Here is a 121,823-nt window from a genome sequence, read left to right on the forward strand (position 1 = left end):
ATTATATTGCGTTTAAGAAATTGTACTGTATTGTTTACAACAGCCACAGGAGTAATGAAACAAACTTGTAGAATTTTATTGGCACTTATGTTAATAGAAAAACAAGCAAATTAGCATTTCAGAATGTTGAAATTGAAGTGTTATTTCAAAACTAAATACACATCTCTAATTTATTTCCCTATAAGTTATCAGGATTGATATATCTCTTTTGGAAACATGTAAGGGTCCTGAGTAGAACAGTGAGTTTACTGGAAACTTATGTTCTGTTAAACTGTAGAAGAGATGACAAGAAAAGAAAGGGTTTAATTACCATTTATTCTCCACAATGCACAGGCGCTCCCGCACTTCGGGATACAAAAAACACTCATTGGGTCTGAATATAAAAAATTAGAACTACAACTAACTAAATTTAAATAAGAGTTAAATTCGAATCTTTTATACAGACTAACAACACTAAAATTGGCTTTAGATTTTTTTACGTATGTAGTACGCAAACTGCGGGAAAACTACAATACGTCTTCAATATCAAGAGGACTAAACCTCTTTCCTTAAAGGCGGGCGGACAGCAACTGTTTGAAAGCCCGCGTGAAATAAAGTGGCGAGAAGATCACTAGAAGAAAAAGATTCACTAGTAATAAACATGTGTCTACCAATTAGTAGAATCTAGCTCTTTTCCATATATTTCCTTATGATTAAATATACTCAATGCATTTCATATGTCTTTTTTATCTTCTTACGATGCAGCTTTTGAAAAAGCAACTTACTAGAAGTAGTTATATGGTGATCATTTCATGACTAATGTATTAGAAAACGATTGAAGAGTATTTAGTGAAATGGTGACTGTAGGACATATAAATGTGTACTGTTCTGCAGTTTCATGTTATAGTTCTAAACAGAATTCTTGCATTTAATCCGTACTTCTTTGCATTCATTACATAATTTGCTTTTTGATCATGCCCAAGCATTTGTTAAAATTGCAAATTTCATGATGCTGATCGTATAAATAAGCTTGTTAATACACCATTCAATCACCTAACCCCGAATATTTCATAAAATTTTAAACTTATCTAATAAGAAAACGCAGTAGTTTATCTCGTACAGAGGGAACATTTATTACAAGAGCAAATATGCACGTGCAACCAGATAGCTCTTTAAATGTGTTTAAAAAGTGTTATCACTCTTGTTTATTATTTCCCAACTGCAGCTTGGTTAGCTTGGAATATGGCAATTCAGATATTTTGCTCCTAATACAATATTCGCATTCATTTCCTCTCTAGTTTCTCGGCTTATCTTTATTCCGGTGGCCAGGTCTTCATTTAGCTTCTTGATTGCTACGTAATTTCTATGTCCTAGTTTGCTTTCCAAAGATCTATGCTATTTTCCTAATTTCGGGAAAAGTTTTGGTCATATGACAGTTGTTATTGGTCATATGACAAGTGGCTCTCGAATCAACTGACCAGTTTGAGTTTTGAAATTTTCTTTCTCTGGTGACTTCGAACGTGTAATTCTCCACTCTTTTCAATTTTCTTATTTTTGTTTTTAATCTTCGTGTGTATCCTCGTTTACAGCAACTTTCGTTTTCCCTTATTTCCACAATTTAATTTATTCGCTTTCTTTTCATTTTTGAAAAAGGAGTTATTTTCGTTTTTGTCTTTTTCTTTGCTGTTATTTAAGAATCTGCGTTTTTTTAAGTGTTTAAATTTTTTGCAATAATTGCATCTTCGTTGATCGAAATGCTTGCACTTAGTTTTAAAATCGGTTTTGAAAGAAGTTGTTTCTTCTGTTTGCGTGCCTTTTCTTCTTAAGCAGTGCTCAATGAGTTTCGTTTTTACGTATTCCAACGTCAGTTCTTCTTCTGGTCGTACTCCGAAAGCTGTGATAAGTTTTTCGTAGCTTTTTGGTAAGCCGCTTAGTAAGAGTTCTGCAATATGGACTATCCTTTATTTCTTCACCAATCCCTTGCAGTTCGTCCACGATCTCGAGCTAACCGAACACTTAGTGGGTACGGTAGTGTAACGGAGCAATACCTGTAAAAGCCATCGACGAAGTTCTGGTCCGTTTTTGCCTGTTCCTGTCCCGATGTGTCCTTTGAGCTTCTCTTCGTTTTCTGCCTTTATATAGTTTTCTGAGATGGTAACGTTTACTGGACATATTTTTTCTTTCATGAGTTGTCTTTAATTCTTTCCATATCTTTTTAGCTGTTGTTTTATTTCTTATGTGTACGATTGGGTTGCCTTCTATGAGTAATCTTATGGTAGCTTGTGTTTGTTCATCTCTTTGTATCCACTCGGCGTTGTTTTCTTTTATGTGTTTCATTCGCGAGTAACTCCCATGAATTTTTTTTCTTCAGAATCATTTCAAGTTTGTATTTCCGCAGTTGATAGTGGTTATTGTTTAGTTTTATAATTGAATGTTTATTTTCCCAGCAAGTAGCCATTTCTTCTTCTGTTTTTAGAATGCGCAGTACACAATTATATTAGTTTTATTTCGCTTTTCAAGACAGGCTTGTCTTTTCGTTTGCGGATTATGCAGTGGTAATTTATGGCAGAGTATCCTTTCTGTTAGTATTTTTTATTCTTAATTACTAATTTCGATATGTTTTATCGTTTAGTTGAAGTAAAACTGCGATCAGTCTCATAATCAAATGTTGAAGGTTGGCGTGGTTCATTTGTTTACTATTGTAACGCAGTTTATTCGAGACGAGCGGATAAATAAAATAAAGTTCTTACCTATTAAATTGGTAATCCATCTAACTATAAGAAGCACAATCATTATTATTAGCACACAAAAACATATTTATTACGTATGAGAAGAAAAACAAATTTCTAGCAATGATACAGGCTGGATCTACAGTCTGCGGCGGAAAGCGTAATAATGAGTCATACAAGAAGAGAAGTTTCTCCTTCTTTTTGGATTCAGTTCGATTCCAGTTAACAGGGGTGGAAATAACGTCGCAGGGTGCAGCTTTCAATTACTCCAAAATATTATGTATTATAATTGAGGAAATTTCTTCATGAATACTTTAGTGAGGATGCATAGAATTTCAATTGTAGATTTTACGGCTACCGATTTTTCTGAATGCTCGCATCATTGATGTTCGATGGATAGTTTTACTTGACGAGATGTTTCTGAAAAATTAAAGCTCCAACCTCTTCGAAAAGAACTACTTTCAGTATATATTTGTTTGATTGGAATTTTCTGAAAGAAAAGTTTTCAATGTCATCAAAAATAAATTGGAAAATTATGATCAGCCTTATATGTTTCGAGAAGCCGTTATCGAATAAAATTAAAAATCTGAAAATTTTGAAATTATCCGACTCTTGCAAGAGGTATAAAAATGATGAAATTGCAATTCGGATACGGGCGCATTACTATTGGTCATTTGTCACGGAAAAGATTTGAATAAGAATTTCGTTGTAACTGAAACATTAGTTGGATGTTTTGAAAAATATTTGATTTTTGAAGTAATTATAAGATTCTAGTACACTGGAAAGTGCAGGGACTGAAATCAGGAACGTCTGATTCGCTAGATTGCAAATCATTACACGGTTTTGAAAGTGGTATCAATCATAAGAATAATCATTACAAAATTAAATTACCGTCGAAATGGGATGACAAATATTCATTAGAAAATAATTGTGAAATTGCTTATAAAGATTCTGAAGACTTTAGACGACTTAAACTCTATAATTGATATTAATAAGACGATTTAGACTCTATAATTGACCGAGCTATTGCGAAGAGCAATGTTGCCGGTTCCAGAATTAAAGCCCAAGGGCACTTCATATAAAGAAATCCTGACGTGGAGAAAATCTCAGATGAGAAAACGGAGAAAAGGGGAAGATGAGATGTACCAAAAGGAGCAAGACAATCCAATCGGACAAGTTGACAAAACCTGACGAGCGATCATAGCTTTCAAGGAGGACCCAAGACAACGCAAATCAATGACAACAATATGACAAGATACACTGCAGCAATAGTTCCAATGACAAATTCAAATACAACTAAACAACCTCACTCAATAGTGCTAATTACAACACAATACAATACAACTATACAACACAATTTAATACAACTATTCAACGCAATACACTACAGCAACTCAACAACAACCTAAGAAACCTATTTACAACACTAATCCGGACGTCCATAATCCGGAATGATCTATAATCCAAACCACAAAGCTACAAACTTTCTGCGCATGCGTGAACGCATAATGCATTGACGCATGCGCATAATACGTTTACATATGCGTGTTTAATGTATAACGGACGGTATAAGCTAAGCTAAAATTATCTAATTATCTATTTCAGTTAATGTTGCAGATTGCGTTGTTCCTTAATCTTCTAATTGGATCCGGCTTATTATTTTTTGCAGACTGTTAGAGCAATTTTATAAAAGTCAGCTTGAACTTTCGATTATGTCAAAAAGAATTTCCGATTCTGGAGCTGGCAAAGGATCTACAAAGCGAAAGCATGTTTCGATGTCCATCAAACAAAAAGTGGAATTGCTGCAAAAAATGCTTAAAGGCATATCCTTTGTTTCTCTAACCATTGCGAAATCTGTTTATCAATTTCACGCTGCTCTGCGCGGGGGGGGGGGGGTCTCGGCGCGCAATTAACTGGAACTTCATCTGTCAGCACTATCCTTATCTTCAGGGCAGATATTTTTATTTTATTAGGCTTATAATTCCTTAGTAAATGTAGTATTTCCTCTCGATGTACTCCGTCTTTGATATGATTTAAATGAAATTCCTCGTTATTATAAATATCACGAATACACATGAAATAGTTTTCTGGTTGCAATTTTCTAATTTCGACTATGCGTAATGTATGCTTTACGCATGCGCGCATTTAAAGAAATGTTTAATAAAGTAAACAAATAAATATTAAGCTTTTTTTTTTTGTAAATTTTGGTACCCTTTAGATCATAATTGCTCTTTATTTCATAAATTACGGTTTCATATTTTTAATTTTATAATTTGTGCATGCCATCTTACCAGATTTAAACTGATTACCTATAATCCGGAATTGCCGAAGTCCCGACGAGTCCGGATTAAAGACTTTTGACTGTATATCATCACAATGCGAAAAATCTCACAGCATTAGTTTTATCAATCACAAAGAACAATATTCAAGTTACAGAAGAACTTCAATCAAAATCAGATGCATTGGAAGTATAAACAGCTACCAACTGAGGAGCTAAGTGAAAAAGCTGTCGTCTCTTCCCATGAAGGTGTGAGCTGCAAGTGGTCTGAGGCTTCTATCTTCGAAGAGAATTTCATAATTAAAGACTTGGGAGTAATTAACAAAGACACATTGCACAGCTTTGTTGAACAATTTTTCATTAGATCTTCTGATGTAATCTGAAATCTCCTCAAGTTTTAAGTCTCTGTGTAAAAGTTCATTGCGGATAAGATAGTGTGAATCAGTAATAATGCGCAGAAATTTGTTTTGCACTGCTTGTAATTGATGCAGTTGAGTTTGAGTGACCGTGTTCCAAGCAAGAGCAGCTAACAAAGTATCGGTCGAATGCAAGTGGTATAAATATGTCTTTGGGTACGCAAGCTAAGATTTGAATATTTTCGAATGACCGGGAGAAATCTGTATACTATGCCCATGGCTTTGCTCTTGACACTATTAATATGGTTAGACCATGTGAGCCTTTGGTTCAAAATAATTCCTAAATATTTGGCCTTTGTGACCACAGGAACAGCTTCCTGAAAAAGGTAAAGATCTTTAAAAGCAATGTTTTCCTTAGTTTTGCTGAGAATTAAAAGTTGTGACTTGCTAGCATTGATTTTTACGCGCCAATTTGTGCACCAGTCTTCTACGGCATAGAGGTAATTTTGCATTTTGTCTATTGCATAATTAGCTTGGATGGATTTAATTGCAATCGCCGTATCGTCGGCATAACATGCTAACAGAGAGTAATTGTCCAAACCAGGGTGAGGTAAATCTGATATGTAGAAAAGATATAGCACTGGACCGAGAATACTAGTGGGACGCTGAGTCTTATAGGTCTTGAATTGGAATTTTCATTTCCTTGAGCGACGAAGAAAGTACGGTTCTGCAAAAAAGAAAAGATCAGAAGAATGAGGTCTCCGGGAAGTCCCAAGTTGATAAGGTTGAAGACGAACCCCTCATGCCAGACGCGGTCAAAGGCTTTTGCCACGTCCAGCATAAGGAGCACAACGCTTTGCTTGTTATGGAATGCAGATCCGACAATTTCTACAATTCTTACAAGTTGTCGAGTAGTACTGAGGTTTTTTCTGAATCCGTATTGATCATTAGGATGCAGGTGAAGAAAAAGTTCCAATCTTGTGAGAATAAGTCTTTCATAAATTTTGCCAAGGCTGGATAACAAACTGATTGGACGATAACCATCAGGCTTGGTCACATCTTTACCCGGTTTGGGAAGAAGAAAGATCTCGGCCTGCTTCCAAGGATTAGGGAAATAGTTGAGAGTAAGACAAGCGTTGAGAATATTAACGAATTTACTGATAAGATTTCTAGTTAAGTTACGAAGCATTTTATTAGTAATTTGATCACTTCCAGTAGCTTTTTTGATGTTGATATATCTAATAATATTTGTAATTTGCATAGGAGAAGTAAACCTTGGGATGTTATGAGCCGTAGAAGAATGAAGCCAATACACATAGCTTTCCAGAACATCTTTAAAGGTCTGATTGATGGACTCCATATTAGGAGTAAACTGCTTTTCCAGGTATTCAGCGAAAATATCAACTTTAAGTGAGTAGGCAATTTTAGTATCCGTATGAACAGGTCTATTGTTAATACTATTCCTTTTAAGATTTTGAAGAAACTTCCACAAAGAACCATCATTAATATTAAGTTTAAATATAAAATCTTCTCTTGTTTCCTTTTTAAAATCAGTGATAAGCTTCTTGATTCTTCTATTAAAAATATTGATTTCTCTTTTAAGGGCCCAATTACGATGCCAAAGCTTCAGCAATCGGTTTCTTTCTTTGATAACGTCTCTGATACTGCGAGGGAGTCTAATATTATTGCTACATAATTGAATGGTAACTGTAGCATCTCTGAAAGCTTTCAGTATACTGGCAGTGAAGATTTGAATACTCTCTCTACTTGGCGAAAAGCCACAACTTAAATACTTAAGAGTTTGCAAGCACAATTTGCATAACCGAACTAACGCGTTTTTTCTGGCCGGAAGTGCAAAATAAGAGAGGACAGTAAAGTTTTAAAATAAAATAAACGTTAGTAAAACTGATTCTTATAAAGTCTTTTTAGCATAGCAAAAATTTTTCGTGTGCACTAAGACGGGTGGGGGCCATCGCCAGAGCTGGTTTGATCTGTGCCACAGCATCGCTGGGAGTCAAAATCATTTGAATTTAGAGAAATACTGGGCAACAAAATTTTTATAATTTAGGAAAGCACCGGACAGCTGTTCATTTGTATGCATAGTAAATTTTGTCGACTACAGACTTTCGCGTGGAAAAAGATATGATTTAACGATAGCCGAGGTGCTTTAAACTGAAGTTCGGAACGAAAATTCTTATATCCTTTTCTGAAACCCTTAAATCAAAGTTAACATTTTGGGATTCTGCACATTTTGTACTTTAGCTTTTTTTTCTTTTTCAGACTGCAATTTTTTTTTTTTTTTTGAAAATTTTTTATACGTGTCTATTTCACGTATTTTTGTGACTTATCTCTATATTGATATAGATAATATGGAAAACACTAGATATTTAAATTTGTCCTTTGTGTTTTAACCCATATAGTATTAATATTTTCTCAATTGTTTCCAATGTTTCACCATGGCAAGCCCATTCCTTAATTTCCCGCTTTTTCAGCCTTAAATAAAATAATAAATAAAATAAATACCGTATCTTAAATTTTACTGTAGCTATTAAATCTGCTGAAGTCTCGCAGCATACATTATAATTAAAAAAATAACGTAGGTTTCCAATATCAGCAAATTTTATTTTCAATAAAATTCCCTAATTCGATTGATGCTAAAAAATTTCAGTTTATTGTTTTAGGCAATTATTGTGAAAATGGTCATTTACATTTGATTTTAGGCAAATCACGCATTCTATCAGAAAATGCGATATGTTGAGCATTATCGTGACAGGAAAGTACTGTATATTCAACCATTTCAAAATGTGTAAATATAGAGTAACTTCAATTTGAATGTTTGCGCTGAGAGTTTCCTTCAAGTGAACCTCAATCACGAAAATTTTAAAGTATTAAAATAGCCTCACCGGCGGTAAAGCCCCTGGTAGTTCGGTCTGAGTTTCGAATCCCACGAACTTGGGCGTTTTTCCCGTGTGTAACGAGTTAATATGAGCCAGTTCCCTCAGAAAGTCTTCCAAAAAGGCATCTCTGCCTTCCATGTAATGCCTTAGGGCGGAACAATAATGAAAAATAACAATAAAAAAATCTGAAAGTTTTTAGATTTTAAATTACGTCCAAAGGGGCCTTTTTTTAACATATTGTTTGTTGTTAAGTTCAATAATTAATAATTATTAAATAGCTTATGAAAAATAACAATAAAAAAATCTGAAAGTTTTTAGATTTTAAATTACGTCCAAAGGGGCCTTTTTTTTAACATATTGTTTGTTGTTAAGTTCAATAATTAATAATTATTAAATAGCTTACCTTGAATTTTTATCGACCTGGAAATACTTGACTTTGACACAGTAAAAAGACTCAAAGAATTGAATAAGATTTTCACTTTATCAGCTGTTTGAATTGTTTATATGACTTCATCCTTTCTTAGCATCGAATACTATTCGTTCGGTTTTATTTAATCTGTTGCCACAAACAAACGGCAAAATTAAAAAATACAGTACGAATTAAACATCTGGCGCGGGGGTAGCGCCATCTATAGAAAAAGATAAAATAAAGCATAAACATTTTTAAAACTGAACATTTCTCCCAGCCCCCGGACTGAACACTCAAGTTCAGGAATGACTATTTAGGAAGAGGATAGATAGCATTTGGAAATTGGACGTCGATAAAGTCCAGTTGACGTTTTTACTTCAACAACTCGAACGACTCCGTCTTTTCCAGGGAAAACTTCTGTGATTCTTTTAAGATTCCATTTGAAAGGAGGAAGAAAATCCTCTTTGAGATAAACCAAGTCATCCACTTGACTAATGTTTGCAGCAAAGTCCACTTTTCTCGTAGTTGTAGTTGATTAAGATATTCCTTCTGCCATCTTCACCAAAACTGATTACGAAGCTGTTGAATCAGATGCCATCTTGACTTTAAACAAAGAGACTGTGTTGGAGCTTTCTCAGGAAAGGAAGTTACAGGAGCACCTAGTAAAAAGTGTCCTGGAACAAGCGCTTCTAAATCCTGAGTATCTGAAAAAAGAGGAGTCAGTGGCCAATAAATGTTACTTCGCAGATTTAATTCCAGCCTCCCACAGTTCTCCAAAATGTGGAGCTGAAGGTGGGATAAAATGCCATACAATAGATTTTTGGGCTGCAAAGTTTTGAATTTTAGCAGAATTGAGAAGCATTGAATGGTCTTTTATGTAGGTTGCTGCTCCTTGAAGCGTCAGATTAGGTTTTGTAATGAATGGTCCACTAAAATCAAATCCAACGTTAAGAAATGCTCTTCCGACACCAAATCTACTACACTGTAAAAAAAATTCTGTAACGTTACTAAAAAAACTCATGGAAACTGGGATGCCATGAATTATTTAAGTAATAGAAACATGTTTTTTTCTTAGTAACAATACAAGAATTATACCTGTAGTGATTACAGATATTTTATTTGTAAAGTTACTAAGAAACGTTATGTGTGTAGAACAGATGAATTGCATGTAACAAAACAAAACATACACCTGTAACGATTACAGGTATTTTGCATGTAATAGTACTCGAATTATTTATGTATTAATAACAGATTATTCTTAAGTAAAACAACAAAGTATATGTCTGTAAAGGTCACAGGCATTTTAGTTGTAATGGTACTGCAGTTATTTATGCATGTAGAACTTAGTTATCGTATGTGCGTTACCGAAAGATAAATCTGTAATAGTTACAGATACTTTGTTTGTAATACTACTACAAATAATCATGTATTCAAAACGCATTTTTCTTATGTGAAATACCAAGGAATCATTTGTAAAAGTCACGCAAGTTGTGCTTGTAATGTTACTGCAAGTAGTTATGTATCTTAATCATATTTATCGTATGTGAATTACCAAAAGATAAATTTGTAGCAGTTACAGATATTTTGTTTGTAATACTACTACAAATAATCATGTATCTAAAACGCATTTTTTTATGTGAAATACAAATGAATTATTTGTAAAAGTTACAGATGTTGCGCTTGGAATGTTACTGTAAGTAATTATGCATTTTGAGCGTATTTATAATATGTTAAATAACAGAGAATCTGTGTGTAATGTTTATAGACATTTTCCTTGTGATGTTACTGCAAATAATGTCTGTATGTAAAATATATCTGTTTCATGTGATGGATAAAATGATACATCAGTAAAGATTACAGATCTTATGACTGTAGCATTACTGATTGTATTAAAGCTTAAGCTTTCACATTTATCAAAATTCAACTTCAGATTTTCAGTAATGTGAAAGAAATGCTGCATGTGTTTAGAAAGCAGTCTTTCTTATTTAAAGAACAGGAATACTTTGATGCTGCGCAATATTTCAGCTCAACCTATATTAAATGCCCTCAAAAGATATAAAGCACTTCTTTCGAATTAACGCCAGTCTGATGTTAATATTTTAAAATCCTTCTTTTACACTTATATTTCTTTTCATTACTTAATTTTAAAGTAAAGAATACCTGAAAACTGCTGAAGAAAAAATCGTAGCTAAGGAGCATTTATGTGTTATTCTTAAAATTTTAGTTACAAGAAATGGAAAATAATATAGACTTTTCTTTTTGATCAGTAAATTGAGAAAGGTGGACATTACTTTTAGGTGAACTATATTTCGTAACTATGATGCAGCTAAATATAATTACCTATCTTAAATAAGAAAATGACTGGAATTTTTCTGTGCATTAATTATTTCCAAAATTTGACTTTTAAATTTTGAAACTTTGATTTTTCAAAATTTAACTAATAAAATTTTGTTATTTTACTAAAAAGTTCTGTTATTTATTATGTATCAACTAAAATATTCAGAAGTCTTAAAAAGCAAAAAAAAAATGTTCATTTATATCTTATGGAAGAAGTGAAATTTTGCTTGAACATTGTAGGTAATTAACAAGTTCAGCAAGGTAATATCTGTGTGAATGAAAATTAGTTTATTTTGTTCAGTACGAAATAAACCTATGGGTTTTCATGCGTATATTTCGATTTAATCTTTGACAGTCAGTCATATCCCGGAAAACGTTTTCAGCTGGAAGATAAATGTTAAATGTAAGGCCAGTAAAAGTTCAATTTTCTAATAACTTAGTAAATTAGAAGTTGATGAATTAGTATTGTATATTTCACAGAATTATAAAGAATATAAAAGCAATCTGCAATTATTATTCCTTCATCATAATCTTCATAAGGAAATTTACTATGCATAACTAACTATTATTTAAATGCTGAATTCTAAATGTTTCTTATTAACAATTTCCCTACACATTTTGATATCCCTTGTCCAGTTCTTACATGTTTTAAACTGCATGAAACTTTTAACTGAGATATGTGAGTGTTTAACTAATATTATTGATAAAATAAATAATTATATTTGCCTTATATTAAGCCTCCCTTCCCAAAACATTTTTAAAACATTTTTCATGCAGGTTTCATCATAATCTTCATAAGAAAATTTACTATGCATAACTAACTATTATTTAAATGCTGAATTCTAAATGTTTCTTATTAACAATTTCCCTACACATTTTGATATCCCTTGTTCTTGGGAAATTGTTAATAAGAAACATTTAGAATTCAGCATTTAAATAATAGTTAGTTATGCATAGTAAATTTCCTTATGAAGATTATGATGAAACCTGCAAGAAAAATGTCATTTTTAATTAAAAAGCAAACTATTTTCAAACTTAAAATTTATTTGTTTTTACAAATTGACACGATTTCTTTAGAAGCATAACGTTCTACGTATAAAACTCAATTTTCTGTCCTCCCACAAAAAAACGCGCTAGTTATTTTAGAACTTGGTACTATTTTTCTATTTTCTACATAGAGAAATTTTCTACTTACCAAACTTAAACACACTTTCTTGAATCAAAAGCAATCGTTCCTCTATCCACAGATTTGACTAGTATCAATTATACTCCACTGTGCATCAATGTGCTAAATCTTGTTAATCGTGTTAAAAAATTAGTATTTTAAGTGCCAAAATTGTTAAAAGGTTTTGAATATTTTTTGCCACACCATCCAGTTGTTCTGGAAAATGTTCATGTTCATTAAAAATTTTTCCATTTTTTAAAAAATAATTAAAAATGAAATTTTTGTTATCCATGAGTAAAAAGTAAAACATCTGTTAGATTTCTAAGAGATGATTCTGGTAAAAACTCATTACGTAGTTGAAACCTAGTTGTGAAAGTACGATTTTCATTTTCAACGAGCATATTCTCAGGGGGTTATTTCGGATAATGTTTCATAATTACATTAAGTGTCTGAAACAACTTGTACTGGAAGATGAATACTCAAATAAAAAAAATTGTATAAATGCAGTTAATCTATAAAAATAAGTAATCTGTTTAGTACATATCTCTAGTGAACAAACTGTATTTAGTTTTCATTACAATTTTTACTGACATTATTCACAAACAAATTAGTAAAAACAGCATATATATTGTGTGTATGAAAACTTAATTTTCATCACAACTACATTATTTATTCAAATAATATGAAAAATAGTGTACATTGCGTATGCAATTTTTAATTTTCAGGTGGCAAAATCAACGAAGAAAAGGTGGACCTTTTTACCTGTTTCAGTTTAATCCTTTTTCATTTTTTAAAATAAAAATCTGCAATTTAGTGCACATTCATAAAATGACTGAAATTAAACGATGAGCAAACGTAAATAAAATGAAAAGTTAATGAACCATATATGGGGTAAGAAATATCTTCTAGTAACTGCAATAATATTAAAAATATTCATAAAAATAATAAGTTGAATGCACCATAATATATTTAAAATTATATCAAAAAAGAGATTATTTCTGTCAAAATGTTAATTTTTAATTAAAAAGCATAGATGACTTTAAATCATACATAAATTTATTAACAGCATCTATTAGATTTACAAATATTTATTTGTTTAATTTCATTTCAGTTATAATTTTCCTTACAACTGGTGGGATTTTAACAGAAGAAGAAATTCCTGCTAATCCTACTTGCAGGAATAGCATTGACTTAACACCACATTCGTGATATTCCATATCACATGCATAATATGTCGTTATTAAGTTGATAACTGCATCAATGAATTCCAAATTCTGCATCAGTAAGTCTCCTTCACATGAGATCGCCCAACGCCCAGCCATCTCTATGAGCACTGGGTGTGGAGGCAATGGTTCAGTTGCAGCTTCACTGACATTCATCTGAGGGTTAAGTTCATCCTAAAAAAAATAATTTTATATTGTAATGCGTATATCTTAAACGCTACTTAAAAGTCACTCAGGAGTTTTCGGTTTCTTGACTATTTTTAATAACTCCTAAACAACGTGATTTAAATCTTCTTCTAGAAGAAAGGTATAGATGGTAAATCAATTACAACAGACTTTCTTTTTTCTTTAAGTATTAAAGTAGACTCTCTCTTAACATACCTAATAAAGAATAAAAGTATAACAGTAGTTTTGAAAATTAGAAATAGCCCAAGTGTTATTTTTTAATTTATTAGTTATTATTATAATTAGAATTATGTTTGACAACATAACTCAAAAGCGTGAGGAAAAAATATTTTATTTAAATCATTAAGTTAAAAAGATTAAAGATCAGGAACAAGGTAAATTTTAATAAAAAAATTATTAAAAATTACTAAATATGAAATTTGGGATACCGATTTTTCTTTTTCTTTTGGCTAATTTAATGCACCAATCATTAAGCTACAGCGAATGCAAAAACGTAAAATCAGATAAAATTGCTACCAAAGGCTTTAATATCAAAGATTTAATCAGCAATAAGCATACTGAAGCGCATTTCAAAAATCATGTGTTTGCTATATTAAGTTTCATTAAATCTAACCAAAATAATACTTAAATTTTTAGAATTAGAATTTTCTCTAAACTGTGTTCTAAGGTAGAATAAATCTTTTTGTATTATTATTCTAAGAATTATGCTACGAAAAATCTACAGTTAGATTTTTAGATTTATGCAATTCTGTTTCTACATGAATGGTAGAATAATATTTTTTTTTTCTGCTATTAGAAACATAATTGCTATTCTATCTGTGAATAAAATATGATTACTTTCCACAGCTTTTCGAAATGCTTAATATTATTTTATTGTATCATCGAAACTTCTTACTAATTTTGCGAAAGAAATTTGAACGCTAATACAAAATAAATAAGTAAAGAAATAGTCTGGGGAATTTTTATAATATAAATTTTATGAACTGATGGAGTTACCCACTTAAGCTAATGTTTCAAATCGCTGAGCATGTGACAAATCTTCTTGATGACCGACTGAAATATAAAAATTTATTAACATTACCATGTAAAATCAACTATTACCTCTGTAACAAAGAAAGACCATTTTTCGTGGAAAAATTTTGGAATAAACTTCAGTGCAGTTTCTGCAGTTATATTTCGTGTTTTCATTCTTCTTTGTACAATTTCTAAGAAACCTCGGTTGCAAAGATTACTTTTAACTTTTGGTTCGATATCAAAGCCAATCAGACGAATCATCTCTCTAGTCAGCTAAAAGGAGAATAAAAACTGGTATTTAATATTAAAATTTTCTGTACAGGCATACTAAACATTTTCGAAACAAGTACTTGGTAATTCTAGGAAAGCAAGTTACATGGGAGAAAAGGTAAAAATCGTTTCATTTAGAGTATGTTGTAAGAACATATTTTTTATTTAAAAACTCAGCATATCTGTAATACATGAGATTTAGAAGATATATGCCGCCCAACCGGTATAGTGGTTAGCGTCGCTGACTGCCGTGCCGAAGGGCCCGCGTTCGAATCCCGGAGAAAGCATGGATGTTTGTAAATGTATAGCTTCGGTGCGACATGGCGGCACTCTAAATATGCGGCGAGCCGAAAGACCTCTCGTGTGGTTTGGTGGAAGGAGAGAGGGCTGGAAATCCCTGTCCTACCGGATGCTCTCCATCAAAATTGGGGGAGGAACTGAGCTAAACAACACTGTCACCTGAATGGTGCTCAAGGATTTTGACAACGGCAGGCGTAGTCTAGAGCTCCTTGCCACGATGAATTTCGTGGGTTTGGGCTGACTACGTCAGACAAGTGAGCATAAGTAACAGCAACTACACCAGAAGGGACACACATACATATATATACATATATACAATTGATACAATATAGGGACATATATTTTTTACGTAATTTAATGCTTCGGAAAAGTTTTATGTAAATCAGGCACTTGAGTGTTGTACAGTCAAAAGTCTTTAATCCGGACTCGTCGGGACTTCGGTGATTCCGAATTATCGATTTTTCCGGATTATAGATCATCAGTTTAAATCTGGTAAGATGGCATGCAGAAATTATAAAATTAAAAATATGAAACCGTAATTTATAAAATAATGAGCAATTATGACCTAAAGGGTATCAAAATTTACAAAAAAAAAAGCTTAATATTTATTTGTTTACTTTATTAAACATTTCTTTCAACGCGCGCATGCGTAAAGTATACATTATGCATAGCCGAAATTAGAAAATTGCAACCAGAAAACTATTTGATTTGTATTCGTGATATTTATAATGACGAGGAATTTGATTTAAATCATATCAAAGACGAAGTACATCGAGATGAAATACTACATTTAATAACGAATTATAAGCCGAATAAAATAAAAACATCTGCCCTGAAGATAACGATAGTGTTGACAGATCAAATTCCAGTTCATTGCGCGCCGTCAAGTTCCCCCCCCCCCGTGCAGAGCAGCGTGAAATTGATAAACAGATTTCCGAACGGTTAGATAAAAAAAGGATATGCCTTTATCCATTTTTTGGAGCAATTCCACTTTTTGTTTGATGGACATCGAAACGTACTTTCGTTTTCGTAGATCCTTTGGGAGCTCCAGCATCGGAAATTCTATTTGACATAATCGAAAGTTCAAGCTTACTTTTATAAAATTGCTATTACAGTCAGCAGAAAATAATAAGCCGGATCCAATTCGAAGATTAAGGAACAACGCAATCATCAACATTAACTGAAATAGACAATTAGATAATTTTAGCTTATACCGTCCGTTATACATTAAACGCGCAGCGAAAACGTATTCTGCGCTTGTGCACACGCAAATGCGCAGTCGTAAAGGTCTTACGCGCACGCTTAAACGCCTGTGCGCATGCATCAACGTGGCGCATGCGCAGAAAGTTTTTAGCTTTGAGGTCCGGATTATAGATCATTCCGGATTATGGGTGTCCGAATTAACGACTTTTGACTGTACAGTTTTTGTGCCTTGTCTTTCCTGGTTTATTTTTTCCAGTATCCCAAGTAACTGCTTATTATAAAAGCTTATAAAGCTTTTTTTATTAATAGTTTAATTATTTATAAAATATAAATAATCAAAACAGACTTAATAACTCCCTAACTATGTTATAACAATAAATTATTGTATTTTATAGCAAGCTATGAAACATATCATACATTTTTAACAATGTTCGGTGTAAAATTTAGTTATACATTAGCATTCAAAAAAAAGTTTCTCAGTACATATGAATCTAAGCGTATTTAAAATAATAGTTTAAGAACTTACTTGATCTGGTGTAAATAATGCTGGCCACTGTTCTTTTATCTCACTCATTTTAATTCTGGATATTATCTGTTGTCTTCTGAAAGAAAAAGTAACTTCCATTTTTTGATTTATAAATATCCTGTTGAAGTCCTTTTTCATCCATTCTCTGTTCATTTGCTCCTGATGTTGTTGCAGAGTGGATTCATTTTCGCCATCAGGAAAGTCTGGAGCATAATTAACTTCCCCGCGTCTCGCTTTCTTAATACCACCATTTTGCAACGGGGATTTATTGGCGTTGAGATCTAATTGCAAAGTGATGCTTCTTGATCGTTTGCCTAAAAGTTAAGTTGCCTAAACTTATTAAAAATACAATACTAAATCGTCAAGCTTATTGTTTGATGATTCAAAGTTAATTTTAAAAAAACATTTGGAAAACAATAAGATCAAAATATGGACTATTTATATATAAAAGAGGATTAAAGACACTTTTTGGGGGGCGCGAGAAATCAATAATTTAGATGTAATGCGGTACACATTTTTTTTTTCAAAAAAATATTTGAAATCTGTATGGAAAACCATCTAAGTTTCAATTAAGGTTTTAAATTTAATGTTATATTTATTCTTTTCTAATAAAATTAGGCTTTTCTTAATTCTTTGTTTCTAAAACTAGTTACATTTTCATAAAGGTAGTTTTATAATTTTTTGTAATAAAAGTGTTTTTAGAAAAAACTTTGAAATATAAAAATTAGCGGTTTTTAACAATAAAACATTTAGGCATAAATATCCACGCATTAGGACAGTAATAAATAGATTAAAACGGCTGTTTAAAGTTTTTCTTACAATTTATCGCAATTCAAACATTTTCCAAGCTTAAAATGTTAAAAAAATTGTTATTAAATTACTTACCAGAATTAATTGATGTTTCATTACATTTACATTTCCTTCTGATCTCCTGCATGCGGTACTTGAGTGCTATTTTCCAGCAGGAAATGCCATCACCTACTATGGGATCTTGTAAGGATGGGAAATTTTTAATGAGTTTTTTAGTAACATTTGCGTACATTTCGTCTGTTGGATATAAACTGTAATCAGATAGTTCTTTAGATAATATGTCCAATATTTCACGTTTGAGTTTATGAGATGCCTTGTGCAGTTTTAAAGAACTATTATATTCAGTCTCTGCTTTTTGCAATTCATTTCGTGAAATGACAGAAAAAGAGTCTTTTGAAATTTCAAAATCAAGTCCATTTCTCCAGGGCTTTTTTCTTAAATTATTTTTGTTGAGGATGCTCATCTCAATATGACTAATAATATTGGTAGATGGCTCTGGAGATGAATTACTTTTAGAAGCTACATCATCCAAATCTAATACTTTTATGCGACAAAAGTTTTCAATCTCTTCTATATGTTCCAAGTCACAAAATGCAAAAGTGCAAATGTGCATTATATACATGTTCATTATATTGGCACCAAAAATATGGCTCATCCACAATCCATATACTCTGTACTTCAACAAATGCTTTATGCTCTTTTGAAATCAGAACATGGTTTTTCTTGCAGTTCATACTTCTTGCAGTTCATACTTCTTGCAGTTCAGTTTCTTGCAGTTCATCTTGATATTTTTACACTGTGTATAGAAACTTTGTTTCGTATTTATATGATCTAAATTATTTAATAGTTGTGCTTTAATTAAAGATCTATGGATTGGAGTTGTATTACCAGTAACTACTTCTGGATTGAAAAACTTTTGTCCGGATAAGTGGTATGCTGACAAAAGACTAATTTTTTCAGCTGCTGTTTTCAGAGGATTTTTGAAATTTCCTCCTGATTTCAATATAGACTTAAGGTAACAGTGTTTTCCTTCAAATCTCATGCACCAATAATTAACTGGTGGGCCAAAATTCATGACTGCTTTAGGGTAATGCTCCAGGTTGCGATGTTTGATTTTCAGTCTTTCATTAGGAAAAATATCAATAAACATAGATAAATGTAAGTCTATTAAGTATTTTAAGTATGAAATCATCTCTAAACTCAGTTCCGGAGATAATACCAATTCTACTATGTTTTTTAATATAATTAACAAGCTCCAATAATTACATGAATTATCTTCTGGAATAAGGTCTCCAATCATAAGTGGTAATAGTTTTATTAAAGTTTTATTTGCTGAAGCATTACCACCTATTGTGTTCTTAGCACTAAAATTAGGGTCTATTTTGTAAATTTTGTTCGCTTTATCAGACCCCTTGAAATCAAAAGATTTAATACGTTCATTCAGTAAGTCAAAATTCAGATAATTATCTAATATAAGATGTTTTAATATCAGGGATATCTCATACGGAACAATACCTTCCAGCAAATCATGCATTGCATCAGGAGGTAATCCTTCAGTGACGTGAAAATATCTGAGCTCATTAAATGGGCAATTGCTTTTAATACCATATATCACTTCATTACTTTTATCAATAGCTATCTGAGATAAATGATAAGCATAATTATTTTTCGTCCTCTTAATTGAATCAATGTTTACTTTGCCAATATCTTGCTTTTGAATAAGACAGTGTCTGCAGACGCGAGAGGTGTTTGATGAAAAGGATGTGCTAAATTCACCTAGAAAATTTGATGATAAATTATCTCCAGAAATATAAGCAACACTTCCTTTTAAGCATCTTCCTAGTTTTTCAACGTAGATCCCCTGAGTTTCCAAAACCTTCAAATCTTCTAGAAGAGGTTTCACTGTATTCTGTAGAGTAAAATTTTTCATGTCTGTGTATCTTATAAAGAGACATGGTTGAATAGCTTGTAATTGTGAACGATGGTTGGGAATGATGTTAAGAAGTGTGTAATAAAGGCATGATATTTTATGTCTGCTTTTGTACATTCCAAGTGGATTACAAATATCTATTTCATCTAAGTAGAGATGCAATTGTAAAGTAATACCTGATGAAAATAATTCATTTTTCATACAAAAGTAGCTGCTATTGAAATCAGAAAACATTTTACTATTAGGTTGATTTATCTGTAAAACATCTGACAAAATGCTGTCATGTTTTAATAGGTTTGAAAGAGATTCTAAAATGGGTATATATACATAAAACCTTGGAATTCCATTTATGTCGCCTGCTCGATATTCAACTGGTTTCACTTTCAGGAAAATCCCATTTGATATGTATAATTTTCTTTTATAACTCGAAGATAAAATTCCATCTGAAAAAGATGATTCAAGTATACTTTTATTATCTATGCTTTCAGATAATATCTCATCTATTGCATTAGCTGGTACTCCTTTAAGAGAAGCCAAAGATTTTATCTGTTGAAGTTTCAATGCAGAATTCATTTGAAGTAGATTAGAAATGTCTGACAGAACTTCTGTTATAGCTGTCTGACTCATGTTTAATTTGGCTTCCATTTTTAAAGCAAAGCAGGCCAGAAAATTATCATAGTTAATATATGATAGAACATCTAAATTTTCTTCAGCATTCTTATTGTGAAGTAATTTTTGCAAATTTGAATTTACTGTGCCGAAAGCACTGTCATTTCCAAACTCATTTTGATTTTCAACATTATTCACACGGTGCTCGTCTTTAAAAATGCATTCTTTTCGTTCTGAATGATGCCTATGCATATGCGAACGAAATGATTTCTCATTTGTGTATCTTCGGGTGCAGAATTTTATAGGGCAAAAAGAAAACCCTAATGTCCGGATGTCTGATGAAATATGGTTTATGACAGAATTATAAGTGTAACTAATATTAATATTACATGATGGGCAGAAGAAAAATTCTTTAAGTGGTGTATTATTTTTTTCTCTATGAAGTCTATAAACATGGCTTTTAGTAGATGATTCCGATTTGAAATATCTGAAACAGCCATTGTACGGACAAGGCTAATTATTTCTCGAATTTGCATGTATTAAAGAAATGTGTTTTATATACTGAGTTGGAAATTTGAAATATTTTGTACAATATGGACATGTAAAGTGAAGCTGCGTTGATTCATGTGATAAATCCATGAATCTGAGTTAAAGTTCGGTACCAAATCTGAAATAAAGCAAACAATTTTTTGACTAAAATACCTACATTTAAATAAACATTAGATATATTTATATTACGTATTTTTGCAGTTAATTTTTAGACATTCTTCTCATCCAAACATCGTTCAGACATTTTTATTGACTCTCATAAATATGTAGTATATAGAATGGCTCACAAAAGTGTTCGTACACTTACGAGTTTCAGTGAAATATTGCTTTATTCATTAATGAAAATTAGTATTTTAGAATGAAAAAATTTTAATAATATTTATAAGTTTCTCTTAGCAAAACTATATTAATCAATTTATGAACATATTAAAACTTTGTTTTCGAAAAATCAATAATAAAGTTACTTGAAAGTGAATTTTTCATAGATTTTCTAACTATAAATCTCTGATCACGTTGAGTCACGTCAAGTCCTCTTTCACGGACAACCTCTTTTGACTTTATTTTGGATCCGATTTTCTTCTTTAAAGCATTTAATCAGATACTGCACCGTAAGATGGGATACATTTACTAATTTAGCGATATCTCGAATCAAATTTCCAACCTTATGATAAAAAAAAATTATCAGTTTTCGAATGCTGTTCGTTGTTCTTTACGACTACGAGCCATTTTTAAACATTAAGTAAAATATAACGAAGTAAGCAAGCAAAATATAAAGCTAATCATTTTTTTAAAGATCACTAAAATACAAAAAAAAAAAAAAAAAAAAAAAAGAGGTAGATTATAATTTTATTTACGAAATTTTAAGAAAATGTTTCGGTGTACGATAACTTCTGTGGCGCCTTTTATCTATGCCTCCATTTTTAACTTTAGAAAAAGAAAATAAGTCAGTGTAAAAAAATTAAAAAGTTTGGTTTTATTCAAAATCGCATTGAGATGATATAAAAATATTGAGACTTATAATTCGAATTTAATTCTGGATACAGCGCTTTTTCTGAAAATTCTTAAAGTGTTCGAACACTTTATAGACTATAAATAATGATAATAACTTTGGTTTGAACCTCTCTTAAATGCTTGAGAATGAAAATGTTATGAATTTGTATTATTCTGAATTTCTACTATTCTTATTTTACGAAAATGTTTCGGTGTACGATCACTTTTGTGTCGTGCTTTATCTATGCCTCCATTTTCAACTTTAGAAAAAGAAAATAAGTCAGAATTAAAAATTAAAAAGTTTGGTTTTATTCAAAAGCACATGGAGATGATATAAAAAATATTGGGACTTATAAATTCGAATTTAATTCTGGCATACAGCGCTTTTTCTGAAAATTCTTAGTGTTCGAACACTAAGAATTTTCACTCAGTGTTCGAACAGTAAGAACACTAAGAACACAAAGTGTTCGAACACTAAGAACACTCAGAATAGACTATAAATAATGACAATAACTTTAAATTGAACCTCTGTTAAATGCTTGGGAATGGAAATGTTATGAATTTGCATTATTCTGAATAACCGGAAAGGAACTGGAGAAAAACATTGTTCAACCATTTACTTATACCAAACCATTTTCTAAAACTTAATAATTTTCTTAATAACTGAAACTTTAATTTTTTTAAAACGTTAATTAATAAATAATTCGTACATCTGAAATAAAATGAGAATTGGAAGAGTTTCTGGTTATAATAATGAAAAGTATTTAATTTTACAAATGTAGTTATGATACATTATATTAATACATTTACACAAAATATTAATATATTTACACAAAAAAGGAATGATTTATTATTAAATAAGCACTTACATTTGTTTGTTCCTTCACGAGAATTTTTCTTCAGATTGATGAAATTTCAAAACGTTCCACAAGCTCTCCAAGCAGTCACGAAAAGAATAACTATTTTTTACAGAGAAAGCTGGATTCTTTTAGCTCGAAATCGTTTGCAACTCAAATAGATTGATGCCAAGGCTTTTTATAGAATATTCGGTAAACGTTGCCACGTATTTTCTTCACGAAATTAATAATTTCGAACGCTTTTATTATAGTTTGCAAGATACGGGGTCTCTACTTCGCTCTTTTCTCGAATTCAGTGCTGAAAGTTCTAATGAAGTGAGCACGGCTGTTCCGAAAAGCGCAAGAGATATAAGATAAAATAAGAAGGGTTTAAGACAAATACGAGTATGTCAAAAGCATTGTAGTTTAAAATTTTTCCCTTGTAAAAAAAGACCGAAGCATATTATTACGAAATGTACAGGCGCGGTAAGATGTCTTCCCCGCAAAGCAGTTTTAGGGTTGCCATAAAATAACAAGGAAGGCAGGGTTGCGACATTTGGCGAGAAATCGCCCGTTTGGCGACAAAACTGACGATATGCCATGGAGGGATGGAGAACCTTCTGGAATTCTTACCTGTTTAGCCCAGAATGTTCTTGAACACAAGCCGAAAGCTATATAAACCCTGCTGGTCCGCAGTCAGTGAGTGCGTCTCGAGTTAGTCCGTGCGGAGTCGATCCAGGTGACATCCGGGAAGCGAGTGCCGAGTGGGTCGTCGAGTGCATCGCGAGTTGTAGCGTTGTCTCGAAATTACGTGGAGTTCCGAGAACGACCGAGCAGAGTCGGAAGCTGTACTCTGGTGCTTTGTAGTAAAGCTGTCTCCACCGTTATTGCCTGATAGTGTGAAGGCTGTGTCAGCGTGTTTATAGCACATCTTCGACGACTGTAAAACGTGACTTTGGAGCTGTCTTGATTAATATTGGCTAAATAAAGTGTCTTACAATACTCATCAAGTACTTTCATCAAGTATTCTCGTTATTCATTCCAAATCCACGCGAACCCGAAGGAAGGAAATAACGTAACAACTGGTGTCAGAAAAAAAATAACGTAACAATATACTGAATGATGAAGGTTTTTGTTCGATCAGCTATTTTTTCTCTCTGCTCTACACTGTATTAAGAAATTCTGTAAGGTTATTAAAACAAGTCACGAAAACTCGCATGTCATTGGTTATTTGAGTAATAGTAACAGGTGCATTCTTTGTAACTTTACGCGAATTATGGCTGTAAAGGTTAGAGATCTTTTTCTTGTAATATCACAGCATATAGTCATGCAAGTAGAAAATATTTTTATTATGTAAAATTTCAAACGATATATCTGAAATGATTACCGATTATTTGTTTGTAATATTAAAGCAAGATTTGGCGAGAAATCTCCCATTTGGAGACAAAATTGGCGATATACCATACACGGATGGGGAACATTCTAGAAGGAATTCTGACCGGCTTTCCCGAGAATGTTTTCAAAGGCAGATCAAAAGCTATAAATATCCTTACCTGTACGCGGAGTAGCAGTTTATCGCGAAGAGTATCTTGAGTTCAGGGATCAGCTAGAGAGTGATCGACCGAGTCGGGAGCTGTACTTTAGTGGTTTACCGTGAAGCTGTCTTAACCGTTATAACCTGAAGGCTGTGTTGCTGGTTATTTCAGCGTGTTTACCGTAGTTTTTCAACGACTGTAACGCGTCTTTGGAACTGTCCTGTGAAATATTGGCGAATAAATTGTGTTTCGATTCTTCAACAAGTGTTGTCATAGTCATTCCAAATTCACGAACCCGTAGAAGGCAACAATATTTGTCTAATGTAAAATCACAAATGAAATATATGTAACTGTTACAGACTATTTGCTTGGATTATTACAGCAAGTAATTATGTAAGTAGAACCCACTTTTCTTAAGTAAAATCCCAAAGGATGTATCCATAAAGATTTCAAATTATTTCCTTCTAATAGTCCATTAAGGAATTACGTATGTAGAATATATTCGTCACAGGTGAAATACTAAAGTATATGTCTGTAAAGATAACAGATGTTTTGTCTAAATTAATGCTTATTATAATAAAATATATTGAAATCAATATGTTCAAGTAAAAAAATGATATATATACATAGGTACTGGTCTATGGGAAAGATCCTAAATTGCAGAAAATTAATTAAAGGTTGCTGTTTCGCGTAGAGCAAAGCCATCGTATTTTTTATACTTTACATATATATAGCTATAGTCATAAAAGTGCTAGGTATAGTAAAGTGACTATGCGCTACTAGATGAGATAGCTTACAGCGCTACCTAGTCGAAAACGGCGGAGTTAGCGTCCCTATCTCGAAAACGATACGAGATAGGAAGAAGAACAGTATCGTAGATTTAGTAACGAAAAGAAACCTTGTGGATGTAAACGCTGGTTTGTTTCTTCACGATTTCCAAAACTGTGACGTCACGAAACTTGAAGGAATGGTTATCCTTCGAACAGAAAACGAGCCCGCGTCGCGGCAGTGGTATCGCTTGTAGTTCACAATCGAAAGGACTGTGGTTCAAACCCCGCGGCGTGCATCCTTGTACTGATTGTCTTTACAAACAGAATAGATAATATGCAGGTCTTGCACAATCGTTTTGCAAAACGCATTAACTCAACGCAACTTGAGCTTGGTGTTCGAATCTGTGCATTATGAAAATAGTGTATGAAACGTCCCACCTGTTCACCTGATACAGATATAACAGAGTTTACCTCCTCGAGTTCGTATGTTGAAGCTCATGGTTATAGAGCGAGCGACCTCAGAATAGCATTTTCCAAAAAGCAGCATTATTCTGTTGCAGAGTGCTTTTGTTATATATGAAGAGAAACTTATGTGACATTATTGAAAGGCCTTTCAAATTATCACCAATCTGAAGTAGAATTTTGATTCATTTAAAAGTTCAAACTGATATGCTACTTCTTACTTTGTACAACAACATATATGTATAGGTTGTTATTAGATGTATATTTTTTTATAAAATAACACAAAGGCATCTGGAAATACATTTGTCCTGTAAAATAATTGGGGGGGGGGAAGAACACTTTATTTATATATATTAGTGTCATATGTTCTAAAACTTCCTTTTCTGTTCAGTAGTTTTAAATAAAATAGACAGACACTGCTTTAGATTTAACTTATTTGAGTAAACACATTGCATGTTGAATTGATTACATTAATACAGTAAAAGACATTTTGTAAAATATTTTTATGAAGAACTCAGAATAGCTATTCTTCATATTTCGAAATTATATTCTCTCCTAAAAAAATGATATTTTCAGTAAAATGAAGAATACAACACAGCAATGAACTTTATTTTGCTACCGCAAGGTGTCCAAAATTTTGTTTCTATGTTTGAATTACACCGTTCAACTAATCTTTTTATTCTTATCTGCACTCGGTGTTTGTCAATAGTCTGTACTGTTTGAAATAATAGATAGTAGTTGGATAATTTTTTTACTTTATCTCCAAATAATTTTCTTTGAATTAAGAGATAAATTCTTTCATTCATTAAAAAACTTATGTCATGTTTTTTAAATAAACATAAAACTTCATTAACTAACCTTAATTTTTAAAGCTTTGCTTCCATTAATTCTTAATATAATTATGCATTTAACAAATTTGTTATAAAAATTAATACTTCACTTTAGCTTACAATGTAATGCATCTTAATTTTACCTATATTTTTATTTCCCCTTCCCACATATTTAGAAGCACGATATATAATAAATCTAAGCTCAATATTTACAATGGAGCCAAAATTAATCAGTTAGTCAGCACTTTCATACTAAATCAAGTTGCGAAATTAAATCAAAGGTGAAAAATTCAATTAAACAAATTAATTACTCTTGAATTGTTTTATATGCATAAGAACCTCATTTTATTATGTATTCTTATTATCTATCCTCAGTTAAAATTCCAAAAATTTAGAAGTTATACATCAATGCTCATTTATATTATCATGAAACAAAATTAAATTTTTTAATGAAAATTATATAATTTCAAAGTTCAGAAAAGTTACAGTTTTTTATATTAAAAATTAATTTAATATTTTCAATATAAAATAACAACATTACTCAGTTGCCTTTTACATATTACATGAATAGACAATATGCAGATCTTTGGAGTCTTGTTAAATGCTAGACACCTATTTAGAAAAATAAACTCTTTTAATGAGTCAAAATATATACATAGCGTTAGGATAACATAAATGTCAGTGATGAATACTGTGTGTACACGGACTCGTTAAAAACAGAAGGCAGAAATTCTCTTTTGCAGTCACGCAGAGATGATTCTTTTCGCGCATGCGCGAGGAGAACTCGAGGCGCTGAAAAGAAATGTGGGGTGGAAGGTAGCCTCACACCATCTACCTTCCCGGAAAAAAAAAAAAAAAAAATGCGCTAACAGTTAGGATAACATAAATCTCAGCGATGAATACATTGTGTAAACGGACTCGTAAAAAACAGAAGGCAAAAGTTCTTATGCGCGCATGCGCAAGAACTCGAGGCGCTGAAAAAATGCGGGGGGGGGGGATGGAGTGGAAGTAGCCCCACAGATCCATTATTCCATAATTACAAACTTTAAAAAGTATTTTTATGCATTTATTTCGATATGTTGAATTACTTATTATATAGTTTATTAAGTCTTATATTATTATAAAGTTTATTTAGTCTTCTGCAGACTTTCTGCCTCTTTGATAATCAGTCTACTTGATATTAAACTACAAGCAATTCCACAGCTGGTTAATAATCTCAGATTATAAAGGACAACAAACTTGCAAAATATAATAATAAATTTTAATTTTTATAAATTTTTTTTTCGCAACTAATTTTCAGATATTTGTTTGCTACAGAGTCACTACATTAAGCTTTTTACGACACCTGAAACTGCAACTGCAGATTACAAATTCCGAGATTAAGTTTGCCAACTTGACAATCCACATTAAAAAGAGTACTATTTTTATATTCCATAGCACACACATCCCCCCCCCAAAAAAAAGATTTTTCATTTTTTCATAATTATATTCTTCTAAAAGTTGGCTTTTTTTTCTTTCTGTGCTGAAAAGGAAATATATAATCATCGTTCAAAGTTTAAAATCACATAATTTACTGCATTTCTTGTGTTGCAAAGTTGCATATTAACCAAATTTAAAGCACATATTAGGCATCACAAAATTACCCTTAATGAATTTTCTATACATACTGGATAATCAATGCTAGATAGTTTCAGAAAGTGTTAAAAACTTTACCTTTCCACTTTTTAGTTAAATGCTTCTGGTCTTGTTTTAAAAATAAATACTTTTAAATGTTTCAGAGAGGATAATGATTTATTTCTTAATTTATTGCTAATTTCTAAAAATATTTAAAATTTGTTTTCTTGATATAAAATCTTGGCATAATTACAAATAAGTGGGATTCAATGAAAAACATAAATGTGACATTTCCTTTTTTTATGCACAAAAAATAAATAAATAAATAAAAGATTCATTTCAGTCCATAAAGAATATTATTTTAGAAAGTAATATTAAAAAGTATGCCTAATTATTATAAATTTTGAAATTTGCATACAAAATTGTGAAATACACATGTGACAACAGAAAACATATTTTACGCCATGTATATTACACCATGTTAATTAAGAAAGTTTATTGAATTTATAATTTTATTGTGAAAGTATTTTACTATTACATTTAAGTAAACACTATGAAACAAATAATACACTAATAAAAAATACAGAAATACAAATTTATTATTTTAAATCATAAACTTTACATAAGATCTGAATTTGTGTATTGGTGTATTTAATTATGGCAAAGCACACTAGGGCTATCTGCCTAAGAGGAGGGATGCCTTTCGTGGAGGACTTTCTAAGGGAAACTGGCTCGTATACACGTTACACATGGGGAAAACCACGAAAACGCCCATGCAGCCAGCCCGTTCGCGGGATTCGAACCTCGGACCGAACTACCAGTGTTCAACGTCTTTACCGCTCGGCCGCTGGTGGGCTGACCATAAGATCTGAAAAAAATGAATTAATTTAAAAATAACATGATATCACATTTTATACAATTTCATCTTGGTACTTTAAAAAAGGAATGAATTGTTTTCCATCTTTGCACATATAAAGCATGTCTCCTAAAAAAAGTAAAAAAAAAAAAAAAAAAAAAAAAAAGATTTTTTTAAAAAGCATGCTCTTAAAGGATAGCTTAAATTCATTAAAAAACTGAATTACAGTGAACTGTCTCATTACGATTAGCTACCTCAATCAATTACTTCTTAAATCTAACCAGCATTTCTCATAAAATAACTTCTAAGATGCCCACTTTCATTAAAGATCAAAATCTTCAGGAATCACATATAGCTAGCTTAGAGAAGGTTCACTGCACGAAAACAGCAAATATGCAAATTCTTTCATAAATGAAGCCATTATAGATGTGAAATGAAATATACAGTAGACCTATATTCAGAATTCATAATCTGAAATTTCTCAAACTGTTCTAGTATTGGAAAAATATATTTATTACCTTAAATTTCTAAAACAATATTACAAATTGGTCCAAATGAATCACTGGAATTTGGACACTAAATACCGTATTTGCTCACACATTTCCTCCCTAGTTTTCTTTCAGCACAAGGTTCTGAAATGTTTTTGGCAATGCTTAAGGCGCTCAAAAAAAACGAGTTACCGCAAATTTTTTGCTCACATAATTGCTGTTTTCACCTTGCTAACTGATTTGCTGGTGAATTTGGGGTGCATGGGCTTTCACTAATGAAACAATACTAGTGAACAGCTTCAAGAAAATGGTGATATTTAATCCTCCTTGATGCTATATTCCCTTCGTTTTTTGGGGGGCTAATTTTATTGTCCGAAAACTTAGAGGGAAAAATTAAGCGAATAATTTAATTTCCAAAACACACAGTCACAGTAAGAATATAACAAATGAAAAGTAATCATGGATAATCTACCAGTAACTATCACAACATTATTTCTTTAAAAGAAAACTACATTTAATTCAAATACACACAAGTACCACATTTAATAAGTTATCTCATTTCTACTTCTCTGTAAATTGAATTTTTCTCATTCTCATTGTTGTCTTTACTACTCCTTAGGCCTCAGATCATCCATAAATAATTAAAGAAGATGACCTTACAGCTGACATGGCAAAATTGTGAATGACAGTTAGTATTTGCTTCACTACCACAGATCACTTTTTGTATTAGACTGGTATAAAATTCAACAGTCAGAAGGGAAATTTTTAAAGGGTCTTTGCAGGTAGTGGACGAGAGTTTGCCTTTGTTAGTATGATGAAAACAATTACTATGTCAACAAATCCATTTTAAAAGTTCGTGATACTCATTTTCTGAATGCACTGGAAAAGGGAAATATTATGGAAATATTTTTTTAATTTTCAGAATCTGATTCTAAAGCTGCTAGGAATACACGTGGGCAATATGGTAATTCCGAAGATCATTGCTCATGCAGGAGAAATTGAAGGGTGATAATTTTCATGCTGTAGAAGATGACACAAATTCCAGTTCCAAATGCATTAAACAGTTTGAGGTCTAGAGAGTAGCAGTGGACAATAATAAGAGAGGGAGAAATTTAAGGTCCAGGGAAGTAGAAATGAAAACTATTACTAAGTACTGTCATTAGAATGTAGGTCTCTTTTAAATCTTTTTTCTCAAACTATTATAAATCCATTTCAGATCTTTCATAACCTTGCTTTTCTTTTTATTAAAAAGAAATATTACATTCAATTATTGAATTTAAGATATCTAACAATGATACTACTGAAAGGATGAACTCTTACTGAAATTTGAAATTAATATAACAAATGAAAAGTAATCACTTAAAAAATTAAAATAATAATTAAAAATTAAAACATATATATATATATATAAATCAGACTTTCTTGATTTCCTTTTGTTTAAAAGATATCTGCATTATGTATTAGTTTTAATAAGTAAATCATTGGATACCTAAATGCCATGCTATAAGTAAACTAATGTAATTTACAAATACACTGAATTTTATTTCCTGCATTAACTTTTAAAGAAAGGAAAATTTTTTGTACATTCATATCATTTGGCTTCATAGATAGCATGCAAAAGCTATCAGCTTAAAGGGAAGCAGATATTCATGGATGGCATTGTTAGGAAAAGTGGCTTGCATTTGCATTGTATTTATATAATGTTTACACTGTTAATGGTAAAATCAATGTTTTATCAAAAATTTATTATTATTTTACTTTTAATATTAACATACAAACACAATTGTTTTAAATTCCAATAAACATATAATTTATTAAGAAAACTTACATTATGATTTATATATCATATTACATGTTCAAGAGAAACATTTGTCAAAAAATGTATTACACTTAGATTAGCAAGTTTATGCTATGTTAGTAACAAGGCTATCATATTTCAAAAGAGTATTAAAATTTGGCAAAATAAAATAAACATAAAGTCTACATTAAATGCTTAAAAATTATAAATATAGAATATAATACATTTCATCAATTATGAAATATTAATGAAATGATATTTTTGGAAATAATGTACAATATTTTAGTTTTTGTTGGTAAGATCCTAGTACAAACCTTTTTGTTTATAATTAGTTTAACGAATTTTTAGAAAAATATTTTAGATCATTTCCATTTTTCTTCTGTTCATATTAAAAATCAGCTGCATCTAGTCAGTAAAAGAAAACATTACGTAAAGTATCATGCGATATATTTTTAATCAGATATAATTACTTCAATTTTGGAATTATAACATTTTCACCACATTACTCTTTCAATTAAATACCATAGCAGTGATTAAATTTTGGAATAACTAGATATAAATAATACGGTCAGTTTACGGCGTAACTTACCGGATGCACAATGACAAAATACTATCATTCGATCTGCATTTGGAATAAAAATTTTGCTTTGTTTTCAATATAGTGCTTGTTATGTGCTGTGCATTCTTTCAACTCAAAATTCCTCTGCCGTTAGACATTACGAACATTCATATTTATTAATAGCAAAGGTTAAACGTTAAAATACTTAATGAACATATATAACAGTGTAACGTGCATAAGGATAATCTACATAAAAGGAACAAAAAAGATCTCAAACAGTAATCGTAAAAGTTTTGTTACTTGCCTCAGAAACGCAACGAGTCAGCCATGTTTTTTGTCCCCCCCCCTCCAATCAGTCACGTGATTTTTCCGCGTGACTGTTCAAACACGATAACTTCAGGGAATCGTACTCGCGAATCGTCTGTATTTCACACAGATTGCTTTCAAACTGTTGCCGTTACAGGAAATTCTTGAGTAACTTTTTCATTTCTGTAACTTTAAACTTTTGCCTGTAAAGAGCGGCCTTTTTTTTTTACAGTGTAGAAGGCAAGTCTCCCATTATGGTATGGCATGGTTGCGACTTCAGTTTTAAGAAGTCAAAAATGTGAATAATGCATTTTGTGATAGCAATTTATCAATAGAGTAGTGAAATGATGATTCTCTGGCATAAGAATTTGATGATTTTGATTGTGATCGAGTTTATTAATCATCCTCCTACTCTAATAATTCCCTCTCCATCAAAGAAAACATTCACTGGAATCAGTTTACTTGTTAACTCGTTCCTATTCATCTGTTTCTCCTTCTATTACTCCAGATTCGAGCCACTCTTCGAACACTGAATTGCATGTTTCAGATTTATCTTTCAACATGAGCTTCTTCGTTGTGGAAATCAATCGTTTTTCAGCAACTTCTCTGTTACTTGGTAAAGCTTCTTTATCGTTGATCCAAGGTAAACTGACTTCATATCGATCATCCACCCTCTTCAGTCTTGTGAAAGTGACACCACATTGCTTCTTCTAACTCTGAATCAGTTTTATTTTCTTTAGAATCTGTAATTCCCAGTGCTTCTAGCTTCCACAAGTTTTCTATATCACTGCTGTGAGTCAATGTCGACGTTATTGTTGATGACATGGGCAAGGAGTTTCGTTATGAAACGCTATCTTTTATCTTACTCATGATTGTCCATCCAAGTAGTGATTCCACAGCAGTCATCCCATTTTCTAATTTCTGAATTCTTCTGGTTAGCAGAGCACCTGCGACGTGAGCTCCAAAAAGAACTTCTATTTTCAAATCCTTTTTTCCTACATCAGATGCATGGATATTTTTCTGCCTTAGTTCTTCTATCTATGGTCCAGACTGTAAACTGACTACCAGTCCACAAATCTTCGACTGTCTCAACAAGATTAGTCGTCTAGAAAAATCACCTCTTAGGCTTCTAACGTTCACTTCATAAGCGTTTGTGTATTTCTCTCTTTGTTGTTACTCCTCCAAAAAGTGCTGTGAATTAAAGATTCAGATCCAATTGCGAGGCACCCTTCGTCTACAGAAGTCCTTTTTAATATGTATGAAGGTTGCGATGTGTCGATAAGCCCTTACTGTCTTTTGCTTTTTGTTTGAATTGGCATTAATTGATAGTGTTTGAAAAAACAATTCACCTAGGAAATTGGTGCTCGCAAGTCATAGGTTTTGTGTTTCTTCTTATTTATTCTTTTCAATATCATTGTTCTTTTGATTTATTGGTGGGCAAATCCGGACACATGACACCCCAATGTCTTTTCGAGCATATCAAACATCGTACATTTGTCTTGCATGTTTGGCTCTGTGTCCAATTTTGAGGCAGAAGAATCAACACTTCTTTTTCTTAATTTCATCATTCTTTTGACTCAGAGGCATCTTCTGAGCAACAAAACAATCTCGACCTTCATGATTTTTTTTCATTCAAGAATTCTTCTCACTATAACTGGTGCTTTATTATGGCCTCAGAATAAATCATTTGCTGTAGGCATGAAATGTTCACTCTGGTACTTTTTATCTTTTCTCATTTTTTTTTTGGCAGCCGAACCAATTAATTCAAATCCAGCTTTTGCCAAAGAAATTATCTGCTCTCCTTCCACCTCATTCTTTAAAAACAATAATTATTTCAATTTCTCAGAGTGAGAATTTTCTGCTGTAATTATTGATGCATGATTTACAAGCCAAACTAGTAAAATTTCCTCAGGAATGCAAGATTCCACAAGCGGAAACAGCATTGCAGTGTATTTATCGCTTGTCATTTCTATTGACTCCAACAAACGTAAATACGACTCTAACTTGTCATACAATTCTGATAAACTGCATTTTTCCTTCTGATGAATGACATTTTTAATAATCAAATCTAATAATTCCCGAATACAGAATTCTACCAACAATTCTTCCCTGCCGAACCTATTTTTAAGCTTTTTTTCATAATTTTCGGCAGTTGCAGGGAAGCTGTTTACAGTATTACGTGGTCTTGTACTGGGTATGGTTGCTTGAACGAGATAATGTATCTTATCCTCGTTTTTAATTTCTTTATCTTCAGGTATTCGCCGAAATCGTCCCCAAAACCCAATCTTTAATTTCGCCACCGAATTGTTTTAACTCTATTTTACGTAATTTCAGTTTCCGTTTGTTCGAATTGGGCGGTACACTGCTAGTAGATTGTATCATTTGGCGATTGAAGAATAATTCCGTTTCTACTCGTATTAAATCTTTCTTTGTATTCTTCAACTTTCGCCCATTCACTTTCAAACTAATCATTTGAAGAAAATTCTGAATTATTTGAGTATCAAATGCATTAAGTTCAACAGATAAACGTTCTAAAGTAACAAGTTTCGTTTTTACAGATTTTTCATCAGGAATTTCCTTTTCTAATTCCTGCAAAATTGCATTAATTTTGCAAAAGCCGCTCTGACAGGTTTTCGTTTCTCAATTAACGAATCTATTTCAATAAAAATAAATTCAATAAAGTCAAATAGAATTAAATTCTATAAAACCAATAAAATTACCTTGACTTATTTTACCGATCACTTCCGTCGTCACCAAAATTGTTCGAGATTTGCAAGAACTAACTGTTCTCCTTTCTCCTAATAAACTTAAAATAAAATAACTTTACATATAAAATTCCAAAGCGTCATATTTATTTTCAAAATCCGTAGAACTACAACAAAGCTCCCATGGTTGCCACTCTTACAGTGACAAACTATGAAAGAAAACTAATAGCTGAGGCTGGGTTCTAACAACTGTCCTGCTCTAACACCAGTGTATCGTAAAAAGAATTCTCCGGTTTTTCATATTCTATCAAAGGTATAACTGCCGATAGCACACTATACACAAGGAACTGCTAATTTTTAACAGCCTTGCAAATTAAACAAATGCTCAAGTCCAACCTATGCTTACTTCAAAGTCTTTCAGAATTGTCTACATAGACGGCCTTCTCTCTCAGATCTAACATGTCTAATAAAAAATTGGTGACCATCAGAAAATGTCACAAGCAGCTTATAATCTCTGTGATATAAATGAAATTATGCAAAAGCTTTTACGAACGAAACTGACATCTGTCTTATTGAAAAATTATATCTACTCTACTGCAATTATTGCAGAGCTCAGATTTGAAGTCCCTGGGCAAGCCAGATACATTTCTAACAAGAACTGTTTTTAAAGTTCAGAAATAAAATCGATAAAATGTATACTATATTCTCTGGATAAACTTTCAAATAAAAAATTTTGCTCCTAAGATTAATCATGAGCTGAGGAATGTCGATTTTTACAAAACTAATTTAATTAATTAAAAAGCAATAAGTCAACAGAGATAAGTGTGATTTCAAATCATTCTTGCAATATTTATATTAGTTAATCTATGCGGAGATGCATAGTATGCTCTATCATTTATATTTAATTTATGAGAAATGTGAAAAGGCATGATGTATTTTTCATGAGTTTATAATATTTAACTCCGTGTGCACACGTGAGTTTTAAACATTGCTGTCATTCACACATTTATGCTTAATTTGCAATGCATAGATACGTTTATACTAACATGTAAAAATTACAATAAGAAGCTACTCACAGTTTTGATTTATTATTGTTTTTATTTCTTCCCTTTTTCTTAATAATTTATAATTGTTCTCTTTTTCAATCTATGCTAATAACTGTTGCAAATAACTTTTATTTGTGATTATATTTCCCATTTGTATTTTACAACATGTGTGGCAACACACTTTTTATATTTTTCTCTTGGCAACGTTCTTTTTTTTTAGTTGTTGTCACTGTTTTACTTTACCATGTAGAATTTACTGTACTTGTGCCATTTTGTGTTTCAATATATGTTAATTTAGATGAATCTCTGCTTATTTATTTGTCTCCATTCCTAACGTTAGACTTCATCAATAACAATGCAGCAACCATGCAACAAACTTTTAAATTAAATGTTAACTGTTTGTCTTTTTCATATATAGCAGTGCTGCAAGTAGACTCTGAACATTTTTCTCAAGGAAAGTGATCTGACTCTAGTGAGTTAGTCTTCCTCGTGCCTGTGCTGTTATCGCTAGCACGCAGAAACGTGGTGTGATGTTTTGGTAGCATGTTCTTTTCTTTCGCTATGTAATTGTAAATAAATGTGATTAATTGAATAAGTTTAGCTTATTTGTGAATATGCAGAACTGACCTGCCGTAACTATTTACATAGTTTTAAATAATTATTATTTTTCTTGACTATTCATTAATAAACATTCACATGCTTTAAAACTAGGCATGCAATGTACGGAGTAGCTGTATCTTTTGTTTTGTAATGTTTTAAAACATCTGTATGTGCTATAATTCTTTTAATGTAATGTTCAATAATGTAAAGCATATCTAAGGAATCAATTGTTTAGAAATAATGAAATATAAATACTAATTTTCACAATGCAGGCTAAAATAGGTTAATAACATATTAAAAAAATTAAGTTGAATATTGATTATGAGAAATATTTCATGACAAAAACAACAATTAAATAATAATACATAATGAGGGAACTGGTAATTAAAATTGTATTAGCAGCTTGAATTATAACTCATGAGTATTTTTGCTTGTTTCTGTAACAAACCAAATGCTGTAATGGAGCAAGTATGAAACTTTTCTTTTCCTAATAAAATTTCTTGGCTAATAAATAACATGACATAGTTAATATAATTGCAGATTTACATTAAGTCAATCACATTCTTCAAAGAGACTTAACTCTATTCCGCCTTCACACTCTGCATACGACACTTTCGAATAAATGGCATTTGGTGACTCTTAAGATTTTGCCAAATTAGCTGACATTCTAGTAGATCTGTGCCAAAAGCAGGCTGCAAGAGAGCTCCCTCATTCCTTAATCCAGTATGGTGAAAGCTTCAGTATCGTGAAACAACTATTTGCTTGCTTTTTGACAATAAATTTTTCTCCCACAAAATATCAAAATTGCTTTGTGTGAAATGGTTCTCGTGAAATCTAGCTGTGCAAGACATAATAAATCCTAACTGAAGTTTCTAACAAGGTCATGCGGTAATTCCTCTAACCTTAAATTATATCCTGATAACTGCTTAGGTCATCAATGATTCAATCTAACCCTGCCTTTCACATAAAATTAAAAAAAAAAAAAAAAAAAAATCGCACATTAAAAATGCAAGTTATTATTTGTTTAAAAGGACATGCTGTAACCTTCTGTTAGTAAAAAAAAGGTGTACTTAATATAATTTCAAGTTATTTGTATTACATATAGATGAGAGAAATTTTACTATCAGTGAAAAGGCCTCTGTTGATTCATGTGAGCAATTCCTTCTAGCCATCCAGTCGAGAACTATGAGAATTTGAACAAAGGATTTACACATTATCCTATAACAATAAAATGTCTTTTCGAATGATATGTTTTGCTTTTTACAGCAACAGAAAATACTAATTAGTGTGCATGAAAAGAAAATGTTTTAAAATAAAAAACAAATCACAACATATAATTAATGTTCAACAATCATCAATGACCAGAGGTATTCTAACATATTAGCTGATTAAAAAACATTTGTATTTATCATTCTGTAGAGACATTACGATTTTTTGGAAGCCAAAGAGATAAAAAATTAGCAAACCATCTTTGCCGGTAATCGAACCTAGGACCTCTCAATTAAGCACTGAGCATGCAGATCACCACACCAAGAAGACGAGAGAAATACCTTATATACTCCCCCTTTTAAAGGGTGACTGCAGATTTTAGGGGACCCAATCACAAAATCCTGGGTGAGGAGAATCATCATCCAACACCCTTTTAGTTTGGGTGCCACTGTAAGATTCATTAGGTTAATTTGGGAAGCAGCTAAATTTTAAGTTAAACTTTCTTTCCTGTACTTTCTGAATTTTAACTTACTACTTTTGGCCAGATTGTATTTTTCGAATCGCGTTTGAATGCAAACTGAGGAAGAGTGGTATTTAACCTCGATATTCTACTGTCTTCCAAAGATTACCAGAGATTTTGGCTAGCACGCATCTGCATTTTTAGGCTACTCTCTTTCTTAGGCTATTATTACACTTGGCCATACTCTAGGCCCTTGATAACTTTGTAGTCAATTAACATTAAAGGGCCAACTCTGTTAGAATTTTGATAGCTTCGGCTATATCTTTTTAGTTATGATTAGTTTTAAGTTAGTTCTTAGTCTGCTGAGTTCAAGCCCGAGTACACTGCAATAACGTTTGAATACCAGTGGTATATATAGATGTCAGTTATACTGGAGTGCTACAGAGACATGCATACGAAATGAAATAAGAAATTATATGATTGTTACACACACATATATATATAGCGAGTTATTTGCACACACAAATATGTTAAAGACACGTGGTGCTTTCTTCACACATAAGAAACCACATTCATGGGCTCTTGACATTTATAGTCAAAATTCACATAAAACACACATCTTAACCACATTAACGACCAACCACATGAACAAGTTATATGTGATGAATCATTTGCCTGCAGGCATAATTTAATAAGCATGTTTACACACACTGGAGACAAACTATATAAATGCAGTCTTTGTAAATCATCTGCACACACAAGTGTAATTCTTACCCATAACAATGAGAAATAACACAAATGTGCTACCTGTAACTAATTATTCACAGTTAAACGAGTATTTAAAACATATTTTTATCCATACCAGTGAGAAATGATAAACATTTACTAAATATAGCAGGGCACTTAAATTTCAAGGATCATTTTACAATACATGTGCTCATGAGAAATCACACTGGAATGTTATATATAATGAGTGTTTAAAACATATTTTTATCCACACCTGTGAGAAATTATAAACATGTACTAAATAAAGCAGGGCATTTAAATTCAAAGGTCATTTTGCAATACATGTGCTTATTTCCTCTCATGAGAAATCACACTGAAATGTTTTATGCAATAAATTATTTGCATGCAAGAGTGACTTAGCTAAGAAATTCATTCAAAGATGCTGCCTTTGCAAAAGGACATCTCAAATTTAATCTTCAAATGTTTCATTAATGCATGAGTTCAATGTTTCATGTTACTTCTGTTCTTGTGAAACTTTAGCTGATTTCCAAAACGCTCCTTTACACTAATCGCCATGATGCCATTTCTTGCAAACTGTAAATAAAGAAAATACCCAAAATTATAAAATAACCTTACTTTACAGAAAAATGATTGAAAATATGATTTCTTAATAGATTAAAAATAAGCAATAGAATAAGAAATAGAAGATGAATGAGAACGTTTAAGAAAGACTGATGAATAACAGTTTAAATCATGCTTGAGTTCCATTTAATTAAATGAAACTTTTAAAGAAATTTGTTTCAATATTTTCATTTGAAATAAAATTATACTGAATTATCTCAACTCATATATATACTATCCTATCCTATTATTTATTTAAATAAGATTTATAATGTAAAATGACATTTTCCATATAATTAAATGATTATATATATATAACTAACTTGCATCCAATAAGTAATTTTCATTTGTAAAAAACAAACTGCCACAGAGTGGTTGTATTAATAATTAAGTACCTTATTTTTGAGCTAATAAAATTATATCTAAACATAAGACATCACTGATATTGAAAGATTAAATTTACATATCTCCTCAATGTTCCTGCGAATTTTTAATACCAAGAATAAGGAAAATTATTTTTTTAACTTGAGAATTAAAAAAATAATCTGCCACAGAGTGGTTGTATTAATAATTAAGTACCTTATTTTTGAGCTAATAAAATTATATCTAAACATAAGACATCACTGATATTGAAAGATTAAATTTACATATCTCCTCAATGTTCCTGCGAATTTTTAATACCAAGAATAAGGAAAATTATTTTTTTAACTTGAGAATCTCTACTTTTTATTGCACAAAACCAAACGTTAATACACATTTACACTATACCTTACTATGATGAATCGCTTGCACATTTCGAAGTGCACCATATAAACAAAACACACCCAGATAATATTGAAGTCTCTGATTAGTCAAACCTCTTATCTCACATGTTAACCCATCATTAACCACACTACCTTTCACTTAATTGAACAAAAATCAGTTTTTGATCTATTACAGACTAATAAAGAGGAAAAAAAATGTAACAGGAAGAAATATTTAAGACATTTGTTATAAAGGCACATTACATTTATTACAAACAGTTATTGTTTGACTATCACAGTGTTTTTCAAACAGTTTTTTTCTTTTGGTTGTTTTTCTCGAAAATGTGGTTTGTAAGATCCTTTCATCTCTCGCTTCAGGCTAAATTCTGAAAGAAAAATGGCTGGCCAACATAACATGTATATCAAGATAAAAGCTGCATATTTTCAGAATATTCTTCTCTTGTTTCTAGTAATGCCAGAGCAACACTTCTTCGAAACTTTACCCAAGAATTTTTATGGTTTATAGCAATATCATACAGTTTCCATGTATTTCATTTAACTACGTGAATTCATAAAAACAGGTCATCCCCTTTCTTACCTTTTGCTTATGCTTTATACACAGCAAAACAAAACTGTCCATAAGGTCTCACATATCCATATATTTGTTGTAATTTCTGACTAGTTTAGTTTGCTTTAAAGACACTTTTTCTCTTGGCCACTGAAGTGGATCAATTATATCAAAGTTAGTTGCCATAATTACTATGAAATTGTCATTCCATCAAACTACAGCATATGCCATGTTCCTTATCAAACACAGTGTCATAGGTGCCATGTTCTTCTTTTATGATTTTGTTTACAAGTACAATAAGTCAATTTTTTAACTTGTTCTCATGAATTATTCAGTCAGAACGATATCACAGCACTTTCAATTCTGACAATGCAACAGTGAAATTGACTCATGGAATGCAAAATAACAGTTGAAATACAGTGAAAAGTCATTAATCCGGACTCATCGGGACTTCGGCGATTCCAGATTATCGATTTTTCTGGATTATAGATCATCAGTTTAAATCTAGTAAGATGGCATGCAGAAATTATAAAATTAAAAATATGAAACCGTAATTTATGAAATAAAGAGCAATTATGATCTATAGGGTATCAAAATTTACAAAAAAACTTATTTAACTTATAAACTTAAAAACGTCACTTATTAAACTTTTGTTTTCAATCTTCTGAGCTATATCGTTGCAGCATACCGTAAACGCTGTTCTCAGCAACTTTCGTTTTGCTTTCAAAACTTTTACATCCATATTTCATCCAAAAATATAAAGTCGCGGACGCCAAATTTATTATGTTGCAACTCTCAGGGATACAACGTGCAGGTTACAAATTAAATAATCACAGCAGGGATTATTAATATAAAGATTTAATATGGATATCTCACAAAGCTGAAAAACGTAAAATTACTCTATCAAGTGCATATATATAACTGAGTGAAAAGGGAATTTCCCCGCTTAGTTCGCAGTTAAAGAAAAAAAAAATAAGAATAATAAAAAATAGTCCAATCAGAGCGGAGCTCCGTCTGTCAACCTTCGCCGAGACGTTACGTAATCGTCTGTCTGCAGCAGCCGTCTCCAACAATTTCGCTTTGTAGATCCTTTACATATTAGTAAATATATATCGGAAATTCTATTTGACATAATCGAAAGTTCAAGCTTACTTTTATAAAATTGCTCTAACAGTCTGCAAGAAATAATAAGCTGGATCCAATTCGAAGATTAAGGAACAACGCAATCTGCAACATTAACTGAATTAGATAATTTTAGCTTAGCTTATACCGTCCGTTATACGTTAAACGCGCATGCCCACAGGCATATTCGCAGCCGCAAAGCATATTATCCTGCACTTGCTGTTACCACACCTTTTTCTGCTACATATACGCAGATTACTAGGTTAAACATGTGAAACATTTTTTGATTATTTTTCCCAATGAATATCAGCATTTTCCAACTTCCTTCAAATGAAGAAGAAGCGATAGAATTTTTTAGAGAGGCTGGAATTTTACACAAAGAACGTGTACATAAAAACGACCATTATATGAAGTTTTATACTTCAGGATACAATGTCAAAAACTGTCAACAAAAGTTTAGTGTTCGAACTCGTAAGTGGTTTGTAAACAGTTGTATAGAATTTTTAAAAGCTTTAAGATTTATTTACTTTTGGGCATACGAACAGTCGTCGATTAAATGGTGCAAAAATCAGTTGGATTTATCCAATAATACTGTTATTGATTGGAATAATTATATACGTGAAGTCTGTGTGAAGGATTTGGAAGATAATCAAAATATTAATATTTGAGAACCCGGAACAATTGTCGAAATTGATGAAAGCCTTTTTTTTTTTTTTTTTTTTGTGCAGAAAGAATAATCAAGGTCGTATGTTGTCACAACAGTAGTCTTCGGTGGAATTTTCCGGGAGACAAAAAAATAATAATAATAATAATAATAATAATAATAATATTGCTGAAGACTCAACAATAATGTCAGATCCTGGATATCTAACAAGAACAACTCGTTGCTGGCGGTTTTGAACATTTTAAGGTGAAACATCAATACAATTCTGCTGACCCATCTACGCAGACTCAACACATTTAAAAGATGTAGGGTTCCGCGAAATGGAGGAACAAGCGACAACATGGGACAAGACTTCATTCTTTGGATACTGTATTTTCCGGAAGAAAGGCCGCATCAGCGTAAATGCCGCACTCGAGAAAAATCGTGGGAAAAAAATTTAAAGTACAAAGAAACGCTGCAATAGATTAAATTGCGCGTGACATCGTCATGAGCCGTATAGATGCAAAACCTCAGCCTATGTCCTGATATATGACATATCAGTTAAGAAAAATGCATGTAATGAAACCATAACTCAAAAATAAATTAAAGGTAAGAGATGTTGTAAATACAGTCAAAAGTCTTTAATCTGGACTCGTCGGGACTTCGGCGATTCCGGATTAAAGATCATCAGTTTAAATTTGGTAAGATGACATGCAGAAATTATAAAATTAAAAATATGAAACCGTAATTTATGACATAAAGAGCAATTATGATCTAAAGGGTATCAAAATTTGCAAAAAAAAAAGCTTAATATTTATTTGTTTACTTTACTAAACATTTCTTTCAACGCGCATATGCATAAAGCATACATTATGCATGGTTGAAATTAGAAAATTGCAACCAGAAAACTATTTGATGTGTACTCATGATATTTATAATGACGAGGAATTTAATTTAAATCACATCAAAGAAGGAATACATCGAGATGAAATACTACATTTAGTAAGGAATTATAAGCTGAAAAAAATAAAAACATCTGCCCTGAAGATAGTGCTGACAGATCAACTTCCAGCTCATTGCGTGCAGCGACGTCCCCCCCCCCCCCGCAGAGCAGCGTGAAATTGATAAACAGATTTCGGAATGGTTAGAGAAACAAAGGATATGCCTTTAAGCATTTTTTAGAGCAATTCCACTTTTTGTTTGATGGGCATCAAAACATACCTTCGCCTTGGCAGCTCCAGCATCGGAAATTCTATTTGACATAATCGAAAGTTCAAGCTTACTTTTATAAAATTGCTTTAACAGTCTGCAAAAAATAATAAGCCGCATCCAATTCGAAGATTAAGGAACAACGCAATCTGCAACATTAACTGAAATAGATAATTAGATAATTTTAGCTTAGCTTATACCATCTGTTATACATTAAGTGCGCATGCGCACACGTAAAAGTATTACGCGTATGCGTTAATGCATTATGCGTTGACGCATGCGCAGAAAGTTTGTAGCTTTGAGGTCCGGATTATAGATCATTTCGGATTAATGACTTTTGACTGTATATTTACATTCACGAATATACTTATATTCACCCACTAAAGAAGTCCATATTTGTAACACTCAGACTATATTATAAAAAATGTTGCAACAATGAAATATTAAATTTGGATGACAAAAGGAAATTTTAAATTTTACTTACAAAAGGAAATACAGCAAGCTATGCATCATATAAAGCCATCAAAATCTGATTCTTCACTATCTGAATTAAAAAGATTTAGAAAATCTTGATCTAAGTCCAAGTCTTCCAGATCGTCACGTTTCATTCTCTTGGTTTACAGTCTCTTTATCTGAGGATATAATTTCAGCTTCTTTGAACCCTGCTATTATTGACGATGTTTTTACCGATTTCCATGCACTTCCTACCCACTCTCCAACTTCTTCAAAAGATGCTCTATGCATTTTACCGCTTTTGGTATACGTATGCAATCCTTCACTCATCTAATACTGTCACCGCTTTCGAACTTCAGCTTTGAAGGATTTATTACCTGACAAATCTAATGGTTGTAAGATTTTTGTCAAACCATCAGGAATTATTGCTACGATCATAAACAATTTTTGACATCTGGTTTTCACTGACTTAAGTAAATGAGCACACATCAAATCTCTTATCAATAACCCTTTTGGTTGGAAAAAAGATCCCTTACAACACTGCCAAACTTTTTGTAGCCACTCATGCATGATTGTTTCGCACATCCAGCCGTTCTCGTTTGTACAATAACGTCATTAGGAAAATCTCCCTTCGGAATAGTTTTTCGTTTAAAAATGATCATCGGCTTTAGCTTGTCACCGTTTGTGGCACAAGCTAACACACATGTAAATGACATTCTTTCATGCCCTGCTGTAAGCACACACAGTTTTTGCACCAGTTTCATCAACAGTTCTGTTTGCAGGAGAGTCGAAAGCTAACGGTGTTTCATCCATATTTATTATCTGTGACCGAAGAAGTTTTTTTTTTTTGTCAATAATATCTGTCACATATTTTAGAATAGATTCCTTTTTATTCTGCCAGTCTATTGGTAATTGTTGACCGACTGTTGTTCTAGTACGCCCAGAAATATTTTTTCTTTTCATAAATCTGCTACATCAGCAAGGCCCTCCTTTGAAATCATTTATGTTCATTTGTTTTGCTGTAAATTTTGCTTGTAAGTGAATTTTCACAGTCGAAATTGCCATTCCCTTTCTTCGTTGCTCCTTTGTCTAGTTTGCAAGGTCGTCATCTAGATCCGGCCAGTACCACTTCTTTTGGCTCGTTTCTGCTGTGGCATATTTTTAAGCTCTTTTTCAGTTCTACAACGTTGAGCTTGTCCATTTCAAACTCTCGAGCTGCTGCTCTATTTCCACTTTGTTCAGCACGTGAAATTACATTAAGCTTAACACCAGCAGTATAGCTTCTGTGCCGTTTAGGTGCCATTCATGCTGAAAGGGAAATACATCACAGTTCGTTATTGTGAGGCAGGTGGAGTCGTGTCCACCTTTGAAAAAAATTGCAGAGAAGGCAGGGGTGGGGAGAGGATGGGTCCTGAAAGATTCATCGAATGGCAGAGGAGAGAGACTATTCAAAATGATGAGAATGCTGATTTGAAAGGGGGAAGAATGTTATTGTTCTGAGATCCCGTTTAGGGTGAATAAGGCATGTAGGTCCACCCAAGGGAAAGAATGTAAACAAAATAACGTTCGCAAAAAGCAACTGAGTGGTCTTCTGTGTGGGAACAGCACCAGTCTATGTACACTGACAAGGCCATCCAAACCGGTCATGGACACTTAGCCGACAAGACATTTAGCCGACAGGGACACTTAGCCGACAAGGACAGTTAGCCGACAGGACGTTTCGCCGACACGGAGAGTTAGCCGACAGGACGTTTCGCCGACACGGAGAGTTAGCCAACATAACATTAAGCCGACAATGAATTTTGCTCTTCCCAATGGTTTTAGATTTCTAATACTTTCACATTTCATTACTACTTTGCTCAACACATCATATTACATTCATTCCCGTATAAAGTCGTTTTGCTCCTCCCACTAATGAAATTTTCTTTCCCTGTCAGGAAGTAGAGTGATTCGCCCTACTCCTAGCAACACTGGAACTACTTTTTTTTTTAAATCTAAAATGCTATTTAGAGCTTATACAATTACAGGTTAGGCATTACATATTTATTAATCTGGGATTGTACTCCGGCACGGGAATTCGTAACTCGTGGCCTGCAGCCAAAAGTAGGTTTGGTTTATGTAATTATGGCAAAGGCAGAGGGCTACTTGTGTAACAGGAGGGATAATTTCATGGAGGACTTTCTAAGGAAAATTGGCTCGTATACATGTTACATATGGGGAAAACCACGAAAACACCCATGCAGCCTCTCCGTTCGCGGAATTCGATATTCGGACCGATCTGCCAGTGTTCAGAGACTTTACCACTCGGCTGCTGCTGCACCTAACAGAAATAGAGTGACCGTTTTACTTAATATATAACCACTCTCTTCCAATAAAAATTGCCTTTCTAAGGCTAGAACTTTATAATTGCATTCAGGAAAATGGGCACCAAAAATTTCCCTATTACCACGTTGTTAAAACAAAAACGAGAAAGAGAAAGAATGAAAGAGAGAAAAGTGAAATGAAAATTTATATACATTTTTAACAGATACTGAGAAAGTTACATTTTATGAGAAAAACATAAAACAATATAACATATTGTTGCATGCGTATGGGTTCGTTTGAATTGAATGCACAAGTCTGATGAAAAATGAACAAAATTTATTATTATCACATCAAAAATGCTTAATTTTCCTCAGATATTCGATCAGTATTACAATATCTCACAGTAGTTATCTTTTAACTACTCAAGAGAACTTCAAAACAGCTAGAGAAACGTTCAAGAGAACTTAATTCAAAACAGCTAGAGAACGCTAATCCGCGAATTCGCTAGTCAACAAGAGCAGTTTTCTAAATAAACTCTTAAAACAAAAACAAAGTAACTAAAATCAACTACTGAGAGGTTTTCCACCTTTTATAAGATTTTAAATCGCGCGCGAGAATTTTCTGGAACTTTCTCAAAATAAAAAAAGAGAGAGTTATTTATTAAATGTTAAATGCACGTGCTTTTGTATTTTTAATTTTCCGGCTTAGCTTTCCTTTAATATTCATCACGCGCTACACTACATGGGGAATAAAACAATTTAATGTATAATTCAACTAAAATTAGCTATTTAAATACCAAATCCGTAACACTATTATATTGAAAATTACACATTGAGACTTTCAAAACAGAGTACATAATATTATCTAGTTACATGACTAATGTAGTTAAATCCAGCATCAAGAGATGGCACCACATTATGGTGGCTTTTCAGGATGTCTCGTTTTTCTCCGCCCTGCTTGGTGTTCCTCCTCAGATTCCTCCGATTTCTCTTCGGAGATTTTCCAACATCCGAAATTTCATATCACCAATGTCTTCGTTATATGAAGAGTGAAAAATGTGTCTTTTGAGAAATGTATTCAGTTATGAATGAAATAAAACCATAAAGAATATTTTACTTCTAAATTAAACATAATGCACCAGTTCACTGCTATGAATATTTACCTAAGCAAGTATTTTAAGAAAGAGGCGTGGTCAATAAAATGTTATAGAATTTTTACCTCAGGAATAGTGGCATGGCCAACTCATTATAGAGGTCACAAATAATTTATATCTTTGCTTGTTTAAAAATTCAAATTTTTAAATTCTTTTTAATGACAAAATAATATATATTTGCTAAACTAACCCTTCACCACCATATGTTTCTATAAAAAGTATAATTCAAGAATAACAATACTTTTTAATGCATTATTTAGATTTTCCATGACAAAGAAAGGAAATTTCATTTGTAGAAGCGAAATGATTTTGTAAGTAAAAGAATGTAACATGATGTATTGAGTAAAATAGTAATGAAACGTAAGAGTATTAGAAATTTGGAAGAGCGATATTGGAATATTAATTATGTGAAAGTGTTCAAAAGAACCCAGTTGATTAAATGAAGAAGCTTTACGGATAATTTTTAAAGATCTCAAATGCAATTAAGTGACTGCCGTACTTAGCTAAAAACATTCTTTTTTCCTTTCGAAATTTAATTCATATTCCCTGACGAGAAATTTCAGAGCTTTTTCAGTTTGGCCAATATACACCAAACAGCACGATATATATCAAACAATGCTAAATTAACACAATAATTAAAAGCACACAAGATCTTTCAGAATCGAATAATGTGTGTGTGTGTGTGTGTGATTATGGCAAAGCCTCAAGGGCTATCTGCCTAAGGGGAGGGATGCCTTCGTGGAGGACTTTCTAAGGGAAACTGGCTCGTAGACACGTTACACATGGGGAAAACCACGAAAACGCCCATGCAGCCAGCCCGTTCGTGGGATTCGAACCTCGGACCGAACTACCAGTGTTCAGCGACTTTACCGCTCGGCCGCTAGTGGGCCGAATCGAAAAATGAATTTTACTGATAGGCAAAAAATAACTTAAATATTAAACACATGAGAAGTCGAGAAATTTTTTAATTGATAAGTTTAAATAACTATTGGGTACGTGCCAGTTAAAATGCCACTAAGTAGATTAAAAAAAAGTAGTTCCAGTGTTGCTAGGAGTAGGGTGAATTACTCTACTTCCTGAGAGGGAAAGAAAATTTCATTAGTGAGAGAAACGAAACGACTTTATACGGAAATGAATGTAATGTGATGTGTTGAGCAAAGTAGTAATGAAATGTGAAAGTATTAGAAATCTAAAACCATTGGGAAGAGCGAGATTCATTGTTGGCGTAATGTCATGTCGGCTAACTGCCCGTGTCGGCTAAGTTTCCTTGTTAGCTAAGTGTCCTGTGGGCTAAGTGTCCTTGTCAGCTAAATGACCTGTCGGCTAAGTGTCCGTGTTGGCTAAATGTCCTGTCGGCTAACTGGTGTCTGTTAAGCATCTCGTCGGCTAAGTGTCACAGACCCCATCCAAACTATGTGCAGTGACAAAGTTATTCAAACTATGTACAATGTCAAAGTTATTCAAACTATGTACAACGACCATCATAGGAAATATTTTTTTTTTTTAGTGCACCTAAACGCCACATGGATAGAAACGCTGCACCCTCTGAAAATTTAAGTTTTAAACACGTAAACGCCGCTGCGTTTCTTCCGGAAATTAAGGTATTTAATTCGCCAAAATTATGTGCTAGAAAAAACAGGAAATGCCTTTCCATACTATTTTGAAAGGCTATTTCCCACCACTTTCCTCACCATTAACTTCAACATTTTCTTTTAACCAGTTTTAAGTAAATTTAATTTTTTAAATTCGTATTTAGTATATCGTTCATATATATATATATATACATTTATATATAATATGTACATATATATATTTGGGGTTTTTGGTTTTAAAGCTTTTGTTCCTTTATAATTAGTGCTTTTATTTATAAAAGAATTTATAAACATAAACCAAAAAACACCTATGATGATTTTTATCGGGAAATGTTGCCAAGGTAGTCATAATAGTACATAAGTACCAAAATCGTTTATGTTTGCTGAAGTACTAGCATTAATAGCACTCCCCCTAGGTTTAGCTGTTTTCACATGGTCGTCAACATAACCCTTTCCTTTATGTGCAACAGAAAATTCCCCAGTACATAGTGTGGAATAAACATGTTCATTGTTACTGTCATTAAATAATTTCAAAAATTTGTATTCCTGTTGGAGGTTAACATTAAATACACATTTTCTTTTGCCCCTTGTTATGATGAGATAAAAAAGAAATACAGATAAAACGATCAAAGCCATGAAGGGGAGTTACTTCACACATGAAAACACATAGCCCCTGTTGTGTTGCCAACTAACTAAGTAAATGGTTGTGGCAGGACGGTAGCCACGGCTCCAACATTTTTTTTTCCCCTTTATGCTTTCTACTGTAGAACAACAAAGGTGCTACAGTTTTTTACTGAAACATGCATGTGAAAATGTCAGCTATTGTCTAGTGGTAAAATTAAATTTACTGTTCTTACAAGAAAGATTTTTTTTTTTCCTAAGTAAATACCACTAACAAGAATTTGTAATGATATCTCATAGCACTTCATCTTTTCTGCATGGAAGCAATTAAACTCAAAGATATATTTTTACATTTTGGAAAGCTGACAAAAATATCTTTCTTTCACTGGAAGTATAGGTTTGATAGATATATCTGTGAAAAGAAAACTGGTACACATTTTCATGTAGTGATATTTTTCTTTTTAATGCAAGTCCACCAGCAGCCAAGCAGTTGTACACTGAGGTTGGGTAGTGCAATATAAGCTTTCAAATTTTTTGACTGACTTCCTAATACCATGAAGACTTAATCATTTTTTCACATTTTTAGGAATCCTTTGCCTATAAATAACCCCTTCATAAACTGAGGATGTGAGTTCTAAAATTCAAAAGAAAAAGTATACCTACAAACTTCAGGTGAGTAAAAAGACACCAAGGTTTTTGAATTTTTAAAAAAAAAAAAAAAAAAAAAAAAAAGAAGAAGAAGAAGAAGAAAAAAAGAAAGAAAAGCAATCAGAAAATGTAAACTGAATTTTACATAGAAAACTTATTTAAATACTCAGAAACAATTAAATGAGATACAAGTATCATGAAAAAATATTAAAAAGAGTAATGAAACTAGAAACTAATTTTAAAATAATTACAGCAGCTTTTTTGCTTTTGCTTACTGTTACTGAAACTTCCATAATTTCCAAAGCATTTACTAAAGAAGTGCTGATTATAGTATTTATTAACTTGTTTAGTTTTCAGAACCAAAACATTGCAAAGTTCCCAAATTGAGAACATAAATTCATCTTAAAATATGACAGCAGAAAATAAAAATTAATTATTTTAGTTTTCTTTCCCCATTAAATGAAAAAATATAAAATAGTTTTAAAAATAACCATCTAGTATATAATGATTTCTTACCTGCACAGAAATAATGTTTCCCACGACTGCTGTATTTTGTATGTCCAAGATTTAACAGAAAATATTTGAGATTTCATTTTGCCTTTCTAAAATTGTGGTAGAATCCTGCACTGGTTTCGTGAAAGTTGTATACTGACACATTTCATACTGGAGCCAGATAGGCATGATCTTCAACTGGGGATGGAAATACCCAATACATTATTCATGACAAGCACATGAATGAAATTTGTGTCTGCACTGGCAGAGCTGAAAGTTATATCTGCATTAAATTCACAAACAGCCAATAAAAAAAGAAACATAGAATTTACAGTATACATCTCTGATGAAACATTTAGCCACCTTTTAGAATGTCAGTTCTAATCTACATGACACACTTCGTTACGCAGCGGATGTAAACACTGAACACTAATTATCATGTAAAAACATTGAGTCTTGTGGAAACTAATGAATGGTTAATAATTAATTTCTTCAAATCAGAATACGTTTCTCCCAAACGGTCACTAGTAGGTTTTATGCTATTTGGATTTGTCTCTCTAAACTCTTGACTTTTGCTCTACCTAAATTCTGTTACCCTGCAAGAAAAATCTAGGATTAAAATAAATTTTAAGGTACCCCTTGTATTATGGCGAAGTTGTTGTTTCATTTATGGTAGCTTGAGTAGTTGAATGTTATGGAAACCTATTGTGACATAACCTGGTGCACGATTCTGGGAAATTTTGAATCGTGGGATGTTTTGTAAGCACTTTTGTGGTGTGCGTTGGTTTTATTGTTTAGACAGTAGAATGGCCGAATGTAGTAAGATTCATTTGAAGTTTCTGTATGATCTGGAATGAAAGGGAAAAGGAGCATTAATTGATTGGTGTGTAATGAAGGTTTACTTAGTAGCCATTATAAGTGTCCTGTATGTAGGAAGGACACACATCTAGTCAAACATAAAAACCATTTAGATGGATTTGAAAGGGTTTGAGGGAAGAAAAGTTCAGACGAAGCAATGCCGATGTACGAATTCGAGTTCAGATAATTTTAAGAAGTTTTTGGATGCCGTTAAGGAACTTTGTATGCCACAGACTAAAGATGAAGGAACTTTTACATAGGGTAAGCAGATATTTGCTTTTTATAGTGCTTAAATGTATAACATGTTTTTCCTTTTTTATGTTATTTTATTGAGATTGTGTTTTTCTGTTTGACTGTATTGTAAAATTGGGTGCTCCTTTCACTTTTAATGTGATTTAATCATTGTGTACATGGACAAAGCGAAGGGAGTGCACAATGCAAGTTTGCGCAATTCTTAGATTTTTTTAAAGTGAAAATAGGTTGATGTGCACATGGATAAAGTCAAGAGAGTGCGCAATGCCATTTTTGAGCAATTCAGGGATTTTTTTTAAGTGAAAATAAGTCGATGTGTACATGGATACCGAGTTTGTGCAATTCTTTGTCTTGTTATTTTGGCTTTGTGTAGCGGCGATTTTTGGTGCAAAAATCACCGTTGCACAAACTCGGTATCCATGTACCGCCAAAAACTGCTAAGTTTCGCCGAGGGGTACCCTAAAATATACTTTTACCTCAAATCTAGAATTGACCTCACATTATGAGATTTCCAACCTGTACAAACAGATGCTTGCAGCATAGATAAATGAAAAACAAAGTTGTATCTAATACATGCTCCAAAGACAGGTTTCTTTTCCTCTAGATTATAGATACGTTTCTTCAAATTCTTTCTTACCCTAAATGACCTGTTGCATACATAACTCAAAACATTTGCCTCTTATGTTGATCCACATTTAAATCGTTTATGGAAATGAATGAATGAATGCTCATGTATCTCATACACAAATTTTCTCTCCAGTGTGAATAAGCATATGCTTGTTTAAATTACCCTTTCGAATAAACATCCTCCTACATATTTCACATATATGTACTTTTTCTGTGTGAATGCGCATATGGCTCTTTAAATTGGCCTTTCGAATAAATCTCTTCTGACATACTTCACACGTATGAGGTTTCTCTCCTGTGTGACTGCACATATGGTCATTTAAACTGCACTTTACACTAAACATCATCATACATATTTCACACATATAAGGTTTCTCTCCTGTATGACTGCGCATATGCCTGTTTAAATCACTTTTTTTAATGAATGCTTTCTTGCATACTTCACACATATGAGGTTTCTCTCCTGTGTGAATAAACATATGCTTGTTTAAATTACCCATATGTGTAAACATCATCTTACATATTTCACACGTATAACGTTTCTCTCCTGTATGAACAAGCATATGTCTCTTTAAATCACTTGTTGAACTGAATGAGCTCTTGCATAGTTCACACATATGAGGTTTCTCACCAGTGTGAATACACATATGCTTGTTTAAATGACCAATTTGAGTAAACATCATCATACATACTTCACACATATAAGGTTTCTCTCCTGTATGAATGCGCATATGCATTTTAACATCACTTTTTGAATTGAATGATTTCTTACATACTTCACACATACGAGTTTTCTCTCCCATGTTAATGCACATATAGTTGTTTAAATGAACCTTTTGAGTAAATATCTTGTTACAATTTTCTCAAATATGCAGATTCTCTAATGTATGAATTCGCATATGGTTGTTTAAATGTGCTTTTTCATTAAACGTGTTCTTACAAACTATACAAACAAGCGGTTTCTCTCTTGTGTGAACGTGCATATGCCTGTTAAAATGAGTTTTAAAATTAAACGATTTCTTACACACGTTATATATATAATATTTCTCTCCTGCGTGAATGCTCAAATTCCAAAAAAAAAAAAAAAAAAAAAAAAAGGGCGGGCGAGGAAATAATATAGTAGTCTATAATCACAAATATTTTCCGGCCCAAAACTGAGGCATGAGTCACACTCTAAAAGAAGATTTTAATCGTCCACTTAAATTCAGATTTATTAATCTTTACATCTGAAACCAAACGGTAGGTACACCTCAAAACAAATTCATGAAAGATAGATAACTTTGGCACATAAAAAAAAAAATAAAAAAAAATCAAATTGTTAAAAGTCTCTAATTTCACCTTGCAATGAGAAATAAGAAACTAAAAACTGCAACATTTATAATCATAAATCTAATCTCTGGATTTCTTAACAGTCCTTCCATGTCTCCTAATGACAGTCTTCATTATTTGACATGTGTATGTTTCAGAATCCGTAAACAGTTTTTACAGAATATCTTTAAGATCAGAATATCTTACTTTCCACCAGTATATTTTAACAAAAATTATTTATTACTTTTACGACATCAATATTCTAAAATAACATTCATGCAAATATACCATGGAATAGAACTAAAACATACTACTCCCTTTCAATTTTACAGATAACTGAGACCCTGATACCGGAAGTCAAAGCTGGAAGTTTACCGAAAACGTGTACTTTTTTCCATGATGCCTTTCGAAATCGCTGTAGCAACTTAAGGTTACCAGAATAAATTTTGAAGCCAAGTGCATTGTTCAAAAGCCGCCAAGATTTTGATCCAGTTATGTTTGTTGCGAAGTGGTGGTAGGGAAGTGTTAATTCTTTCAAATTCTTAAATGAACAATATTTATATCATTATCAGATTTCAGAATTTCAAAATAATATCAGATTTTCAAAATAATAAGGGGTTTTCATCCGCAGAGAACCCGTTGGCGCCTTTGCATTTTTACTCGCCAAGCTCGCGGTTCATCGACGATAAGCCGAGACGTAAACGTGATTTTTAGTGCATGTAAATTCAAGTTAGAAGACACGCAGTGGTTATATATTAAGCATATGGTAGTAAAAATTCACAGATAATAAGCATGTAGATGTAAAACTAACCGGTTAAACGTGATATACGAAAGTACTAAATTCAAGTTAGCACAGAAAAGAATATATTAAGCATAAGACGGTATATAAGCATTATAATGGAAATAAAAATTCATTTAAAAATATAAATTAGTATTAATGTACTGAAATTAACCGGTTAAACGTGATAAACGAAAAAAATTTGTCTTAAATTCCAGTTAACACAGAAAACAATATATTCCTTACACCAGCAGTGGTTTGCTAATTTTGATGACCATGGTGATGCATCAAACTATTCTGTCATCTTAGATAATCAATAATATTTTTTATTTCAATTAACCATTTATTTATGTCACACCTGCCATCCTCTGTAAGGTTATTGTTAGGAAAGCATTTAAAATTTTACGCCATAAAAATTGATTTATTCTCATGATTTTAGATGACAATAATTAATAATAAAAATAAAAGCATTACTTAATTATTTAAAATGCACATGCACATTTTTGCGGCCTACGGAAACAAATTATTTTAGAGGTTAGAAACCTCATGGTTCTTAGAGCTGTTAATAATTAAAAACACTACGTGGGATAAGGTTCGGAGCCTTAACGCCAAAACGGGGACAAACGGCTTATTATGGTAGACCAAGTTATGGTTGTCATCCGATGACGTACTTCTTCTAGGTAAGACTGAATAAAGGGGAGCTGAATCATCATCCATTTTGAAGCTAACTTGTTGGTATTCGCTATTGGATTTGCACTGATTTGTTGACATATTTGTGGATCGATTCCGACCTAATTTTCAGAAATATGGGTGGTTGTGCTGCACCAAATTGTTCGAATCAGTCTAAAAATAACTTTAGGATGTTTCGTTTCCCTAGAAATGAAGAAAGACGAAGAAAATGGATAGTTAATTCTCGTCGAGGTCAATGGATCCCGGACCCCGGAGCGTATCTTTGTGAGGTAAGTTCAGCTTCGTATTTTTCCATAGAATGTTAGAAAAATTACTCTTCTTGGTACTTTAAAATATGTATTTTCATTTAACTGTCACTTATTGACTATCAACTAATTTTATAAGTACAAAATCAACTGCGGAATGTGTATGTGTTTGTGCAGTAAAATATCGTTGTTTCTTTTGTTATCGTGAAAAGTTTATACCGTTTGTAAAATTTGTATCATACATTTCATGTAAACTTTGTGCTCAGTTAGAAATGTGATGTGCCTTTTTCTTTTCTTTAATTTTACTGTACGATTGGTGATTTAAAGTAGCATTCTATGTTTTGATTCTGATATATTGTCGCCAAATCGGATATTTGGCGCCAATGTTAAAAACTGGATGGTATGATCCAAATAATAAATGATTTTGTTTTTTCTTTATAGTAAGATAAATATATTCTGTATTTTTAGACATTTTTAAGAAGTTAAATATTAATTTAAATATTCGATGAATCGTTTTGATCACATTATTATCCTTTATTGTAGTAGTAAATCCTAATGTATTTTTAACTATAGGTCCATTAAATTTATTTTTAGTGTGTGAGCAGGAAATATGTTTTAAGTAGTTTTACAAACATAATTACTTTTTAAAAATTTTGTTCTATTTTCATAAAAAAAATTAAATTTATCAGAAAATTACATTCTTAAATTAATATAATATATGTAACTGTAATTAAATACTAGTGCTTTTGATTTTAATGTTAAATTTCATGCATGCTTTTGTTAAATATGCAGGTACATTTTGAAGAAAATCAATTTGAATGCTCTAGGCAAGATGGGCGTAAAAAAACTCAAGCCCAATGCTGTGCCAACTCTTTTCAATGTGCCTAATCCCCCCACAACTGTTGACCCCACAGCGTCTAAAAGGCATTGGTTTACCAAAGCACCGTTCAGTTACATCCAATTTTTGTAATGTATGTGTTTTTTATTTCTATGGTTTTCATAAAAAAATATGTTTTTATTACAAATGGACTAAATTGCTTTATAAAAGAATAAAAATATTGAAATTAAGGCATTATGTGATAAAGCTGTAATTACAGTCCCTAAGATTAGATTAAAAAATTAAAATTTTGCTGTTGTTATATATATAATTAAGTATGTACTTTGTTATAATCATATATTGAAAATTAGGCATAAAACCTCAATTTGATGTAGTTTTTGGATAAAGTTTTTGTAGTTTTTCAAGGACAGTCACACATGGGTCTGGTTTCTTCAAATTTGCTCCTAAAAGAAAGAAACCTGTATCTGATTGCCTTCAAAGTCAAAAGAGTTTAAATCAAAATTTGTATTAAACTAAAGTTGCTTTTTTGCTTAATTTTAAATTCCAGATAAATAGAGAGAAATATGTATGGAGAAATATGTATTCCAGATAAATAGAGAGAAATATGTATAAGTAAAAGAAATAATATTGAAATTAATAATTTTAATCTTGAGTAATACAATAATATAGTTATAATACATTGATTTAAATGTATTTTTTAATGTCTTATATGTCTTGTCTGAATGTTGTTATTTTTTGTTTAAAGATTTACAAAACTTATTAGGATTATTTATATTATTTATTATTAAAGTTACATTAAGTATATTTTATTTATCAGCATTTTCAGGTATCCTTACTTATATGTGTTTCATAATTTTTGCATCTTCAGGGTGGCTTGCTGCACAGTTTACCTTTATCAACTGAAGCGATTTCTGTTGCTGAACCATCTGTTGTAAGTCTTCATTTGAACAGTTATTAAATATTTAGTATTATAAACTTTTTCTAAAAAGTATTAACACTGTTTCTAAAATTTAAAAATATGTTAACGTAATATTTACTTATGTTTAAGAAGTATGAATGCTATGAACAGTCCAATGTATTTATGCTTTTTTATAAGTTGAAAGTTACTTTTAAAATGGTAATGATTATTTTTATTTATTTTTATCTGATCAGAGTTTATAATTTCTTTCACTTCCACATATTTCATATATTATAATTTCTTTTAGATTCATTTGCCACAACCTTCAGCTTCATATTTTGGAGAAATAAATTTTGCTGCCAAAGTATTTGATGTAAATTGCCATTTTGCACTTCTAAAACATTTTAATAGTTTTTTAACATCTATTCGTAAACTGTACTATGTTTTTTTAAATGTTTCCATCTTCATAATCATGCACTTTGTTTCATTTCACCAGTGGTTGCAAATGTGTACATTACAGTACATCTCAGGTGTGTTTGCAACAAAATTTAGCATTACCTTCTGATTAAATAACTGCTGCTAGTAAAGAATCTATGTTTTCATTTGAGCAGCTATTAAATGTCATATGTTTTACATATATTGATGAATTTTTGTACGATTTCTGAAATATGAAATTGTTTGTCTTATGGTTCCTAAACAGCTGTACTATATCTGGCTGTTGTGCTATGGAATTGTTTTTGAATTTTGAGTGTTAACAATTTATTATCTATTTATGAATTATAAAATGTTATGTAAAATAATTATTTCTTAAAATGAATGTAGTTTATATTATCTATATTTCTAAATTTCTTATATATATATTTCAGGTTTGTTTGCAAGAACAAGCTTCAACTTCATCTTGTGATAAAATGCCATCTATTTGTGAAGGATCTCATGTAAGTAGATAATTAGTGTATTATTAAATTGCTTGCTTATACAAAACGTTTCTATTCACTTTTTTTTGAGGGGGGGTAAAAGGAATGTAATTAATTTCATCAGCATTTACAAATTCTTTGTGTACATTTCAGGTTTGTTTGCAAGAACAGCCTTTAGCCTCATTTTGCAATGAAATACCATCTATTTGTGAAGGCTCTGATGTAAGTTGATAACTAATGTATAATTAAATTGCTTCCTTATATACATTTAAAATGTTCTATAAAGTAATTTTTTGGTAAAAGGAATGTAATTAATTTCATCTATAGTTGCAAATTCTCTATGTAAATTTCAGTTTTGTTTGCAAAAACAACCTTTAGACTCATCTTGCAACCAAATTGTAATTAATTTTAATTAATTTCATCAGCATTTGTGAAGGCTGTGATATAAGTTGATAATTAGTGTTATTAAATTGCTCATGATTATGGAGATAATCGATCCCTTGAAAAGCTGGAAATAAATTTTTAAAATTATTTTTAAGTGAAATAAATTTTAAATATTAGAAAATAAAACAAAAATAATCTAGAAAATGCTGAAAACAATAGAGTCAAATTTAAAAACCCACCACAGTGTAGGAAAAGAGACCTGGAAGTTTCATTTTTATTTTGTGGATTTATTATCTGTTTAAGGATAATAAATAGATTAATAATTAATAGATTTATTATCTATTTTATCTATTTAATCCAAAGGGGCTTTGTCGCTGAAGGACTATTGTTTTCGTTTTGTATTGAAACACTATAAATGGCTGCATCACTTTTCAAATTGTTGCCACGAAATATTATCACCCTATTATATAGTGAAGAATCTGCATAAATGCATGTATGTTTTTCGCATTCTGATAAAACAACGGTACCTAGAGCCATCAAATTTTGAATGACTTAATTCTACTGTGAATATGGACATCTGGAAGCCCGAATTTGAAATTTGGAATTTGTTTTAATATAGATTTTATATGTTGTAAAACTTTAACGAATTTTTGATTAACAAACTTGAGGATTTCAAAGCGAGCAATGGCAATGTTGTACAGAAAAGACACTTTTATCTCCGGCGTGTGAGACAATGAATCGGGAATTCTGAAGATATGTTCATTTTAAAATTATCTTGCAATATTGCTGTTGAAGTGAATTTTATAGTTTAAGTGTGAAAAACTTGATATTTAATAAATAAAGGTAAAACACAAAATGTCAAAAAAAGCCCCTTTGGGTGTAATTTAAAATCTGAAACTTTTCAGATCTTTTTTGTTTGTTTGTTGTGTTCGCCCCCCCCCCCCTTCTTTGATGATTATTCATATAGATTTTTTCTTTATTCCAGGATGTTCTTTTAAGGAATTTTATAAAACAGCAGACTGAATTGATCTCACTTCTGCAATGCCAGAACAAAATATTACTGAAAGAACTTAGAGCAACCAAAAAAAAGTGACATTAATGTTTTAAAAAAATGGCATAGCACTGAAATTCAACTTCATGTCCTTCAAGTTGCTGAAAGGAGTGAAAACATTTCTTTCAGATGAACAAATAGCAATGTTGAAAATTCCTCATAGAAGCATTGCAAAATGGTCTAACGGGGGAATAATAAAAGGCCTCAAAGTTAGATTTGCCTAGGGCAAGCATGGTTATAATTACTTGCACAGAATAGGTTTTCCTGTGCCTTCATACAGCACTTTAAATAAAAGACTTCAAGGTCTTGAAATGAATTTTGGAGTCATCAGTGACATGATTGAACTTTTGAAAATTAAAGGAGAAAAAATGAATGCTAGTGATAAAGACTGTATTTTATCATTGGATGAAATGGAGATTTCTGGCAATCCTGATTTTGATATTTCAAAACGTAAATTTATTGGTAAATGTACATTAGGAAATCAAAAGGGTGCAGGAAATCACTATTTAGTTATTTTACTAAGAGGTCTGAAGCTGAAATGGAAGCAAGTGGTTGCCCATGAGATAACTGGACAGGTAACAGGATGCCAGCTCAAACAACTTGTTGTCAATGTTATCGAAGCTGTCAATTCTGTTGGATTTAATGTTGTTGGTATTGTTAGCGATATGGCAGCAGTAAATAGAAGCCTGTGGAATTCTTTGGGAATATCTGTTTCTCGAAACCAAAGAAATAATTTCACTACTGAAATTAAGGGCAAAATTATTTATGTATTTGCAGATGTGCCACATCTTTTAAAAAATCTCTGGTCTGCAACTCTTAATCATAGTATAAAACTGCCCAGTTATGTTTGCAGTAAAGAAAATTTGGTTACTTTGCATGTATCTGCAGGATTTATAAAAGACATCTGGATTACTGAAACAAACCAAAATTGTGGTTTGAGAACTATGCATCATCTCAGCAAAGAAGACCTCTTCCCCTCACATTTTGATAAAATGAATGTTGCTTCTGCTGTGAGGTTTTTTTCAATTAAAACAGCTGTGGAATTGGAGAAGGCAGTAGCTTTAAAAGAGATAAGCCCTAATGCTCTTACAACAGCATGGTGGATAAGATTTATATGTCAGTGGTTTCAAATGCTATCCTCTAGATGTAGAAAGAACTCAATTTCTGTGACAAATAAAAGCAAAAAAAATTGAGTTACTTTTTGAATTTTTTAATGTTATACAGCTTATAGAAATTGGTAAAGGGTGGAAACCATTACATACTGGTTTGATTCTTTCTACTTTATCAGCCATACAGTTAGCAGAAGCATGTTTTCTGAATGATTTTCAGTTTATTTTGACGAGCAGATTGACACAAGATGCTCTAGAAAATGTATTTTCTCAGATACGCAGAAAAGCTGGTTTGAGGCCAAGTGCTTTGCAAGCTGTGAAAGCATTAAAACTTATCTGTTTATCTCAGTTTATATCTGACATTAAGAACTCCAGTTATGCTACTGATTCAGATATTTACTTATTAAACTATGCAAAAGATTAATTTGAATTTCTGAAGGAGAAAATAGCTTTAGAGCCTGTTACCATACCAGAAGTTTCTGATGTATCTCTACAGAATCTCACCCTTAGTGAGGAAAATAACGTCTGTTATATTGCAGGAGCTGCAATAAATTCTGTTTTGAAAAATGCTTGTAATTCATGCTCACAGTTTCTCTTAGTTTGTGAGCAAAATACTTCCTTCCATTGATGAAAATAAGCAGTACATAATTAATTTTGCAAATTTAGGTGGGCTTAAATGTCCTCCAGAAATTTTTAAATTGTGCCTTCTGTGTGAAAAAATAATTTAAAACTTTCAAGATGAAATAATACATGGAAATGTAACTATGGATGTGGAATTTGTTAATATGATTTGTAAGAAAGCAGGCAAGGTAAATATTCCCTCCTGTTGCAATATCAAAACAAAGATAATAAAATATTATTTGACTGCCCGTGGAATTGGTCTCAAGAAGCTTCTTCAAAATAAAAGGCAGCAGCGGCAAAGTTTTGCATCTCCTGCTTTTAAAAGGAAGAAAGTAAACTAGAATCTAATCAAGAGTTTAAGAAGTTTTTGCTGTTCAGTTCTGTCTGTAAAAAAGTAGAGTAGTTGTCACTGAAAAAATTACTGCTTGTCTCTTCGAATAATAATTAGGCCCACCAACAGCTGAATGGTTAAAGTTACTGAATGCTGGGAGTTCCATCTTCTGTTCTATTTCCGAACAGGCTGGCTGCATGGTTGGTTTTTTTGTGGTTTTTCCCCATGTATAATGTGAATACAAGCCAGTTCTCCTTAGAAAGTCCTCTACAATAGAAGTCATAGTCAGCTAAATCGGATTTACTTTTGTGTGACCTTAAATGAGGCATCAATTGTGAATCTGTTTTGGCATGTTATTAGGAATTTTGAATGAAACATTTATTGCTGTTGTGAAAGAATGATCAACTGATGTTTACCTTACTAATCAATGTCTTATAGTATTGTAATGGCTTGCAGGATTTTTCATAATGAGATGTTGCATATGTTTTACTCTTCTTTTTTACCAAATAAATAGAGTATGTTCCTAATCAGACATTTCTTCTTTTGTACCAGGGTTATGTGGTATGATGTGATAATTTGTATTTGTTTATAGAATACATAACAGTATTTTTTGACGTTCTAATAGAACCAGTGTATTTTATTTATTTACTTATTGCTTTAAAACAGATTTTGAATCAAGGCTTACTTTCCACCCCCCTTTGAGTATGCACATAAAACATGTTTAAGCTATATTTATAATATCAATGAGATATATGTAAATGAAATAAGTCTCTTAGGTTAGCTCCTTTAATGGAAAAAGAACAAAATAAAAATGATATACCTTGAAAACAAGAATACTATCTGAATAGTGTTGGCTAAGATTTATTCAGATGGTTTTTTGCATTTATTCAAACATCTCCGCATATAAATGAGAATTAATTATATTATATTAGTTTTAAAAGTAAAACTAATATAATATCATTCTATATAAAGCAGTTTGATGTATAATGGAAAAAAATTCAATTACTGCAGTATGTTTTAATAAAATTTGAATATAATAGACTGAATTGCACTACATTAAACAAAAAAGCAAAACATTTTTATTTATTTATCTTTATTTTCACTATATGTGTTTGTCATATGTTTGTTACTAGAGGACTTATTTTATAGATTTTAAGCTAAATAATATTTTTATGTTTTTACTTATGCAAATTAATTAATAAAAAGAACTGTGATTTAAGTATTGTCTTTGCTGTGATATAGATTGAATCTTATTATGTTATGGAATTATCATTTAAATATTCAGATACGTGTAATATTAAGAGCATATGTATGTAAGTATAATTTTTCCAAGTATAATAAAAAGTAACCATCAACAACAAATAAACTTATAAGTAAATAGTATCTGTAAATTCTGTATGTAAAGGTATTATTTTTATTTTTATTTATTTCTGTGTGTATTATTTTAATATTGTTTTTAGCTAAATAAAGAACAAAAAAAAAATATTTAATGGAATTTTTTACTCTATTAAATCTATGAATCCCACAGTCATCTGAGCATTGAAGTAATTTTTATAGCATTCTGCACTTCATTCTAAAAGCATTATAATTTAAAGGTGTATATCCTGAATCAGTATTTAAAATCATAAAGTGTTTAGCAGCTTTTTCTGAAAACACACACAAAATAACATTTTTAACAAATTTGCTACAGTAATAGACGTTTGATTCCATGTGAGCAAAATTCAAATAACATATTAAAAATAAAAAACAAGAATTAAAGATTAAACCTTATCCTAAATTAATGGAGGTTGAGGGAAAGCTCTTGTCAAAAAATACATTTTGAGATGAGTAACATTATGCATGTATTTAAAAGAAAAAATTGAAAATTCAATAAAGGAATTCAAAAAGAAAGTATTTTTAACTAAAAATACAAATTTGAAATATGATATGTGAAAATGTTTTAGAAACTTTTAAAATAACTTGAATCATACGAGAAATTTTGCAATTTAAAAAAAAAATACGAGAAAGAATCTGAACTGCAGACAAAAGAAGGGGAAAAAGCCACACATTTTTATATGGATGCAAAAAAAGCTGAAATTCGGATTCTCTAGAATGTTAAATTTTAGCGGACAGCGCTAAAGAGCCAAAGTTGCCGCTCCACACCTAAATTGCAACCCTAAAGCTTAGATTCAAAATGGCTGACGAGTCAGCCTGTATCTCTAGTAGCTCTACTTCTAGGAGGACAGCGTGATACTTTTTCCCTGCTAAGGGATTATCCGTCGCAGCAGATCGGGATACGTATTTGGAAAATATTATTATGTTTGCTGTTTGCTTATCCAGGACTTAGAAGAGAAGGGCTAGCTCATAGAGCTTTTCCCCCTGAAGCAGAAAGGGAGAAGTGATGACATAGTCATGATGACACTGAGCGCGCAGATGCAATTCATGGCTTGGAAATTAGCATTTTTGAACCAGCGTTTAAAATGAGCTGTGTGTGAAAGATAGCTATAATTTGGAAGAGACAATGTTACTGCTTTATGCATTTTAGACTGAACCATTAAAAAATTTAATAATACTTACTCAATTTTAAAATAATAGATAAAATGGGCTACTCTTTTAACATAAAGTTCCGTGGCTTTTTAAAATTTTTATTTGCAGGTTTTTTTTATTTAATGCACGTTTATTTCTAATCATTTCTTTATCTGCATGTTAACTGAGAGAATTTTTATACTGCTTCTAAGATAACTATAATAGCAGCTATAAATTTACACAAAAAACAATTTTACATTGACATAGTTTTAAACATATATGACATACATGGCAAAATTTCTGATAACCTACATTTGATATTTTGCCTAATTGTAAATTTTACATTGTTATAATTCTCTTCCGATTCAATATAGTAATAGATATTTTTTAAATAATTTTGTAATTTATACTTATATCTATATTACGATTAAATAAATGTATGCAAGATTGTTACCTTAATTTTGACAAAATAGCTTTACTCAGAGTACCTAATACAGTTATTTAATTTTTCAAAAGCGTGAGTAAAGGAAGCAGTTCTTTTTATGCCTATTACTTTGATGTTTTACACTATTATATTTTATCTACAATGCTAATCTAGCACAAAATCTAATCAATAATTAGTTACAAAGGATACAATAAGTATAACTTTAACAAGTACTTAACAAAATTAGTTTGTTAAATACTTGTTATTCTTGTTGGTACTATTTTGGTACTATTCATAATACGGCTGTGTCTACCCTTACGATGTCGGACGGCTAGCTGAAACATGGTAAAAATGCTAAACGTACGACTAGTTGCGCAGAAACACTTTCATGATTTCTGCAAGGAGGTTAGAATAGAAGGAGGGAGGGTTCGCAGTTTCCTCCACTATCGGGCAGTGAAACTCCACCGAACAAGCGGCGTCCATGTTAGTAACTTCAAAACATTGCATTACGGCAGTGAAACATACGTGTTTTTAAGCTGTTCCGTGCATGTATTTTCCAATAAAAATATGTAAAATTTATAATGAAATGTTGTTAGTATTTTGTTTCAAAGTTATAAAGATGATATCCGTAATTTACTACGTACAGAACCATTAAGAAATAGTTCGAAATCTGAATGCATGTGCATAACATTAAAGCCTTTAAAAATAATGTTTCTGCATTTTTCAAGAATTTGTTTAGGTTTTATTAGCAACCTGTTGGGTGTACTTTCCAATTTTTCCTTTAAGAAGTTATATTTCTGATTTATTCACAATATTGTAATTTATTAAAGAATCATTTAAAATAATTTTAACCTGAAATGAATAGCAGATAATTATCTAAAAAGATAGTCACGGGTTGCTTTTTTTTTTTTTTTAATGAAAGTTTTAAATAGATTCTTTTCACAACCAACAATCTTATAACAACAAGAAAATAAATATTACTAAAATATATGTACTAAAAAAATATATTACTAAAATATTCAGTGATTTCAGTTTATGCACGTTTCATATTCATGAATCTCAAAGAAATTGCCTTGAATTAAGCTGAATTACAGAAATATACCTATACTTATATTTTTGCATACGTCTTTCCACATGTTCAGTTGTGTAAATATTTTACTTACTTTTATCGCTATACTGTCCACAAATTTAAATTTATGCAAAAGAAATTTTAACAACATAAAAGTTAGTTTATCTTGATCAAATGCACAAATTATATTCCTAACAGTTTTCAAAACTTAAATGAATAATAATTAATACATAAAAAAGCATTACTTTGTTTAACACCTTTACAATTCATAAAAATGGTAACAATTGGTGTCTTACTTTTCATGAAAATTATCAAACGAATTACCTAAAACGTTCAAATTATACAGTTTAAATCCTTGCATATATCACTGTATGTTAAGGAACAAAGATGTCAGCTATAAACAGAAACATTAAAATGTATTTCACATATTTTGATTATTATTAAGTCCCTTTTTCACATCTGGAAAGAATACAACATGACATTGTGATATTTTTTACCTAAGTTATCAAATTACATAAAAAAGAGAAAATCAATACTTACGCGTGAAAAGTAATCCCAGGAATCTTTTTCGAAAATCTGTTTGTGCATCCATATACAACACAAGTTGACATTCTTCAAAAAGAAAAGAAAAAAAAAATATTGCAATTACAGACTTCCTTGCACAAGTGTCATTGATAACAGGAACATGGCTGCCAAGCTTCACCGTTTGAGTTGAACCTTCCCTCTTTCTATTCTAACCTCCTTGGATTTCTGCGCAATCCGACCAGCCGTGAATAAGGCTCCTCTAATAGCCTTATTCACGATTATATAGGAACCTTAGTCGTGAAGAGATGTTTGTTTACATTTGTGTTGATTATCGGAAGGGTGAATTGCTTTTCAGTGTAGCGCTAGAATGTCAAGAAAACGCTAATTACTATCATTCTTTGATCGATATCTAAAACTCAATATAAAATAAAGAACTTTAAATATATCTGAATATTATTGTTGTTTTAAATTGCTAATGTTTGACTATTTTATACAGATACGGAGTTTACACAAATAATCAGAATTTCTTGAAATTCTTATCAACAGATTTAGATAAATCATGCATGCAAGCAGTAAAATCACATTCTTATGAAACGGAATTGAAAAATCATCTTAAAACCTTGTGTAACTTTTCTATCATGCGTAGCTAAATATTTCTATAAAATTGCATACAGAAGTATTTATATACATAAAGTGTGTGTTAAGGATATTAATTCAGAAATGTATGTGCATATGCTTGTATGTACGGATGTAGGTGTTCATGTAGCATATGTATGTGTGTGTGCACACACCTGTACGTACGTACATACAGATACACATGCATGCATACATTTTTGAATCCAGTCTCGAAAAAAGTCTTGCTGAAAAAGAATGTAAACAAACCACCCAGCTCCTTCATAAAAAGTTTAGAAATTTTTTATCATAATTTTGGTTTCTACAGCAAACTTTTGTGAGTGGGTTTGTTTTAAACTCTTAGAAGAACTCAAATTTTAATATAAAGACGTGAAAATTTTTTACCTTTTGATAGTGTACCTGATGATTTATTAAAAATACAGTTGACTCTCTTATATTTAACATTGAAAAGCAGGACGGGGATATGTATAAAATTATAATAAAAATAATTCTAAGGTATTTTTTATAAATATATATGACTGATTACACACTCTGAATATAGAAAATAATCGCTTACAAATGACTTATGCAGTATTTGTTTTATTATCATATCCTGCCCCCTTAAGCTCAAAAATAAAACTTTATACAGGAACACAGAAAGTCAATTTTACCTCCAAATATATTTTATGGTATTGAAGTATGATAAGAGATGATTATTTTTGTTAGAAAAATTATAATGTTATGAATATTTCTAAAAAAATTATTTTCCTGAAAATAATTATATATTATATTCAAGCATATTTATATATTAATATATATATATATATATATATATATTATATTCATGTAATAGATGGCATATTTATATATTATATTTAAGAAATAAATGTCTATGTCTTGTCATTAACTTTATCAAAAGAACTTATAGGTTCAAAGAACCTAATTTCTAGTATAAGAACTGTACTTGTAACGTCCTTTTTTTTTTTTTTTTTTTTTTTTTTTTTTTTTTCTGTGTATGTGTGTGTGTTTTTTTTTCCCTGTAAAATTTTTGCTTTATACTATTTATAGATGTGACATCTAAAAATGCTTGGCCTTTTTTATCCAAATATCTAATATGGAAGTCTGAAACAATGCAATATATTTGTACGTATATAGAGTAAAATATAATAGTAAATTTTACATAAGTAAATTATTAATCTAAGAAAATGTATTTAAAAATATTCAGTTTAATGCAAATATGTGAATCAATTTTTGCATATAAATTTTAAGTGTATGAACGTACACAAAAACTTCTGTTGGATGTTTTAAGTAAACAATAAAAAATAAACCTTTTTATCAACTTATCTTGCACATATATACATTATTACTTTTTTTTTTCTATAAGAATAAACTTAATCTAATATTGTAAGGATCCTAAGTTTTACTAACGTTTATTTTATTTTAAATCTTTACTATCACTTCTTATTTTCTACTTCCGGCCAGACTTAAAAGCTTTAACTTATGTATGCAAATTTGTCTTGCTAACGCCAAGTACTTAAATTGTGGCTTTTTGCCAAGCAAGAGAGAGGAAGGAGCTATTAGAAGCAGGCCGCTTGCCATAGTAGTTTTACTCGGTTGCTGGTTGCCTTCAAGGCCAGAGGTTTAATCCTCTTGATAATTTTAAACGTATCGTAGTGTTAGCAATTCTCTGTACTACATACGGTTTTTTGTTAATATACGGCTAATCTTGGAGTAGGCACTTGTTTGATTAATCCAAAGTTAGTTTAGTTAGAGTTTAGTTAATATTTTTATATTCTTACGTTCAGACCACAAGTGGTTGGTCTCTGTATTCCGAAGTCCGGAAATCACTGTAAAGAGAGAAAAATAAAGGGTTTCGTATACCCTTCCTGTGTGTATTGTCTACTTCCCAAATTTATTGAACATAGCTTTAGTAAGCTCCCTGTTCCGAGTCAGGTCAGTTAAATGTTCCCTAGGCAAGTAAGGAGGAACACAGAACCTGATAGTGGCGCCCGACGAAGAAGAATAACCATGACCGAGTCAAGAAGAACCTGTGCTGCCTGCAGAAGCAGCTTAGAATCCAGAAATGCCAGCTGCCGCCCTGGAAGGATTTGGTTACATCGTCCAGACCATGCGCGCATCGATGAAACCAGAAGCAACATTTAATGGAAACTCACCGGTAACCAGTTTTTTGGAAAAATTGGATGACCACTTCATGCTGTATCCAGTGCATGAGTTCCAGAAAATCACCTTAGCTACCAGCGCTTTGAGGGGCCAAGCGCTTAATTGGTTCAAATGTATAGGCAGAAGCCTCTTGGGTCAAGCGGGAAGTCCCACCTATACTTACGAAAATTTAAGACCGCCTTAGTAAAAGCCTTCCCTGTCGTAAGAGATCGTGCAAGATTAGAAGCGGAACTTTTCAGCATATACCAGAAACGAATTGAAAATCTCTCAAGCTTTATTTTAAGACAAATTCACGTCTTCAAACTCTTGTATGGAAACCGTCCGGATCCTGAGATAATTCAAGTGATTTTGCCGAGGTTACTTCCCCAAGTACAAGACTTTATTGAATTAAGGAATCCGACTACACTGGAAAAGTTATTTGAGCTAGCAATCCAGTTTGAAAGTAGAAGAACGGCGGACATTGAAAGAAGACGCCAGTATGAGCAAAGAAGCCAATTTGGTGCGCCAAGACCACAGCAAAGTCAAGAACACGGCTACGGAAGCAAAGCGAATCAGTGGGCAAGGAAACCCGAGTATCCAAAAACAACCGGCGAACGTCGACAGTTCAATAGTAAGCCAGAAAAAAAGTCTGAAGGCCAGCGGAAAAAGAAGGAAAGCATGGAAAGGAAGAAACAAGATTTAAACTAAAACGGATTTCTGCTGACGCGAGGGTGCGGAAATCCGAAGGCCAAGAAAACCCCTCTTCCTTCAAGTTAAATACAGTGATGGTGAAAAATTTCACTCTTCCAAAGATTGAAGTGTTGGTGAATAAGATCCCAGCCACCGCACTCCTGGATACAGGCGCGCAGTGTTCCTGTGTGGCAGAAGATTTTTTTAGGAAGTATTTCCGTAAATACCGCATATATAATTCGGATAATACGACAGTGTTAGCTGCGCAGGGAGAAAGATGCAAGTGCATAGGTAAATTACCGTTATACATTCGTATCAAGGACGAGCAGGTAAAGATTATGTTCTTTATCGTAAAGAATTTGCAAGCACATGTCATCTTAGGGATAGATTTTCTTTCAGAGGCAGAAGCAACACTGGATTTTAACGAAGCGTCCCTTAAGCTGACGATGAAACCAGTTCGAGAAGAAAAAACAGAACCACCAACGTTAAACCTTGACCACCTGCCTAAGGAAGAGCAACAAAAAATTCGACAAGTGGTAAGTGAATTTGCTTCGTTATTTAGTGATATTAACGGATTTACTCAAGTTACTAACCATAGTATCGACACCGGAGATTCACTACCAGTTCGCCACAAACCATACCGATATGATAAGAATAAAGAAAAAATTATAGAGTGGCACATTCGAGATATGTTACGTAAAAAGATCATAACGCCCATCTCAAGTAGTTATGCTAGCCCGGTTGTGTTATGTAAGGAAAATAATGACTATCCGGTAACACATCCGAAAAGGTGGCGTTTTGCAATTGACTATCGTAAATTAAACTCCATGACTAAATATCCGGTATATCAGTTACCTATTATTGAAGAAATTCTAAGGAACATAACTTCTACCAAATACATGACTACTTTAGACTTAACGACTGGTTATTTTCAAATAGGAGTTAGACCGGAAGATGTGCCTAAGACTGCTTTTATAACCAAGTCTGGCGCTTATGCATTCCTGCGTATGCTGTTTGGCCTTTCAGGGGCACCGGCAACATTTCAGCGATGTATGGACATTGTGCTAAGGCCTGTTCTTGGAAAGTCCACATTTATCTATTTAGACGATATCATTATTACTAGTGATAATCTGGACCAACATGTACAGGATTTAAGACAGGTGTTTTCATTATTAAATGAGGCCAGTCTAAAAGTTAATGTCGAAAAGTGCAAATTTGCAGCCCCTGAATTAAAATACTCAGGTCACAAAATATCTCAGAAAGGAATCGAGACAGACGAATCAAAAAATAACCGCTGTGCAAAAGTATCCGCCGCCAAATACGGCGAAGAAGCTCTCTTCTTTTCTAGGACATTGTTCATATTATAGGTCCTTTATAAAAGATTTTGCAGCTATTGCTGAATCATTGTTAAAATTAAAAAGGAAAAAGGCAAGATTCTCGTGGACGGCCGAAGCCAATAGTGCTTTCAAAAAATTAAAGCAAGCATTAACGCAAGCCCCTGTTTTGAAATTTCCTGAAAATGATGAGAATTTAGAAATTTCAGCGGATGCTTCGGATTATGCGGTAGGAGCGGTACTTTCGCAAAATCAGCAGCCCGTGGCATTTCTAGTCGAACTTTAAATCAAACACAAAGAAATTATTCCGCGACTGAGAGAGAGGCACTTTCAGTTCTGTTAGCAGTGCAAAAGTTCCGAGTCTATTTTGGAAGGGCGCCAATAACAGTGTATTCTGGTCATGCGGCGGTACTAGATTGTACTCAGGGAAAAACTTATCCCCAATGTTAATAAGATGGGCACTCAAGTTACAAGAGTATAATCTGGTAATCAAGCACACCCCCGGAAAGGAAAATATCGTAGCAGATGCCCTATCCAGAATAAAAATAGATGAAGAAGGTAATACTGTAAAGGTGGCAATGCTCACAGCATGTACGATAAATTCCCGAGAAACTGTAATAACCGAACTGGGTAAGGATCCTGAATTTAAAAACATTTATGTGTATTTAAAGGATCTTGAAAATTTTAGCCACCAAGATATTGTGGCGATAAGAAATAGGGCGGCCCATTACGAACTAAGAGATGGTCTATTATTTTATACAAAAGCTACGAATTCCAACAACGAATTTCGGCCTGTTGTCCCAGCTAGTCTTAGATTAAATATACTGCATGAGTTACACGACTGCCCATTAGCTTCTCACGCTGGTATTCGAAAAACCATCCAACGCGTACGCGAAGCAGTTTATTTTCCTGAACTGCAAAAGCTAACAAGGGCGTATGTCCAGTCCTGCCCAACATGTCAAGCAGTTAATTATATTAATTTCCGCCCGGCCGGGTTTCTAAATAGCATTAAATCCGAATTTCCAAATGAAATAATTGGCATCGATTTATTGAGCCCTTTCCCAAAAAGTCAGTTAAATAAAAGTCGTTATCTCCTTGTTATGGTTGATCATTTTAGTAAGTGGACCGAAATTGTTCCCTTAAAACGAGCCTCCGCGAAATTAGTTACTGATTCTATTTTAAATAAATATATTTAAAATACGAGGCGCACCTAAAAGTTATATCGGATAATGGTCCTCAATTTGTAAGTAATATATTTGAAGACATGTGCCAAAAACTGGGTATACGTCATTTAAAAATGGTCCCGTATCGGCCGCAATCAAATATAGCGGAACGGGTCAATAGAAATATAGTGAAAATTATCCGTAGTTATGTTGAAAATTTTCATAAAAGCTGGGATAACTATGTCAATGAATTAGCTTTCGCCCTTAGGACCGCAAAACATGATACAACCGGCAAAACTCCTGCTGAGTTATTTTTAGGCAGAAAGATTATAACGCCGTTAGATAAATTATTTTATGTTCAACAATGAGCCCCAGAATTTAAAATGGGCGATATAGAGAAATTAATTAAAGAAGCAAAAAAGAACACTGAAGTAACACAGAGAAAACAAAAATTTTATTATGATATGAAACGACGGGGAGTAACTTATAAAGTAGGAGATGAAGTGTTAAAAATTAAGCATTCACTTTCTTCAGCACCAGAAGATAAAACTGCCAAGTTTTTCCCGCGATTTGAAGGACCATATGTCATAGAAAAAATAACTCAGGCTGTAGTGGTGTTAAAAGCCAGCAACATGCTCCGCAAACATTGACCAGAAACATGCTCCGCAAACATTGACCAGATAAAAACCATTCTATAATCGTAATAAAATGCCAATATTTAAAGATCTTTTGCAGGATCTGGCACGGCAGACACTGCAGGCACAAGCTCCAGAGGTTGAACAACGACAATCACAAGGGCAAGCCATTAGGAGGCAGGAGCAATTGAAAAGAAAGTTTCCCCGTTGGAAAATTAAAGGTAACAAGAAAAAGAAGCCGTTCCACCGACCAGAAAAGAGAGAGCACGACCACCCCCAGAATGAAGAAGGGAGATGTACGACGAATGCAAAGAGAGCCAGGAGAAATAACGGCAACTATAACCCGGCTCGAAAACGGAAGATCAACCCATCGGATAGGAGTCTACGCAGCAAATGTCGACGAATTGATGAAGGAACACCAGCTGCGGAGGCAAAGAATCAAGGAAAATTTGAACAGCCAGCAACGAAATCCAAGCAGGAACGAAAGAGAGTTGTCCCGGTTCTGCCAAGATCAGCTTCCATCAAACGGCCGAGACCACAGGCAGAGGCTAAAAAGAAAGTCTTCAAGGGTAACCGAACTGGAAGGAAAAGAAAGTTCATGGAGGAAGGACTGAAGGGCGAACCCGCACAAGAAGGAAGATAAACCAAACCATATTCTTCGCTACCTTCCAGGACTGGGCAGAAAAAAGGATGTCCGAATATCACAAAGATAAGTAAAACTTTATGTTACTTTGAAACCTTAAGTTAATCTTTCATTCTTCCTGCAAGTGGCAGAATTCAAGAAGTTTTACCTCATGTGAGGTCTACCTATTTATCGCCAAAAAGGCGAGAAATGAGTTGTTACCTATTTTGGTATTATGTTTTTCAATTACTCGCGAGTAAAACTAAAATTAATGTATAATACTTGAATATTGTAAAAGCATTGATAATCTTTGAGAAAGGTACCTTAAGAAAATTGTAAAAGTTATTGTATAACTTTTACAATTAACTACTACTTAGTTAAAAGTTACTTTTAACTACTACTTAGTTAAAAGATTCTGGCAAGAAAGAAGTTTTAGTCTGAAAGACTTTTGAAATGTAGTATTTCAATGTAGAAGAATTGGCACTTGCTTGGAAAAGAATAGAAGTTAACAATGTACTACTAATGTATGTTTTAAAATGCGTAAAATTAACGGCATGTTAATATGTCCTTATATACAATGTGAACTGTTATTTTAAAAGTTAAGAAATACTGTGATATGTTAAAAGTGAAAATATTAGAGTAATGCCAAAAAATTTTAACTTATTCGTGTGACTGTAAAAAGAGCAAATTATTGTGAATATGTGTTAAAGGTTGAATGAATGTAGTTAGGCTCTCTGACGTTACACTTCAGAGTTAGCCACTTTTCAGAATAGTACCTCAGGATTTAGAGATGAATATAAGGTGTGTTCTGAGGTCTTGTTATGTTGAATTTTAACAAGTTAGTGTTTTGATTGTAGGCGGTAGTGTTGAACACTTATGCATAGACATGTTCGTGTTTGGTGTTTTCCTTTACAACACATGTCAGAGAGCACGGGGAGATAATTAAATAACGTCATGAATGAAATAAGAATGTTAAAAGAAAAATATAAGTATTCATGTTACTTGCCATTTAATTGTGTAACTTTTCATTAAACTAGTTTTCCTTCCGGATCTCTAAAAGGAACCAGATTTCAACTAGAAACTCCTGTTTAGATGCAGTACAGATGAAAAATCTTGTCCATGGAGTTGATAATGCAAAAACGATTTTTTTTAAATTTCTAGTTTCTAGTGACAAATGTTTGTAAAAGATTGGCCTCACGTTAGATTCTAGAGCTAAAAGTTTTCAACAAGGTCGTTTTAGACCTCAGTTTCAAACTAATTAACTCTGGCGGGAAGTATGTAAAGCTCCTAAGTTTTACTAACGTTTATTTTATTTTAAATCTTTACTATCACTTCTTATTTTCTACTTCCGGCCAGAATTAAAAGCTTTTAACTTATTTATGGAAATTTGTCTTGCTAACGCCAAGTACTTAAGTTGTGGCTTTTTGCCAAGTAAGAGAGAGGAAGGAGTTATTAGAAGCAGGCCGCTTGCCTTAGTAGTTTTACTCGGTTGCTGGTTGCCTTCAAGGCCAGAGGTTTAATCCTCGTGATAATTTTAAACGTATCGTAGTTTTAGCAGCTCTCTGTACTACATACGGCTTTTTGTTAATTGACGGCCAATCTTAGAGTAGGCACTTGTATAGTAATCCAAAGTTAGTTTTAGTTAGAGCTTTTAGTTAGTATTTTTATATTCTTACGTTCAGACCACAAGTGGTTGGTCTCTGTATTCCGAAGTTCCGGAAATCATTGTAAAGATAGAAAAATAAAGGGTTTCGTATACCCTTCCTATGTGTATTGTCTACTTCACTATTTATTGAACATAGCTTTAGTAAGCTCCCTGTTCCGAGTCAGGACAGTTAATGTTTCCAAAGAAAGTAGAGAGGAATACTAATCCTGATAAGTGTACATAGTGACTCTGAAATTGCAGTTTCGATGGTAATGGTTCAGAGGCACATATTCTACTGTAGTGTGGATTAGGTTAACATGTCTTTCTGGAGCTGTTTCCAAAGCAGAAGGGTGCTGATCATTCTACAGATTTAAGGCGAATGATAAGGCCTTTACCGAAGCTTATGAGTTGGGTAAATCAATGTCTACATGATATTTTTTCTGATTACATACTTTCTGTTTTGTGTCATATGGGAATAAACTGTATACTAGTTTTTATGCCTGCTTTGAATCAGACACTAATTTTTGTTTGCAGCACCACTATAGGGTTTGCAGTCATACCCTGCTACACGACACTTGAACCATTAGCATCTATGTTCACATATAGCTCAATTGTTTTATTAGTTATAGTTTATGTGCATACATTTCTTTGTGATATGTGTATGTATTTTAATATGAATCTTTTGTAAAAAATAAATTTGATTTGCATATATGCATAGGCAAGCTAGTTTGCTATACGAAAAGAAAATAAAATTAAAAACCCTGTTCCTTAGACCATGTCAACTGGCTGTTTACCCAAGTCACATATATTGCTATAGCACCAGAGGTGAAATTTAAATCGACCACTTCAATTGAAAGTTATAAAATGGACATTTGTATACTATGTTATCTTTTAGTACATGCTCAGCTGTTTAATTTTTATGGCAAAGGTCCTGAAGGCTGTCTGCTTAAAAGCCCTCAGGACCTTTCTTTAAGCACTTTTTGAATGAATCTGACTTGTATTCATATTAAACATAGGGAAAACTGTAAAAACAGAGATGTAGCTAACCCATTTGATAGAATTCAAACCTTAATTGTATCACCAGTATTCTGTGGTCTTATCTATTCGAGAACTGAAACCAGTGGGATTCTTCTAAAACAAGATTTTGGTTTATGTTTGCATATAGATATTACTTATGCAGCAGATCATTATCAGACACATAAAATATAGTGATATCAGTGAATGAAATTAGAAAAATAATAATAATTCCATTTTGCTACAAACTTCATACGCAGAAAACAAGAGAAATAATGCTTTGAATTTTGCTCATCAGAAAAAGCATTAAATAATACAGCACTTTTGATGAGCACAGTTAATTAGTGTGTATATGTGTGCGCTTTAATCAGTGAGCTGTTCTAAAAGATTTTTCTTGGCATGGTCAGACTTTCTTAATTTCTCAACCATTGTTCATCTGACATGAGACAAACTTAAATTAAGCTATACATAATTTTTAAAACAAGGCATATAAATTTCTATATAAATTATATTTTATGTTAGCCATTATATAGAAAACTGGCTAAATAACCAGAAAATCTGTAAAAAATACAGCCTCCTATTACACAAACAAACAAAGGACAAATAATCTTAAAATGAACTCAATGATTGCAGACTATAGTAATAACAATTTATTTAAAATGAATGTAGATGCAATATTTTACTTTCAAATATGTCAAGAAACTCATAGTGATCATCCAGCTAATTCAGTTTGCTTTTAAAAAAGTGTGCATTGAAATAAAAAAAATTAAAAAAAAAAAAAAAAAAAAAAAAAAAAAAAAAAAAAAAAACAAGAATTTAAGGTACGAGTAATATACAGCATATGTGTTAGTGTGCAAATTAAAAAGTAGCCAAATAGGAGATAAAATACTATTTTAGCAACCAGTCTCGTGGCGAAGATTTTATTTTACATAGGGAGAAAAACTAATTTCACTCGCTAAACTCAACGGAGAGGAGACTTAGCTTAATTATATCCACATGGTAAGGGGTGCCCGCTTTTGAAGTAGTTTGAGTAAAAATGCTTGCCGTTTTTGCGACAGACCTGGTAAGAAAACACGATTATTTTTACGTCGTTTCCTGAAAAAACCCGTAACGCTCGGGGGGGGGGGGTTAATATTATGCAAGATTTTGAAAAAAATGTATGCTGCTGATCTTTGGAATATGGTAACGGGTTTGCAATGGTTGTTATGTGGATTCAGATTGCAAGTTGAGACTTTAAATTTGAACAATAGTAATCTGAAAATTTGAAGTAGTAATCTTATATCCAACAATCTTTGCCAAATAGCTTCTGTGTTTTAAGTAATTAAAATATATATTTTTAACCACTTGTTATTAATTTTATAAAGTACATTCTATAATTTAAATTTTATTTACTTTCATCTGTTTTAATGTTTGCCCTTATAAATTTTATACTACTTTTTTAAGATTTCATGGTTGCTAATTAAGTGAACAGAACAGGGTATTTCTTATCCTGACTTCCTTTGCAATTTATTTAGTTATTTTATACATACATATATATTTTATGTAAGAAAGGGATTTAGGTACTTTTCCGTTTTGCCGGCGCAAGCGATAAAGTCGCCAATAATGGTACAACCGATGCCAAACGGAATATTCTCGCTGGTAACCTTTTAAGCCTTATTTTCAAAACAAGTCGCAGCTTTTTCTTATCAGATTGATTGTTTCTTTCAATACTGGCATATAATTACACAGAATTTTTATCAGATAGTTCAGTTTTCTGTCTAAGGCCATTTTCGGTAATTAAATCAATCAGGATGCAATCACAGCGCTTAACCCGAAGCCGAAAATATAGAAAAGGTAAAGTCAAGTGTTAAATTCATCAATTCTAACGAGAATGCATTAACAAAGTAATGCACTGCAGTTTTACATAATTTCTGAGTAAGCTATTTGTACGAATTGAAATATTTCTTGCATTTAAACTTGTGTTCCAAATTAAGATTTAACTTGAAATTAATGTAGATAATTACTGAAGCATTAGATTTTTGTAGAGTAGTTTACGTGAGATGAGATCGCTTGGTGTCACGTGATATAAACCGGCGAATCAGGATGTTGAACCATGAAAGCATAGTAAATTCTTAAATTAATGTCTTTTTACAAATTTATTGTCTTTATTTATTGGCTTTTTATAAAATTTTAAGCGATATTAAAATGTTTATGCCTTCGAAAAAGGAATTCTTAGAACTAACATTTTTTTAATATTTTTTATGTGTATACTGTATGTTGTCGCCAATAAAGTCTGCTTGGCGAGATTTGCGCCGGCGAAACGGAAAAGTACCGGGATTTATGTGCAATAGATATATACAGATGTGTTTGGACTGTATATACAATTAATTTTTTAAAAGGAAACTTTATAATCCTTCCAAGAATTTTCTTTCTTATGCTGCTAAAAATTGATCAGTAAATATATAAAGAAAGAAATTTAGATCTAATTTTTTTGTAAAGACCAAAAATTGAAATTCATATTTATTAACTTGATGAAATCCTGTAAATGTAGAATATCAAATATTCTTTTTAGACTAATAAAATCTTTTAAAATTGGAAGATATTTTTAATGACTTTTTTTTTTTTTTTTTTTAATTTTCCTTTGCTACTGGTGTTTGATAAGAGGTTCTAGCAAAGTTTTGTGTTAAGATTATTTTGAACTTTTAAAGATTTTTCACTGTAGGAATTTTTCTACATTTTTAAGGGCATGTTTTCATTTTTCTAAGATTCTTTTTAGATTAAAAAAATATTTTTAAATTGGAAGATATTTTTAATGATTTTACTTTGTATTTTTGCCATTTTCCTTCGCTTTGAGGAGGATCATAATTTTCGGATGAACTATTAAGATAAAAAATATATTGAAATGGTTCAACACCTGATTCTGGATACATAAAAGCAAGGATTTTGTTTTAGAAGGGGAAATGTAATTAAATTTGACGTACCTCCTCTTGACGATGTTATGTTGAAGTTGGCTCGATTCCTCGTCTTTCTTGTTCTTTTATACTCCCCCCTTTTTTTTCTTCCTTGTGATGGTTTGTTTTCATTTTTACATTTTAAAATACAGTGAAAATCGGTTAACACGAAACTGACAAGACTGAAATATTTTTTCGTATTAAAGGATATTGCGAAATTCAAAAAAATTAAGTTTATTAGATTACATTTTATTTATATAGATATGTATATATGCATGTATTTAACATGTAGTAAGTAAAATTAACATTTATATTATGAAAAGAATGCGTCGAAATGTTTATGTTTTTCTCTTTGTATTGTCTTAGCTTTATCTATTTTCAGATACATTGTGTAAAAATATTTGGTAATTGTAAAATTATTATATTAAGGAAATAACAAAACTGCTAAAATTTTCTATGACCCCCTGCTGTATATGGGGTTTGCAATACACAATTTAAGAAACTCTGGTCTAAAATAGCGGTACAATATTTGACTTTGTTAGAACATTGGATAACTGAGGCCACAGCCAGTGTGGTTATGGCAGGTGTGCAAAATTTTGGAATTTACAGAAATATCAAGTAGTAACATTTTTGGAATTTAGGAGTGGAAGAATTTTTACAGTTTAGGACCCACAGAGATTGCATAGTACAGCAAAATGTACCTGAAGCTAGGACTCCAGTGCATGGTTATAATTCTTGTGAGGAGTGTATGCCTGAACACAGAGATGCATTTTGAGTCATGATCGCTAGGCCACCAGCCTACACAGCATTGTGTGATGTGTCATTCATGTAAATAAGGAATAAAATTGATTGCACATTAGTTAAATAACCTAACTCATTCCTTGTAAGTATTATGCGACAGTACAATAATTGTTGAATAAGAATACAACACTTGTTTTCTGTTCATCTGAAATGGGATAGATCTAGCAGTTATTCCGGCAGAAGTTTGAAGGAACGGATCATTCTATATTTAGTTAGATAATCAAAATACACAAGCTATGGACATAACATATTAAACCGTAATTCACTTTTCACATTGGACAGCCAATGTTTATCCATTTTCATATAAGTCTTACTTTTCCGTAATTTTGAAAATACAGTCAAATACCGAAAATCCGCCAACTCCTGAAATCTGCGTTACCTCTCAAATATAAACATTCAGTTTATAGGACCCGGAAACCACAACATTGAGTACAAAATATCGAAGAAAAAATATTTACCGAATAATGACATCATAATTAACAAATAATAATGACTCATAACGGAAATACCAAATTATTGACATCATGATAAAAGTTTTTTTCCCTTAAATCTGCATCGAGGTAAAAAAGCAGACGATTCACTCAACTCTTCTTTCAAGTTCACGATTCACGTTGTTGTATTTTCTGAGCTTTGTTATTTCACGAGATGATTTAGTACTGCCTCTTTTAAATCCGGATATTTTGTGGATAAATTAAGAATATTTTAAATTTGAGCCCTTTTTAATACAATGACAGATAAGAAACGCACTCATGATTTTATTGCTTGGAACGTTGAAAAACGTAAACACATTGCATTGACAGTAATACAAAAAGTGCAAATTCTGCAAAAGATGGAGGCAGGTTTCATTCCTCGGTTTATAGCAAAATCGTATGGAATTGCGACACGATTGTGTATGATATATGGAAAAATAAAGAAAAGCTGTTGAAATTTTACAGCAACAGGGATTCTAACACCGGAATCCGAAACCGTAAATCTTTGCATGAGGCGAAATCAGCAAACCTGGATGCTGCGTACATATAATACAATGAATAATATAATCAATTTATATATGTAATAATAATTTAACGTATATAAAAATTATTGTAATTAAATGTATCTAATACGCTTTATTTATTTTGCACTTTGAGTCTGATTTATCTTTTCTGTCCTGACATCCGCAAAATCCTAAAATCTGCACAAACTCTGGTCATAAGCTTTGCGGATTTCTGGACTTTTACTGTACTCTGTTGCATGCTGGTTTGTTGAAGACAAGCCTGAAATCATTTTTTTTTTTTTTTTCAGTATGCAATTGATAACTTGTATGGTTTTCTACAAAATTTAAACCGGGGAGTCATTAACAAATTTGTGTGTGGGGGGGTCACCAAATTAAAAGAAATTTACGGTAAAGTGCAGAATCGCCCACTTATTTGTTTGCAGCATTTTACAAGGGTAAAAAAAAATTGGATTTTTGTCAATTTTCTTTTACTTTTTAAATGAAAATAGGTCGATGTGCATATATATCAAGTCAAGAGAGTGCGCAGTGCCATTTTCGTGCAATTCGGGGATTTTTTTAAGTGAAAATAGGTCGATGTGTACATGGATACCGAGTATGTGCAATTCTTAAAAACGCGCCAAGCAGTGGGTGATTCTGAACTTTTCCCGAAATTTACTTGACAATAAAAGATATACAGAATTTTAAGAGAATTTCGGATGTTTTTTAACATTTGCCAGGAATTTTAAATTAAACATTCTCATATTTTGATTTGTTTTCCACTTGATTTGTTTGTTACGCTGGATGATTTCCAAACAGCTCAAATCGAATTTCAAAGCAATTGCATACGTGCAGCTAAGATGTAGTTTTTTCAGCTATCTTAATAGTGTCCTGCATGCAATTTGTAATTGTAATACGCATCGTTTATGAACTATGTTTCTTGTTTCTAATCAAATTTGTTGTCAAGTAAGCACATAACATTACCTAAGTATTGCAAATTTCAGTAGCGTCTCGAAGGATAATAAAAACAATTTTGTTCATGATGGTTAAATGGCCCAAAATAGATACCCAACGTTCACATGAGAAATGGGATGGATGGACCAACATCAAATAAACTTAGAGAAAAACTATTAATGAAAATGCAAACAAAAATGAATCCACTGGCTCTCTTTCTAATAAAAAATTGAGTAAATATCAAGAAGAGTTTATTTTATACTAATTTACATGTTGCATTATCAATAAAAAATGAATATCCATTGTGTGTTAAATGCAGTGAAAACTTGGCACATGGAAAGCATGAAACCTACAAAATTGAAAACACATTTAGAAATTAAACATAAAGATTTAGTAAATAAAACTGAAGAATTTTTTTTAGGAAATGAGCTGAGAGCATTAAAAATTAAAATGTATTTTTGAAAAAATATACAACAGTTCCTGAGAAGGCTTTACGGGCATCCTTAAAAGTTTCATATTTAATTGCAAAAAACTTAAAACCTCGTACAATTGGAGAATCGCTCATTCTTCCTTCAGTAATTGAAATGACATCAATAATGCATGGAGAAAAATATAGTAATGATTTTAAAAAAATAGTATTATCAAAAGATACCGTTTCTCGCCAAATTAATGTCATATCAGACACTATAGAATACAAAATCCTGTCTTTACTATACGACATGATGAAACTACCGACATTACTAAAATGTCTCAATTCATTGTTTATCTGAGATACGTTTTTGAAGACGACGCAGTAGAATATTTTTTATGTTGTAATATTGGGGAAGAAAAAGCAACTGAAGAGAAAATATTTGAAATTACTAACAGATATTTTGAAACCAATAATCTTATCTAGACACATTATGTCGCAGTTTGTACTGATGATGATGCAGCATTAACAGGTAATTATAAAGGACTAAGAGGTTTAATAATGAAATTGCTCCCCATATAACATTCAACCATTGTATGACACATAGACAAGGTCTTGTTGCAAAAGACATTGATGAAGAATTCCACAACATATTGCAATTAATTATACTAAAAGCAGAACCTACACAGTTGTCTCTTTTTTATACACTGTAATGAGATAAGTTCTGTGTATGAGACATTATTACCAAAGTCAGTTGGCTTTCACACAGAAAAATACTGCAACATATTTTTGATTTAAGAAATACAGTTTACGTATTTTGGGAAGAAAAGAAACATACATCAGCGAGTTCATTCATTAATAATAATTCGTTAACAAAAACAATAGAAACATGTTTTTCAGAATTTACTAAAGAAAACAATACAGATTTCTTGTTTAAAGCAACATATGATAAAACTGACAAAAAACTTCTTGAAAAATTTCCAAATAAGGAATTAGGTTGGATCCGTGACCCATTTTTCTTTGGTATTTTCAATTCCAATGTATCGCTAAATGAAAAAGAACAATTAATTGATATTTCAAGTGACGGAATACTGTGTGTTCAAGTTAAGTCTCTAACTTGCCAAAAATTTTGGTTATCTATTGGAAACGAATATGCCGATTTAAAAGGAATAAAAGTAATTATTACGTTTCTTACATAAAATTGTATAGTAAACCTTTAGCTTATATTTTAAAGCTTCCAAAATGCTTATGTTACATTTCTCTGTTATATAAGCATTGAAAGTGGATTTCTCACTGAAATAGAAATAATTTTGCTATTGGATTAACATGGAGAATTTTTTTATTGAAATATTTTTTCTCTGTGTCATTTAGTTGCATCTACTAGAATATAAAGATTAAAGAACTGTTTTTAAAACATTTTGAATTCGTTGTCATATTGATCTATGAAGCAATAGATTAGTGAGTTTTTATTATATTATTGGTAAATATAGTTTTTAAACAAAAAATTTTCAGCGTAGGTAATTATTTGTCAAATATGAGTGTGTTTACAAAGCGGAAATAAAGAATAAGTGATAAAAAGAAAATTCAGTTAGAGCATTCATATTTTTAACAAAGTAATTAGCTTTAATTTAATTTTAAAAATACGATATATTTTAAAATGATAGGCAAAATCCAATGTGAAAGGTTATGTGAAGATTACGATAGTACCTACACTATTCAGCATTTCCTATAATTCTATAACCAGATAATATTAAAATGAATTTTATCTGAATGAAGTTTTCTTATTGCAGAAACAGTCAAATTATGCAATTACGTAAACGAATGCACTTCCAGACTATATACTCGATGCTGTTCACAAACTGCAAGCCAAAGTTCTGTTTATGTTACTTCTCGCCTTTCGGCGCATGCTCAAGAATTACCATCCAGGCGAAACTAGTCGATTTTTCCCTGACGTCAAAAATTCGAAAAGTGGGGTAGGGTTTGGAAATAAGCAGTAAGGCCATCTCCAAAACAGTACGAGTGTAAGCAGAGCGTACGTACGATTAATCTAGAAGGTAGTAATGATTCAAAATAAACACTTTTATGATAAATGAAAGCTAAAGAGATCCCCCCCATTTTTATTCATGGTCTAATACATATATTTTACATACGCCATAACACTCATGTTAAATATTATAACAATCTAGTAAATTTCTCTTGTATCTTTCATTTTCAAACTATGCATCAAACACGAATCTCGTAACGCTTTATTGGAATGATTCCTTCTTCTAAATTAGACAAGAATAGTAGTACTTAAAAAAAATTCTTGAAATTTAAAAAATATTGAGCTCGAGTTTGTACATATATTTTGTACAGTCACTAAAGCTTTAGAGTGTATTAATAATTATAGTCTACAGTATATTTATTATATAGCATTAAACAATTCACGGTAATTCCTTTCCCTTTAGTTATTATTTAATTAAGGTGCATCATACAGTGTTAATTGAATTTTTACAGATGCCGCGAAAATGTAGCGTTCCAAGATGCAAGTCAAATTACTAAGCAAACGAAGATCATATTACAACTTTTAAGTTCCCCAAAGATGATATGCTGTGTAAAACATGGATTAGTAAAATTAATAGAAAAGACTTTGTACCGGGATAATATGCTTGTGTATCCATTTTGCATTTTGATGAACGTTTCATCATAAGAGACGACAGAGCAACACGACGTGATGGGATAGTATTAACAGTTCAAAGAAAAGAAAAGTGCCAGTTTTATCAAAAGATGCATATCCTACTATTTTTTACGGTCAACCTAAGTATTTATCTTGTCCTTTACCACAAAAGCGAAAGACACCAGAAGACAGGACAAGAGAAATAAACGAACGGCGTGAAAATAATTTAAAAAAACTGTGTGCTGCAGACAACATTGCCTCCTTTTCAGAATTTTTTAAACATTACAGCAATAAATTACCAGATACATGGGCAATAATGAAAGCATGTGATTATATACTTTTTTTTTCGTATTGAGATGGAAGATTGTCCATCAGTCACTGTGTCATTTAAAGTCGAGCATGATTTAACTGTTTCAGTTTTTCGTGAAGGTTTAAACATAACAATTATGTTTGAATGGCTTTTGGGAAAAGATCTATTATGCAATAAATGGTCAAAATTTTAAAACCTTTCAAATCATCTGTACAGTTATGAGAAAACCTCAAAAACAGTCGAAGAAATGCTAAGTTAGCATTAAATGTTGGGTCGACAACTGGGTTAAATGCAAAGTATTTATCTCATAAATCTTCACAACTACAAAATCATGAAAAGGTTGTGAATCTTTTACTTCATGAGATTTATATTAAACCTACTGTTGCATATAAGAATGGTAAAATTGAAGGCTTGTCATGTACAGATATATCTCAAGAAGCTTCTACAATTCAAACCTTTATGATTTCTAAAATCTTATCTTCAAATAAAGAAGTTGTTGCAATGCATCCTGTCTATAATTAAAATTTAATTAGGTGTTAAAATTTGTTCATGATTGTGGCTTCGAGGTTGTTTCCATAATTTCCGACAACTATGTTAACCGAAAAATGTTTGAATGCTATGCAATGGTCATATGGTGTCTGCTATTGAAAATGAATTTCGTTTGGGAAAAAGGATTTCTTTTATTATTTGATTCAGTTCATTTACTGAAATGTATAAGGAATAATTGGTTAAACCAAGCTGAAACCAATCAAACCTTTAATATTCCATCTTTTGATGATACAGATAATAAGTTATACTGTGCAAGTCTATTGCATCTGAAAAAATTATATAACATAGAGTAACAGCATTCTATAAAAATAGCTCCAGCTCTATCGAAAAAAGTTCTATATCCAACTTCTTTAGAACGGCAGACTGTTTCTACTGCCGTTAAACTTTTTGATGAAAAGACTGTTGCAGCATTACATGTCGAATTAAAAGAAAACAAAACAGGATATGGAGAAACTGTTAGAGGAACAAAATATTTCATAGAAATAATTTTGAAATGGTGGAGTATTGTCAATGTTAAACATCCACGCAAAGGACTACATTTAGCAGATCCGAATCGTGAACCAGTAATTTCAATTAATGATGATAAAATTAAATTTCTCGAAAACTTTTGTACGTGGTTGATAAAATGGAATGGTGATGACAGGAAAAGTCCGGAAAAACTGTTGGTCGACTCACCAGACAAACATATCATGCAATGAATCATACAACCACAACTTTTATCCAGCTGTGGGATTATTTATTACAGAATTTAAAATTCCAGTATGTGCTGTATGGAAAATTTCAAAAAGACAATTTGGAGGCAAGATTTGGACAATATCGCCAAATGAGTGGTGCAAATTACCATATTTCACTGACTCAGGCTTTAGAATCTGAAAAGAAACTCCAGTTAATTAGCTGGATGAAATTGAATTCTTCAAAAAACGGGGAATTTTGAACTAAAATGAGATCTTCAGTTTGAACAAACTACATTTTTGTACTCCGAGGAACTGGTTCATGTTCACTTCAAGCATGCATCAGTCACGACATGCTGGAATTATGACACGAAATTGAATTGAGAAAGAATTGTTTATAAACTCAACAGAATATTCAAAGAAATCACAACAAGATTTCAACAGTTTCATGTTTTTGGTATATCTTCCTTACTGCATAGAAACTTTTGAATAAAAAATACGAATGTAGATTAAATTATGATCACAATAAAGAAAAATTTCTCATCGAGAGAGAAATAATGCAGATTTTTATTTCTATTATTGCTTGGAAAAATGAAATACAGAGATGGAAGGACGATCGCATTTAACTTTTGCAATTTATTCTAAAATATAATGTTTAGAACTCATTCACGCTAAAAAATATTAAAGATATTAATTACCATTGAAAATGAGAGCAACGTGAAGAAATTTGCATTACTATACTAGTTTCAAAGACTAAGCAAATGTCAGTGCTATTATCGAGATAGCATACATTTCTCTCATCATTTTGATACCTATTGCCGAAGATTTTATTTAATCTTATTGCAATGTACGTTGCAGAGATTTTAGTTGCTAATTAGTATCTTGAACATTATAATACTATTACTAAATTTTCTGACAATTGCTGTAAATATTAATTGTATTGAAAGGCGTTTTTCTAAATGCAGATCAATTAAGGAGGGTCTAAAATTTAAAAATGATTATATTGCGTTGAAGAAATTGTACTGTATTGTTTACAACAGCCACAGGAGTAATGAAACAAACTTGTAGAATTTTATTGGCACTTATGTTAATAGAAAAACAAGCAAATTAGCATTTCAGAATGTTGAAATTGAAGTGTTATTTCAAAACTAAATACACATCTCTAATTTATTTCCCTATAAGTTATCAGGATTGATATATCTCTTTTGTAGTCCTGAGTAGAACAGTGAGTTTACTGGAAACTTATGTTCTGTTAAACTGTAGAAGAGATGACAAGAAAAGAAAGGGTTTAATTACCATTTATTCTCCACAATGCACAGGCGCTCCCGCACTTCGGGATACAAAAAACACTCATTGGGTCTGAATATAAAAAATTAGAACTACAACTAACTAAATTTAAATAAGAGTTAAATTCGAATCTTTTATACAGACTAACAACACTAAAATTGGCTTAAGATTTTTGTATGCATGTAGTACGCAAACTGCGGGAAAACTACAATACGTCTTCAATATCAAGAGCACTAAACCTTTGGCCTTACACTGTTTGAAAGCACGCGTGAAATAAAGTGGCGAGAAAGCTCACTCTCTCTCTCTACTTGGCGAAAAGCCATAACTTATATACTTAAGATTTTGCAAGCCTAATTTGCAAAACGAAACTAACACGTTTTTTCTGGCCGGAAGTGCAAAATAAGAGAGGACAGTAAAGTTTTAAAATAAAATAAACGTTAGTAAAACTGATCCTTATAAAGTCTTTTTATAGCATTGCAAAAAATTTTTCGTGTGTACTAAGAGGGGTGGGGGCCATCGCCAGAGCTCGTTTGATCTGTGCCACAGCATCGCTGGGAGTCAAAATCATTTGAATTTAGAGAAATACTGAGCAACAAAATTTTTACAATTTAGGAAGGCACCGGACACCTTTTCATTTGTAGGCATAATAAATTTTGTCGACTACAGAATTTCGCGTGGAAAAAGATACGATTTAACAATAGCCGATGTGCTTTAAACTGAAGTTCGGAACGAAAATTCTTATTTCCTTTTCTGAAACCCTTTAGTAGCCTAATAAATCCCATAACAATATTGTTACTTGTTATAATTTACAGGGATTGAATACCTCAGTTGATTTCAGATTGCGTAAAATTATATACACTGACTACCAATAAGTATTTAGACACCTATGCAAATGACGATATCTGCGGTCCTAAGGTACGTCACGGACTCCGCCGGTATATATCGTGTAGGAAACAGCATCGGCTTAAGTCGCTTGCAAGATGACTTGCAGTTCGGAGCTCTCTGATTTCGAGAAAGGTATAATTATCGGGTATCACAAATGTGGCCGATCCTTAAGGGACATATCTAGCGATCTGAAGTACCCAAAAATCGACAGTGGCCTATGTGATTAAGAAATGGAAGGTGAGCGGTGACTGTCGGAATGTGCCCCGAGTCGGCAGACCAACGAAACTGGGAGATAGAGACCGACGAGTGCTGTCCAGAGAAATTCGAAAGAACCGCACCCAACCGATGGCCCTCATCCACGAGGAGTTTCAACAGGCATCCGGGAGTATTGTTTCAATGAATACCATCCGTAAGGAAGCACATCTGCTTGGTTTTCATGGTCGTGCTGCTGCCCATAAGCCTTTGATCACAAAGTCCAACTGATCGGTTAATGTGGTGCAAAGCACATCGAAATTGGACCGTAGATCAGTGCAAACGGGTTCTTTGGAGTGACGAATCAAGGTTCACCCTTTACCGTTCGGATGGCAGGGTCTGAGTCTGGTGTCTACCTGGAAAACGTCTCCTGCCAGAATGCATTGTGCCAACAGTCAAGTTCGGCGGAGGTGGAATTATGGTCTGGGGGTGTCTCTCCTGGTATGGGCTGAGACCCTTGGTCCCCATACATGGTAAGCTCAACTCCGGTGCCTACTGCACTATTTTGGATGACAATGTGCTTCCTACATTGTGGCAGTTTTACGGGTTGGACCCCTGTTACTTTCAAGACGACAATGCCAGTTGTCATGTTTCGACGTTAATCAAGGCTTGGTATGGTGCCAATGGAGTTCATCGAATGAACTGGCCTGCCCAGAGTCCAGACCTGAAACCTATCGAGAACCTCTGGGACGAGTTGCATCGCCGAATTCAGGGGTGCACTACCCGTGAAAAATCGGTGAAGGAACTTCTATGTTTTCTTTAAGTCGAGTGGAAGAAAATACCACTAGCTGTCATACAAAGACTTGTGGAAAGTATGCCCCGGAGGGTCCACGCTGTAATTACTTCTCGTGGAGGCTCTACCAACTATTGATTTTGAATAAAGTTAGTTTTTCTTTTCTATCACAGGTGTCCAAATACTTATTGGTAGTCAGTGTAGTATTAATATTTTCTCTACTCGCTTCCAATGTTTCACCATAGCAAGCCTATTCCTTTTTCTGCCTTTAAAAAAAATTACCGTATCTTGTATTTTACTGGAGCTACTAAGTCAGCTGAAGTCTGGCAGCATACATTATGTTGAGATATTTGTAATCCCATTCTTACTGGTAAAAAGGAAGTATAGCTTTCTGTCAAGTCCGAAACATTCATTAGCTTTCAGCCAGGTCCGAGTTATTCTGAAACTTAAATCTCATTCTGTATGTTACTTTTGATTGGTTAGTTATTGTGTCTTGTTTATGATTTGTTAAACCATGATCTGTTGTAAAGTTATATATATAACCTTTGTAACCACTTATCGCTGCTTAGTATTATTCTGTTATTCTGCCTGCTTAGTTTTATTCTGCCTGTACTTATTTATCTGTGCTATTCCTTACTATGTGTACTTAGTATTATTCTGCTTGCATGTAACTCTGCGTATTACTCTGCATATCTCAGTAATAAATATTTGTTTTGCGAACCACGGCATTTTCTATGTTTAACAGCAGAGCGTGGTTCCTTCAAAAGTTAGAATTCGCTGATAGTTTCCTAATTGAACCTTCAGTGTAATAATTTCTCGTTCGCGTGATTTTGATTTGGTATATTGTGAATGATGGCTTTTTCCGGAGGTGAAAGGGAAGCTTTCGGTGTAGCGCCATTTGACGGTGTTAATAACTTTACTGTTTGGTGTCGAAGAGTTCGAGCAGTATTTACGGCAAGAGAATTGGATACGTTTTTGGAAACAGAAGCAGTTGCGGACAGAGTTGCAGATGTTTTGAAATCAAAAAAGGCTTATGCCTTAATACTTGCCCTTCTAAGTGACAATGTTATTACTTCTCTTCAACGTGAAGACACTGCATGTAAAATATGGAAGAAACTACAAGCTACGTATAGCGCTAAAGGTTCAGTGAGTCAAATTTTAACGCGTAAACGTCTAGCTACCATAAGGAAATCCAAGGATGTGTCAATGAGACAGCATATCGACAGCATAATGAACCTGGTGAGTAGTTTACGCGTCTCTGGCTCTGAAGTAAGCGATTTTGATATTATTATTTACATTTTAATGTCTTTGCCAAAAGAATATGAAAATATTAAGGCATCTCTCGAAAATCAGCCAAGCAATAATTTGAGTTTAGATTTTGTTACAAGTAGACTTATTGATTGTGAATCTCTTATGTTTGATTATAAAAATGAAAATAAGTATTCTAAACCAAATACAGATAACTCTGTTTTTATTAGTGCTCGTAAAGAATTGTTTTGTACTTATTGTAAAAGAAAAGGACATTCTGTTAAATTTTGTAGGAAAAAGAACTGCGTCTGTCATAACTGTGGGAAAAGTGGTCATTTCAAAAGTGAATGTTTTGATAATTCTAAAAAGCAGGCAAATTCAAATAGTAATAAGTATGCTTCCCCTGCAATATCTTTTATGGCTGGAAATCTTGTGCATGAACAATTTATTATTGATTCTGGTGCAACTTCTCATATGTCTTCTCACAAGGAATGGTTTACCTCAATTAAGCCTAAGACTGGAACTGTTAAGTGCGCGTCTAAGTCGGCGGTTTTACAAGTGGAAGGAATTGGTGATATTTGCGGTAAAACTAAGAATGGTGTTGAAATAATGTTAAAAGATGTTCTTTACGTTCCAAAATTAAACGGACAATTAATTTCTGTTAAAAATATTGAAGCAGCAGGTTTGAGCGTAATTTTTAAAAATGAAATAGTTTATATTGAAAACAAAAACAAGCGTTTTAGATTTGGATACTTGGATAAATGCGGACAATATTTTAGTGATTTTTCACCAAACTTATTTACAGCTTTAGCAGTAAAGAATGATGATTTATGGCACAGAAGGTTGGGACACTGCTGTGATCAAAAATTAAAACTGATGAATCTTCCTGCAAAAGATTCCTTTTGTGAAGTATGTGTTCGTGCCAAACAAAGTGCTTTGCCTATAGGAAAGGGTCCTCGCATAAAAGAATCCAAACCGCTTATAACTATACACACTGATATATGTGGTCCAATAGAACCTCAAACACTCAATGGGGAAAGGTATTTCATGACTATAATTGATGACTATTCGAGATTTATGGAAATCAGACTGCTCAAAAGAAAAAGTGACATTGCTGATGAACTCAAGCTATTCTTTAAATTGAATCCAACTGTTGCAAAACTGCGCTGTGACAATGCCAAAGAATATGTCAGTGGAGAATTGCATGAAGTTGCTAAAAGAGCAGGTGTAAAAATAGATCCTGCACCTCCCTATACACCTTTTCTAAATGGTGTTGCTGAACGAGCAAATAGAACTGTACTGGAAAAAGCTAGAGCAATGATACTTGAGGCAAAATTACCAAAATTCCTTTGGGGGTGAAGCAGTACTTACGGCTGCATACATAAATAATCGACTCCCAAATAGTTCAATTGACAATCATGTTCCTTATTTTCTGAAGTATGGTGAAAATCCTGATTTAAAAAACATGCGTGTATTTGGCTGTGATGCTTATACTCTAGTGCCACCATCGCAAAGAAAAAACTAGATGAAAATTCTGTCAGAATGATATTTGTACGTTATTCCACAATGGGATATCGTTTAATGATTCCAGAAACAAGACGCATCATTGTTTCCAGAAATGTTAAATTTAATGAAGAAAAGAAGAAAGTAGAAAATCAAAAATATATTTCCGATAGTTCTGATTTGAGTGAAAATGACAATGATGACATTAAAAATGAAGACAAATCGATTTCAGACACTGATAACGGCGAATTAAATGCTGCAAATAAGAAGGAGGAACAAAGAAAATCCTCAAAAGAAACAGCCAGTTATGTATCCTGATCCTGAGATTTACCAAGTAATGTTTGCACAAGACACTTTGACATTTGAAGATATTGCAAATCTACCACAAGTAGAACAAGAACCATGGAAAAGAGCTATGGACGAGGAAATGAAATCTATGGAAGATAACGACGTCTGGGACCTACAAAGTTTACCCCCTGATAAAAGAGCCATTTCCTGCAAATGGGTTCTACGTAGAAAACGAGATGGAACTTACAAAGTGAGGCTTGTTGTTCGTGGCTTTATGCAAAAAGAAGGCATAGATTATACAGAAACGTTTTCTCCAGTGATAAGTATGTGCTCTTTACGTTTAATCCTGGTAATTATCAATAATGAAGGTCTGCAAACTTTTACTTTAGATGTCAAGACAGCTTTCTTGAACGGTAAGTTAGATGAAATCATCTACATGGACCAGCCAAAAGGATATGATGATATGAGTGGTAAGAAATGTAAATTTAAAGAGTTTATATGGTCTTAAACAGTCTCCTCGACAATGGTATCAGAAATTTCTTAATTTTGTTATTAAATTAGATTTTAAGCAATTGGACTCTGAACCATGTATTTTTATCAGAAATTTAAATTGTAAGAAAGTAATTATGGCTCTTTATGTAGATGACTTATTAATTGCAGGTTCAGATGTAAAAGAAACAAATATTATAATATCATTGTTATCAAATGAATTTAAAATGTCAAAACCTGAAAGTGTTTCGGAATTTTTGGGTATTAGACTGAAATTTGAGTCTGGTTGTTTATATTTAGATCAGAAACCATATATTGAAAAATTACTCGATAAATTTAAAATGTCTGATTGTAAAACAGCCCAAACTCCCATTCAACCAAAATCTACAGCAGCTGAATTTCAGAAAGGAAATGCATTTCATGGCCCATACAAAGAATTAATTGGATCTTTACTTTACTTAGCATATATCACAAGGCCAGATATTATTTTTGCAGTAAATTGCTTGAGCCAACTGCAGGAGCATCCTACTGATGTTGCCTGGTGTGCTCTAAAAAGAATTCTTAGGTACTTGAAAAACACCTTAAATTTAAAATTGATATACAAAAAGGGTGATTTGGAAAGGGCAAACTTGTGTTTGTATGTAGATGCAGATTGGCGGGGAGATACTCAAGATAGGAAATCAATTACTGGTTATTTTGTAATGTTTTCAAACTGTCCTATTATGTGGTGCTGTAATAAGCAAAAGTGTATTGCACTTTCATCAACAGAAGCTGAAATAATTGCTTTATGTAAAAGTATTCAAGATGTTTTATGGATAAAAAATGTAGTAAATGAAATTTCCAGTGTTAAAAATGTTTATATTTTTGAGGATAACCAGTCATGTATCAAAAGTATTGTTAATGAAAACTTTTCAGGTAGGTTGAAACATATAAATATAAAATTAAAGTTCACTCGTAAGACTGTTAAGGAAAATAATATTACAATTGAATATGTACAATCAGGTTTACAAATTGCAGATATCTTAACTAAGGCTTTGTCCAAAACAAAATTCTATGAAATGTTATCTTTGAGCTGTTTAAAAATTGTGTAATTCTTTTATGTTTTGTATAATGTGCGATTAAGGGGGAGTGTTGAGATATTTGTAATCGCATTCTTACTGGTTAAAAGGAAGTATAGCTTTCTGTCAAGTCCGAAACATTCATTAGCTTTCAGCCAGGTCCGAGTTATTCTGAAACTTAAATCTCATTCTGTATGTTACTTTTGATTGGTTAGTTATTGTGTCTTGTTTATGATTTGTTAAACCATGATCTGTTGTAAAGTTATATATATAACCTTTGTAACCACTTATCGCTGCTTAGTATTATTCTGTTATTCTGCCTGCTTAGTTTTATTCTGCCTGTACTTATTTATCTGTGCTATTCCTTACTATGTGTACTTAGTATTATTCTGCTTGCATGTAACTCTGCGTATTACTCTGCATATCTCAGTAATAAATACTTGTTTTGCGAACCACGGCATTTTCTATGTTTAACACATTATAATTATAAAAATAATGTAGTTTCCAATATCAGCAAATTTTATTTTCGATAAAATCCCCCTAATTCGATTGATGCTAAAAATTACAGTTTATTGTTTTAGGCAATTATTGTGAAAATGGTCATTTACATTCGATTTTAGGCAACACACGCATTCTATCAGAAAATGCGATATAATGAGCATTATCGTGACAGGAAAGTACTGTATATTCAACCATTTCAAAATGTGTAAATATAGAGTAACTTAAATTTGAGTGTTTGTGCTGAGAGTTTCCTTCAAGGAAACCTCAATCACGAAAATTTTAAAGTATTAAAATAGCCTCACCGGCGATAAAACCCCTGGTAGTTTGGTCTGAGGTTCGAATCCCGCAAACATGGGCTTCTTGGGCGTTTTCGTGGTTTTTCACGTGTGTAGCGTCTTAATATGAGCCAGTTTTCCTCATAAAGTCCTCCAGAAAGACATCCCTGCCTTCCATGTAGTGCCTTAGGGCGCAACAAGAGTGAAATAACAGTGAATAGTGAAAAATAACAATAAAAAAATCTGAAAGTTATTAGATTTTAAATTACGCCCAAAAGGGTGTTTTTTTTTAATATTTTGTTTGTTGGTAAGTTCAATAATTAATAATTATTCAATAGCTTACCTTGAATTTTCATCGCCCTGGAAATACTTGAATTTGACACAGTAAAAGGATTGAATAAGATTGAATTGAATTGAATAAGAAAAAGAAAGCTCAAAGAATTGAATAAGATTTTGACTTACCAGCTGTTAGAATTGTTTACATGACTTCATCCTTTCTTAGCATCGAATACTAGTCGTTTGGTTTTATTTAAGCTGTTGCCACAAACACACGGCAAAATTAAAAAATACATTATGAATTCAACATCTGGCGCGAGGGTGGCGCCACCTATAGAAAAAGATAAAATAAAGCATAAACATTTTTAAAACTGAACATTTCTCCCCGCGGACTGAACACTCAAGTTCAGGAATGACTATTTAGGAAGAGGACAGCATTTGGAAATTGGACGTAGATAAAATCCAGTTGACATTTTCACTTCAACAACTCGAACTACTCCGTCTTTTCCAGGGAAAACTTCTGTGATTCTTCCAAGATTCCACTTGAAAGGTGGAAGAGAATCCTCTTTGAGATAAACCAAGTCATTCACTTGAATAATGTTTGCAGCAAAGTCCACTTTTCTCGTAGTTGTAGTTGATTCAGATATTCCTTCTGCCATCTGGACCAAAACTGATTACGAAGCTGTTAAATCAGATGCCATCGTGACTTTAAGCAAAGAAAATTTGTTGAAGCTTTCTGAGGAAAGGAAGTTACAGGAGCATCTATTAAAAAGTGTCCTGGAGTAAGCGGTTTTAAATCCTAAGGATCTGAAGAAAGAGGAGTCACTGGCCTAGAATTTAGACATGCTTCAATCTGTATTACAAGAAAGGAAAGTTCCTGAAAAGTTAAGATAGCTAACTTGCAAACTTTCAATAAATGTTTCTTCGCAGGTTTGATTCCAGCCTCCCACAGTCCTCCAAACTGGGGAGCTGAAGGTGGGATAAAATGCCATACAATAGATTCTTGAGCTGCAGTTTTGAATTTTAGCAAAATAAAGAAGCTCTGATTGGTCTTTTATGTAGGTTGCTGCTCCTTGAAAATCCATTGCGTTATCAGAATACAGATTGACCGGCTTTCCACGTCTCGAGATAAACCGTCTTAAAGCCGCTAGAAAGGCATCTGTTGATAAGTCTGAAACAACCTCGAGATGAATTGATTTAGAGGCAAAGCAAATAAAAAGAGCAATGTACGATTTAATTCTTACTCTGCTGCGTGTCAGATTAGGTTTTGTAATGAATGGTCCACTAAAATCAAGTCCATCGTTAAGAAATGCTCTTCCAACACCAAATTTACTAGAAGGCAAATCTCCCATGATGGTATGGCATGGTTGCGACTTCAGTTTTAAGCAAGTCAAACATTTAGATAGAATTCGTCGGACTGCATCTCTTCCAGAGGGTATCCAATACTTTTAACGGATACAACACAAAGTAAGTAGAGGAACACTACGTAAATGCATTTTGTGATAATATTGTATCAATAGAGTAGTGAAATGATGATTCTTTGGCATAAGAATTTTAAGTTTTTGATTGTGATCGAGTTTGTTTATCGTCCTCCTACTCTAATAATTCCCTCTCCATCAAGGAAAACATTCATTGGAATCAGTTTACTTGTTAACTCGTTCCTCTTCTTCTGTTACTTCTTCTATTACTTCAGATTCGAGCCACTCTTCGAACACTGAATTGTATGTTTCAAATTTATCTTTCAACATGAGCTTCTTTGTTGTGGAAATCAATCGTTTTTCAGCAACTTCTCTGTTACTTGGTAAAGCTTCTTTATCGTTGATCCAACGTAAACTGACTTCATATCGATTATCCACCCTCTTCAGTCTTGTGAAAGTGACACCACAGTGATAAACTATGAAAGAAAGATAACAACTGAGGCTAGGTTCTAACAACTTTCTTGCTCTACCACCAGTGTTTCCTAAAAAGAATCCTCCGATTTTTCACATTCTATCAAAGGTATGACTTCCGATAGCACACTCTACACAAGAAACTGCTAATTTTAACAGCCTTGCAAATTAAACAAATGCTAAAGTCCAATCTATGCTTACTTCAAAGTCTTCCAGAATTGTCTACATAGATGGCCCTCTCTCTCAGATCTAACATGTCTAATAAAAAATTGGTGACTCTACACAAGAAACTGCTAATTTTAACAGCCTTGCAAATTAAACAAATGCTAAAGTCCAATCTATGCTTATTTCAAAGTCTTCCAGAATTGTCTACATAGATGGCCCTCTCTCTCAGATCTAACATGTCTAATAAAAAATTGGTGAGCATCAGAAAAAGTCACAAGCAGCTTATAACCTCTGGGATGTAAATAAAATTATGCAAAAGCTTTTACGAACGAAACTGACATCAATTATATCTACTCTTCTACAATTTTTGCAGAGCTCAGATTTGAAGTCCCTGTGCAAGCCAGATACATTTCTAAAAAGAACTGTTATTAAAGTTCAGAAATAAAATCGATAAAATGTATACTATATTCTTTGGATAAACTTTCAAATAAGATTTTAAATAAAAAATTTCCCTCCTAAAATTAATCACAATATGAAGAATGTGGATTCTTACACAAACTAATTAAATTAGTTTAAAAAGCAATAAGTCAACAGAGATAAGTATGATTTCAAATCATTCTTGCAATATTTATATTAGTTAATCTATGCAGAGACACATAGTATGCTCTATCACTTATATTTAATTTATGAGAAATGTGAAAGGGCATGATGTATTTTTAATGAGTTTATAATATTTAACTCTGTGTGCAATGTGAGTTTTAAACGTTACTGTTATTCAAAGATTTATAGTTAATTTGCAACGCATAGATACATTTATACTAACATGTCAAAATTACAATAAGAAGTTACTAACCTTTTCGAATTATTATTATATTTATTTCTTCCCTTTATTTTAACTGAATTTTTTTAATAATTTATAATTGTTCTCTTTTTCAATCTATGCTAATAGCTATTTACATGGTTTTAAATAATTAATATTTTTTTTGACTATTCATTAATAAACATTCACATGCTTTTAAACTAGGCATGCAATGTACGAAGTAGCTCTATCTTTTGTTTTGTAATGTTTTAAATCATCCGTATGTGCTAGAATTCTTTTAATGTAATGTTCAATAATATAAGGCATATCCAAGGAATCAATTATTTGGAAATATATATACTAATTTTCACAATGCAGGCTAAAATAGGTTAATAACATATTAAAAAATTTTTAACTATTCATTATGAAAAATATTTCATGACTAAAACAATTAAATAGTAATACATAATGAGGGAACTGGTAATTAAAATTGTATTAGCAGCTTGAATTATAACTCATGAGTATTTTTCTTGTTTCTGCAACAAACCAAATACTGCAATGGAGCAAATATGAAACTTTTCTTTTCCTAATAAAATTTCTTGGCTAATAAATAACACGACATAGTTAATATAATTGAGATAACATTCTTTAAAGAGATTTAACACTATTCCGCCTCCACACTCTGCATACAACACTTTCGAATAAATGGCATTTGGTGACTCTTAAGATTTTGCCAAATTAGCTGACATTCTAGTAGATCTGTGTCAAAAGCAGGCTGCAAAAGAGCTTCCTCATTCCTTAATCCAGTATGGTGAAAGCTTCAGCATCGTGAAACAACTATTTGCTTGCTTTTTGACAATAACTTTCTCTCCCACAAAATATCAAAATTTGCTCATGTGAAATGGTTCTCGTGAAATCTAGCTGTGCAAGACATAATAAATCCTAACTTAACTTTCTAACAAGGTCATGCTGTAATTCCTCTAACCTTAAATTATATTCTGATAACTGCTTAGGTCATCAATGATTCAATCTAACCCTGCCTTTCACATAAAATTAAAAAAAAAAAAAAAAAAATCGCACATTAAAAATGCAAGTTATTATTTGTTTAAAAGGACATGCTGTAACCTTCTGTTAGTAAAAAAAAGGTGTACTTAATATAATTTCAAGTTATTTGTATTACATATAGATGAGAGAAATTTTACTATCAGTGAAAAGGCCTCTGTTGATTCATGTGAGCAATTACTTCTAGCCATCCAGTCGAGAACTATGAGAATTTGAACAAAGGATTTACACATTATCCTATAACAATAAAATGTCTTTTCGAATGATATGTTTTGCTTTTCACAGGAACAGAAAATACCAATTAGTGTGCATGAAAAGAAAATGTTTTAAAATAAAAAACAAATCACAACATATAATTAATGTTCAACAATCATCAATGACCAGAGATATTCTAACATATTAGCATATTAAAAAACACTTGCATTTATCATTCTGTAGAGACATTACGATTTTTTGGAAGCCAAAGAGATAAAAAATTAGCAAACCGCCTTCGCCGGGAATCGAACCTAGGACCGCTCAATTAGGCACTGAGCATGCAGATCACCACACCAAGAAGGCATGAGAAATACCTTATATACTCCCTCTTTTAAAGGGCGACTGGGGTTTTTAGGGGACCCAATCACCAAATCCTGGGTGAGGAGAATCATCATCTAACACCCTTTTAGTTTGGGCGCCACTGTAAGATTCATTAGGTTAATTTGGAAAGCAGCTAAATTTTGATTAGTTAAAAATTAGTTGATTAAAATTAATTAGTGTTTTTCAAACAGTTTTTTCTTTTGGTTGTTTTTCTCCAAAATGTGGTTTGTAGGTCCTTTCATCTTTCGTTTCAGGCTAAATTCTGAAAGAAAAATGGCTGGCCAACATAATACATACATCAAGATAAAGGCGGGAAATTTTCAGAATATTTTTCCCTTGTTTCTAGCAATGACAGAGCAACACTTCTTTGAAACTTTACCGAAGAACTTTTATGGTGTATAGCAATATCATACAATTTCCATATATTTCATTTAACAATGTGAATTTATAAAAACAGGTCAACACCTTTTTACCTTTTGCTTGTGCTTTATACACAGCAAAACAAAACTCTCCAGAAGGTCTCACATATCTATATATTTGTTGTAATTTCTGACTAGTTTATGCTTTAAAGGCACTTTTTTCTCTTGAGTAGCTCTTGGCCACTAAAAGTGTATCTATTATATCAAAGTTAGTTGCCATAATTACTATGGAATTGTCATTCCATCAAACTACAGCATATGCCATGTTCCTTATCAAACACAGTGTCATAGGTTCCACGTTCTTCTTTTATGATTTTGCCCAACTGCATTTATTGCCAGGAAAATCATGTCAGCAGTTATCGTTGTTGTCGATATTATAGAAGGAAGTTTGAGACGAGATCCGAGAGAAAGCCCACCGCCAAACCTAAAGAGTTTGTCAAGTAACTAAAGAGAGACGATGACTTTCCCATACTCCAAGTAAAGTGCCAGTAGCACCAAGAAGGAGGATATCACTTCCTCACAGTGAGAACGCCAGGGAACTTATTCAACCACCCCCAGAAGATCTTGAGGAAGCAGTCAGTTGGCTAAGAGAAAGAAAAGTCAGCAGCTTCTTGCCAAATATGATCGATCACATAGCAAAAATACGTGCTGCAAAGTCTACTGCCGAAAAGCTAACTGAGGGATTTAGAGCTGTGATGATGCTAGTAAAGTTTGCGGATGATGAAAATTAAGGATTATTTCTGTGCATCTTAGTAGTACTTTTTCATTATTATGATCATGGCCATCCATTATTGCAACGTTTGTCACTGGTTCTTATGGATGTGAGATTTATGTAACTTGAGTTATTTCACCTGTTCGATTTTATGTTCCGGTTATTTTTTGGACATGATTCGAAACAACTTAGCCGTTCTACAAGGGGTAGGGTTCTCGTTTACCCAGGTACCCTGGTGCTACACTGTTCCACTGGAGGTCTTTTATGATTTTGTTTACAAATACAATAAGACAATTTTTTAACTTGTTCTCACGAGTTATTCGGGTGACACGATATCCCAGCTCTTTCAATTCTGACAATGCCACAGTGAAATGACTCATGCAATGCAAAATAATTGTTGAAATATATGGAATGATTTGCAGGAACTTCATCACTTAAAAGATGTGTTACAGTGTCTCCACTTAGTCCACGGTCAGTGAGTTTCTTTGCGAATTTTCCTGAGTGCATATCAAAATGACACACATACCCTTCAGAACACAAATACCAAATCTCAAAGAATGAAGAGCTTTTTCTTTAAGAAATATTTTACACAAATGTCCACAAAATAAGGTATTATTTGCTCACAGGTGGAAATATGTGTTGAAAAAAATCTCACACAGCACAAAACTGACATTTATAATATTTAAATGTGGACGAAGGCACTGCTCTCAATTTTATCTAATGCATTATTTTCAAGTAAATGCAAATTCTTAATATTACTATATGCAGAATTGGCGTTGCTGCACATACTAATGGACAACTGATATAACAGCTAGAGATCAGTTTAGTTGTTCTGAGGAAAGCATAGAGCAACATAGCAACATAGCAATGCAAAGCAGAAAGCCAACATAGTGCTTTGACATGGGTACAGAAAGAAAGAAATTTTGTCGAATTTTCCGATTATTTACATTTTCTTGTTTATACTTTATACTTTCTTGGGCCAGATATTCCAAAAGATTCTGAATATAAACTGCAAAAACACATCTGTGGAGTCAAGATTATGTAGTTTTATTAAATTTCTTACTTTTTCTTTTTTATGGATTCTCTGTTGACAAACATCTCTCTGACATCATTAAGTCTATAGAAGAACAATTTTTCCAAGCACATTTTTTAGATAATTCAGAATTTCTTTTAAACATTTTCTGATGAATTCAATACATTTTTACACTTGTTAAATAAAAAAAATTTCGATTTTGCCTGATAAATCTTTTAGCATTGTCAAATTATAACCTAAAATGTCATTACCAATGCATTCCTAATCGGTCACAGCATTTTATTATCTAATGTTTCTAGAAGATTGATGTGCCTTTATTAATATTATTTCATTTGAATTTATTTATAATATTATTTCACCTCTAAGATATCTACTTAAAATTAAAAGAACGAACTTCACAAAAATAATAGTACCAATGCACTTATTTATTTAATTTAATTTTTAATGCGAGAGAAACAATTTTCCCTCCCCTCAGAAACACTAAATCTTTACTTAGAATTTACAAAAGTGTAGGAGTTAAAAAGTGTTGACAAAATTACAGATTAAAAAACATGTTTTGACTAATGATGAAAAAATGCAATACGAGTTGTTAATGGGTTAAGAGTGAAAATTTGTTGTTAATGGGTTAAGAGTCTGGATTTTTTATTTCTCATGGTTTACACTTATTTATTTAAATTCCCATTCAAAACCAACCATTCATTTTACATTAACAGAGCCTCAAATTCATGTTTCTTCAGTTCAGAATTTTGCTAAAGTAAATGAGCATTTTGAGAAAGTTCATTGTTTTAGAGTAACTTAAAGACTGTTGTTGAATAAATGGTGGAAAAAATTCATTCTAATGGATTATATGCATCATTTCTTAGCTGTATAAAAATTCAGCTAATATTTAAACTAATAATTTTTTGAAGTATAAATATTGATAAATAATTGTTCATGATTAGGTATTATACTGAATACACAATTTAAATTATGATAAACTGAATATATTTATGTATAAGATTAATCAAAACAAACATGAGATTTCAAATCAGTTTGTTCTTTTTACTTGTCAGTTGTGTAACTGCTAATTAGGCAGTATCCATTCCCTTGATAATATGTATTCAAACTATCCGCATATCATTCATACAGAAAATATTTATTAAAGAACTTTTATACAATTAATGTGACTGTGTTAACTTCCTTAGTTCAGTTGAAGGTTTCCCTTCCAAACTTGAAAGAATGTCAAATAAATTAATGCAGTTTAAGATGAATATTTAGATTTGCCTTGAATGTGCAAATTCTTGTTTGAATATGTGCATGGGTTTATAATTATATTAAAGAAGTAATTTGGTTTTTATTTATACAAAGAAGCTATTATTTGTATCACAAATCTAATCTATTTGAACACAGGCCACCATCTTATGAATCACTGCCAACACTATCGCTTATTTTGCTTCTCTGAAAGCAGTTCTTCTTGTGGCTTGTAATCCCAAATTGGATCAGAGAACAAAACCTTAAGGTTGTGAAAATTTATTTCAGATACATGAATTTAAGAAACATTAACTGTAATCACTTCACTTTAAACGAAATGAAATATATCACATTTTCTCTACAGTAATATAAAAATGTAATACTGTCTAACATGAGCTGTAAATTATATTTACATACTGAAAAATAAAACCAAGAACATCATAATAGTGATATCACATTACAATATCAGAAGTCATTGCAGAAACAAAACATGCAACAAACACGCAGTATTTAACATCTTGTGGTACACCGGCATACCAAGTATCTGGGTGGTATGAAATCATCAAAATTTAATACGAATTTTATTATGATGATTAAAATTTTAATTATCTTGAGTCCATGCATCACCCATACCTCGAAAAACAAAAGCCTATTTCGAACAACTGTTATAACCTTCAAATAAATGAACAATATTTTGAGAACTTTGATAGCTAGCAAAAAATATTTACTCCCATACGTAGTATCTGTTTGCTAAAAATATAAGAACCATACACCTGGGGTTTTCAAATGTTTCCAGTATGTGGCACACTTACAGTTTGGTTATTTTTTCACAGTGCACCTGCTTCAATGTTTCTACCATAACATTAATCAGGCCCACAAATAAAAACAACGTTTTAGTGGAAAGGTTATAAAAAAACATACAAAACACAGAAAGCTTCAGTAACAAATTAGACACTCATTGTGACAAAAGAGCTTATTGATGACCATACAGTTTTTCAAATCGTGGAAGATGGCTTGATACAGTTATTCTCATTTCTTGTTCCACATAGATTTTCGAGTGATGTTTGGTCTGCATAAGAGCGACAGCTAAAAAGCATACTTTGCACATATAGGACATCACAAAGGGCTTGGAGCTTTAGACCTAAGAGCTGGATACTCAATTTTGAATGAAATCCAAAACTTTTAATTAAACTCTCTTTGTCTTGCGAATGACATGGAACTTAGATCAACACAAGTTTACGCAAAGTATTCTGTGAACCCCTCAGTAAGCTTTGAAAGAAGTTCTGTGAAAATGGTCAGCAATTCCTATAGGACATGGACTTTATTAGAGTGAGTGAGTGATTATGGCGCAAAAACCAGAGATGATTATGACGCGCCAAACAAAAGATGAGATGATTACAATTGATGACATTAAAATTCAATAAATAAAAACAAGTAGATAAATGTACCAAATCCAGAGGATGAAGTCATATAAAAACAAGTTAAAAGCACATATTAACATTCAAGACACAGTCTTCAAAACAAATTACATTTGGTAATAAAAGCGAATCTCTTTTAAATAATAAAATAAATTAGAATTGACCTCTCTTCCGATTAAACGGTCGAGAGGTAAGTCATAGCTATTAAAATATTTCTGGCGAAGACTATTAAAACATGGACACTCAATTAAAATATGACGAACAGATAAACAAACATTACAATTAAAACAAACAGGCTCATTTTCAGCTTTGAGAAGATAGCTATGTGTGACTCTGGTGTGACCAATTCTCAGTCGAGTCAAAAGAACGTTTTCTTTACGATTTCCAGCAAAATCCCAATGCTCAATTCTAGGCTTGACGTTTCTCAACTTGTTGTGATGCTGAACATCCCAAATTTGCTGCCATTTTTTTCGTATCTTTCCCTTGATGACACAGCAGATGTCTCTAAAAGGGATAAGGCGACTGGACAGTTCGACAGCAGATTTTGCCGCGATGTCTGCAAGCTCGTTTCCCTTTATTCCCGTATGCCCGGGAACCCAGCAGTACAGGATTTCATATCCTCGTATCGTTAAATTTCTATGAATTTTGAGAACATCCACTACCACAGGATTCTGAGTGTTGGGAAAAGCTTCCAAGGATTTAAGAGCACTATACGAGTCTGTATAAACTATGAACTTTTTGTGGCAGAGCTTTGAGATGTAAAAAAGACCATAATATATAGCAGATAGTTCAGATTTTAGGACTGAGAAAGCATGGTGCAGGCATCTGCTCTCAATGTAATCTTCAAATACAAAAGCCATCCCGACATGATCATTTGACTTTGATCCATCTGTGTATATCGCAGGATAACTGCTATATTTGTGCCTGTGCTCAGCGAAAATTTGTCTGTAAACGATCTCGTTAGTGCTCGCCTTTACGTGATGTTTAAAAACATCAAGAAGCTGGATCCGTGAATTTTCCCAAGGTGGAATTTCAAAATTCTGTACTGCTTGGGGGTGCATATCAGAGAGGGAGAGTTCCTCAATGACAGGGCGAACTCTTAAAGGGAAAGTAGGAACACAGGATGGACGTGTTTCAAATAATGTGTTACATTCATTATCAAGTAAGCACAGCTTATTGGGATGTTCAGGTTGAGATAGAGTATTAAAATATTGCAAAAGGGACAATTGCTCACGCCTCAGATAAAGTGATGGTTCGTTACAGTCAACATATAGGCTCTGCACAGGAGAAGTCCTGAAAGCTCCTGAACAAATCCGCAGACCTTGATGGTGAACAGGATCCAGTTTTAACAAAACAGATGACCGAGCGGATCCATAAACAACTGAGCCATAGTCCAGTTTAGAGCGGACGAGCGCTCTGTAAATGCGAAGCATGGAGCAACGCTCTGCACCCCAGGAGGTGTTCGCCAACACTTTTAAAATATTTAGTGTTTTTAGACACTTCTTTCTCAGGTTTAAAACATGAGAAAGGAAAGTCAATTTTCGGTCGAACGTCACTCCTAAAAATTTTACTTCAGGCGCAATGCAACTGGAATAATTGTACCATTCAAATATAACTCAGGTTCAGGATGGAGACCTCGCTTCCTACAAAAGTGCACGCACACAGTTTTCTGTTTCGAAAATGTAAATCCCTGTTTGTCTGACCATTCTTGGATCTTATTCAGAGCCATCTGCAGTTGCCTCTCTACATATCTCATGTCTGCTCCTCGACAGCTAATCTGCAGATCATCAACATATAGAGATCCCAAGATGGTGGGAGGAAGTTCTTTTAGTACAGAATTTATTTTTAAACTAAACAGGGTTACACTGAGCACACAGCCTTGAGGCACACCCTCTTCCTGTTCAAAAACATCTGAAAAAACAGAGCCAATTCTTACTTGAAAAGTTCTAGTGTTCAAGAAATTTTGAATGAAAATTGGTAGGTTGCCGCGCAAGCCACTCTCATGAAGATCCCGGAGTATACCGTATCTCCATGCCTTATCATAAGCTTTTTCAATGTCGAAGAATATCGAGACAAGGTGGCTTCTTCTTACAAATGCTTTTCGAATAGATGTCTCTAAGAGGAGCATGTTATCTACAGTTGTTCTTCCCTTTCGAAAACCACTCTGATAAGGCGATATAATATCATTCTTTTCCAAGAAGTAGACTAGGCGGCTGTTTACCATCTTTTCAAACAGTTTGCAGAGGCAACTCGTAAGGGCAATTGGCCGATAGTTGGAGGGATTCCTTGGATCTTTCCCTGGCTTAGGAATAGGAATGACAACAGCTCTCCTCCATGCACTGGGAAAGTCACGCTCCTTCCACACCCTATTGTAAAGAGTGAGAAGGGCATTCAGTGACTTATAGGACAGATGCTTTAGCATTTCATAATTCACTCCATCAAGACCCGGAGAAGACCTATGTGTCTGCAATAAAGCACTCCTTAATTCAAGCATAGTAAAGTCTCTATTGTAAGGCTCAGATTTGGAAGAGTTGAATGCGATGGGATTTATTTCAGAGTGCTGCTTCATAGAAAGAAATGCAGGTGTATAGTTTCTGCTGGAAGAAACGGAAGCAAATGTCTCACCAATAGTATTCGCAATTTCTTTTATGGAGCTAATCACTCGGCCATCTTTTTCCAAAAAGGAAAGTGAGTGGTCTTTATATATGCCGCATGCTTTTCGAACTCTTTCCCAAACCCGCTTGCTAGGCGTGGAGGATGTTATTGACGACACATATGAAATCCAGGAATCCCTCTGGCTCTGCCTTCTTACTTTTCGTGCATTTGCTTTGGCTCTTTTAAAGGCTATGAGGTTTCGCAGAGTAGGATATCTACGAAAAATACCCCATGCTTTTTTCTGTTTTTTCAGTGCTTCATGACAGTCGCGATTCCACCATGGTTTTGAATATTTTAGTAGTTTTCCTGATGTTCTAGGAATGGAGAGCATAGCCGCCTGAATAATAGTATTAGTAACAGCTTCAACAGCGTCATCGATATGCGCATCTTCTACCATTTCATCTGTGAGCTCTGCAATGGAAGAGAAGAGTTCCCAGTCTGCCCTGTCCAATATGAATCGAGGGGATCTCGACATGGGGTTTGCTCCTCTTCGTGCAAGAGACACAAGAATGGGATAATGATCACTGTTGTAAAGATCTTTACCCACATTAAAAGTGCAAAAAGGCAACAGAGATGGTGAACAGATGGCAAGGTCGAGAGCATGGAATGTTTTTGAAGGCTCATGGAAGTAAGTATCTTGCCCATTATTGAGGAGACAAAAGCTATGATCTTCGATCATCTGCTCAATTTGTCTTCCTCGGCAATTAGTATCTTTACTACCCCAGACCGGACTATGGCCGTTAAAATCTCCTATTATGATGAAAGGCTCAGGCAGCTGCTCTAAAAGACCATTTAAATCTTGCTGATCAATATGCTCATTTGGAGGCAAATACAGAGAAACGACTGTAACAACAATATCAAAATTTGTTTGAGTAGTGACAACTTGGAGGGATGTCATCAAAGAAAGCACATTTGAGGGATAATCCAGTGAGGTGAGGAGACCTACACCTCCACTGGCACGCTCACCTGCAATGTTATCTTTCCTGACGAAAGAAAACCTCCGAAGTTTTGCTTGTTGTTCCGGTTTTAGATTTGTTTCCTGTATTGCGAAGCATAAAGGTTGATGAACATTAATTATAGCTTTGATGTCGAGCAGATTTCGGTGGAAACCGCGACAGTTCCATGATACGAGGGTGGCCATTATGAATAGTTTTTGTTCTTTCTGTGCTCTTGTTTGGTTTTTCGTGGAAGTAGATGCTTGGGAACTTCCAGACCCTCTTCTACTTCCATACCGTCTGAATCCGCAGATTCAGAAACCATTCCATCAAGAGAGCTATTGCTGGAACTTCTATTTTTATTTGTTTCTTTTCGTGTGGTAGTTTTGGCTTTGCTTTGAATTACTATTTCTTTATTTTGTACTGTATGGGTTGGGTTTTCTTTCTTCTTGTTTGTAGTCTGTTGAGTTTTGTTTGGTGGAGTCTGCATACTAACTGATATTTGGGTGACAACTGTGCGAGATCTTTTAAGAGCATTGGCGTAAGATGTATTTGGTCGTAGCTGTGTGCTTTGGACTAATCTTCTGGCTTCGGCATATGAGATGTTCCTCGTAACCTTTGCAGTCTGCACTTCTTTTTCCAATTTCCATTTTGGGCAGAGGCGTGAAAATGCTGGGTGCTCACCCTTGCAATTTATACAAAGAGACGCAGCGGTAAAATTTTCAGAATCATGGCCAATCTGTGAGCATCGGGCGCATGTGAGGCTGCCACGACAAGACGTCTTAGAATGAAATAATATGCTGGCATTGGAAGCATCGCATAGGGTTGGGAATATAAGGTTTTACGGGACAATTTAAATATCCGGCCTTAATATTCTTAGGCAGATCAGGCGTGTTGAAGGTAAGGATCACGTGTTTCGTATCGATCAACTTACCTTCCTTACGCATCTTGATCCGCCTAGCACTGCAGACATTTTGGTCGGATAGCTCGGAAGCGATCTCTTCTTCAGGAACATACAGAAGGTCGAATTCCGATATTACGCCACGACAATAATTCAGTGTCTTATGTACTGTTACAGTGACATTCGCTTGCCCAAGTTTAGTTATTTGAAGTAAAGAAGCAGACTGGGTGGCTGAAATTGTATCAATAAGCAAGTCTCCGGAGCGGAGACGCTTTATATTTCTCGGCTCACCAATACAAGAATGAATATATTTATTTATTATGAAAGGAGACATCTTCTGCAGCTCGCCAGAAGGACTAGAAATGACTAGGAAACGGGGACTATTGTTATGATTTTTTTCATTTGTATCTGTGCGTAATTTTTTTGCTGTAGACTTTTCAGAAGTAGGTTGAGTGACTGGTTTAGCAGTAGACTTTTCAGGACTAGGTTGAGTGACTGGTTTAGCAGTAGGCTTTTCAGAGTTTGAGTGACTGGAGTGACTTCAAAATCCTTTATTAGAAAAATTTGAGGGTTAGCCATCATGAGGAAAGAAAAGATTCGGGTCCGACGGCCCCGCCCACCACGGAGCCCTACAAGGGAACACAGATTCCTGTGTTCCCTTGTAGGCTAGCCGGACCTATACGCAAACTGAAGCCCCACAGTCGGCTTTCCCGAAAGCAGGTACTCCCGAGAGCTTGACCCCAAGCCACTGACACAAGGACTAGTGACCAGCCGATTGACACCCGTGAGGACGACTAAGGTGCTTCCCGTTTAGCTGAAACAGAGGCCAAAGCAGTGTGTTGGGGACAGTACCTCGCCCCTCAACTACCAGGACCCTCCTTTCCAGCGACACGGGTCTCCACGCACGGCAAACACGTGGGCGGTTTTCTCGCCATTTGAAAATTGGACGCAAGGGTTGTTCCAGTTTCTCTTGACGAGCCCCAAACTCCGTAGAGAGAAACCACAAGGGAGAAGGGAAGGAAAAAAGTTCCAGTTAAGGGGAGAGGAGATGGAAAAGAGGATAGATCACTGGGGCTCCAGGATCGTGACACCCGTCTTATCAAGATTATCCCCTGAAGGGCTAGGGTACCTCGGGATTGCCACACCCGTACTCACAAAAGTGAGCCCCCTGAGGGTGGACTTTATTAGAAGTTGTATATAGGTAGAATGTAGAAAAACAATTAAAACAATCTTCAGCACCATAGCCATCCAGTTTTTTTATCCACTATTGCAGGTTTTTCCTAATCACCGAAATCTTTTCTACAAGTTTCAAGATGTGCAAAGATTGCCCTGTAGTGACAGATTTAAAAACTTGTGCTGTTGTATGAAATCCTAATATGCTGGACTCAGAAAAAAGTCTGGTTCGGCAAAATTCTTAGTGATCGCATGACCTTCCTCTTGCAGAAAAGTGTGAATTTCCTGATGCAGTTCGAATGCACGAGACAGGACATTATTATGCGAAAGCCATCGTGAACTACAATAGCATAGCTTCCATATTCTTGCATAGATATATGAAAAAAAAAGTTGCTTTCAGCAACCTAGTTTTTATGTATTTTCCTAAGTCTATGGCACATTCTAACGCCATACTCAACTGAGCACTAAGCAACTTTGATGCAAATGACTCCTAGTAGATTATTTAGTGGATCCACACAGCATAGCGTTTCACCGCAAATAAATCCTTGCAGCCTCGCATAGCGACTGTACATTGATTGACCACCATCAGTACTTACACAGATGCACTTTTCCAACCTAAATCATTTTCCATTATAAACTTGTCAAGGATTTTGAATAAATCTTGTGCCTTTGCAATTCTGATGATGCTCTTACGGAACATAAGATCTTAACATTATCCAGGAAGCGTACATAATGTATAAGATTTGCATCTCTACTATATTCAGTAGCCCCATCTACTTGCGCAACGAGTTCATTTTTTCTATCAACTGATCATTGAGATTCTGAGCTATACATTGAGTTCTTACATATGATTACAATTATTACATATGCATATAATAGTATTGTTGGATACAAGTACCTTAGAAATAAGTTTCCACACCATAATACTATGTTGATAGCATTCTTCTGCAATAGTAATTTACTGCTTTGCTTTAGTAAATCTTGCAACTTCCTACTAAAAATATGCAAGATTTGTTGACCAAATTAGGGTGAATGGTCAGGTTCAAGATGTCCCTTTAACTTACTTGGATGCATACATCTGTCCTCATTGTATTTCACCGTTCTTTATTTCTATTGAAGCAAAAGCAAAATCAAAATAACTTTTCTTGTAGTTACTATATTTTGCCTCTTTTATTCTCTGCCAGCTGTCAAAGGCATTGTCACTGAAACTTGAACTATCATTACTATTGTTATAATATATGGTGTGCTGTGGTGCTAAATGTAAAAATGAAATAGAATTAAGTGTAGTGAATTAGAATTACTTGAGCAACAAAAATAGTCACTTGACTTTTTTTTTTTTTTTTTTGAATTAAAGGATTAGCAAATGTAAATCAAATGAATTGCTTACTTAGTAAATCACGTTGTCTAGCAATAACCCATAAATACTTGCTAACGTGCAGATCAAATTGTGTGATCTAGAAGGGAATATGAAATCAAAGCACTTACCCCAAAGTATGATAACTCTAAGTTACCAAATCAATTATATTTTACTCTTCCTCTTTGATATTGAAATAAGCATTAATATAAACCAGACAGACGAATAAATTTGAACGTCAAGCACGAGTGATGCACATCACCAGAATTAACGTTGCACTCAGAATAAAGTCAATCTTTCTCCATCAGCTCTAAACGAAGTCTTGGTGTAAAAGGAACAATTGAATTTTGATGGCAGTCATTAAGCGTATTTGATTAATAATGGCATTTCTGCTTTTTCTTCTTTCAATCAGGAAGTTTCAGATCTCACAAACACGTGCGCGCAAATAGTTCTCGAAAGGAGGAAGAAGCTGAACAAAAATTATTTTCTGCAACAATGTACAGAAGACAGGAGTAATTATTTTCTTGAATATTCATGTAAAAATCTCACCAAAAAAGATTTTCATGTATAGCAGACAGCATCGAAGGAAGCAGCCAAAGGCACATCGCATTACCAAGGAGAGGACAGACCAAAAAACGTCCTACACCCTCGAATGCCAGCAGCAGAAGAGCGAGAAACCGGTTGCTGCAATCTTTTTCGTGTTGTCCTTGAGCGGTTGCGGTTAGCACACCTGGCGCTGAATAATGTGGAAGCATGCCTGCACAACTATCTGTTTGCTTGTTTAGTAAATATCTTTTCATTTGGTGACTTATCAGTATAGATTCATAGATTTTTTTGCAATATTTTACTGAGATCATGACTTTTTTCTTCATAGCTGTATAAGATTGTACGACCTTCTCGAACCGTTCCTGAAATTGATACAGATGGTCACAAGTGGAAAAAAAAGAAACACCAACAGATGCCACTGCTGACAAGTTAAATATAGCAATCACATGACTGGAAGTAATAGGTGCTAAAAAAAAAGAGAGAATAATTGAGCGCAATCTGACTCAACAACATAGAATTATTGCAAACTGAAAGAACCAAGTGATAGAATAAAAAGCGCTTTAAAAACGAAAATTGAGGGCAAGAATTACTTTAGATTAAATTGAAAAATAAAAATGTTAAAAATATAATTCAAATAGAATTAGATGACCAACTGAAATATAACTACATATAAAAAATTAAGAAACTATTATTTTAAGAAACAGAATAAAATTAATAAAAAAGCTTTCAATGAAAGTCTTGTTTTTTCGTGACGCAAGGGAGGTCCTTACATCACGTTGCCCTAGAGCACTACGATGCATACTTTGGGAACCCCTTCCATACACCATTCGAGAAGTTAGGTTATTTGAAACACAGCCGAGCCACAATGACCATGTGTCCAAGAAAAGAGATGCTTTAGTAGCCTTATAAATATGATAACAATATTGTTACTTGTTATAATCTTAGAGGGACTTTTTTTTAAGGCCCTTTTAAGAACCGCAAATTAAAAATACTAGGGTTGTTTTTAAGGCTAATTCTTATTTTTTTTCAAGGCAAAACTATAAACAGTTATAAATAGCATTATAAAATATAAGGTAGAAAAAATACCCTTAGAAAATAATCATATGAAAAAGTCTCACCAGTAGCCGAGTAGTTAAATCGCTGAATACTGCTAGTTTGAGACTGCTTGAAGCCACGTGAACGGGCTGTATTCATGGACAGCTTTGGTGGTTTTCTCATGTACAGTACAAAGTCTTTAATCCGGACCTCAAAGCTACAAACTTTCTGCGCATGCGTCAACGCATAATGCGTTCACACATGCGCATAATACCTTTACGCATGCACATAATACATTTACGCATGCGCGTTTAATGTATAAAGGATGGTAAAATTATCTAATTATCTATTTCAGTTAATGTTGCAGATTGCGTTGTTCCTTAATCTTCTAATTGGATCCGGCTTATTATTTTTTGCAGACTGTTAGAGCAATTTTATAAAAAGTAAGCTTAAACTTTCGATTATGTCAAAAAGAGTTTCCGATTCTGGAGCTGCCAAAGGATCTACAAAGCAAAAGCATGTTTCGATGTACCGCATCCAATAGTGAAGAAAATCACAGAGAGGTTACAGAAAACGAAGAAATTTTGATTGACAAGTTTGTTGGTATTTTTGAGCAATTACAGGACTTGAACAGTGGAACTGAACAAGAAATTATGTCTGTTTATAGAATTAAAGAGAAAGTATTAACACCAAAAACGAAGCAATTTAAACAACTTACATTGAAAGAAATGTTTAATAAAGTAAACAAATAAATATTAAGCATTTTTTTTTTTTGTAAATTTTGATACCCTTTAGATCATAATTGCTCTTTATTTCACAAATTACGGTTTCATATTTTTAATTTTATAATTTCTGCATGCTATCTTACCAGATTTAAATTGATGATCTATAATCCGGAAAAACCCCTAATCCGGAGACACCGAAGTCCCGATGAGTCCGGATTAAAGACTTTGTACTGTATAACGTGGATACGAGCTTTTTTTCTTTAGAAAGTCCCCCACAAATGCATCTCACCCCTTAGTCAGAGAATTCTTCTGTGCTTTGCTATATTCAAATCACTTAACCTAACCAATATGGAAGTACTTATTAACTTAACTATGGTAGAAGAAGCAAGGGATTCTGTCTAAAGGAAGAGATGGCTTCGTGGTAACTTTATAAGTGTAAAGGACTTTTTTTTTTATATAATACACTGAGGGACTCCATGCATTTCAGAGCTAAGAGTCACTACAAACGAAGTCGCTGCATACTACCAGTGTTTCATGGCTTAAGCAACTCTAATACGCTTGATTTGCAGATGATTCCATCTAAGGAAAGGAACAGCTACATCTTTCCATATGATATGCTCGTTATTTTTATACCCCAAAGGAAATGTAAGATCTTTTACTTAAATTATACAGTCCTACACGACAAAATATAATTTGTGGATTCTCAGAGAGCTGTATCAGCCTATTTTTTATAAATTGAGAGATGTAAAAGCAATGTATTCCCCTGTTGCGAAGCAAATGACTCACCTTTCATGCCCTGTCGCGCATAGACGTTTTATTCATCAAAGCATAAAAACTTTATCTTTTAAATACAAACAAACAGTCATTAATTGATATGGTAAGTGCCTTAAAAGCAACAAACGCCCTTCTTGAGAATTAAATTTTTTATACATTTTTAGTTCTCATGAACATTTGTGCTTTGTTGTAACTAATATAAGATATTTCTAATGTTGTATTTTAATTGATTGGTATAAGATCATTTGTTTTTTAATTTTTATGTTTGTTTCACAATTTTAAAAGTTTTAATATTTTTCTAATGCTTTAAAATTTTTAATGGTAAACTCGTTAGTCATTAGACTGAAATCTGAAGATCTCAATTTCCAGTCATTTTATTTATCTCATTTTTCATTTTAAACAGTAATCAGAAAGATAGGATAAAACTTACTGTAGGAGGATGATTATATATGGGCTTGACTGGAAGTTTATGTGTCTTAGGATATAATTTTTACAATGTCTGCTATATAATATCATCAGTTTTTTTAAACAATAGGAAATTAAAATCAAATTAATGTCTTAAAAAATAAAAATAGAAAATGTTCCCCCTTGTTCACTATTTTGCAAGCAACAAGCTACATAACTTTTAAAAATTAATAAAAAAAACTTACTACCAGTGATTAAGAATAAGTTCACAAAATACAGTGGACTGTAATATCACTTACTTACTTATTTTACATAATACTTTGAAATAGCAGAAATGCCGTCCACATTACGACACAGCACACATCACTCAAAGCACTGTAGCCATTAAAAAAAAAAAAAAAAAAAAAAAAAAAAAAAATCAGGAATGGAACACATAAATCACATATTTGAAAGGACATTACCATAGCAACCACAATTGAATCATCAAGCAGTAGCGCCATCTACTGTTGCAAAAACACGCTATAATTAATTTGGTAACAAAAAATGCTAAACAACCAGATTTTCAAAATTTATACATTTTACTTTTAACTAAGCGAGTCTTTGGGAAAAAATTTGATCCAAACTGCAAGGAATACATTGTTATATCTTCCGTTTCAAGTTTAATTAAAAATTTGGATTTTAATGTCATCAAATTCATATACATTCCATTTTGATAATAGTGAAAAATTTCATATAAATTCAGACAATGAATAGCATGCTCTACATTTTACAGTACAATGAAATATAGTGCAAAGTCCATAATCCGGACCTCAAAACCACAAACCATACACATGCGCGTAAAGAATGCGCATACATTATGCTTTACACATGTGCGCGTTGAGGGAAGTAAACAAATAAATATTAAGCTTTTTTTTTTTTTGTAAAATTTCATACCCTTTAGAGCATAATTGCTCTTTATTTGATAAATTACGGTTTCATATTTTTAATTGTATAATTTCAGCATGCCATCTTACCAGATTTAAATTGATGATCTATAATCCGAAAAAACCCCTAATCCGGAATCACCGAAGTCCCGACGAGTCCGGATTTTGGACTTTGTACTGTATCAATTTCAATTGCAGCTTTATTGCATAAAAAGATTGTTCTTTAAATAATGCTGGATTTGGCAAGAAGTTTCCAATTCCAGCGTTAATTGAGGAATTGAACCTCCGCGGGCATTTTGCTGCATATGGATAACTTGAAGAACAGGGTGAAAAACCTGTGAAAAGGTACTTCTAGGCTTGTATATGTTCTCAGGTTAGCTTGTCATGAAATATAGAAGCCCTTATTTGGAATATGTTTCTTTTATTCATATTTTGTGAAACTTATGAATTTCTGATTAATGAACTCAACTATTCCAAAGCAAGCAATGGCAACATTCTACGGAACAATACATTTTTATCTCTGCAGGAATATTTGGCTAACAAATTCAAGGATTTCAAAGCAAGCAATGCATTGTGCAACAATTCTAAAGACATACTTTTTGTTAGCAACAATTCTAAAGACATACTTTTTGTTAAAAATAATTTTAACGCAAATCCTCTCAGAACATGCACGTATAAATGAAAAAAAAAAAAAAAAAAAAAACCCATCCCTTTGAGGATAATATAAAATCTGAAAGCTTTTATATTTAATCCCAAGGATAGTCAAATGGGGTCATAAATGAAAAAACGTTTAAGAAGTGCCATTTGAGAGCATTGTAGCAATTCCAGAAGTTATTCGAGATTCTTCCAGAGGAATGAGACTTTTAATTGATCTTTTTTTTTTGGTATAGGACCTTATTTAATAAATAGTTTTCTGTAGAAAGATATATCTATGGCCTGGGTAATGTACACGTGTTTTCCTTAGTTGTTATAACAGTGTTCATATTTTCAAGAAAAATATTGTCAATAAAAGGATTTTAAAGCATACCATACTAACCCAGAATATATTTTTGAAATTATTTAAAAGTTTTAACACTCTACTGAAACATTAAACTTTATTTATTCAGTAGTATATTTCACCAGACATAACATTTTCCAGTAATGGTCTGTTTGTTTTAATTACATCATAAGACTCACAACAAGAAAATCCTGAATTAATTTTAACATTTAGCAGATGTTTAACAGTAGATACTGAAAGTCCACCCCTTTCTGCAGCCCAAATGTTCCCCATAATTGAAAAAAACTCTCTCAACTGAAGCAGATGCCCAGGCAAAGACATTGCAAACTCAATCATTTTAAAACTATTGAAACTTGAAATATGTCTTTGGAAACACTTTAAAAATTGCTTTCTACTTCTCTTCAATAGTATCTGATCCTTTTTCAAAATCTGATCCACAACCTACCCTTTGATTTTGAATTATATGGTTCAACGATGTACGTTCATCAAATAAGTCATCAATATTTATGGAATCTTTTAAAATTTCATTAACAACCTGTGCACTCTTTTGTAAATCACGCCAAGCAATTTCAGTTCAAAAATTTATCTATTGAAACCTACTAACTTTATCAAAACTGGTTCTCCACAACTCTAAATACTGAATACTAGAATTATAAAAATTGTCTACGCTTGAGAAGAATTTTTGTTCCTGAGTATTATTTTCTTTTAGAGTGCATAGCAATTCTTTGGCAGAAGATAGTATAAATTTGGGTTTTTCTTTCCTAAGGTTGACACATTAATTCAGAATATGTCTGAAATTATCACTTCTTTCCTAAGGTTGACAAATTAACTCAGAAAGAGATGGACTTTCAGTATCTACTGTTAAACATCTGTTAAATGTTAAAATTAATTCAGGATTTTCTTGTTGTGAATCTTATGATGTAATCAAAACATGTCTGAATGAAATGTGTGAAATGCTTCAGTTGCTGTGATAGAATTAGCTTCCAGTTTCAGAACTACATTATTAAATAACTCTAGAGAACTATATATTGCATCTATTGGTTCTGTGTGTCTAAAGATAGATCAAAGAGGCTTTCGAAAATACCAAATAAGATTTATGGTACTTTTCCATTTTGCCGGCGCAACCAATAAAGTAGCCAGTAATGGTACAACCAATACCAAACGAAATATCCTCACTGGTAACCTTTTACATTTTCAAAACAAGTTGCAGCCATTTATCAGATTGATTGTTTCTGTCAATACTGGCATACAATTACATAGAAATTTTACCAGACAGTTCAATTTTATGACCTAAGGCCATTAGCAGGCGGTAATTAAGTTAATTAGGATGCAATCACACCGCTCACTTGAATGCGAAAATATAGACAAGGTAAAGTCAAGGGTTAAATTCATCAATTCTAATGAGAATGCACGAGCGAATTAAAGCACTGCGGTTTTAGAGAATTTCTAAGCCATTTCTACGAACTGAAATAATTCTTGCATTTAAACTGGCACTCCAAATTAAAATTTAACTTGAAATTAATGTAGATAATTACTGAGAGCATTAGATTTTTGTAGCGTAGTTTACCCGAGATGAGATCACTTGGGCTCACACGATATGAACTGGAGAATCAGGATGTTGAACCATGAAAGCATCTTAAATTAATGTTCTTTTACAAATTTTTTGTCTTTATTATGGCTTTTTACAAAATTTTAAATGATATTAAAATATTTATGCCTTCAAAATGAAAAATTCTTAGAATTAACATTCGTTAACATGTTTTATGTGCATACTGTATGTTGTCGCTAATAAAGTCAGTTTTGCGAAATTTGCGCCGGCGAAACGGCAAAGTACCAAAAAATTAAATAATAATACAAGATAGGAAGTATGATTTTAGGGCCATGAAAAATGGAAAAAAATTCTTATAAATTCTTTGCAGGTAACACACTAAGAACCCTTGTGTTCTGAGATAATATTTTTTTGTAATCTGTTTCCACAAGTTCAAAGAACTCTAAGTTTCGTTACTCTTGCTGTATACATGTGAAAACATTTGAAAATTTTTATAACAAATACTATGTCCAGGGGTAGAGAATTACATGCTGCTTATACTGAATTATGTACAGTACAATGTGGGCTGAACAACCAATTCCTAAAATAAGTTTATCTAAATCATTTTGAACTTTTCTGAATACATTTTCATTCCCCTTCCTTCCTCTTCACAACACCAAATTTACTGTTAGTGTTATCGGCAGTGTAACAAACCAACTTTTCTTAAAGTTTATGTTTTTTCAAGTAGTGCAAAAGATACTGTGTCAAAATTTGAGCAGTTTCACTTGACACTTCATCAAAATTTAAAAGCTTAATTTGAATTCCTTCCTGCAGGTTAATATAGCTTACAACAACAAGAACAAGTTTTATTTCACCTCTGTTTGAGCTATCCATCCTTACTGTTACATAATTAACCTTTTCCAAAGAGTGCAATACATTATGAAATATAAATGTAGAAATAACTTTGATAATAATTGACTCTGTTTTTGTTCTAGCAGATGAAAATTTTGGGTCATATAACTTTTTAACCAGTTTTGATGTGCAGTCATGTTTTGACACTGAGTTCGTGTCTAGAGCCCCATTCACAAGAGCAGATTCGATCAGTAGCGGAACTGGTTTTTCAAACGTGTCCCATTCACACATTGACAAGCATTAACTGCTTCTCCAAATTAGAGTTAGAACATTCTTACCTCTCGAGACCAGGGCAAATGGGGAGATTTCCCATAATGCGCGAATCGCGGCTTACTTTATTTTAACAAATAACATGGCTGACGTGCAACTGACTGCTCTCTGGACTCTCAGCGAAACAATCGCTTTGGCGATATCATCGAAAAAAATACAGAAATTTGCAAAGAAGTACAGACAATGTTATCTGATGCTGGGTATTCCCGAAATACCGTTCAAATTAAATCTAAAGATGCACATATCAGCTTCAACTCAATAAGGGGATTCGGTAGCTTTTGAATAGGCTAAGACTCTGGCAATAATCTGAGAAATACTCAGTTCGAATCACAGATTCTTTTGTCTCGGAGAAATGAGAGATAATGAGACATGTAATGTGACATTTTCCGGAAAATTCCAATCGTGATTTTAGCTAATAAGCACTTGGAAACAATTTTGTTGCTAAAGTGCAGAATCGCCAACTTATTTGTTTGCGCTTTTTACAAGAGTAAGAAGAATTGGATTTTTGTCAATTTTTTTTTTACTTTTTAAGTGAAAATAGATCGATGTGTACATGGATAAAGTCAAGAGTGGGCGCAATGCCAATTATGTGCAATTCTGGGATTTTTTTTTAAGTGAAAATAGGTCGACGTGTACATGGATACCGTGTAAGTGCAATTCTTAAAAACGCGGCAAGCAGTGGGCGATTCTGCCCTTTCTCCCAATTTCGCACCTAATCTTCATCATGATTAAGCACTTTTGTTTAATAAAAGTTCTATTCGGCTAGCAGATTGTTGTAAAAAATGTTGAGTTAAAAAAAAAAATGCTTTACTTTGTGAAAACAAAATGTCGTCCAAACAAAAACTAGCAGGTTGCTGTAGCAGGGTTGGTTGCCAAATTACCATAATCCGAAGATTCACAAAATATTTAAAAAGAGGAATAAAACTAGAAACTAATTAAAAAATAATTAAAGTTGTTTTTTAACTTTTGCTTACTGTTACCGAAACTTCCATAATTTCCAAAGCATTTACCAAAGAAGTATTGATTATAGTATTTATTAACTTGTTTAGTTTTCAGAACCTAAATATTGCAAAGTTCCCAAATTGAGAACATAATTTCATCTTAAAATATGACAGCAGAAAATAAAAATTAATTACTTTAGTTTTCTTTCTCCATTAAATGAAAAAATATAAAATAGTTTTAAAAATAAACATCTAGTATACAATGATTTCTTACCTGCACAGAAATAATGTTTCCCAAGATTGCTGTATTTGGTACATCCACGATTTAACTGAAAATATTTGAGATTTCATTTAGCCTTTCTTTAATTACTGTAGAATCCTCACCAGTTTTGTGAAAGTTGTATACTGACACATTTGATACTGGATCCAGATAGGCATGATCTTCAACTGGGGATGGAAATACCAAATACATTATTCGTGACAAACACAAGAATGGAATTTGTGTCTGCACTGGCAGAGCTTAAAGTTATACATTTCTGCATTAAATTGGCAAACAACCAATTAAAAAAAACATATAATTTACAGTATACATCTCTGATGAAACATTTAGCCACCTTTCAGAATTTCAGTTCTAAAAGGTGGCTAAGTATTCACAGCTTTAGTATTAGTCCTTTTTAGCGAGAATTTTTTGGCGACATTTGGGCATGACAAATGAAAATTTATGATAACCCTGTTATTTAAGGTAACCGTAAATACAAGGCTGAAACATTTGCCGCCATTTCTGTCCACATAACTTTAACGAATTTGATTAGTAGCAGAGCTTTGATAGGCGGGAGGGATAAATTGCAAGTTTTTCTTAAACTTACTTTTGTATTAGGAAAGCACAACTTTTAAAACATTTAAAAAAAAGCCAAAATTTATAGCTAAAACTGATGCTTTGGCTCTAGTGCCCCTTCGATTAGCGACATTTTTTTAAAATTTTGGCAATGAAACCTCATTTCTGGTTACCATGAGAGTTTTAACTTTGTTTTAGCTTCCTGATTTTATTTAAATGAAAATAAGATTGATGTGTACATGCACAAATTTAAGACAGTGCGCAATGCCTAGTTTGTGCAATCCTAGGATGTTTTTTTAAGTGAAAACAGATCGATGTGTACATGGACACAGAGTTTGTGCAACATTATTTTGGTTTTGTGTATTTGGTATTCTTTTTTGACGTCGATCTTGCTGTGAAAAAAGAATCGCCAAAAAACAAGGGGCACCCAATTGTAAACTTTTACCAATGCTTTTAATATTACATCACATGATTCTTGACAATTTTTCAAATGCCAACGCAGCATATTATAAATCCCACCAACCCTTAAAAATAA

The 121,823-nt window shown here is 32.7% G+C and overlaps 4 protein-coding genes and 1 long non-coding RNA gene across 19 annotated transcripts; 1 reads left to right on the forward strand and 4 right to left on the reverse strand.

Annotated features, from left to right (window-relative positions):
- Positions 1 to 13,175: 13,175 nt before the first annotated feature.
- LOC118196249 (sterile alpha motif domain-containing protein 3-like) lies at positions 13,176 to 18,382 on the reverse strand. Of its 2 annotated transcripts, XM_035367675.2 has the most exons (4): positions 17,758 to 18,382; positions 16,873 to 17,186; positions 14,661 to 14,846; positions 13,176 to 13,547 (listed from the first exon to the last, which is right to left on the reverse strand). In XM_035367675.2, the coding sequence occupies exons 1-4, from the start codon at positions 18,335 to 18,337 to the stop codon at positions 13,239 to 13,241; spliced, it is 1,389 nt and encodes a 462-aa protein (XP_035223566.2). In that variant the 5' UTR covers positions 18,338 to 18,382; the 3' UTR covers positions 13,176 to 13,238. The 2 variants fall into 2 exon arrangements, with proteins under 2 accessions (XP_035223566.2, XP_035223567.2); XM_035367676.2 differs by lacking the exon at positions 14,661 to 14,846 and having other exon boundaries at positions 13,178 to 13,547; positions 17,758 to 18,381.
- A 10-nt stretch (positions 18,383 to 18,392) lies between these two features.
- Positions 18,393 to 21,558, reverse strand: LOC118203734 (uncharacterized). The gene has a single exon (XM_085826883.1). The coding sequence runs from the start codon at positions 20,471 to 20,473 to the stop codon at positions 18,413 to 18,415; it is 2,061 nt and encodes a 686-aa protein (XP_085683009.1). The 5' UTR covers positions 20,474 to 21,558; the 3' UTR covers positions 18,393 to 18,412.
- Positions 21,559 to 28,388: 6,830 nt separating this feature from the next.
- On the reverse strand, positions 28,389 to 55,163 carry LOC118196247 (uncharacterized). Of its 14 annotated transcripts, none has more exons than XR_015044036.1 (4): positions 55,027 to 55,163; positions 50,754 to 50,927; positions 31,813 to 39,154; positions 28,389 to 28,675 (listed from the first exon to the last, which is right to left on the reverse strand). XR_015044036.1 is itself a non-coding variant. In XM_085826884.1 (3 exons), exon 1 carries the CDS (start codon positions 53,279 to 53,281, stop codon positions 52,577 to 52,579), a length of 705 nt encoding a protein of 234 aa, XP_085683010.1. In that variant the 5' UTR covers positions 53,282 to 53,798; the 3' UTR covers positions 28,389 to 28,675; positions 31,813 to 39,154; positions 50,754 to 52,576. The 14 variants fall into 14 exon arrangements, 1 of the variants encoding a protein (XP_085683010.1); XR_015044032.1 differs by having other exon boundaries at positions 50,754 to 50,999; positions 55,027 to 55,146; XR_015044038.1 differs by lacking the exon at positions 55,027 to 55,163 and adding an exon at positions 54,799 to 54,929.
- Positions 55,164 to 55,240: 77 nt separating this feature from the next.
- On the forward strand, positions 55,241 to 57,410 carry LOC146994145 (THAP domain-containing protein 2-like). Its single transcript, XM_085826885.1, has 3 exons — positions 55,241 to 55,511; positions 56,280 to 56,458; positions 57,194 to 57,410. The coding sequence occupies exons 1-2, from the start codon at positions 55,359 to 55,361 to the stop codon at positions 56,373 to 56,375; spliced, it is 249 nt and encodes an 82-aa protein (XP_085683011.1). The 5' UTR covers positions 55,241 to 55,358; the 3' UTR covers positions 56,376 to 56,458; positions 57,194 to 57,410.
- A 24,510-nt stretch (positions 57,411 to 81,920) lies between these two features.
- On the reverse strand, positions 81,921 to 97,065 carry LOC146994146 (uncharacterized). Its single transcript, XR_015044040.1, has 2 exons — positions 94,828 to 97,065; positions 81,921 to 82,035 (listed from the first exon to the last, which is right to left on the reverse strand). It is a non-coding gene; the product is annotated as an uncharacterized LOC146994146 (long non-coding RNA).
- Positions 97,066 to 121,823: the final 24,758 nt, after the last annotated feature.

The sequence above is a fragment of the Stegodyphus dumicola genome, chromosome 11, assembly GCF_044657685.1.
Source record: "Stegodyphus dumicola isolate Sdum_Otavi_A_Nest chromosome 11, ASM4465768v1".
Classification (NCBI taxonomy): Eukaryota; Metazoa; Arthropoda; class Arachnida; order Araneae; family Eresidae; genus Stegodyphus; species Stegodyphus dumicola.

Coding starts and splice junctions, on each gene's coding strand:
- LOC118196249 (XM_035367675.2), bottom strand. CDS start 18,337: ATGAGCCATATTTTTGGTGCCAATATAATGAACATGTATATAATGCAC. Junction 17,187..17,757: donor TGAAACATCAATTAATTCTG/GTAAGTAATTTA, acceptor CTTAACTTTTAG/GCAAACGATCAAGAAGCATC. Junction 13,548..14,660: donor GGTCTTTCTTTGTTACAGAG/GTAATAGTTGAT, acceptor TATTTTTTTTAG/GATGAACTTAACCCTCAGAT.
- LOC118203734 (XM_085826883.1), bottom strand. CDS start 20,473: ATGCATAGGCATCATTCAGAACGAAAAGAATGCATTTTTAAAGACGAG.
- LOC118196247 (XM_085826884.1), bottom strand. CDS start 53,281: ATGTGCATTAACATGGGAGAGAAAACTCGTATGTGTGAAGTATGTAAG.
- LOC146994145 (XM_085826885.1), top strand. CDS start 55,359: ATGGGTGGTTGTGCTGCACCAAATTGTTCGAATCAGTCTAAAAATAAC. Junction 55,512..56,279: donor CCGGAGCGTATCTTTGTGAG/GTAAGTTCAGCT, acceptor TTAAATATGCAG/GTACATTTTGAAGAAAATCA.